This window comes from Lethenteron reissneri, chromosome 33 (genome assembly GCF_015708825.2).
Source record: "Lethenteron reissneri isolate LAM-NWPU_2019-01 chromosome 33, ASM1570882v1, whole genome shotgun sequence".
Lineage (NCBI taxonomy): Eukaryota > Metazoa > Chordata > Hyperoartia > Petromyzontiformes > Petromyzontidae > Lethenteron > Lethenteron reissneri.
Window position 1 is genome coordinate 2214704 of NC_083811.1, and position 115328 is coordinate 2330031.

The 115328-nt window shown below is 50.2% G+C and overlaps 2 protein-coding genes and 1 long non-coding RNA gene across 5 annotated transcripts; 2 read left to right on the top strand and 1 right to left on the bottom strand.

Annotated features, from left to right (window-relative positions):
* Positions 1-17411: 17411 nt before the first annotated feature.
* LOC133350200 (uncharacterized) lies at positions 17412-52190 on the bottom strand. 3 transcript variants are annotated; one of them, XR_009756025.1, is made up of 8 exons: positions 52068-52180; positions 49176-49253; positions 29047-29200; positions 26997-27130; positions 26652-26757; positions 26091-26195; positions 20146-20238; positions 17412-17624 (listed from the first exon to the last, which is right to left on the bottom strand). It is a non-coding gene; the product is annotated as an uncharacterized LOC133350200 (long non-coding RNA). The 3 variants fall into 3 exon arrangements; XR_009756027.1 differs by lacking the exon at positions 49176-49253 and having other exon boundaries at positions 52068-52190; XR_009756026.1 differs by lacking the exon at positions 26652-26757.
* HSD17B12 (hydroxysteroid 17-beta dehydrogenase 12) lies at positions 42803-78336 on the top strand. The gene is made up of 11 exons (XM_061564286.1): positions 42803-43009; positions 56899-56945; positions 58067-58142; positions 66122-66232; positions 66856-66920; positions 67400-67444; positions 70865-70899; positions 72170-72251; positions 73456-73521; positions 74401-74550; positions 76135-78336. Exons 1-11 carry the CDS (start codon positions 42826-42828, stop codon positions 76237-76239), a joined length of 966 nt encoding a protein of 321 aa, XP_061420270.1. The 5' UTR covers positions 42803-42825; the 3' UTR covers positions 76240-78336.
* A 19472-nt stretch (positions 78337-97808) lies between these two features.
* On the top strand, positions 97809-113774 carry LOC133350188 (uncharacterized). The gene is made up of 3 exons (XM_061564284.1): positions 97809-98054; positions 108190-108427; positions 111504-113774. The coding sequence occupies exons 2-3, from the start codon at positions 108197-108199 to the stop codon at positions 112338-112340; spliced, it is 1068 nt and encodes a 355-aa protein (XP_061420268.1). The 5' UTR covers positions 97809-98054; positions 108190-108196; the 3' UTR covers positions 112341-113774.
* The last annotated feature ends 1554 nt before the right edge of the window (positions 113775-115328 follow it).

The following is a 115328-nucleotide window of genomic DNA, read 5'->3' on the forward strand; positions in this document are numbered from 1 at the left end:
GTGGTGCGCTCTGGAGGCCTCAATAGATGCTGGCGTGCGGCGTTTGTCCTCAAAGAGTCTCAACTTTTTCGCGGGGGGGGGAGGGTGATTCTGCGGGAGCTCAGACTCACTGACTCACTGACTGACACACTCACTGACTGACACACTCACTGACTGACACACTCACTGACTGGCTGATTGACGGACGCAGAGATGCGCAGAGGCGACTCGCGGTCACACATTAAAGGGGCATTATTTTCTGAACTCGATTTTGTCGCTCAGCTATGAATTACGTTCGCTACGTAGATATTTCAGGCGTGAGAAAGTGTCACCGCATGAGTGCCTTCTCAATCCACTGCTGCATGAAGGTCCTCTTCCATGCCGTGTCGTTCATTGGGTAGGAGGAGGGGTGGGGGTGCTTAACCATACTTCACCAAGCAGGTCGGTGCGGCTTGCCGACAGGTTGGAGTGTTGGGAGAGAGGTGGTGATGGTGGAGGTGGTTGGTGGAGGTGGTGGTGGAGGTTGGTGGATGTGGTGGTTGGTGGTGGTGGTTGGTGGTGGTGGTTGGTGGTGGTGGTGGTTGGTGAAGGTGGTTGGTGAAGGTGGTTGGTGGAGGTGGTGGTGGAGGTTGGTGGATGTGGTGGTTGGTGGTAGTTGGTGGTGGTTGGTGGTTGGTGGTGGTGGTTGGTGGATGTGGTGGTTGGTGAAAGTGGTTGGTGAAGGTGGTGGTGGTTGGTGGAGGTGGTGGTTGGTGGAGGTGGTGGTGGATGTGGTGGTTGGTGGAGGTGGTACTTGATGGAGGTGGTTGAGGTTGCGGTGGTTGCTGGTGGTGGTTGTTGTTGCAAGATCGGCTTGAGATTTCTCACTCGAAAATGTTGATAGGCTTAATCGGAAATCGAACTCAGGCCACTGAGGCTTCCAGCGCAGTGCGCTAACCACTGCGCCACCGCTCCGCCCCAGACACATTAACAATGAGCAATTAGTGATGATGGGCATGCGTGGGGGGAGGGGGGGACGAGGAGGAGGGGGGGGGGAGTTGCAGATTAATTACCGAGGAGGTCAAATGCGGCTCTCTGCAACTTGTCCTCGTGGAACATTAGTTGTCCGTGACTGTTCCCTGCGCGTGTCAACTCGCACACCTGCCAGGAGCTGTACGTGTGGACCCCCCCACCCCACCCCCAACGTGTAGCTTACATAGACTGCTGGGGCAAGTGCTGTTAGCGAGCACCTATTTATGTCGGCACGGCGCACGGGGAGGACGTGCGTATATTGCAACGCGCTCGCCCGACCGCCTTTGTCTTTCTCCAGCGCTGACGCGGAGGGCGACAAACATCGCACCGCCGCTCAACGTTCACACACACACAAATACGCACGCTTGCGTGCACAGATGCAGGCACGCGTATGAGGACACACACGTGACGACTTAGATCCCCCGTGTAGCCTTAACAGGCTGATGGAGCAAGTGCTGTTAGCGAGTCGCAGCACCTATGAAGGCCGTAACGGCACACGAGGGGGTGGGTGGCCAGCACCACGCCCGGCTGCCTTTGTCTCCCTAACGGCGATGTTTACATCACCAAAACACTGGTACTCATTTGAGGCTGTGATTGGTTCAAATAATCGCCATACACGGACACACACACATACCACATTCAGGCATGCGCACGCAAAGGCACATACAAATACACACTGCACACACACACACAGAGGCATTTACATCCCATTGTCAATCCCTTGCTGGATGAATCCGCTGGCTGGATGAGAAGCATCGCCACGCCCTGGGTCGGTAGTGGGGAACTTGTTTGACCATACTTCACCGCGCTGGTCAGCGCCGTCTTGGCGATGACAGGCGATGACACGAAGGCACACACATGCCCACGTGGCTCGCGCGCATTCCGTTGCGCGCCGCCCGTGCCAGGCTAGGTGCATCTTGCAGGGGACGTCAGGTGGCAACCTCAGGCTCACGCAGGCGCATGGGGGGGGGGGGGTGGAGGGGGGGTGTTGTCGACCTTACTCGCCACTGATGGCGTAGGGGGGGGGGGAGCCGCGTTTAGGAAAACTGGAACCGATGTCTCACAGAGCACAGAGAGAGGGCCCCTTTGTCTATTAGCATCTGGCCGTTCACCAGCCATTGATTCGGGCGAGCTTCGGACTCTGCCGAGGAGACATTGAACATCGAGACCGATCCAGAGTCCGGGGTCATTGCAGCGCCGTGCGGCCTACGAGATGTGTAAACAAACGCGTGGCTTATTATTTATACGTGGAGAGAGAGACACACACACACAGATGCATTTGTTGTCTGCTTATCTGTTTGTGTTGCTTAGGAATAGCGGCTGCGTTGGGGAAGAGGGGGGGGGGGGTCTATGGTTTGAGATGATGCTGCGCATTCCTTTCATAAATCTTGCCTTGGCTATATTATACTCGGGGGGGGGGGGGGCGGGGTTCAGAGGGGGGAAGGCTGTTAGCTTTGGTTGAATTAAAGTTTATGTTGCACAATTGTTTAAAATTATTTGCGCCGTTTAGCTCGAAGTAATATGATTAGTATTGTTTCATTTGATGATTGTGTTGACTATTAGTTGTGCTCAAGCGGGTAACGGGAGCGAACGTCCAAGAGTGATGGGCGGAAGGGTCCTGTGACGTCAGCAACATCGCCATCATCATCATGATTACCATCATCATCAATATCATCATCAACTCCAGAAGCATCATCAGCATCATCTATAGAGTCAGGCCCCGGAGGTGCGTAGTATATTGGCTGTCGTGTCCGTACTTGATTTATTATTCCGTTAATAGAATATATCATCCTCATCATCATCCTCATCATCCTCGTCCCCACGTTTTGTTCTGCGCTTGAAATCTAGACACACGGCCGCGGTCTAAAGGCGAGCTGCAGAACCAGTGGATGGGTGGGTAGGTGTGGCGTGGTGTGAGTGAGTGGGTGGGTAGGGGTGGCGTGGTGTGAGTGAGTGGGTGGGTAGGGGTGGCGTGGTGTGAGTGAGTGGGTGGGTAGGGGTGGCGTGGTGTGAGTGAGTGGGTGGGTAGGGGTGGCGTGGTGTGAATGAGTGGGTGGGTGTGGTGTGCGTGGGTGGGTAGGTGTGGTGTGGTGTGAGTGAGTGGGTGGGTGTGGTGTGCGTGGGTGGGTGGGTAGGTGTGGTGTGGTGTGCGTGGGTGGGTGTGGTGTGCGTGGGTGGGTAGGCGTGGTGTGGTGTGCGTGGGTGGTAGGCGTGGTGCGGTGTGCGTGGGTGGGTAGGTGTGGTGTGAGTGGGTGGGTGGGTAGGTGTGGTGTGGTGTGCGTGGGTGGGTGGGTAGGTGTGGTGTGGTGTGGTGTGCGTGGGTGGGTGGGTGGGTGGGTAGGTGTGGTGTGGTGTGCGTGGCTGGGTGGGCGATCCGGGTGGGTCGGGCGGGATAGGTGCGTGGGTGGGTGATGGAGTGTGTGAGTTGGGGAGGTAGGTGGGTGAATGAATGGGGCGGGAGAACGCGCGTGTGAGTGGGTGGGGGTGGTTAGGTAGGTGGGATGCGTGGGTGGGTTGAGGTTGTGTGTGGATGGAAGGGTGATTGGCTGGGAGGGTGGGTGAGCGCGTGGTTGGGTGAGTGGGTGGATGAGTGATTGGGTGAGCGGATGGGTGAGGACATGCGGTGGTTGAGCGTGGGTGGGTGATACGCTGCAGAGGTGAGAGGGTTCGTGGTTGGGTAGATCGGTGGGTGGGGGGTTGGCGAGCGAGTGGTGTGGGTGGTAGAAAAGAGGAGGATGGTTGTGTTGGTGAGAAGATGGGACGCGTGGGTTGGTGAGGAAGTGGATGGGTGGGTGAATTTTGTAGGTGAGGATTGGGTGGTTGGTTATGCGGGCGAGTGATGAGGTGGGTGCGTGGGTGGGTCAGCGTATACATTGGTGGATGGGTGAGCGAATGGGTGGGGGGAACGTGGGTGTGTGTGTTTGGATGGGTGGGCGATTGGGTGGGCGGGTGAGTGGGTGGGTGATGATGTGGATGCGTTGATTAGTGGGTGAGGGTCGGGTAGGTGAGCGAGTGGCTTGGCGAGTGGGTGGTTGGCTGACGCGTGGGTGTGTGCGTGGGTGGGTGGAATAGCGAGCGAGCGAGCGAGTGGGTTGTTCTGTGGGTGGGTGAGCGGGTGGGTGAGTGGGCGGGTGGGTGAGTGGGCGGGTGAGTGAGTGGGCGGGTGGGTAAGTAGGCGGGTGGCTGAGCTAGTGAGTGTGGTGAGTGATCTCTACGTCTTGAAACCTGAGGTCATTCGCCGTGTTGTGACTTGGTTCTCGCGAGGGGACCGGTTTTGGGGGGTGTGTGGGGTAGGGGTGTGTGGGGGTGTAACAGCCCCTCGCTGGAGTCGCAGGCAATGCAAGTCACCCTGGGGTTGATTGCGGGATGGCGGTGTGGGTTGGGTCGCACAGACCTGGCGGGCTTGAAGCCACAGCGAGCGCATCTGCACACCCATCCATACGTTCAGTCATTAATCCATTCACCCACACATCCTCCTCCCCATTCACTCATTCATTCATTCAATATTCACCCCCATTCATCTTTCATCTGTGGGTCTGTCCACGCTCGTCAGCCGCACTGCCGCATTACAGAAGCTCGTGCACTACCGGCAACACTGATGCTGAGTTATTCTGCTTGAGAGTCCGTCTCTCTGTCAGCCTGGCTCCGTCTCGCCCGTCTGTCTGTTGGTCCGTCCGTATGTCTGTCAACCTGGTTGCTTGCGTGTCCGTCTGTTGATCCGTCTGTCCGTCTGTCTCTGTCAGCCTGGCTCTGTCTGCTTGTCTGTTCCGTCTGTCTGCCTGTATGTCAACCTGGTTATCGGCTTGTCTGTCTGTCAGTCCGTCCATCTTTCTATCTCTCCGTCTGTCCGTAAGAGGTCTATCTTTACACCCAACGTTCTTGCAAAACTTACACAATCGACAATTACGGTCAGATCTGCGTCCAACCGCGCGCGCGCGCATGCGCGCGCGCGCGGTTGGACGCACGGAGCCCGAGGATGCGAGGTGTGCGCGGATCGCAGCGACTCGCGCACAAACACATCGGGCATCGAGCGCGACGCACCCCCCCGACCCCACTTCTTGCTTGAGCAACAAAATAAAAAAAACCCACGGCGACAATTGTTACAGCGTCCACAACAACAGGAGCAAAGTGTCGATGGGTGGGGAAGGGAGGTCGCTCCCATCTCAGCCGCTGCTCATCCTGCCTGGATTTGGTTCCTTACCGTCGGTGCCATTCGAATCGCTGATTCGGCTCCCCACGCCAAATCACTGCTCAAGTTTCACGAATTTCAGAAGCCTCCTCCTCCTCTTCCTCCCATCAGCCTCGCCTACCCGGTGTCTCATTCCACACGGAGGTCATCTTTCCTCCCCGTGCAATTTTCCGCTCACTCTCTCCTTCTCTGACGTCCACCTTGGCATTGAGAAGGAACATTCATCCTCGAGCACCACCACCACGACCACCACCACCACCACGACCACCACCACCACCACCACGACCACCACCACCACGACCACCACCACCGCCGCCGTCACCGTTTCTTGATGCGCAAGGTCTGTCTCGCTGCCTGTGCCTCGTCACGAGGATCTTCTTCTTGCTGTTGTTGTTGTTGTTGTCGTTCGGGCGGCTGATGTAGACGCAGAGCAGGAATTGCGATTTCACATTAAGGTAGTCAAGCGCAGATAGCAGTGTCACGAGAAGCGGTGTGGTGTCGTCGTTGTGACGTCTCCTTCTTCGTATTTGTGGATCGGGGCATTGCCTCGCTCTACGTTGCACCACGCTCTCTGGTCTGGATGGCCGCAGTCGCACGCCACTGCTACCACTGCTACTGCAGAGTTGTTAATTTTCCATTTGTGCATCAGGTCGGTAATCGGGGTGGTGGTGATGATGGTGGTGGTGGTGATTGTGGTGGTGGTGGTGATGGTGGTAGTGGTGATGGTGGTGATGCTGGTGGTGGTATTAATGATTGGGAGATTAATCCCAAAGTGTTTGGGTTTCGTTGTTGTTGTATCTGAGCCACAAGAGGAGTGCGATGATTCCGAACGAGGGATTTAGGGGCGATAAAACGGCTCCGGTGACTGATGGGTTCAGTAGCTACCGGGGTGGGTGTACCATGAACCAGCTCGGTAAAGAGAGTTATGTAATTCTTAACGCGCGTACGTGTGTGTGTGTATGTATGCGTGTTGAACTTCTTTCGCACCGTACGTAGTCGACCGTGCTAATCGGAGGTGCGTCTCTGCATGGACACGCCAGTACATGTGTGTGTGTGCGTGCGTGTGCATATGTGTCCACGCATATGCGGGCATATGCGCTTGCGTGTGTGCATGTATGCGTGTGTATCCACGTGTGTATATGTGCACGTGTAATATACGCACGCATACGCGTGTGCGTACGTGTGTGTGCGTGTGAGATGGTGCTCCCAAACAGCACTTGCTCCAGAAGTCGGTGAAGGCTACACGGGGGATCTTTGTCTTTGTCGTCGGGGGCCGAGTGCCAGCCACGTCGGCGCTCGCGAACAGCACTTGCCCCCAACACTCCCTTGAGGCTCTATGGGGGACCTTTGTCTTTGTCGTGGGGAGTGCGAGTGCTGTTAGCGAGCACCTCGAGAGAACAGCGCTCGATCTCGTGAGTCCGTACGGCGATCGAGGTTGGGGAAGGGTCTACTCCGTCATTGCACGCGCGTCTACGCGCTCGCGTGTGCGCGCACCTGTGTGTGTGCGTGTGCACGCACCACAGCACGTACACACACACACACGGGGTCCACGCATGTACCACTACCACCACCACCATCCCCCTGCCCGCCCCTTTAACTTCACCGACCAGAAGCGCACTCGCGTTCGGTTGATTGCGGCTACGAGGTGGGAGGTTAGTGATGATTGTAGCAACGACAACGACAACAAAGGTGCAGATGAGATGATATGAGGAAGGGGAGATGTGCGGGGTTGGTAGAAGGGAGGGAGGTGGTTTTGTGGGGAGTTTATTGTGGTGGTGGTGGTGGGGGGCACGGGATGCTTGGGGAGAAGGGGGGGGGGCTGTGGAGAGTCGGGGATAAATAGGGGGAGGGCTTGCAGCGATATGGGCCGCGGTTGCGCACGAATAGGGAGGGGCGGTCCGACGCTGCTGCTGCTGCTGGTGGTGGCGGTGGGGGGAGAGGGGGGGTGCGTGAGGGAGCCCCGCTTCATCTGAGCATGCGCAAGAGTGTCTTATATAGAGAGAGAGGTCCTAAGGGGAGGGGGTACTGGGAAGAGGAGAGCGGAGCGCGTAGCAGCAGCAGCAAGCGGCGATGTCGATGATGATGATGCCGGATCGAGCATCCAGCGTTTCTATCTCATCCGTCCCTCCCCATCCATTCATCCGATACATCCATCTCATCCCTCTCGTCTCATCATCCACTCTCTATCCTCTCTCTCTCTCTCTCCGCTCTCGCTCGCCGCTTCCCTCCTCGCGTCTCGCTCCGCTCTCGTCCGCCATGCCTCGCTCTCTCGCTCTCTCTCGCTCGCTCGCTCTCTCAAGCCTTGCTGTGCACTATGCAAGTGCAGCCGGTCGGATACAGCCACGCAGTGCGTGGAGTGGGGGGGGGGGTGCCGGCTATGGGGGGGGGGTGTCTTGTGGTTGTGTATAGAGAGAGACGCGTCGCACGAACGCACGCACGCACATCGGAGTAACGTTGGGCGGGCCCGGCGATGTTTCGATTGCGTACGGAGCGCGCACGAGAAGAGCAAGAGGCGAGAATAGGCGGAGGAAGACGATAGGAAGATCGGAAGAGAGAGAGGGAGAAACACACGCAGAGAAGGAATATATATAGAGAGAGGCAGAGATGAAGAGAGATAAATGAATGAAGAAGAACGTCGGAGTCGACACGACACGGTGGCTGTTTCTCGCGAATCTTTTTGCGGTTTGGGCTTGCTGTTCATCTAATAGCCGGCAAGCCCTTACCCCAAAAAGCATTCGAGGGGGATGCTTGGCATCGTCATCGTCCTTAGCCTGAGCTTGGGGGGGGCGCCGGGGGGGGGGCTGGTGTGGGAAGAGGAGCAGCAGCAGGAAGAGGGAACCTCTCACGAGTCGTCCACTCGGCGAAGGAACCCCGAGCGAGCGCGTCTTCTCTACGCTCTCGGCGCGACCAACAACTCCCTCCCTACCTCGCTCCCCTCCCGCTCCTTCACTCTCTCCATCTCCTCCATCCATCTCTCCTCTTCCCACCTCTACATCCCATACCGGGGGGGGGGGGGGCTTCCTTTTCCTTCTCCGCTACCGATAAGAGCGCAGCACCTAAGGAAGGGGCAGTGGAGTGAGCAGCAGCAGCAGCAGGAGGAGAGTGGAGGGGGTTCGACGGGAAATGCGTAAAACGCGCGCGAGTGTTTTGGATGCGCGACTGTGCTCGCTCTCGTTCCTGCAACAACTTAGCGACGACGACGACGAGGGGGGGGGACGATGATAACGAGAACAGCTGAGAGGAGGATGAGGAGGAGAGAGAGGAAGGAGGGAGTCCGTTGTTGTCCACGAGTGGGGAGCAGCGTTACCCATCCCGGGGCACAGATTACAGAGGCGACCGGCGAAGGGACGGAGGATGGATTATGCACGCACAACCTTCACACGCACACACACGCACACACACACACGCACACACATTCACACACGCAAACACACACGCACGCACACACGCACACACGGGCACACACACGCACACTCACGCACGCACACACGCACACACGCACACACACGCACACACATTCACACACGCAAACACACACACGCACACACACGAACACACGGGCACACACACGCACACTCACGCACGCACACACATGCGCACACACGCACACTCACGCACACACACACACACGCACACACACGCGCGCACACACACACGCACACACACGCACACACATGCACACACACGCGCACATACACGCACACACACACGCACACACACGAGCACATACACGCACACGCGCACACACACGCGCACACACACACACGTGCACACACACGCACACACCGGGCATGGCACTTTTCCCCGAGTCTAACCTTGTGAAGTGTAAAACCACCTTCCCAGTCAACGTTTGGTACACGGCCCCTTCCATGTTGCAGGTGTTTAGGGAGTATTTGTGTGCACGTGCGCGTGTCTGCGTGTGTGTCTGTGTGTGTATATAGGTCTCAAATGAGTACCTGGTGCGGTGTGTAAATATCGCCACTGGGGAGACAAAGGCGGCCGGGCGTGGTGCTGGCCACCCACCCCCTCGTGTGCCGTGTCGGCCTTCATAGGTGCTGCTCGCGAACTGCACTTTCCCCGACAGTCCGTTAAAGCTATATGGGGGGTCTTTATCTCTGTCTTTGTATACATGTGTACACATGTGTACACACACAGCCAGTCATCTCAGTCATCTCAGTCAGTCGACCCGTGGCACCTGGGTCTGCACCGTGACCTCCTGCGAGCGGGCGTTCGACACTTCACGTGGCCTCAAGGTGCACTTGGCCTGGCACAAGCGTCGTGGTGACGTCACCGCCACTTAGTGGCGAATGGCGGTTGTTGTTGTTGAGTGTGTCTATAGGAGTGTGTCTGTAGGAGTGTGTGTGTCTATAGGAGTGTGTGTGTCTATAGGAGTGTGTCTGTAGGAGTGTGTGTGTCTATAGGAGTGTGTGTGTCTATAGGAGTGTGTGTGTGTCTATAGGAGTGTGTGTGTGTCTATAGGAGTGTGTGTGTCTATAGGAGTGTGTGTCTATAGGAGTGTGTGTGTGTCTGTAGGAGTGTTTGTGTGTCTATAGGAGTGTGTGTGTCTATAGGAGTGTGTGTGTGTCTGTAGGAGTGTTTGTGTGTGTGTCTATAGGAGTGTGTGTGTCTATAGGAGTGTATGTGTGTCTATAGGAGTATGTGTGTGTGTGTCTGTAGAGTGTGTGTGTCTGTAGGAGTGTGTGTGTCTGTAGAGTGTGTGTGTCTGTAGGAGTGTGTGTATCTATAGGAGTGTGTGTGTCTATAGGAGTGTTTGTGTGTCTATAGGAGTGTGTGTGTGTGTGTCTATAGGAGTGTGTGTGTCTATAGGAGTGTGTGTGTGTCTGTAGGAGTGTTTGTGTGTCTATAGGAGTGTGTGTGTGTGTCTATAGGAGTGTGTGTGTCTATAGGAGTGTGTGTCTGTAGGAGTGTGTGTGTGTCTATAGGAGTGTGTGTGTGTCTATAGGAGTGTGTGTGTGTCTGTAGGAGTGTTTGTGTGTCTATAGGAGTGTTTGTGTGTGTGTCTATAGGAGTGTGTGTGTCTATAGGAGTGTGTGTCTGTAGGAGTGTGTGTGTGTCTATAGGAGTGTGTGTGTCTATAGGAGTGTGTGTGTGTGTGTCTATAGGAGTGTGTGTGTCTATAGGAGGGTGTGTCTATAGGAGTGTGTGTGTGTGTCTGTAGGAGTGTGTGTGTCTGTAGGAGTGTGTGTGTGTCTATAGGAGTGTGTGTGTGTCTATAGGAGTGGGTGTGTGTGTCTATAGGAGTGTGTGTGTGTGTGTGTCTGTAGGAGTGTGTGTGTCTGTAGCTGTGTGTGTGTCTGTAGGAGTGTGTGTGTCTATAGGAGTGTGTGTGTGTCTATAGGAGTGGGTGTGTGTGTCTATAGGAGTGGGTGTGTGTGTCTATAGGAGTGGGTGTGTGTGTCTATAGGAGTGGGTGTGTGTGTCTATAGGAGTGTGTGTGTGTCTATAGGAGTGTGTGTGTCTATAGGAGTGTGTATGTGTCTATAGGAGTGTGTGTGTGTCTGTAGGAGTGTGTGTGTCTATAGGAGTGTGCGTGTCTATAGGAGTGTGTGTGTGTCTGTAGGAGTGTGTTTGTCTATAGGAGTGTGTGTGTCTATAGGAGTGTGTGTGTCTATAGGAGTGTGTATGTCTGTAGGAGAGTGTGTGTGTCTATAGGAATGTGTGTGTGTCTGTAAGAGTGTGTGTGTGTGTCTATAGGAGTGTGTGTGTCTATAGGAGTGTGTGTGTCTGTAGGAGTGTGTGTGTGTCTATAGGAGTGTGTGTGTGTCTGTAGGAGTGTGTGTGTGTCTATAGGAGTGTGTGTCTGTAGGAGTGTGTGTGTGTCTATAGGAGTGTGTGTGTGTGTCTATAGCAGTGTGCGTGTCTATTGGAGTGTGTGTGTCTGTAGGAGTGTGTATGTGTGTCTATAGGAGTGTGTGTGTCTATAGGAGTGTGTGTGTGTCTATAGGAGTGTGTATGTCTATAGGAGTGTGTGTGTGTCTATAGGAGTGTGTGTGTCTATAGGAGTGTGTGTGTCTATAGGAGTGTGTGTGTGTCTGTAGGAGTGTGTGTGTGTCTACAGGAGTGTGTGTGTGTGTTTGTAGGAGTGTGTGTGTGTGTCTATAGGAGTGTGTGTGTCTGTAGGAGTGTGTGTGTCTATAGGAGTGTGTGTGTGTCTATAGGAGTGTGTGTGTCTATAGGAGTGTGTGTGTCTGTAGGAGTGTGTGTGTCTATAGGAGTGTGTGTGTGTCTATAGGAGTGTGTGTGTCTATAGGAGTGTGTGTGTCCGTAGGAGTGTGTGTGTCTGTAGCTGTGTGTGTGTCTGTAGGAGTGTGTGTGTGTCTATAGGAGTGTGTGTGTGTGTCTATAGCAGTGTGCGTGTCTATTGGAGTGTGTGTGTCTGTAGGAGTGTGTATGTGTGTCTATAGGAGTGTGTGTGTCTATAGGAGTGTGTGTGTGTCTATAGGAGTGTGTATGTCTATAGGAGTGTGTGTGTGTCTATAGGAGTGTGTGTGTCTATAGGAGTGTGTGTGTCTATAGGAGTGTGTGTGTGTCTGTAGGAGTGTGTGTGTGTCTACAGGAGTGTGTGTGTGTGTTTGTAGGAGTGTGTGTGTGTGTCTATAGGAGTGTGTGTGTCTGTAGGAGTGTGTGTGTCTATAGGAGTGTGTGTGTGTCTATAGGAGTGTGTGTGTCTATAGGAGTGTGTGTGTCTGTAGGAGTGTGTGTGTCTATAGGAGTGTGTGTGTGTCTATAGGAGTGTGTGTGTCTATAGGAGTGTGTGTGTCCGTAGGAGTGTGTGTGTCTGTAGCTGTGTGTGTGTCTGTAGGAGTGTGTGTGTCTATAGGAGTGTGTGTGTCTGTAGGAGTGTGTGTGTGTGTGTAGGAGTGTGTGTGTGTCTGTAGGAGCGTATGTGTCTGAGTGTGTGTGTGTGTGTCTATAGGAGTGTGTGTGTCTATAGGAGTGTTTGCGTGTCTATAGGAGTGTGTGTGTGTCTATAGGAGTGTGTGTGTCTATAGGAGTGTGTGTGTCTATAGGAGTGTTTGTGTGTCTATAGGTGTGTGTGTGTCTATAGGAGTGTGTGTGTCTATAGGAGTGTGTGTGTGTCTATAGGAGTGTGTGTGTGTCTATAGGAGTGTGTGTGTGTCTGTAGGAGTGGGTGTGTGTGTCTATAGCAGTTTGTGTGTGTCTATAGGAGTGTGTGTCTTTGTGAGAGTTGAAAGTTGTCTGTACAGTATACCCACGTGTGTGTTAGTTATGGAGTATCTATTAGTTTGTCTAAATACCAATGTACATAGACATTAATATATGCGTGTCTATGTATGCCAGTGTATACGTGCTTTGTATCTGAGTTTGTGGAGTGTGTGTGTAGTATTTGTCCATGTACGGTGTCTCTTCACACGACATTGGCACACGCTGCGTATCTATGTGCTGTGTGTCTATGTGCGTTGTCTATGAACTGTGGGTCTCTGTACTGTGTGTCTATGTGACTTGTATTTGTACTATAAGTCTATGTACGGTGTCTCTACTATAAGGCTATGTTAGGTGTCTATATACGTTGTGTCTCTGTGTTGTGTCTCTGTGCTGTCTGTGTGTCTATGTGCTGTCTCTGTGATGTGTCGTTGTGCTGTGTCTAAGTGGTATGTGTCTATGTGCTGTGTGTCTATGTGATGAGTGTCTATGTGGGGTCTCTGTGCTGTCTCCCTGCCGCGTGTATCTGTGCCCCGTGTCTCTGTGCCGCGTGTCGTGATGAGTGTCTATGTGTTGTGTGTCTATGTGATGAGTGTCTATGTGATGAGTGTCTCTGTGGGGTCTCTGTGCTGTCTCCGTGCCGCGTGTCAATGTGCCCCGTGTCTCTGTGCCGCGTGTCTATGTGATGAGTGTCTATGTGATGAGTGTCTATGTGCTGTGTGTCTCTGTGATGTGTGTCTCTGTGCCCCGTGTCTCCGTGATGAGTGTCTCTGGGGTCTCTGTGCTGTCTCCCTGCCGCGTGTCAATGTGCCCCGTGTCTCTGTGCCGCGTGTCTATGTGATGAGTGTCTATGTGATGAGTGTCTATGTGATGAGTGTTTCTGTTGGGTCTCTGTGCTGTCTCCGTGCCGCGTGTCTATGTGCCCCGTGTCTCTGTGCCGCGTGTCTATGTGATGAGTGTCTTTGTGATGAGTGTCTATGTGATGAGTGTCTCTGTGGGGTCTCTGTGCTGTCTCCGTGCCGCGTGTCTATGTACCCCGTGTCTGTGTGCCCCGTGTGTGTCTCTGTGCCCTGCGGTGTCTCTCTGTTACAAAACGCCACGGTCGCGCAAAATGGCTGACGCGTCCCTATAACGCACGCGAGTCGCCCTCCACCTGAGCATCATCTCTCTCTCTCCTCTCTCTCTCTCCTCGCTCCCTCCCTCAAGCTCTCTCATCTCTCTCCACTCTTCCCTGTCTCTCCGTGTCTTCATCACGGAGTCGGGGAAATTCACAGAAGGGGGAGGAGGGTAAACCGGGCAGTGTGGTGCGTTCCTGGTGATATGATGGTGACCACCCCACACACACATCACACCTCGTGTGCCATGTCGACCTTCATATAGTTGCCGCTGCTTGCCGCTCGCTAAACAGCACTTGCACCGACAGTCGTTGAAGGCTACACGGGGGAGCTTTGCCTGTGCTTGTTTGCTGATGGTGGCGGTGGTAGACCAGGCTGAGGGTGATGGGGTTGGATGCGGGTGACCGTGGGGGTGCCTTGGGGTGAACGGTGGGTTGGTGGTGGTGGATTGGGGGAGAGATGTTGTCGATGATGGGAGTGATGATGTTGATGATGGTGTCGTTGGTGATGGTTCATATCTGTAGTTGAACACAAAGCCCCATCACGAACGGACGTTGATGTTGAAGCCGCGCGCTTGCGCCCGTCCAGGTGATTTTGTGTGCGCGCGCGATTATCTGAACCGGTCCTGCGCCTGCCTGTATGTCGACTCAGCCTCAAATGAGCACCTGGTGGCGATGTTTACACGGGGAGACAAAGGCGGTCGGGCGCGGTGCTGTCCACCCGGCCTTCACAGGTGCTCGCTAACAGCACTTGCCCCAACAGCCTGTTAAAGGCTATACGGGGGATCTTTGCCTTTGCATGTGTGTACACGTTGCGGCCGTCGTTTCGACGCGCGTTACGAGACAGCGACATCGAACAAGAAGAGAAGGGGAGACGCGTAACGTGGAACTGTTTAAAGTCTCTTATTCAGTTGAACACTTGCTCGAGTGAATTAACTTCGACTTGAAGGTTCCATGTTTGTTACGCGCCTGCGTGTGCATATACACAATCGGGTATGCATATGTGCGCATTACATACACACACACAATTACCGTATACCTATAGCAACAAACGCGACCGGCATACACATGTACACACGCGCGCATACAGGTGAGCGCATACACGCGTAATTGTACGAAATTACATAGGCACGTACGCACGCATACACACAACTACACTCATGCCACACACGCGCACAGACAACCACGTACACACGTGTACACACGCGCACGTGTACACACACACGTGTACACACACGCGTGCACACACACGCGTGCACACAACCACAAGCATTGACAAGCACGTTCACACACGCACACAGATATGCGCGTGTACACTCGCACACGATAACGCACCCACGTGCACGCATCTGCACAATCACACACGCACACAGATACACATACATATATACCTACACAACATTCAAACAACAACAACAACAATTGCCATTCTCCACTACGTGGCGGTTACTATAAACTCAAACGACACCATGTGTTATTTTACAATGTAAAGGCCACCCGGCGCTTGTGCCAGGCTAGGTGCACACGCAACTATGCACACACAACCGCATAAATAGAACCGTACACGTACAAAGACAAAATACCCTCGTATAGGCTTACAATTCTTGGGACAAGTGCTGTTTGCGATTACCTATTATGACCGCCACGGCACACGAGTGGGTGGAGTGGCTAGCACCACGCCCGGCCGCTTTTGTCTCCCCCAAATTGCTAATGTATTACACACCGCGCCAGGTACTCGTTTTGAGGCTGAGTCGACCTAGGTGAGGACCAGGACAAGTTCTGATTTAATTCACGACTGATGTTAGCGACCAGCGCGTGAACCACCGCTCCGCACAGCTGCACATGGACACATCATATCCACGCCCGTGTGCACACGTGTACATAACCATATGCACACATCAACGCAAATACACACACGGCTACATATGCACACACACACACACGTGGCCATACACAACTACACGTACACACGGAAACACACGCGTACGTATGCGCATATACACACACGCACGCAGCACACACGAAACGGCATGTACACGACTGCGTATATGCAGACGCATACACACACACACAAATACAAAGATACCGCCATAGTCCTACGCAAGGCTGTTGGGGAAAGTTGTGTTTGCAAGCACCTATTAAGGTAGGCACGGCACACGAGGTGGTGGGTGGCCAACACCACGCCCGGCCGCCTTTGTCTCCACAGTGGTTATGTTAATTAATTTAAGGCTGAGTTGACCTCGAGGAGGCCCAGGACCGGTTCAGATATTCATCATCGATGTTGGGCCGTGAGTGGGAAATCGAACTCGGGTCGCCGGGTTCGTAGTGCAGTGCGCTCACCATTGCACTAAATACCACCGCTCCCCGTACGCGCACACAAATACAAAGATCCCCCGTATAGTCTTAACAGACTCTGGGGGCAAGTGCTGTTAGCGAGCACCTATTAAGGCCGGCACGGCACACGAGGGGGTGGGTGGCCAGCACCACGCCCGGCCGCCTTTGTCTCGCCAGCGGCGATGTTTACACACCGCACCAGATGCTCGTTTGAGGCTGCCTCGACCTCGGTGGGAGGCCCAGGACCGGTTCAGATAATCGTCATCGATGTTGGTCGTGAGCGGGAATCGAACTCGGGTCGCCGGGTTCGTAGCGCTAACCGCTACGCCACCGCTCCCCACATAGTCATACGCACGCGTAAACACAAACGCACACACACGTGCATGTACACAATCACAAATGCGTACACGAAACATTCACAAACAAGCAACTACCACACGGCACCGTGGTGAGATTCAACAGGTGAGGGGAGCGGTGGCGCAGCGGTTAGCGCTACGCTGCGCTACGAACCCGGCCACCCGAGTTCGATTCCCGCTCACGGCCAACATCAGTGACGATGACCTGAACCGGTCCTGAGCATCCCCTAGGTCGACTCAGCCTCAAACGAGCACCTGGTGCGGTGTATAAACATCAGCACTGGGGAGACAAACACGGCCAGACGTGGTGCTGGCCCACGCACCTCTTGATATGCACGTTGAACTTCTTTCGTACCGTACGTAGCCAACCGTTCTAACCGGAGGTGCCGCCGTGTCGGCCTTCATAGGTGTTACTCGCTAACAGCACTTGCCCGAGACAGTCTATTAAAGGCTATACGGCGGACCTTTGTCAATGGGGCGAGGAGATGACGGAGACATGAATATAATCTCGGCCGATGCCCTCTCAATACACAATTTGTTTTAAATTTAATTAAGAAATTTTGGTCGTTTTCCCCACCGATTGTGAATCCAGTTTCGTTATCGGCGTTGGGACGGGACCCGAATTATCGAGGAGCGACGCCACGCGCCCACGTGTTCGACAGCGACCCGCGGACGCGGATATGCCAGAAGTGGTTCTGAGATCACTTCACGTGATATGCGGTACATCAGATGCACAAACTTATGGAGGGGGCACACACTACCAGCGGATGAGACATGTCCACAGCATGCCAAGTCGATTTTCTCTTTTGAAAACTCAGAACTATCATTTATATATATATTATTTTAATGAATAAGGTATATAAATTGTATTATCTTGATTATTGCTTTTACTTTAACATTTCAGTGTGAACACCGTTTTAATTGCGCGACTGAGCGGCCCCAGATGTCTCAAGCCCCAGTGACCCATGTCTGTCTCCGTGAACCGTCGGGGCCCACCTCATCTAACAACCAACCAAAGCCAAAGGTCCCCCGTATAGCCTTACCAGACTTTAGGGGCAAGTGCTGTCAGCGAGTAGCGGCACCTTTTAACGGCCTGGCACCGCGCACGAGCGGGGCCGGGTGGGCGGTCATCACCACCACGCCCAGGACATCGAACAACAACGAACACCTCTCTCCACCTCTCCTCTCGTCCATCACCGAGTCAGCCATCGGCATTCACGACCTCTGGGTTCCCCCCACCCCCTCTACCCACCCACCTGGCGCCCCCACCCCGCCCGTGCAAACACAGAAGTCGTCTCCGCGGTTTAAGTCGACAACTGCCGGCGAGCTGCAGCTCCCTCCGCCCGCGTGGCTGCCTTGGCGAGGCGAGGTTCGGGGTGTCCGGTCGTGGAGGACACGGCGAGGAAGGATCTCTCTGCCGGCCCCCTCGTGGCACCGGGACACGCGCAAGGGCGCTCTGAAGGAGAGAGGAGACACGCCGTCCATGATACAGGTTGTTGTTGTTGTTGTTGTTTGGGTTAGATCGCGTAAATATATCAACGTGCCGTTAAACACCGCCACCACCCGACACAGCCAACTAGTAAGGGTTGTCACGTAAACAGAACGTGGCCAATTCGTCACGAGTACAGCACTAACCGGTTGTGCTTTGGAGAGCCAAGCAACAGACATTTACAATCCGAGCACGACGTTTCGCCAGTTATTGCAATCGGGAGTCATCAGGTGGCAGACAGATGTGTGTAGAAGTCCACCCGTTTCGTTCCTGATATCGAGGCGTCGATGTGGTGGCGTGCCGCGTTCGGTGTTTACTTTCTCCGCCGACCCACGTGTAACGTGCGTTAGTCACCCGTTTCATTGCCGAATGTCGTTTCAGCGTTTCTCGCTTTCTGGGGGAGAATATTGAGTCGTTGTCGTGGTTATTGTTATTACTACTACTACTACAGGATTGATGGTCCATTCATTCACGCAATCGTCCCTTATTTTCTCGACAGCTGGATTAAGTCGTGGTTTTATACGATAGAGCTGCTTTTTAATTCACGTATTCAGTCATTCGTTTAATCATTCATCGGGTTTTTCTTAGTTATTATGACAGCATTCATTTTATTAATTCCGTAATTCCTTACCTCCATGCCTCATTCATAGAACACGTTGGTTATTACATTATCGATGGTTATCATGCCTTTCGCTATTCCGTCATTAAATACTTCCTCGAGAAAGTAAAGACTCTGCGTGTTATTACAACAATATCGATGGTGCCTTCACTCCCCCCTTTCTCCTTCCCTGTTGTATTTCCTTCCGTCTTCCCTCAATAGAAGAAGCACTCGTCTACTCACTCACCTACTCACTCACCTGCTCACTCACCTGCTCACTCACCTACTCACTCATCTACTCACTCACTCACCTACTCACTCACTTGTTCTACTCACCTTCTCACTCATCTACTCACTCACCTGTTCACTCACCTGCTCACTCAGTTACCTACTCACTCACCTGCTCAATCAGTTATCTACTCACTCACCTGCTCACTCACCTACTCACTCACCTGTTCACTCAGTTACCTACTTACTCACCTGTCCACGCATCTACTCACTCAGTTACCTACTCACTCACTCACCTGCTCACTCACCTGTTCACTCAGTTACCTACTCACTCACCTGTTCACTCACTTGTTCACTCACCTACTCACTCAGTTACCTACTCACTCACCTGTTCACTCACCTGCTCACTCACTCACCTACTCACTCACCTACTCACTCACCTGCTCACTCATCTATTCACTCATCTACTCACTCAGTGACCTACTCACTCACTTGCTCACTCACCTGCTCACTCAGTTACCTACTCACTCACCTGTTCACTCACTTGCTCACTCACATGCTCACTCAGTTACCTACTCACTCACCTGCTCACTCGCCTGCTCACTCAGTTACCTACTCACTCACCTGCTCACTCAGTTACCTACTCACTCACCTGCTCACTCACCTGCTCACTCAGTTACCTACTCACTCACCTGCTCACTCATCTGCTCACTCAGTGACCTATTCACTCACCTGCTCACTCACTTACCTACTCACCTGCTCACTTGCCTGCTCACTCAGTTACCTACTCACTCACCTGTTCACTCACCTACTCACTCATCTACTCACTCACCTGTTCACTCACCTGCTCACTCAGTTACTTACTCACTCACCTGCTCAATCACTCACCTGCTCACTCACCTACTCACTCACCTGTTCACTCAGTTACCTACTCACTCATCTACTCACTCACCTACTCAATCACTCACCTGTCCACGCATCTACTCACTCAGTTACCTACTCACTCACTCACCTGCTCACTCACTCACATACTCACTCACCTACTCACTCACCTGCTCACTCACCCTCACCTGTTCACTCAGTTACCTACTCGCTGCATCTCGACTGGCAAAGGAAATGTGCGATTCGACCTCGGAGCGAACGCCTTGAACTTGCGACATTCATCCATCGTTGCGCCGTGCAATGGTGCTGTTTGTTGCTGGCTGTCGGGTTGCCTCTTCGAGCCTCATCCAAGCACTACTATCCAGGCTCAGCCGCCAAGATTCACAAGTCCGTCGACGATTCGAGTACATCGCCAGGCAGCACGTGGTGCTTGTGTCACTCTGTGCACTGTTTATCACTCCGCTCAACTTCGCGCACGTACGCACGTGTGTTGAACTTCTTTCACACCGTACGTAGCCAACCGTGCTAGTCGGAGGTGTGCGTGAAGGTGGTGGTGGTTGGTGGTGGTAATGATTGAGTGGTGGTTGGTGGTGGTAGTCGGTGGTTGTGGTTGAGTGGTGGTGGTGGTTGTTGTCATCCTCTCTTCGTGCGTTTCTCCCTCGTTTGCCCGCCGTTCGGTCACCTTGACTCCCCAAACAAAACGTGCACCACCACCACTACCACCACCACTACTACCGCTACCACCACCACCAATTAACACTGCTCGTCACGAATACCCACCTCCCGTGTTGAATTGTTGTTGTTGTTTGTTGTTGTTGTTTGGTGGTGGAGTTGAGTTGCCGGTGACGCCGTTCGATCCTCGTGTGTCGAGTCCTGCCACACACGCGCGACACGGACAATCGAGTTGTGGCTCTCTGATGTCCGACGTTTCGCCGCACGTGTTAGGGGGGGGGCTTCTTCAGGAGCTCCACTGATGTTGTTTAAATGCTTCGTCTGCATCGAGGCAACCGGAGCAGCCGGAGCAACGCCACGCGTACCACGCGGTCGACACTCGACCCCGACGCAGATGGAACGCACGGAGTGCACCCGTGCCGTGCCGCGCACTCTCCTGGCGAGCCAGAGGGGGGGGGGGGGTACGGCTCCTCGCCCACGGGAAGGGAAGTTTGGCAAGATCAGTGCGTGTGTGTGGTCCACCAACCCCTCGCTGCTGCCTCCACACAGCGCTGGATCGCGGGCAGTCACGCGCAACAGCTTGGCCACCACCACTCTCACCGCCACCACCACTAACGCCACCACCACAACCACTAACGCCACTACAACCAACGCCACCATCACCATCGCCACCACCACTAACGCCACCACCACCACCGCTTCCGCCACCACCACAACCACAACCAACGCCACCACTCTCACCGCCACCACCACTAACGCCACCACCACCACCACAACCACCACCACTAACGCCACCACAACCACCGCCACCACCGCCCAGCTAAAGCAGTCACCTGGACAAAAATTCGACCCCCCCCCCCTCGCCATCTCTCCCCGCCCACGTTGTGGATGAAGTCTAACAAAGTGTAAATAAACGAGTTGTTTTGTCGCTGACAACCCCGTGTTGTGTTGCTTGGTTCAAGTCTTTACGTATCATCGAGAAGGCTAAGCAGGGAGGGGGGGGGGTGATCCCGGGTGCTACTCGGATGGGCTCGCGCCGTGCTAAGAGCGCACGTGCTCGAGGCTTGGGCGCTGTCAAGTTTCGTGGGAGGAGTTCCAAGTTGTTGTGGTGCACTCCGCCCCAACGCCTTCGCTAAGCCGAGACGACAATTGTGGTGAAGTATGGTCAAACAACCCCCACCCCCACGGCGCGGTGGTGGTCGCCCATCCGAGCGCTATCCAGGCTCAAGTCCGCTTAGCTTCCTAGAATCTGATGAGCTTGGATGCGTTCGCGACTCGTTCGGTCATCGACCGTGGGTGATTGGACTACGCGGGCGTCCCTCTCTGTCTGTGTCTCTGTCTCTGTCTGTCTGTCTGTCTCTCTCTGTTTGTCTCTCTGTCTGTGTCTCTGTGTGTGTCTGTGTCTCTGTCTGTCTCTCTCTGTCTCTCTGTCTATCTCTCTCTGTCTGTCTCTCCTGTCTGTCTCTCTCTGTTTGTCTCTCTGTCTGTGTCTCTGTGTGTGTCTGTGTCTCTGTCTGTCTCTCTCTGTCTCTCTGTCTATCTCTCTCTGTCTGTCTCTCTTTCTGTCTCTCTCTCTCTGTCTGTCTCTGTCTGTCTGTGTCTCTCTGTCTGTCTCTCTCTCTCTGTCTCTGTCTGTCTCTGTCTCTCTCTGTCTCTCTCTGTCTCTGTCTGTATCTGTCTCTTTCTCTGTCTCTATGTGTCCTTGTCTGGGCAGGTCTTCACCTAGCAGTGGTTTGACCATGGCTGATGATGATGGTGACGCGTCACTCTCACGACTTCAGTTGAAATCGTTGGAGACACTGTCCTGTATGTAATGCTGGCTCATTCTTCAGGTGGGACAACAATATTCTCAATCGCGAATTAATCACAAACAACAACAGCAGCAGCAGCCACTACCATCCAAACAACTACCAAACCATCAACAACAACAACTACACAATCATCCAAATAGGGTCAATGTTTGTTTTGTTGTTGCATCAAACAGAGGACCCGCCGCTCGTTCAGACGGATCGCGCTTGTCAAGAACGTCTGAAACAAACCCAAGAGGGGGGGGGGAGCGGGGGGGGGGGCACGTGTTCAACGCGCCCAACGCTGGCGACGAAGAACCCGCACGGCAACTCGGCACCTTCACTCGCTCGCAGCGCTCTGTCGGGCAGTCTCGTTCCGAATCCGCGTTCCACCGCGTTTCGATCTCCCGGTCGGGGTGGCCGTCAGTGGCGCTAGAGATGAATCAGAGGAGATCCTGTCCACATCAACAATCCCCCCCCCCCACACCGTTCACCAACTCGCACTCACCAGCGTGGTGAAGTATGGTAGAATGTAACCCCCCCCCCCCCCGTCCCCAATCTAAAAGCGCTGTACGTGATTTACATGGCGTGGGGAGGGCTTCATCCATCGGTGGATGGAGAATGGCTCGGAGTTGAGAGCAGGGGTGGTTATAAACACGTGGGTAGTGACGATAGCAACGGTAAACACATATGAGTAGCGAGCACGCCTTTGTCTCCCCAGCGTTGATGTGTACACACCGCACCAGGTACTCACTTTCACGAAGGCTCAGTCGACCTACGTGAGGTCCACGACCCGTTTAAATATTCGACGAAACTATTTTTAATTTTAGAAGCGACCTTGCTATCACGACTGACAGCTCAACGAAGTGGCTCATCGCGTGGAAATGTCTCGCAGCAGCAGCAGCAGTAGCCAACTACTCTAAACGCGTGACGCTGATTCTAAACTGGAGGGGAAAATCCACGAGGAGAACACGCAAACTCGAAATATACAACAGGCATCAGGGTCGGGATCGAACCCGCGACCTCCTGCATAACAGGCGAGGTAGTTAACATCTCCTAGCCACCGTGTTTGTGCATCGCTGGCAACGCAGCATCATCATCATCAGCTTCATCCGTGCTCCTCCAAAAAGAGCGTCTGGACACTCGGTGATTATCCGGCCGTTGTGAATAACTGCAAGGCACAAATGACGCATTGTGATGCCATGAGATGCGAAAATAAACGCGTGGATTGTCAAGTTGCAAAACTTTAACGCGCACGGCTGCTCTTCGCAACTAAACTCTCGCATTGCGACGTTTGGCTATAGCCATCGAACAAAGACGGCCACTGGCATCGCGCGCTTTTGGATGCGCTATTGCGGCCGTCTGGAACGCTCTGTTCTTTCCGATATTCGGACGCCACTGGAGCTGTGCACTTGTAAACCATCGTCATCTTTAAAACTGCCTGTTTGTGTTTAGTTTGTTGTCCTTCCCCCGCACCTAAAGTTTAGCGCATGTTGGCTACGTACGGTGCGAAAGAAGTTCAACACTCACACACACACATACGTTCCAGGTGTGTGTTAGTTATTGTTCAGAGGCGACCTGGATCACATATGGTAGCTAGTCGAAGTGGCTTAAATGATCATGATGATCACAATCATCATAATCATCATCACGTGGGAATTTACATTAAGAGCCAGATACATCTGAACGCGTGACGTTGTCTATACAAGTGGAGCGGGCGGGGGGAGGGGGCAAAAGCGGACGAACCCGGAGACAATCCCACACGAAACCATCACGGGGAGAAAGAGAGAGAGAACTCGTGCACTCCGGGTTCGAAGCCGCCTCCAAAAGCGTGGAGTGTCCAGCAACGAGCAGCACTCTTCGTCGTAATGGGTAGGGGGAATAACAGGCATGCTTTGAATTGATCGGATGTGTTATTATCATCATCATCATCATGATCATTGTCAGAGCTTGCGGGGAGGTGGAGAGAGACGATGGTGACGATGATGACGATGATGGCGAGGTGGATTCCAAAGTGGTAGCAGTGCGAGGTTGTCTCTTCGCGTCGTGCGGCTGACGTTCGATGCAGAGGATCGACTCCGATTTCACATCCAGGCAGTCAAGCCCAGACAACCTCGTCAGGAGCTGAGGGGGGGGGGAGTGCATCATCGCTGTGACGTCTCCTTCCGATTTGCGGGTCAGGCATCGCGACGGGCCGTTCTGGACGATGGCCGCAGTCGCATCGCCACTGCGACCGGAGAGTTTTTATTTTTATTTTCCATTTTTAATGCGAGGTGGTTGAAGGAAGAGGATGGGGGAGCAGACGGAATAGTGAGGTTATAACCTGCCGTGTGACGATGGTCATAGACGGTGGGTGCACGCGTGTGAGATTAGCGTCACATCGAGGTGTTGCACCGTCGACCGACAGATCGTTCAAAACGATGTTCTGCCAACGAAGGGGTGATGGCGAGGTTGATGATGCTGATGCTGACGGTGGTGATGGTGGCGGTGGCATCGGCCGCTACTTTCTCACTGAACAGAGGGGGCAGCGTGAAGGCTGCGAATGCTGCTGCTGCTGTCAACTTCCACTTCGCGGTATTGCCCGGCGACTCGTGTCACCACCCCAGAACAGAAACCGTAGAACACGGAACGTCGACTCGATGCCCGATTCACAAATACGAAGCGAGAGGCATCATCGGGGCAGCGATGATGCCTCTCGCTACCCCTGGCGTACTCGTCTGGCTGGTCAGACCACCTCGATGTAAAGCGACAGCGGTTTGGTGTAGAGTAACATCAGGCGTGCTCAGAAGAAGACGGAGATCTATAGGTTCACACTGGGACCCATAGACTCACACGAAGAGACCCATAGACTCACACTGAGACCCATAGACTCACACGGAGAGACCCATAGACTCACACGGGGAGACCCATAGACTCACACTGGGACCCATAGACTCACACGGGGAGACCCATAGACTCACACGAAGAGACCCATAGACTCACACTGAGACCCATAGACTCACACGGAGAGACCCATAGACTCACACGGGGAGACCCATAGACTCACACTGGGACCCATAGACTCACACGAAGAGACCCATAGACTCACACTGAGACCCATAGACTCACACGGAGAGACCCATAGACTCACACGGGGAGACCCATAGACTCACACTGGGACCCATAGACTCACACGGGGAGACCCATAGACTCACACGGAGAGACCCATAGACTCACACTGAGACCCATAGACTCACACGGGGAGACCCATAGACTCACACAGAGATCTATAGGTTCACACTGGGACCCATAGACTCACACGAAGAGACCCATAGACTCACACTGAGACCCATAGACTCACACGGAGAGACCCATAGACTCACACGGGGAGACCCATAGACTCACACTGGGACCCATAGACTCACACGGGGAGACCCATAGACTCACACGGAGAGACCCATAGACTCACACTGAGACCCATAGACTCACACGGGGAGACCCATAGACTCACACAGAGATCTATAGGTTCACACTGGGACCCATAGACTCACACGAAGAGACCCACAGACTCACACGGGGAGACCCATAGACTCACACGGGGAGACCCATAGACTCACACGGAGAGACCCATAGACTCACACTGAGACCCATAAACTCACATAGAGATCTAAGGGTTCACACTAGGACCCGTGGACTCACACGGAGAGTCCTATAGACTCACACTGAGACCCATAGACTCACACTGAGACCCATAGACTCACACTGAGACCCATAGACTCACACGGAGAGACCCATAGACTCACACAGAGATGCATAGTCTCACCTCAAGATCTACAAATTCAGATACAGACCCATAGATAAACACAGAAACCCATAGACTCACACGTAGAGCCATAGTCTCACCTCAAGATCTACAGATTCCCACAGATACCCATAAATTCACACAGATACCCATAAACTCACACAGATACCCATACACTCACACAGATACCCATAAACTCACACAGATACCCATAAACTCACACAGATACCCATAAATTCACACAGATACCCATAAACTCACACAGATACCCATAAACTCACACAGATACCCATAAACTCACACAGATACCCATAGACTCACACGGAGATCCTCCATATGACAGAGGCATCCTCACGGAGACGATTCACCGCTCAGCTACCCGTGACGCAATCATCTGGCTGATCGACCACCTCGATGTAAGACTCACGGCTGCTGCTGCTCTCTCATCAACATCAACCGCACGGAGCGCGCAGTCGTCGTCTGACCTGTTCAGCACGCCCCAGGATGTCGCCACGAGACGAGACGCCGCGGAGATTCGGAGCAACGTGGGGATGACTCGAGACTCTTCTTCTTCCGCTCCTCACCGACTCCTGTTTGTGCCACAGGTGGGTGTGCGCATGCGTGGTATGTTGGCCTCAACGTGCACATAGCCTGGCACAAGCACCGTGGGGACGTCGCCGACACTTAGTGGCGAATGGCGGTTGTTGTTGTTGTTATGTTGTGGGGAACGGTGGCGCAGTGGTTAGCGCTCGTCTGCACTGCGAAATCCGACGAACCGAGTTCGACTCCCGCTCACGGGCAAAAAAGTCAGCGGCGGATATCTGAACCGGTCCCGGGCCTCCACCAGGTCGACTCAGCCTCAAATGAGTGCCTGGCGCGGTGTGTAATAAACAACGCCACTAAGGGGAGACAAAGGCGGCCGGCAGTGGTGCTCGCCACCCACCCCCTCGTTTGCCGTCTCGGCCTTCACAGGTGCTACTCGCTCACAGCACTTGCCCCAACAGTCTGTTAAGGCTATACAGGGGGGGGGTCTTTATATTTGTTACCAATCCGCGCCGACCAACGCGGCGAGGTTCCAGTCTGACAACTGTTCCCCAATTCTGGCCGTCCGCGTTGATCCGCTCCGTTCGCCAGCAGCGTTCCTCCGAGATTCTAGGATGGTGACAGCAGCAGCAGCAGAGCGACCTCTTGCAATCAAGTGGTGCAATGAGTGGCACGTTACGCACGTGATTTGAGAATCACCGCAAAGCCTGTATCGCTTGTGTTTAGAAAGAGAGCACGGACACGTTGGGCAATAAAGAACGATCCGTAACCAACACAGTCACCGTTGCGGCAAGAGCGGTGGTGCAGTGGTTGGGGGGGGGGGGGCACTGCTCTGTGAGCTCACTCACCTTCTCGGTTTGATTACAGAGGACGGCTGTCATCAGTGGCGAATAAAATAGGAAGCGGGCCTATACCCAGCCCTTTCTCGCAGTGTCCTCGATCCCTCGTTATAACTGGCTGACCCCATGCCCGGACTGGACATCTGTAAAACAAACAAACAAACAAACAAACAAAAAGAGCTTCATAGGTCATCGGATTCCTCCTTCAGTCTTAATCAACGTTGTGATTCTTCTCCAGCCCGCACTCATCGTCGTGGTGAAGTATGATCACCCCCCCCCCTTCTTCCCCAAGGAGCTGACCGATACGACGCACGGAGAGAGACATCAATCCAGCAGTGGATTGGGCAAAGGGGCCTGTGCGTGTTGTATGTCTGTCATTTGCGTACTCATCATCATCGTCGCGGTGTTTAAAACGAATGCACGTGCAAGGAACGTGTCGCATCGTGTGCGCGTGTGTTTGTTTGTGTGTGGTCGTGTAGTTTGCTCGTGAAGAGCACTTGCCCCAACAGCCTATTCAGGCTATACGGGGGATTTTTGTTTTTATTTGTAGCGGTCACGGCCAACGCCGGTGGGAGTTTTAACAGCAGGTGCCCCTCGCTTTGTGCGGGTTCGCTTTGTGCGACTTCGCGAACCTATTGATACCCAAATTCGCTCTATGCGGTTTGAATTAACTCATATGCGGCTATGCGGTCGGACAACATTGTGTGTGTCTACTGTGTGTACTGTGTGTCTACTGTGTTTACCTGTGTACTGTGTGTGTACTGTGTGTGTACTGTGTGTGTACTGTATGTACTGTGTGCGCTACTCGGCAGGCAGCTGTCTCGTCCAGCGATTTCGCTTTGTGCGTCCCCCCCCCCTTTCCAAATTTGGAACTCATCTGCCGCATACAACGGGAGAGGGGGGGGGGGGGGCTCTGTGCGAGTGTGACGAGGCGTGAAATGTTTCGTGCAAACTTCTTCGCTTTTGCCCGGATAACATCACAACTTAGTGACTTGTTGACGAGCCGGTCCCCGTCTCTCCCCTCCGCACGAACAGAGCACCGAATAACCTCCTCATTCGAGACCCACACAGCATCCCACCTCCTCCTGGCCTTGCAAGCTCCCCCTCTTCCTCCTCCTCCTCCTCCATCATCCTCCTCCTCCTCAAACCATCAACACATCACTCACCCGCTCACGCATCCTCTCACTACCAAGTGTCGTTCATCGTCAACAGCATCATAATATTAGCAGGCCGTCCGCGCAGTACACTCCTCCCACGTGAAATGTAACAACGGAGAGGCAAGCCTCAAGTCGGATAGCCCACCCATAGAGACACTCAGCGACGCATAGAGACGCAAAGAGATGCATAGAGATACATCGAGGCACGAAGAGACTCGAAGAGATAGGACATAGAGATAGATACATAGAGGCCCTTAGAGGCACATCGAGATACATACTCATAGAGATGTAGATATTAAAGGCGCGAGCCACAGTTAAGCGAGTGTGGCCATGCAAAAAAAAAACTATGGGATTGTGTAGCAAACCCACAGAGACACACAGAGATACATAGAGACACAGAGACTCAAAGAGATGGATACATAGAGACCCTTAGAGACACATCAAGATGAATTAATAAATACAATTAGAGACACATCGAGATGGATACATAGAGACCCTTAGAGACACATCGAGATTAATTAATAAATACAATTAGAGACACATCGAGATGGATACATGGAGACCCTTTAGAGACACATCGAGATGAATTAATAAATACAATTAGAGACACATCGAGATGGCTAAAGAGACCCTTAGAGACACATCGAGATACGCACGCGTAGAGATGTGTACATGAAAGACGCGAGCCACAGTCATGCAGCCTAAACTATGGACCCACACAGTAAACCCACAGAGACACACAGAGGCACATAGAGAGGCGTGGAGATAAGTAGCGACTCACTCGTTGAGATATACACAGAGACATCTAGACATAGAGAGACACACGCAGAGACGAGACACATCGACGGAGTGCGACTGTGGCCATGCAACTCGAGCTAGAGACCGCAGCACAGTAAACCCACCCACTGTGGGCTGGGCTCCTTCAACGCAGCAGGAGGAGCAGCGACACGACACGAACTCTCTCGCTCTGCTGCTGAAGCCCTCTCGTCTTGGCCAGCAGTAGCAAGCAGCCAGCACCTCGACATCGGCGCCGAGCTCCTGAGCCACGTTCTGCTGCTGCTGCCATCACGCGCAAGAATATAAACAACATCGCTTAAGATGAATCCCAGTATGTTGGTAATGCTGTTGCTGCTGCTGCCTTGGCAGTGATGCACAAGCACAATTAACAAACAAATAAACAACTCAACACACGCTCGTCAATAACAACACCGTGACCTTGCGACAAAAAAACACGCAACAAAAAACGTAATTGGCGACGTTTCGGGCAATTACCCTTATTCACAGCACGCAGGGCAGCCAGAGAGAACAGATCGCTTCTACGATGTCAGGCGAGGAATGGGGATTGTGCGAAACCCTCCGCCGGATGCGGTTGTTTAATAACTTAAAAATAATCTGGGAGTTTAGAAGAAGAAAGCAAGAAAAACACTGCACACGCTGCGACCATCACAAATCAAATAATAATAATAATAACGAGTGCACATTTGGGTGTTCGCGCACTTGTTCGTAAAGCGCATTGATGTGGTGAGCAAGGAAGGACGGCAGGCGTTGAGCCCCATGGACAGAGGCCCTGCTGCAATGTGGCTTGACAAGAGACGCCGACAAAACTTCCCCGTGTAGCCCACGACGGGCTGTTGGGGGCTAGCGCTGTTAGCGAGCGGGCAAGTTGCTGTTTGAACGCCGGCACGGCACTCGAGGGGGTGGGTGGCCAATCACACGCCCGGCCACCTTTGCCTTCTCTGTGCGCATGTTTTACACATCGCACCAGGTACTCAGTTAAGGCTGAGTCGACCTACGGGGTGGATGGGTGGCAGGACCGGTTTAAAGTCGTCACTGTTAATAGTCGGGAGCAGGAATCGAACTCGGGCCGCCGGTTTCGTAGCGGAGTGGGCAAACCACTGCACAACCGCCACCCCCCCGTTGAACACACGGCCGCGCACACCCCCACACGCCGACAGGCAAACAACAAACACGATGGCCCAAATCAAGGGATCGTTCTACCACGAGGTGTTTCGGCTTCCAGCCCGTTGTTGTTCGGCGTTGTGGTCCCCATGCTGGGTGGGAGACTCTGCGACGAAAGGGAACGCCTGGTCGAGAAGTGCACTGGACAGTCCGCACGGCGGTGGGTTCGCCGTGATTAGGGGCCATCAGCACGCCACGCAAAGCTATCAGCCTGCGGATGGCAAACGTTGACTGTTTAACGCGGGGCTTCGCGCGATTTGGAGATCCTCAGCGAACCGCGCCCAGCAACAGTCTGCCACGCCTGACTACAAAGTGTTACAGAGGGCTTCGCAATCATTGGGGCTCAGCGGAAATCCATGCCCAGTTACGCGAGGCCAGCTATCTGTATATACATGCTCGTTATGGTTCACCAACAAGCCACGCACGACTCACGGAGAACTCAACGCGCTGTACGATTCCCTCGATTTCATTGGGGAGAATCGTCAACAAACCCACGGTCAACAACAACAACAACAGCAGCAACAACAACAACAGCAGGCCACAGGAGCGGCGGCGCAAATCGCCGTGTGGTTGCCGACGCACCGTCCCTACGAACCCAGGCTAAAGTTCGAGCCCTGTACCCGGGGCCATTGGCGTTAGAACGAGTAGCCCCGCAGGTCGCGCGAAATGACGTGTGATCAATCCGCCTCCACTAGCAACTCGCCTGGGGGGCTTCAAGTCAGCGGTAGATTGACAGAGGGGGGTGGCCCGGAACAAGGCACGCGTTAGAACTCATCAGCAAACCCACGGCCGTGAGACGAGGAGGACCAACAGGCAACGCAACAGATGATTCTATCATCCGTGCGCAATATATACAATATATATATACTGTGCTGTACTGGTAGCCGGGAGCGAGCCGTGCTCGCTTTTTAACAGCTTCCGCGTCGCACTCTGCTGGAGGCGAATCACTCGGTTCACTGATGATGATGGTGACGATGGTGGCGATGGTGGCGACGACGTTGCTCGTTTATTTGCGAGTGTTTCGCTCGGAACTTTAAGAAATGTCGAACTTTTCTACTGAACCCCTTGCCCCCGTGAGTTTAAAGCGATCAACCTCCGCGTCGTTTTTTTGTGTTTTTTTGGGGGGGGGGGGGGGGTGGGGGGGGGGGAGGCCCAACGTCTGAAACGTCGCTTTTTAGAATTGTAAGGCGGTGAGCGCAACCTCGATTGTAATTTTTGCCAAACGGGCACCCTCCTGCCTCCCGAGAACATCAACAGATACGCACCGCTCACTCACAATCGTTTAGATCCAATAGAAGCCTCCGATGGGTCGCCCTGCACCAACGGGCTTGGTACGGTCGTGGAAATTCGACGTTACTATGACAGTGCACCAGATGATAACCAGAGTGATCACTGTCTCAAGGTGGTTACTTTTAAAATTTGTATCGGCGAATGAGCGATGACGTCAGTCCAGTTTGACCCTCGAGGTTTAAACTCGCATCTCGTTGCGATGCGGCAGTATACGCGCGCCAATTGCGATCTGAATAATCAAGTTCAAGTTCATTTATTAGGTATAGCCCTGTGAGCCATTCGACTCTTGAATCGGGTGCAACCGCAACAAACAAAAAACAAAAACATGAACAAGAAAGCATCTTAAAGTGACTATGTGCAAACAGAAAATCCAAGAAAAGACAGCAAAATGTTGCAGAAAAAGCACCGTACACCAACACTGTGTGCAAAAATCCCAATGTGGGTGATGTGGAGGCGTCTCAATCCAGCAGTGGAGTGACAAGAGGGCTTTACGCACAATGACGGGGGTGGAGCGGTGGCGCAGTGGTGAGCGCACTGCGCTACGAACTCGGGCCACCCAAGTTAGATTCTCGCCGACGGGCGGCCATGACGTCAGTTTGGCGAGTTCCATTAACAGCAGTCAGCCAAATGCCACAAACCCCCACCAGTTACGCACTGACCATCGCGGTGAAGTATGGTCAAACAACACCCGCGACTGACCGACACTGAGCGGGGAAGCTATCATAGAGCAGAGCATCGCCAAAGGGCTGTGATAACGAGTGTGTACTTAGTGGACGTTGACGACAGGGGACAGTCACTTGTTATGCCAACAGAAGATGGCAAAAGCGAAACATTTCTAATCAAAGTGGTATAGGGTAATTCCTCGTATGTCGTGCCATTGATAACAACCATCATATACATTAACGTAACTCAACACATTCGTTAATAACACTGTAGCCTTAAACAAAAACACAATAGCGACGTTTCGGGCAATGACCCTTCTTCATAGCACACAAATAGAGACGCCAGTGAGATGGAGTTCACAAAGGGTCAGACAATATCTATAAGTACAAGCCGGAGACATCGCATTGACGAGCCAGGGAAAGTGATTTTGGGTAGAAGGTTTGTGCTGGACGGGGAGTCGAGAAAGGTTGTTTTCGTAGGGAGGTCATCGGCTCGGGATGGTCACGGCCGCTCATGAAACAGGGACGAGACTCACCGCCGAGTGGCAACCAGGGCACGTCCTCCGCGGAGACAGAGCGATGGAATCGGTTTGTGTGCAGGTGCTAGATTGGCCGTCGCGTTGGGACGGGTCGCGAAGGGCAGTTTGAGGCAGTCGCCATCCAACAACTACGTGGGTGCAGACGGAGCGACGCTCACAACAACGCGCGGAGCACCGGGCGGAGTAAAACGCAGCAAGTTGGCACAGTGGGGAGCACAGGTGGTGCATCTGCCAGTCGTCACAGTCAGTCGATCGACGGCACCTGAGTCTGTCCCGTGACCTCCTGTCAGCAGCGAGCCTTCGACATTTCACGTGGTCTTACGGTGCACCTAGCCTGGCACAAGCGCTGTAGTGACGACCCCGCCACTTAGTGGCAAATATGGGCTGTTGTTATTTATCTGTCTTTTGTGTGTGTTGTGGGGAGCGGTGGTGCAGTAGTTATCGCACTGGGCTGTAAACTCGGCCCACCTGAGTTCGATTCCCGGCCACGGATAACATCAGTGGCTTATAATATCCGAGCAATGAGTACCTGGTGCTGTATGTAGTAAACATCGCCACTGGGGAGACAAAGGCGGTCGGCAGTGGTGCTGGCCACCTAATCCGTCGTTTGCCGTCTCGGCTTTCATAGGTGCTCGCTAACAGCACTTGCCCCAACAGTCTGTTAAGGCTATACGGGGGATCTTTGTCTCTGTCTATATACCATGAAACACCGTGAGGTGGGTTCACGTGCAGGGGTGGAGTTGGATTGAGGCGACATTGTGGAGGAAGGCCTACAGCGGATAGAACATGGCCCATGAGGATGAGAGTGTTAATGATAATGGTGTGTGTAAATGTGTCCTTTGTTACTTTTGATATTCGTGATAACTGCTCTCTCTCTCTTTGTCATCATCTTCAGCCACCAAAAAACAAGAACAGCCGTTTTTGTCCGAATTCGGACAAAAAACCATCCTCAATATTTCAAGAGCTGCAATGCATGCGAGTATGAGACGGTGGTCCTGGACAAATCACGCCAGAAATTAGTCCTTTAAAGAGCCGCATGCTGCTCCGGAGCCGCGGGTTGTCGACCCCTGGCCACGATCTTATCCACTGCTGGATGAAGGCTTCCCCAAGCCAAAGATGTAACAAGAATTAACCTAACGCCTGTTGCACTCGAGTGTGATTTCATCATCGCCGAACACACCATTCATCATTTCTTCTCGCAACGTGGCCTGCCTCTCATTCCCTTAACCAGACAACTGGCAGCATAAGACCACATCTGGCATCATCGCATCTTGTATCATCGCGATGAACGTTCCTTCGTCATATCCACAGCTGGTCGAAGGCCTCCTCCCCACGCCGTGTCGCACGTGGGGGCTGTTTGACCATACTTCACCAGGCTGGTCAATGCAGGCTTAGTGAAGGAGAAAGCCCTGGCAGGACCGATTCAGATCTCACTCCGCCACTGGTGTCAGCAGCGACCGGGAATACAACTCAAGTGGGTTGGGTCCGTCTTCTTGGTTCTTTCGGTAAAGTCACGTAGAAGGGAAATAATAAAATAATAAAAATAAAACATAATAAATAATTCTCACGACGTTTTGGCCACAACGCAAGCAGCCGTCCTCAGGTGAAGACCAGATATGTCGGGGAGACAGCGTCTGAATGAAACACTACCACGCTTGGAGCGTCTATTTAAGCTGGGTTGGAAGGGGAAGAGCGCCTTGACAAAATAATTTGCATATCAAGAGTTGGGTTGGGTCCGTAGCATCGTGCAGTGCGCTGATTACTGCGCCACCGCTTCCCATCGTATCTTTCTCAACGTCGATGAGAAATTCGGGTTGATCTGTAACAATCCTGAACTAGCATCAAAGTTTGTACCTGCATTGTGATGGAAAATAAACAGGAGCTGCTGCTATTCCCCGCCGTAGTTTCCGTTATTAAACCATTCGTAACCCGCTGCACCATTCTCAATCCTATTGCCGGATGAAGGCCTCTGCTTGTGTACGCGTCACGAGGGTTGGTTGACCATACTTCACCACGGTGGTCAATGCGGGCTGGGAACGGATGAATTTGGGCGGTGTGGAGGGGGGGGCAAGGATCGGTTCAGATACCACTCGCCACTGACGTTCGCCGTGGCCGATAAAGGCACTCAAGTTGCCGAGTTGATGGCACGGTGCGCAAACCCACAACGTTGCTGCTCCACCCATATAGGGTATATATACTGCACAGTATATAATTTACAATTAACTCGACAGTATACGTGTGCATGGTATTGCCCCAGCCTCTCTGCTGCCATCTCGCTCCACTTCTCTCTCCTGCTCATATCCTCCGCTCCAGACTCGGGGAAGACTCGGCAAACTTGTGATCAGCGGAGAGGGGGGGGGGGCTTTCTCTGCTGAGCTGCAGCGCCCGTGTTGAGGCCTCGGATGACCACCAGGCTGACCGATGATTCGTCGCAATGCATTCCGGCCTCAACAGCACCACCGCACACCACACACTGTAGTTCCTTAATAAAGGGTTTGCTATGGGGTTTTTTTTTGGGGGGGGGGGGGGGAGTGTGGGTTAGATCGCGTTAATATAAATGTGTCGTTAAACCCGCCACCACCCGACACAGCCAATCGGTAAGGTTTGTCACGTAAACGATAAACGTGGCGACCAATTACGAGTACAGCAACAGCGGTTGTGTGTTGGAGAGTAAACCCACAACGTTTACAATTCTGGTACGATGCTTCGCTGGTGACAACAACAACAGCAGCCAACTTCATCAGGCGACAGCCAGAATTGTGAAGAAGTCTTCCCTTGGTGCCATCGCTTTAGGCCTATCATGTGCGAGCACGAGAGAGGTGGAGGGTTAATGTAGTCATGTAAGTTGCAATAGCTCGCGTTAATCTGAGAACATGCCGTGCTTAGGTTCTTCACAGTTAGTCAACCTCACATAATGCGTGTCCATTCTTACATCAACGTAATAATGGATGTACATCATGTTGATCTAAGGACATGCACTGCAGGTCAACTCCGATGAACACGGTGCGAAAAACGTCCAAGTTCAACAACGCATCTCTCCTCCTGCCCAATCCTCCCACCGCCCATTTCAATACACTGAAGTCGTTATTATCTATAACGCATGTAGGTAGAACTTCTTTCGCACTGTACATCGGAGGTACAGGGGAAGGACATCAACTTACAACTTCAGTAAGTACTGTTTGTTGCTGGCTGCGTGGCGTTTTTTATTTTGTGTGTGGGGGGGGGGGGGCATGTGGCATTTACAAGATCTGACCTCTCCTCTCTCGTCGTGGGCACTGTTATCCTCCTCCCGCACCTCCGATGAACACGGTTAGTGCGTACGGTGCAAAAGAAGTTCAACATACATACTCACATCGATTTCCTCCCTTAGTGGTCAAGTCCAGACTTTAAAACCCCACCGCTTCTCCCCCCCCCCCCCCCCCCCCCACTTGCGATCTCGATTTCTGACCCTTCCAATGGCTCGTGTCCTCCAACTTCCTCAGGGCGTCGAGAGAAGGCGGTTGCAATTGAGGTCAAGAAGGTCAATGGGTCTTCAATGGCCAGCGGTCGTTAATGGCAACACAAGGAACCATCGCTGCCTTCCTTGGCTCGACACCGGATCGTTGGACAGTGCATCTAAACTGGACCCAACGGGTGACCAACGTAGAAGGAAGAAAAAGAGGTTGCGCATAGAAGAAGACGACTTATCCGGACGGGGCCGTGAAGAGAGGAATACCTAAGAGATAATGGTTTCACGACAACATGAGAGACTGTTGCCAGAATATTGGCACACGGCAGAGGAGAGTGGAAACAAGTGACGAAATGTGCAGTGGACACCTCCTATGGACTCTCTGCCCATGGATCGTGATGACGATGACGACGACAAAGACGACGACACCTGTCCTTCTCGGGCCAGCGGAGACAAATTACGAATCTCGTCGGAGCTGAGAAACTCAGCTGAGGTTGAGCCAGGCGAGCACCTGGCTGGGTGACTAACCATCTCGGTTAGGGTCCTCCCAGGCAAAGCCAAAAATACTCATTCGTAGAATTGACCAGAAAAAAATAAATTAATTAAAATGCATGCGTTCATACATGTACGGACATAACAAAAATTAATCAATGTGCTTTATTTAACCAACTGGAAATTCCCTTTGAGACTCGCGTGATTCGAAATACCTCGGCATGCCTCGGAGGCGATGTGGTCAATTTAAAATTTCGCTGTGGACTCGAAGATTGTGTTAAGACAAATATATAATGAGATATGTTTTGCTGCATTTGTTTTGCTTTCACCTCCACAACGTCCACAGTTATCCCTGCAAATGTGTTGCCCGTTATCGACGAAGCATAAATGTGCATACATTGTTCCACCGCGTAACAGTCGACCCAAAGTACTGCATTGGAAGCGATAGTATGCACTGCGTTATCATGCAACCACATGGATGGCATTGTTCTTCTTAAATACGCCGTCATGTGCAAACACTGCAATCTTTACGTGCGCAATATATCTATAGATTAAAGCAAAAATGCAAACAGCTGGAGTTGTGATCTGTATCGCCTGTATTATTCTCGTGACGAGGAAGATCTCAGTGATGATGATGCTGCCGTGTGTAATGGACGTGTGAATGGGAGCATAGGAGAGAGTTTTTTTTTGTGAATCGAGGCTTTTTTCCTAATCACAGCAGCCACCCCTCCTCCTCCACTCCAAATCCCGTGAATGCCCTCTCAACAGCGCAGACCCATTTAACAACCACAACATCAACACGCCGCGTACGATTTAATTAATACGTTTCATACGCGCGTGTGCCATTATTTGACGGAGTGACGCGTTTCAATGTGGATGAATGCAAAAGCCTCTTCCGCTACACGGCCACACGATCTCTAATGGCGCGCGTGTCGCAGCCTCCACGCTCTCTCCTCCCTCCTTTGCTGTTCACCTCCAGCAATCCACCACGCTGCTTGCCTCAACTCCGAACCCTCGCCTCCATCCCTCTGATCAACCCCCTCGGCTCCCTCGACCCTCACCACCCCGCCTCGACCTCGCAACTCCCTTTGACCCCCCGCAGTAATGGTTGACACACACACGTCACCTTCCAGTAAACGTGCAACGTTTGTCCGACGTTCCGTGTTTGCTGGGCTAGGCATTGGCGCAGTCGCGACGTTATCAGCTCTGGGGATGCGGCAATCAGGTCAGACAGGGCCCCAATATTTGATCTGTCTCTCGCACGGTGGCACCTTGCCTTAACCACATCGTTACGTTCACGGTCTCGAACGTTTACCGCTGTAGGGGCGCTCCGTTTTCAGAAACAAATCTCATGGTGGTTGTCAAGGGGGCCCCAACTCGTGGTTTTGGCCACCAGGGATGGCACTCCCTGCCCCCACACTAGTTACTTGACTGGGGTTGGGACTTGGGAGGAAAGTGTTGGTGGATCGTGTCGATTTGTGGAACTCCCAAACCTCTCTTGGCTGAGAGGTGGCTAGGCAGTGGCAGCGGGGGTTCATGAACCCGTCTGTGTAAGTTATTAAGTGTCACCCGCCTTACAATTGTGATGTGGGTTATCCAGGTACAGTACTCCACTTTCTTCTCACGCAAATCAAAGCAGCCCTTAAATCTAATTTTTATTGTTCAAATGTGCCAATGCAGGACCCTTCTGAATAGGTCGTGAGACTGTGAGCATTTCGTGGATAAATAAACTACATTGCAATCATTGCCATAGTTTCAAAGAGCTCGCGAAAAACTCAACACGGACAACCCCCTCCCCGCCTGCAAACTTCCACGAATCTTAGGGCAGACGTAACAGAACCATCAAGCGTGCAGACGACTCGATGCTCGATTCACGAAATACGGAGGAGGAGGAGGAGGCATCTTGACAGAGATGCACTCTTGCCGGATTAAGCTAGAGCGGGGCCTGTAGCATATGTTATAAAGGGGCCCTATTTTTTTTTAAAACACGTAAATATTAAAACACCAATTTTTTACTTGCATAGTGAAGTTATTGCATTTTTTCATTTGCTACACAACCAGATAATACGGCAAATCGCTAAAAGTTGAAGGCAGTATAGTGCTATAGTAATAGAGCAAGTGCAGAATCACTGATCCGGAATTGATAGCTGGAAAGCCTTTAGCGCGGGGCCCTTGAAAGTGCGGGGCCCGTAGCTACATGCGTAGCTACTTGTGTAGCTACATGTGTAGCTACATGTGTAGCTACTTGTGCTACGAAGATCATCCGACACTGACTCTTGCTCAACCGCTGCACTGCAGCAATATCAGCCGTACGAAAACGACGAGTGATTGTTTAATGCTCGAACGAGTTATTTCGTAACGCACGACAATTTTCACGCTGTACATTGAGCTTGCCAAATGTACAATCAGCACTGATGCATGATCGTTAGTTTTCAGTCATCAATGACCTCAAAGCTTCAGTGATGCAATTATATATATATCTGTATCGGTTTGCTTTGTAAACATCAGTATTGGAATAAGTTCTGTTTACACAATTGTAATAACCCCAACAAACTAAACACGTTCATCTACAACACTGTCTTCAAAAGAAAGGGAACGTAATAGGGGACGACGATTAAGCACGTTTGGCAACGTACGGTGTGAAAGAAGTTCAACATACATACGTTCGGGCAATGACCCTTCTTAGAATAATTATGATTGAATTTTATTTAGCGTAATTAATGCCAATTGCACCCCACAATGCTTTTACAGTACGTTACTTATATATGATGGCCAAATCCTATACATAGCTACTTCCAAGCAAATGAAAACCCCTCAGAAAATAAACATGAATACACAGGTAAAGATACGCCACCAAAACAAAAACTGTGATCACAAGACAGAGATAAACCCATTAATTATCCACATCCCAAAGCACAGTGACAAACATGTCGCGCAAGCCAGGAAACCTTCACAAAAGGGGTTCCCAAAAGGGTTACGACTAATTTAGACCAAATCGGTCAAATGTCCAAAATGTGATTTACTAATTTAGATGGATGAGTAGGGAATTGCAAAGGAGTAAATTTGAAACGACACCAAGAAAAGACACCAAGGATTTTTGCACACAGCGTTGGTGTACGGTGCTTTTTCTGGAAGATTTTGCTGTTTTTACCTGGATTTTTCTGTTTGCGCATAGTCACTTTACGATGTTTTTTTGTTCATGTTTTTTGTTTGTTGCGGTTGCACCCGATTCAAGAGCCGAATGGCTCACGGGGCTATACCAAATAAATGAAACTGAAAACTGATGCCGTGCGGCTTTGTACCGTATTTAGCATGGACGTGGATAAATGAGAGAGGAGGATATTCGAAATGTGGAAATCCCAGGCAACATTTGGCGGCGTCGGCTCAACAGTTCCAAGCACAGTCCAACATGGGCCCCAACGTCTGCACGTTTCACGGGGAGGTTTGGTTATATGCGGTGGCGGCATCGAATGGAGAGACATCGGTGGCTCGGAAAGAGAGAGTGAGAAGGAGGTTCTCCAGTGGGTTCAAAGGGAGAAGTGAAATATCAAATTGGAACAATTCACAAGAGGCAAAAACAACTGGATTGAGAAAAATCGTCAGAGGCGACGGCCCTCTGGGGGAAAGATGTTTGGAAAACATCCCAGAGGTAGGAGAAGGAAGGTACTGCCTCTCAACTTTGAGAATGAAGGCTGAGATGACCAACTTGAATAGGGAAGGGCCACATCGGATAGGTTAGGAGTCGCCAACCAAACTAACAATGAAGAGTCTTCTTGGTTCTTTCGGTAAAGTCACGTAGAAGGGAAGTAATAAAATAATAAAAATAAAACATAATAAAATAATTCTCACGACGTTTCGGCCACAACGCAAGCAGCCGTCCTCAGGTGAAGAATGAAACACCACCAAGCTTGGTGTGGCCGAAACGTCGTGAGAATTATTTTATTATGTTTCATTTTTATTATTTCATTACTTCCCTTCTACGTGACTTTACCGAAAGAACCAAGAAGATGAATCCCTGCAGTCACGAAAGCTTTAAATCGAAATTTAACAATGAAGAGATTTAAAAAAAAAATCTAATTAGTTAAACAACAACAACAAAAACCGCTCAACATTTCAAGAAGTAGCCCTTAAAGAGCCGTAGGTTTTGCTGACCCCTGAGATAGAGGGATCGGGAATCTTGAGATGTGAACACCACGTGGAGGTGTCGTTTAACAAACACATTCCTGCGGAGGGAGCTGGTAGGAACGTTGGGTTGCTCGGTCAATGGCCAGGGTCAACGGCGGCGTGGTGTATTCCGCAAATATGACCGACTGTGAGGGCAGGCACAAGCCGGCGTGAGTAGGTTAAACGTTGAGTTTTATAAGGGCACCACGAGGTGACCAGCCCCTCCCCACCCAGCCCCAACCCTCCCACCCAGCCCCACCCAGCCCCACCCAGCCCAGCCCCTCCTCACCCTCCCCACCCAGCCCCTCCCCACCCAGCCACACCCTCCCCACCCAGCCCCTCCCCACCCTCCCCACCCAGCCCCTCCCCACCCTCCCCACCCTCCCCACCCAGCCCCACCCTCCCTTCCCCACCCAGCCACACCCTCCCCACCCAGCCCCTCCCCACCCTCCCCACCCAGCCCCACCCTCCCCACCCAGCCCCACCCTCCCTTCCCCACCCAGCCCCACCCTCCCCACCTAGCCCCTCCCTGCACGACGGACGGACACAATAATCCCCTGTGCGCTGGTGGAACCAGTGGGTTCCTACCAGTATAAATACCCGCTCATGGTGTTCCAAACGCTATCGTTTATATGTACAAACACACACCACACATACGTAAAACATAAATATTGGGAAATGCGATTATGTAATTCAGTGAGGCGAGATTGAACTTTGATTGTGATCATTTGGTTGGACGTCACAAAGTCTTTGACATTGTCCCAGTAAGCAACTTTGGGCCAGCGTTGCTTACTGCTGAGTCGGAAATTAAAACGAATTACCCTACAATCTCGTAATCCATTACAAAATCCACGAAATGTGGCCAGTTACCCGGTTATTTTTACGCACAACCCCTCCCAAGGTGTTTAAATGTATGCGCTCACAATCAAGTGTAGCGGAATCCCAGAGTAAATGAACATTTTCAACAAATCTTAGGTCGGGCAAATTCCAAAGATTTCATAATTTTAAATATAAAATGTGCAATCGTGAGCGATATATTTTCAATGCTGTTTGTTGTCAAAGCTATTGTGAAGTAAACAGTTGTTGTTTAAACATCGGGTGTGAGGATGAACTTCACTCTGAACCATAAAGAAAGGTTATTTATTATGTTTTATTTTTATTATTTTATTACTTCCCTTTACGTGACTTTACCGAAAGAACCAAGAAGTTGGCAGCTGTGTTGCATTTACGTATTTTAATTGTAGCACGTCCACGAGGAAGCTGTAAATGCGCGTTATAAAATCTTTAATGTAAAGATTTAGATTCGGAGCCCCCCCCCCCTCATTTCACCCCCCCCCCCCATTTCACCCCTCCCCCCCCCATTTCACCCCCCCCCCATTTCACCCCCCCCCCATTTCACCCCCCCTCATTCCACCCCCCCCCTCATTTCACCCCCCCCCATTTCACCCCCCCCTCATTTCACCCCCCCCCCATTTCACCCCCCCCCATTTCACCCCCCCATTTCACCCCCCCCCCATTTCACCCCCCCCCCATTTCACACCCCCCCCTCATTTCACCCCCCCCCCTCATTTCCACCCCCCCCCCCCCATTTCACCCCCCCCCCATTTCACCCCCCCCCCCCATTTCACCCCCCCTCATTTCACCCCCCCCATTTCACCCCCCCCCCATTTCACCCCCCCATTCACCCCCCCCACATTTCACCCCCCCATTTCACACCCCCCCCTCATTTCACCCCCCCCCTCATTTCACCCCCCCCCCCATTTCACCCCCCCCCCCCATTTCACCCCCCCTCATTTCACCCCCCCCTCATTTCACCCCCCCCCCCAATTTCACCCCCCCCCCCATTTCACCCCCCCCCCATTTCACCCCCCCCCCCCCATTTCACCCCCCCTCCTCGTCCCTTTTTGGCGGGAAAATCCTCAACCGAGGCGCGCCCTTTTTATATTTCCCAGCGCGCGCAAGCAGCGCGAGCCACTCCGCGCGTTCCCATTGGTCGACTGTGGCCCGTGCGACCCCTCGCGCGTCACGCCCCCTCACGGCGACCAATGGCAGCAGAAGGGGACGCGCGAATGGGGCGTCGCGTCGCGCACCTGCACTGGGAAATCAAATCGCGTTTCGAGAACGGCCATGGCGTCCACGGACTGCGAGTACCTCGAGTACCTGACCCCGTTCTTCTTCTACTTCGGCGTGGCCGCCTTCGCCTACTGCTTCCTCAAGCTCGCCTTAGCCACCCTGGGCTGCTTCAGAGTTCACGTGCTGGGAAGCCTGCTCGGCCCGGCTGTCGACGTGACCAAGTTCGGACGCTGGGCAGGTGGGGTTGTTCTGACGCTCTCGGCCTCGCCGCACGGGGTGTCTCTCGCCCGGTATAGGCGGCTAGTCGAGGACGCTGGGCACTTGCCGGGCTAGGCCTCTGCGGGGTTTTTTGTTGTTGCCCGGGTGGACCTTAAGGAATGGGACCTCCCTTGCAGGAATGTCTCCACCGTCTCCTTTGATTCATCTCGTCTGTGCCGTCGTTTGCAAGTGTCCTTTTCACTGTCGCGTCTGTCTAGTTTGTATTGTCTGGCTTGTTTTGCACAGTTTAGGTTGTAGTTTTCTACAGTCTCGCTTGCAGTGGCTAAGCTCCATTGATTAAATTATCTACTTCCCATCTGGTGTCAATGCTTCTCTGCCATTCCTTGGCTCGTGCTGTCAAAGTTTGTTCAGTTCGTTCAGACCAGTGTCCAAAAACATTAACATAAATATTGTATTTATCAGAACATGTATTTCTACGTGTACACGTGTATGCCCATGGCTATAACACGTGTTGTAATAAAGCGTGGTGTCAATGTCCATGAAGTGCCCTCCACGCATGCAACCGGTTTCCGTGTGTGACAGACAGCTGGCATAAACGTACGACTTTAATTATTGTAACCGGAGGGGGAATTATAAAGACTAATCCATTCTAGATTAATCTATTGTTAGTAGGCAGCTTAGTCAAAAGTCGAAGACCAATATTCTGTTTTAAATGTATAAGTTGTATTCGAATAGTGTTTGAAACGAGGTCGGCTGAGGCTGGGGTCGATAATAATTGGATTGTCAACTTTGACCGTATCCGTATCAAGTGCACACACTTGCGCAAGATTGTGGCTGGTTGCATACAACGCGTGAAATAAAGTTCACCTGAGTGTTTAAGTTAAAGTACAGCGAGGTTAACAAGTGCAGGGAGAGGGGGGGACATCACCCTCCAGTAATACGAAACTAATTGGAGAATGCTGGTGACCTGTAATGATGAGTGTGTGGTTGATGGAACCAGAGTCTGATTTGTCCACTAACTCATCGATGACAAAGGACAAGACAAGGTCGTCAAAATGCAGTCCTCGTTTGTTGCCTTGATTTGTTTTCCCATTGACACTTTTTTGTATTATCACCAAATGCTAATTTAGTTTAAAAAACGCAGAAAAATATCGTTGACCCTGAACATTTTGGTGGAGAGGGTTTTTGCAAGAACATCTGTTCACATATCAGGTGTTGTTGAAAGCAGACCCATAGATCGAAAGCAGACCCGTTGAAACCAGACCTACACATTCGTCTGGAGTTGCGCAAAAGCCACACGATGTGGAGCTTCTATTTCCCGCTCCGCACAGAGATTTCACTCGAGTACATACATTTTTGTATTGCACCCATAGGCGCATATGCTGCCACCATTTCTCCTTCAGCACTTTACGTAAGCACGAGTTTAGCGTTCTGGAATATGGACTCTAGGAAACTGTTGTGGTACGCTTGGTTCGTGCCTTTCCATCCACAATTCAATTATACAAATTACAAATAGTGTGTTGTATGTGCCTAACGGCCGTTGGCGCCTTTGTGTATTGTGTTTTTTTTACATCACTATACCTGGATTTAATCGACCTTTTGGTTGCTTTCATTTTTGTCAAATTGAGCTGTCTGTATTTTCACTGAATCCTTGCAACTGTAAGAACATTTCCCATCATTATTGAGACCGATGGTCGCAAAACAACAAGCAAAATGCTTTGATCAGTACACAATGTTCCTTTTCAGCAGAACTCTATTAAAATATACTATTGGCTGTAATGTAATACATATGTATGGCTGTAATACAATAACTATATATGGAACATCAAATTAGTAACCCGTTTTTCCTGTTTACATTTTATCAAAATACTCTTGCTTATTATAAGCACTTGTTGCATATTGCCATGTGTCTATCTCAATAATTTACTGGTCAAGGTTTACCCCCATTCGATAAACAGAAAATACACAAGTAAAAATCTTGAGCAAAATTCAACGATATTGCGTTTAATTCTAGATTTGAAGCTTTCGTGACTGCAAGGATTCATATTCTTAGGTTTTTTCGGTAAAGTCACGTAGGTAAAAAATAAAAATTTATAAAAGTAAAATAAAATAAAAATCACGACGTTTCGGAGGCAACACCATCGTCCGTCTTCAGGTGGAACCGTCACAGCCACGACAGCTGTATCAAGTAAATGAGAGATTACAAGAGCTCTTATAATCTCTCAGAGCTCTTGTAATCTCTCATTTACTTGATACAGCTGTCGTGGCTGTGACGGTTCCACCTGAAGACGGAAGCTTGTGTTGCCTCCGAAACGTCGTGATTTTTATTTTATTTTACTTTTATTAATTTTTATTCTTTACCTACATGACTTGTACCGAAAAAGCCTAAGAATATGATATTGCGTTTGTTAAATACAATTGTTAGTTTATATTCTATAGTTATATCACAGTTCAGGAATATTGTCTACCATTAATGCATGGATTTAGTGAATTCCAAGGATAATCTTTGAACATTTTTGGAATAAGACCTCTTTTAGCTGTGAACTTATTGAACTTATTGTCCATGCTCTATGGACATTTGAACCTTATAGTACCCCGGCCCTCGCATAATGTCCGTGATGCAGTGATTTTGATTCTGTTGATGGTCGGCGATGTGGCAATCGACTCATCTCGACGAGCTGTACACTACGATGCACCATTATGGTGCGTACCGCGAGCGTTCAGGGTGTCAGCGCAATCGTCCTCGCTGCATTTCGACATCGTGGAGTAGCACTGATTTCGGATTGATTGGTACCCCAGTCGCGGAGTTGACGTACATCCCTGGAAAAAATAGTGTCCCAGAAGTAAAATATTTAATTGCCTCGGCAATTTTGTATTATTTGGTACCCCGGGGTAGCGCCATAAGGATCATATACTCTTTTCCCTAAATTTGAGTAGATTTTTCCTCGACCATATCAAAGAGTAATTATATTTTTTTATTTCAATTATCCCTAAGCAGGAGCCTTGTTAATAATGTTTAAGGTACATACATTATGTTAATGTAATGCAGTGCACATTTGGTGATTTGGCTTTCTACTGAGGTTACAATTACAATATACATCTGATAACGAAAGATGTTAGCATTCATGTGTATTGCCAGTGTTCATTGTGGCGCAGTATAATTTTGGTTTAAGATGGTACACACGCATCAATAGTTTGCTGGCATGTGTACAAAATAGGTGTAGTAGGTGAGTTAAAATTATTAAGAACACATGTTTAGACTGAGTCCTGTAAATGACTGCAGTAACCAGAAAGCGAATGTTTTTGGGGGCTCACCGTTTAAGTGCCACCTGGTGGTAAAACTGTAAAGAAGTAAAATCCGAGTGTAAAAACCCGTTTGTCAAGTTACATTTGACTGCACGTCTGCATGGAGACCAGTGCTGGGTGCTACCTGCCGGAATGGCATGCAGACACCACAAGGCCACTGTGGATGATTCCTGCAGAAGTCACAATTTCGCATTGGGGAATTTCAATACCAAAATCTATCTTCACTTGTTAAAAAGATTCTAACAGGAATTTTGCCGGAGAAAGAATAATCAAGATGCATTTTATTTTAATGGAGACAAAGTAAGGACAACTCTTTGGTTTTTTCGGTAAAGTCACGTAGGTAAAAACTAAAAATAAATATTTTAATTTAAAAAAATATTTAATTTTTTTACTTACTTGACTTTACCGAAAAAACCCAAAGAGTATGAATCCTTGCAGTCACGAAAACTTCAAATCTAGAACAAAGTATTGGCCATTGATATTAATATTTATTTTTGTGTATAGGAATTACCCAGTAGATTCATATTCATTTCAATGACTAGTTCTGAGTACAGTATATTAAAATGAATAGGGATTCTTTGACAGTCTAATAAACGTTCAGTAAAGAATCCTCATTTAATATCAATGGTGATTCCAGAAACCCATACTTGTTGTCTGAATGCTATGCCGGAATTAGTGAGGAATCGGGCCAGTTCCATAATTGTGATTGAAACATTAGTTAGGTTAAAACTTGATTTGAAGCTTTCGTGACTGCAGGAATTTGTCTCTATTATTTTACTTATTTTCTTTCTACTTGACTTTACCAAAAAAACCAAAGAGATTAGTTAGGTTATCAGTCATATGTTTATATGCCGATTCCAATCCCCATTGATGCTTCCTTCTTGCCTCAAGGCCAAGCTTGATTCCACTCAGCCTGCCCTCACACACTCTGACTGATCACCATTGAATTCCATATTCTGCCAGGCAATTTATAAACTTTAGAAAACAATCCAAATTATTTTTACAGATTAGCCTTTTAGGGGCTCTGTAGGGAAACCACCCATCCAACTTGATCCCTCAGTGCCATTTCGTCAGTGTAAAAAGTGTCTTCTAGGCGCATAATAATGTTTTTCATCCCCAAACGGGAGCTTTAATATCTGCGAGTAAGTAGAGGCACGTTGCCTTAAGTGGAACCCAAGTTGTCTCGTAGAGTAGTTTACAGGTCGTTAAGAGCACTTAACAATTTTTTTTACTGCCAGGAGTGGGTTATTCGCGTTACTGTACACTCCCTGGATGGCTGTAATTTTCTAGTGAAAAAATTTGAGCACCCGCTACTGTTTTTGACTTTTTCACAAACGTGTTTTGCAAGCGAGTATTGCACTGCGTGCGGAGGCCTCGCAACTTGGCGTGAAGAGAGATCAGACGCGACGGTCCGCAGGAACAGCCAGGAACGAGTGCATTCCCCCGCAAAATAGCGCTTCCTGAGAAATCGCGAATCCCCAAGTAATGCGGCAGCAGACGGGACCGCGCGGCGGTCGAGCGTCTCGTCTGCCGGGCCCCAAGGTGCCCACGATTGCTTGCGCCAGGGAGATGTGTCACCACCCTCCCCCCTCCAAGGTGCCGGTGAGACATAGGCGTCCTGGAACTGTCATGCGATCCCTGCTTGCGTCACCCAGGTGACTCGCACCAATACGGGGTAGAGTGCTGTGGAGGCTTCGAGAGTGGCCAGGAAAAGGCTCTGGGCAAGAGCGATTTCAAGAGAGCCAGGTCCAGGAGGAACCTGACTCCATAAGGGGAGTCGGGTCCAAGTCTCCAATAATTTCTAGACGGTTTAGGGCCATTAAACAGAAGAGGAGGCCACCATTATGGGCAGGTGTAGCCCTATGGGAGCTGCACCGTGTCCTGAACGCTGTCTTCAGCCTGCCTTTTTAATCATTGGCTGCGTGCTTGGAGCACCTGGTTACACGAAAAATGTTTTTTCTCTGTTGGTTATAACCTCCGCAAGGAGAGTTAGAGAGCTGCAGACCTTGATGGCATTTCCACCTTATTCTTTGGATCTTTTGGTAAAGTCACGTGGATCGGTTCAAATAAAATATTCTATCTACGTGAAAAAATCTTGACTTAAAGCTTTCGTGACTGCAGGAATTCACGTAGATATATATATTTTTTTTCTACGTGACATTACTGAAAGACCCAAAGAATATGAATTCCTGCAGTCATGAAAGCTTTAAGTCTGCATTTCCACCGTTCGCAATTATCATGAAGGATACGGCGATGCTGAGAACCTCCCCTCTGTTTATTCAAAAATTTCTGTCATAATTCAACGTGAAGCAGGAAATTGTACTTACATTTTTACCCCCAGCTCCTTTCTGTTTGCAGGCGAAGCTAGGCCACACAGGATTGACCTCGTAAGGGCACTAAAGTTCTACCTAGAGATATACAATTCCTGGAGGATGTTGAAACAACATTTTATTCTTTATGGTCAACTGAAGAGGGGGATTCCGATGTCAAATCAAAGGATCGCCGCCACCTGGGTGAAGGAATGCATCCAAGAGACTTACAGGCTAAAGGCCCAGGGCCAGACTAGCGGTTGTAACATTCATTCTATTAGGGCAATGGCCGTGTCATGGGCCGGTAGGGCAGGGGTGCCACTGGTAGAGATTTGCAAGGCAGCAGTGTGGAGCTTCCCGCATACCTTCACAAAACACTACCGCAGAGAGACGCCTTGGGGTCACGAAGAATGGCCGTTTTCAGCGGGGGTGTTGTGTCGGCGGTCGTACCCTAGTAGCAATACCCGAGAGTCATTCAGGGGTTGTGGAAAACCTTTCCCCCCCCCCCCCTTTTAGGGGTTCAATGGTGTCGGTGAACAACGTATGGACAAGCTAGATGTTAGTACTTACATTACAATCTGGTTTTCATAGGTGGTCACTGACACGCTCCGTTTCCCGGCCACCTTCCCCCTCCAAAAGGTTTTCCCTCTTAAAAAAAAAGGGAGGGGACGTGTGGGGGAGAATATGGTTGGCAATTTTTAATGGGTCCGAGATGGCCGTGTTCCACACATTTGGGCCAGCTGTTTCGTAGGGCCGCCTCGGTGGTGGGACGCCTGGTAAGCAGGAGGTCGTGGGTTCGATCTCGACCCAGACACCTGTATATGTGGAGTTTGCATGTTTCTCTCCCTGTGGTCGCGTAGATTTTTCTCCGGGTCGTCCGTTTTCCCCTCTGCATTTAAAATCAATATGCGTTAGATTATTTGTCTGCTATAAATGTTCACATGATGATAAGCCACTTAATTTAGCTATAATTTGTGGCCAGGTAGCTTCTTGAAAAGGGCTATATACCACAGTGGCCCCTACCTGGCAAGTTTTTTTTTTTATTAATCGGCTTTAATGCTTAGATGGGAAAATTGTCCAGTGTTTCTCACAGAGTTCTGAATTTTTGACATGACCCTCTGACACCTAGCTGTGGGATAGTTACGTCACTTACGAAATGACGCGGAGGGTCACATGAGACGGGCGGTTTCCCCTGCACAGCCCTCAGGGGCTGATCTGTCAAAATAGTTTGATTGATTCTTGAAGTTTCTGAATTGCCTGCCGCAGGATCGGTCAGACCGCGTCGGTGACCACCTGTGAAAGCCACGTTTAACGTGGCTTTCACAGGTGAAAGCCACGTTTAACGTGAGTACTAAAATGCAGTTTCGAATTGCCATTTCAGGGTAACTTATTAAAACCATTTACATTGTGTTGGTTTTCTCAGGAATCATTTGAACAGTGCAAGGTTCAGAGTTTTGTGTGTGCATTTGGTGTTTAATTTTGCAGGTGCATAGGTGTTCAAGGACAGTCAGCTGACTAGAATGTTAACTGATAAAAAAATGAGCTTTATCGTTTGTTTATTTATTTTAAATGTATTTTCAAACAGGGCTTGATTCACATCTTGGACAATTATACTTTGGTAACAATATGCCAAACTCTCCATTCCCAACATTGTGGAATATTACCAAATTTATGTTTTAGCTGCTGTGTAAATATGTGAATTTAGCCCATACCAGCATATGCATGGTTCACGCTTTGAGAGGATGGCGCTTTTGTAGTGACACATTTATTTATTGTAAATGATCATGTATTATTTTTTTGTACCCAATCAACTTCATGAGTCCTTTACATTTGTACTTGACACAAACTGTGCTAATGTACAAAAAATGTGAAATCGAATCGCAGCTTATTATCTGTCTGCGTCAGAAAAAGTATGGTTTTGTTTTGTTAGTCATGGCAGTTGTCAACACGTGAATTCATACCTGTTATGCCTGTCAACTCGATATAAGATTTTAGAGGTTGTGTTAGAAGTATTAATAATAGGAGTAAGACTTTATCTCACCAGATATAAAACCCATTGAGCCATCAAGGCCAGGATTCGTGAGTGATTGCCACCCACATTCCCCCCCCCCTCCTTTTCTTCCCAGTAGTGGCGCGTTTTTGCCTTTTTTTTCAGGCCAAACCTGCAGCCAGCGTTTAGCCCGACAGTAATGTAAAAAAAACTGCAACACATTTTATTTTACTAGGTAGGGCCTACTGAGCTATAATAGCTGGTATTTTTTTGGTTAGTTTATATACAGCTCTTTTGTTAATTTCTCTTAGACATAAAATGCCGGCCCGCCGGTCCAATGTTATTCTTAACAGTATGGACAAGAGACTCATGTTTTTGTACCAAGGTATAAAAACGCCTCGTATTTCCCTTCACTGTGGGGCCTACTACATTCCGCTGAGGCAGGAGGTGGAGCCTTCGTTGGCCAGATATGGGATGGAGGCGGGGCCTCAACCAAGTGGGCGAGAGCAGGGCTATCCCAGCACCACGGGGAAAACCCACCACGCACATGAATAGACCACCCAAGCCTTTGCTTTTGGTTCAGTGGCACCGTGCAAACAGAGGGGTCGGTGAAACAATACCAATTATTGTACTGAATTTCTACGCTCCCGCAGCTATATTTTCCTGACTTCGCTGACCAGTCGAATAATCCGCCACGACCCGCGGTGGTTGTGGGGAAGCCCTCATTCAGCAGTGGATTGACAACAGGGATTGATTGATGTTTATGAGTGGAAACGGTGCAATAGGAATTAATTAACTTGGGAAGATAAAATGTGGGGCACAATGTTTGTTAACGTCAAATACTGAGATTGAACAGGACAGGTTATGGATAGAAGGGATGATGGCCAATGGAATGGCAGCCTTAAGATGGAACATATGCAAGAGGATGACCCCAAATGGAGAAGGACCAATAACTTGGTTCATGTGCAGGATCATTATGGCATGTAGTTTGTGAAAGATGGTGATGTGGGGAGGGGGGTGGTGGTCTTCATTCAGCAGGGGATTAATCATGCTTGCTGATTATAACTAATATGCACTTGGCATTACAATCATAACACAAAATAACCACTTCCTTGATCATGTTTACACGGTATAGAATGTAATTTATGTATTCCTATTAGCTACATGGAAATATGCAGCATACATTGGCAGTACCTGTAAAAAGTATACTTGGCAAAATAGTTTTGTAATTTTTGTAAATAGCATTTTTAATTTGGTAGGAATTCATAGATTATAACCTTTGACATTTAAAATTTTAACATGATGAGCCATACACTTTTGTACATACATATAAAAAAAACATGCTGTATGATTACCTACTGTCTACGTAACATACAGTACCACACACAAAATATGAATCATTACGTTTTCAGGTAGGCATAACGTACAATATCGTAACATACCTTCAAAGATAAATGAATATTTCTCCTTACCTTCGGCACGGATGTGGTGAGCATTGTGGGTTGAGGCTGCCTCTCCTAAAAAAGTTGCTGTTCTGTGTCTGCGCTGGTAGGATGAGTGCGGGAGATGCCTCGCGGACTCCAGTGCGCTGTTAGTCTGCCACCCACTGGTGTGAGGAAAGCGCCGTGACGGAGCCGGCGAGAGCCACCCTCTTTTGCATTGACGGCACATGCCATGAAATGACGCACGCGCTGTTTACAGCCGCGCTGCACAGCGTTCCCGCTCGCCCGTTCTATTTTTAATTTCTCTCTCGGGCGGCCGTGTTATTCAAATGCAGCCCGGTTGCATTTGCTGCACGTGCGGGAATTTTTTTTGTTGCAATACGCATAATAATAAAAGCTAAAATGAAGAAGGGAATACTTTTTTTTTCCCCATTAATATTTTTCGTTGCAATGAACGTCATTTGCGGTTTGTGTGTGTGTGTGTTTTTTTTTAAGAATGGAAATGGGGGGTTTGGACATTCATTCTTTTATTTGGCGTGCTCATTGAGTGTGCCGCCTGACATGTTGTCTCGCTTGTCGGCGAGCTCATTGAGAAACGAGCCCTCGCGCAATCTCGCGTGCACAGTCTGCCGCCCTGTTCACCGCACCGCATGAGAGGGCTAAATGCGGCTCAAAGTGCATTAAGTAAATCATAGAGTGCGTGAGCATTGCATGCCCGTGCAATTAGCGACGGGAGTATTGAGGGTGGGAGGGATGTTTTTCCAATTTTAGAACGTAAAGAAAAAACATATTAAAATCTAAAATGTAAAGCTTTGTAAATTATATGGTATTACACAACTGAATCTCATGGCACAAGCCAGAATTTATTGGGGAGTGTTTGTTATTTTTTTTCAAAATTATTTGAACAATGTTGAATGTATGGAACAATATGACACCTTTTTTTTAAGGTACTGCAATGATCATTTCAGTCACTTTAATATTTAGGAGTTTGGCATTCATTTGCGATATGTTTTCCGCCCGGCCAGGCATTCATCCAGATTAGCGAGCCATGTGTTTGCATGCGGAAAGCCGGCTTCTGCAGCGCAACCATTCCCATTGGCCACGAGACTGCATGGCGTTAAGGATTAACATGCATGTGCGGATCAGTTAAGAGCAACCTCGCCAGTTCGTTACAGAGTAATGGAGCTAAAACAAGGGCAGAATAATCCCCCCCCTTTTTTTTTTTTTCCCCCCTGCGAGCATTACCTCACAACAGTGCGTCACATTGGTTGGCTCCAAAACGTTCAAGTCCCGGAGCTAAGAAAGGCTGCAATGTGATAAAACTTACGTAATCAAATAATAAAGCAAGTGTGCACTTATGTTTATATATATATAGAACTGGTTGTATTATTTGAATGCAAAATTTGCACAGCTTTCATTTTGGAATAAAAGCTTATTAAATGTTGCAGTACACCATGTAAAATGGCAGGGTGTTCTGTCCTGGCCTTTCTCAATTAAGCAAAAACGATCGGTGCAGAAGCTGCTAAATTTAGAACTCTGGCTAAAAGAAAAAAGAAAGTCACGTGGGATGGGCAGTGCGCATCGCTGTTTAGCCCCAGCTCACTGCTGTCAAAACAGACCATGCGTTTATGCATCGTGCAACCATTTCAGGGATTTGCGTCATTAATATTATCTCCGTGGGTAACTGGCCATTACAAAAGAGAGGCATTTTTTGGCCTGTAAATGCACATTCAGTGTATTATGTTGTTAATGCGTACCTGCGCATGAACAACGTAATAACTTCTGCATGACGCCACTCCAGAAATTAATTTAAGGGGACCGATTCAGCAGTGTGCTCGTGCGTGCGTGCGTGCATCGCTCTCAGGATTTTTTTTGTTGTTGCTGATAAAATGCGATGGCACGCTACAGGGCCAATGCAAAAAATGAACGGTTGCACGCACGGGAAAAAAACTCGCCACGCAAATAATATGTGCACACGCGCACGCTTTGCGGATACACATAGATGTTTGCTATAAAAAAAGAGATGTGCAAAATAATTTGAATGCAGCAGCAGCAGCGTGGCCCTGCCGAAACCAGAAGTGCGTGGGCGATGCCGCTGCAGTGGCAGCAGCAGCAGCAGCAGCAGCCGCAGTTGCCTTCTTTTTTTGTATGAACGCATTGGCTTGCGCAGGCACGTGCCGAGCTAGTGCGTCAGACCGATCCCTCCCTCAGGTGATCCTTGCTGAGCTAAAAACAGCATCGCCTTTCTGCCTGGGATCAATTCCAACCCAAGCGCTATATTTAGCCCTCGATTGAAATGGTAATATTTTTGGAGACGCTCGCTCACTCGCCCGTGCAACGAGCAGTCGTGCGTGTACGCTGCTTACACGGAGAATACCGAGGCAGAAAAAAACGTTAAATGCATACGAAGTCCTCCACCCTTATTACCATTGCTATTGTCATTTAAAAAAAAAAATACCATAAATTTAGGCCTCGACTATTTTTTGTTTACGCACAAGTGCACTGCTTCGTGGTTCCGGATGTGCGGAGATGTCCTGTCATTGTGACATTAACGCGTGTCATAGTTATGCCCCTATATATTTTTTTTGCACCGTGAATGCAATGTGCCTTTGGATAGCTGACGAGGAGGAGAGAGGAAAATAAATGTTCCGTGCGTGCTGATGCGGTGCAAGGGGCGTTCAAGCGAAGTACAGCTCGTATTCACCAGAGAGAAAGTCTGGGATAAAGTGTTTCTCAAAATAGCAGTGCCTTGCAACCGGTTTTTGCACCTAGTTATTTTTAGCTTGTGAAAGTGAATTGAGCAAAATATAATAATCATTAAACTAAATATATATCTCTTTCGATGTGTGTTTGTGTATGGATAGATTTTTTTGCATGCAACGATGTGCAGAATAAATGTACACTTTTTAATAACAAATCACTCATCAGCTTTCCCGAGCACACAAGTCCTATATTTGAGCATTGCACAACGTTGGTTCGGAATTATGGAGGGAATTTACACATCGGGTATATTTTAAGATGAAAGTACATATTCTGACATGTCATTGTAAGTGTCTGTATTGTATAAACGACTGTGTCATTTGGGGGTGGCGTGTATGTTCTTTGGCTTGACCTACGATCGGTGATTCACAAAATAATTTCTAGCAAAAATGTCCCAAACCTGCTGCACCGTGTGGTGACCAGGAGGTGGCAGTACAGAAAGCGAGTTCCTGAATCCAAGTTTGTCTTCCTTTGAACATTGTCCTCTGCGCGGATTCTCTGCTGATACTCTGAATTCCAGTTTAACACGTAGGCTTTCGCGGCCAATATTATCCGCGTAAATATAAATACTGGCGAAAAGTCGTGCTCAGATTGTAAATGTTGTGGCTTGGCTCTCCAACACACTGGTGTGCTGTACTAGTGACGAATTGGCCACGTTCTGTTTACGTGACAACCCTTACTAGTTGGCTGTGTGGCAGGTTTTAACGATACTTATATTTACGTGCTCTAACCCAAAACAATCCTCTTTTGGATAAATGCGTCATTAAACCTGCCACCACCCGACAGCCAATTAGTAAGGTTTATGACAAACCTTACTTTATGACTAACCTTACTAAGTGGCTGTGAGGTTTGTGACAAAGCTTACGAATTAGCTATGTCGGGTTGTGGTGGCTTTAACGACACATTTATATTTATGTAATCTAACTGAAAAACCTTTACTCCGCATTCCTTCCACGCACAAATACCCTTGAAATGAAGTCTTCCAAACATCCCATTGGAGGACCAGTGACAACTTTCTCACTCTATAATGGACAAAATAAAAGGTGTTTTGCTACTTTATGCAGATGCTCGTGAATAGCCTAGTGGCTAGTGCACTGTCTTAACGAGTCGGTGCATAGTTCAGATACCACGTTTGCAGAGAGAATTAGTTCACCTGCTGTGAAATGTGTTTTGGAGGTCCAGATAAATCGTGAGCAAGAGTGCACAGCTTCTGTACTTGCAACTATCTGCAGGAGATGGATTTGCAATCATGACAAGGTAGCTCTCGCATTTCTACTGGGACGAGGAGATAAACTGCCATGGAGATTGGTGGTCAAGTTTCCACCTATTTGGTTTATCCCAGAGTCTGATCAAAGCCATCATGCACGGGAACATCGTGGAAACAATTATTTTAAATGGCTGGCTGTTAGCCGTCAAGGGGAGAAAGTTGTAAAAAAAAAAGTTCAAATGTAAAAAATGCATCGCAGATGGGGAAACATTGCAAATTTGTTGATATTTTCCAGTCTAGTATTTTATTTTTCAGGTCGTTTTGTCGGGGGCGTGAAAACAGTCGAATGCAAAGGGGTTATTTGACAGAGAAATGCGTGCTAAAAATGTTTCCAAAGTGTGATTGCCCACCTGTATCCAAGGCTGACTGCTATACATCACTGCGTGATGCCCTTGACGTTCGTGCAAAGCCAGAGGTCAAAACTAAAAATGGTGCCATGACTTTATCCCTAATGCCACTCATCAAAGATGGATGTCCACAAAAGGCCTCCCTTTTGAGAGTTATCTCAGTCGGGTCCTAATTCGTCGTCGAAGATTTTAATGTAACGAATCTCAAAAATGCAATGCATATTATTCAGAATGTTGTACATAAGCCAGAATGTGCAAAATTTGGAACGTCGCATTGAACAATAGCGGAGACTGCTTTTGTCGTTGGTATATATGCTGCGAAAAAGAGTTTGGTGCCTGGATGTTGTTTTTGCAAAACTAAGACATGCAACTCGATCTGCAGAACATGATCGCACTGCTGTAATGTTAAACATGGACGATAAAGGTCCCGGTGTTCATTTGATAATCGGCACTAATGGGTTTTCTCTTTCATTTTTTGTCTTATCAGTTGTCACTGGAGCCACGGATGGAATTGGAAAGGCTTATGTGGAGCAGGTAAGGTGGCCTTGTGTCTCAAATGTTGTTGTGTCCCCTTTTTTTTATTCAGCAGCAGAGGAAGAATGTGAATTTGAAAGCATGCCCTTGTTTTATTCCCTTAATTTTTGTGTTGCCATGAAAACTTCAGATTCTTGCGTTTTTTTCCATGTGAATGGGTTGTATGTTCACCATGGACGTCGGCATGCAGTCTTTGCTTCCCGCGTTGATTTGTCACGCATGTTGTACTCTGTACGTGTTCAGTAAATTATCACCGTAAACCTACAACGTTTTTTTGTTTCAGTGAGTAATTATAAAGAAGTAGCATATGGTGACAGTTAGGTGACATTGCTCTGACTCCACATGAGGCTTAAATAGGTGATGTTAAAAGAGCTTCATTTTTCCAAATAATTTGGCTTGTTGAGAGAATAAAAAAAATTGCAGGCAAAATTACACAAAATAACTAATAAATCACTGTAAATATCTCATTTGTAAATAATTTTATGTGGATATTTTTTATTGGAGAACTATTTTTTATTCCGACGAATTCACGAAAATTAGATCGTAGAGCAAGGCCATTCTGAGCTTTCACGGAGCAGTGCTTAAGCGCAACAGTTTTGTGTACATATGTTGAACTTCTTTTGCACCGTATGTAGCCAACATTGATAATTATCGGAGGTGCAGTTCATGCTTAAAACCGATCTTCCTTTACGTCTCATAGTTTGGAGAGATGTTTTGTTTGGTTTTAACCATGGTGGGTGACCAGACTGTGATGTTAGAGTGCGTTGAACAAATGCTGCTTTCTACTCAATGTTTTTTAAAATTAAAATATACCTGTAAAATCCCTTGAAGTATAACATCCCATTGTTTGCAAGGGTATCCACGGTTTCAAATAACACATACATAGCAAACGCGCAATGACGTACATACAAACATAACAAATGTATGGCATGTTAAACTTATTACGTAGTCAACCGTGCTAATCTACAACTTATACAGTACACATTTTACGCAATATCAAATGCATTTACGCAGTGACAGGAACTAGACAGCCGATGCAGCGCGCACCAGTCGGGCGCACAGCACTCGTTTGTGTGTGTGTGTGTCTTCACGTGTGGGGGTCTGTGTGTGTGCGTGTGCAGCTAGCCCGTAAAGGCCTCTCCATCGTGCTTATCAGCCGGTCCCAGGAGAAGCTGGAACGAGTGGCGCAGGAAATCCGTAAGTCTGCTCGGACGCCCTCAAATCCCGTCGCGACTGCTCGCCTTATTCGCTTATGAGAAGGAGTACAGCGCGTATATGTGTATCACTGTGGGGTGCATTAAAATATATCCGTGCATCCTTTTGCCAAGAACGTAGGATGCGGTTGCTATAAACCAGGCATGGAAAATGAGTGCCACTTGGGCGCGCGCACACACGCACACAGCCGAGATCTTTCCACGTCAACCAAATATCGCCGCTCGCTCTGCGAGTTGAGATAAGGCGTGTTAAGTGCCGGTGTTAATTTGTTGATGGGGTAAGGTGGACTGCGTGTGATGCACAACAACTGGAGCTTGTCCCATTCTTCTCTCGGCAACACTAATGAGGGATTTGCCGTTTTGACGAGTGACGTCGCGGGTTAGAGCGTGCGGCTTGCAAGCAGGAGTCCTGGTTGGAGATGGAATCGACTCCTCATCCCACTGTGATTGATGGCATGAATGAGTACCGCTTTGTAAAATCACTGCTGGTGGTGGTGCTGAGGGGGCACGACGGTGGTGAGATGTTTACTCCGTTGCCTGGTCTACAGGAGGTCGTGGGTTCGATTCCGACCCTGACGATGCCTGTATATTTGGACTTTGCATGTTCTCTTTCTCTCCCCTTGGTCGCGTGTAATTATCTTTGGGTCCCCCAGTTCTTCCCTCCACATTTCTTAATGATAAGCCGCTTTCTTGAGCTATCATTGGTGGACCGGTCGCTTCTGAAAAAAATGCTATATAGCTTAGTGTTCCTTGCCTGGTAAAATAAAAAAGTTTAGTTTTTATTTTAGTTTGATCTATAGACTCGCCTCCGTAAAAAATTGGAATAAAAATCACGCGTAATTTTCATCACCACCTTAAATTGTGTCCTGCACAATTCAGCACAAATTTGACTTTGCTATTTTAAGAAAGACGTGAGGCTTCATTTTAATTGAAGCATTATTTTACGTGCGCGCTTGTGTACGAGTGTATAATTGTGTATTGTGAGGGCCAGCTAATCTGACTTGGAAGAGATTTGTGGTTGTTGTTTTGCAAGGTCATGAGTTCTAATAGCATTCAGGGTTGATTCATCTCAACACCTTCGGCTTCCCAACTACTTCAGGCGAAGCTGTCCTTAGGGTACACGGCGAATTGGGGTGACCGTTCCGGGCCCTGCACTTTGGGGGGCCCTGCGCTTCGATGTCACGGTGTCAGATGTAATACTTCCGGTTTAGTTAGAAGGCGCCGGGGCCCACACAACGTGATTTGGCCCGGGCCCTGCACCCCCCCCCCCTGCTCCCCACCCCCCCACTATGAATGGCCCTGGCACCAGGCTTGCAAAAATGAGTCAAGCATAACCCTGTGAAGATACACCACTGTGTAAAATAAACAGTCGTTTCTGTAAACAATGTAAATTGTCCCCTGTCACATGAATGTGGGAATTGTTACCACATGAATTTGGACTTGACAGAAATGAGCAAAGCGGAATTCTTCAGAGTATGTGTGTAACGATCCATCGATTCATCATTGTTGATTTATAAGCTGTCACGCATCAAATTACATGTGTAACAATCGATATTTTTTTTCATTCATATATGTTGTATGTGTGACCTATCCATCTACTAGAGGCCCTTACATTCACTAGCATGTTGAAAGTAAACAATTTATTCTTGAGTAAAAACCGTGATCCTGAATAATGACAAGTCATGGAATCGTGAGGGATGGGGAGGAAATCTCTGAACGCCGTACTCGAAAGCACTTGACATTTTGAATCGTGCGTCCGCCCCGCCATTTATTTTGCATCCACCATTCCTGCGTCTTTCACAATGTAGGGATGGCGGACATCTCATCGCAGACGTGGCAAGACTTTTAGCATCGTCGCTTATTTTTAAATACACCGCACACTCTTTCGCTCTAACGAGGCGGCACGGACAGTTGCGGAAAATACAACCGCGGCGTGACGGTCACGATCGCAGGCGTCGTTGATTCCCTCCGTCTAACGGCAAAATGAGCCGTGGACAAGAAGGCGTTTTTTTTCTCTTCTCAAGACGTGGATAAACGCGCGTGTACGCTAACGTGCGCGCCCACCCACACGCACGCCCATCCAGCCCTCCCTCGCAGTGACACGTGCACACGCCGCTGCTTGCAGCTTAAAGGAGGCGCGCGCTATTTTGAGTCACCCTGCATCTATTTAAAGCCGTGCGTGGGCAGACGTGAATCTGAAGCGCACACACGCGCACACAGATCTCGCGCCAAAAAAAAAGATCGCCCGTCTTTCGCTGTTGCATTTAGAACATATTTGTTTTGTGGGGATTATGTCCTGCCTTTTTGACTTGTGCTATTTCTGAAATCGGGCCACAAAGGTAAGGAGCTTTTTTGAAGGGAGTTTCCAGAAATAGCTGCACGACATCACGTGAAGATTCTTCGGCCCGTTTCTGTATTTTTACCCACGACTTGCTTATTTTTAGCTTTCTAATTCATTTCTGTATTCTCTTGTGCATTAATGTTTGGATGCCTGTATATATTTGTAACAAAGATCCCCAATATAGCCTTAACAGACTGTTGCGGCAAGTGCTGTTAGCGAGCACCTATGAAGGCTGGAACGGCACAAGAGGGGATGGGTGGCTAGCACCATGCCCAGCCATCTTTGTCTCTCTAGTGGTGATGTTTTACACACCGCACCAGGTACTCATTTCAGGTTGAGTCGACCTCGGGGAGACCCAGGTCCGGTACAGATAATTATCGCAACTGGTGTTGGCCGAGAGCGGAAATCGAACTCGGGCCGCCAGGTACGTAGCGCAGCGCACTAACCGCTACACTACCGCTCCCCATATATCTGCACACACACATGCGTACATCTTTGTTTCCTTATTAGTTTCGGATTTGTAATGGATACTTGTTCTCTCCCGACCATATTATAACAACACACGCACAGTTTTTGTTCTTTTCTTAGGATTTTCCGGCTTTCCCCATCTGTCTCGCATTGAACCTAGCTTTAGCCGACTATTCCTTTTGCGTTCTCTCCTCCCCGCGACCTCGCAGCGAGACACTGTGCCTTGAGGCAGACGTGTCTCTCTCGCCGCATCACCCCGTGGCCCCCTTCACGCCCTTCCTGCCTGCCCGCTCGCCTGCCCAAGATAGTGTTTTATTTTTTCTAAGATGCGATCTTCTCCCCAGTCGTGGCGGTGACATACGCGCCCCCCCCCCCCCCCCGCCAAAACGGTGACGCACGTCTTTGCCGGGAAATGCGGTGCCTCCGTGGCAACTCTTATCACGCTCCCCCCCCCCCCCCCCCCACATCTAATCGGTGAGGCGGGGGGACCGACTGATTGACAGCAGACCGACGCACGAGCTACCGAGTTTTCCATACCTTTCCTGGTTTTCTTTGTTTTTCAATTCTAGTCACAGCTGCGCACAAAGTGTCCGGGAGATGACGCCTGTGTGTGGATATGTACGTTCAACTTTTTTCGCACCGCACGTAGTCAACTGAGCTAATCGGAGATGACGTGTAAATGCGTGCACAGGTGTGATCCGTTCGCCGAGATATTTTGCCGAATGCCCCCCCCACCGTGAAATCTCTCCCAACATGCCTTTGTGGCCTGTGTGCCTCGGTGCACTTCCGATTAGCACGGTCGGCTACGTACGGTGCGAAAGAAGTTCTACATACACAAGTTCGTACAGCGAGTCCTTGAAAACTCCCTTAATCCTGAAAGCTGGGCTTGCCCGATGCCCTTCTTGGCAGGCAATGCATTGTGCTGTATTTAATTGCTAATCCAAAACAAAATTATACTTCTTCCCACCCGTTTCCCCCCCCCCACAGCTTCATGCCGGTTATTCAACAATTCATCCGCAGCTTTATCTTGCTGGCACGGAATCATGGTGTGTCCTTTAAAGTAATACAATCGTCAACGCCGCCTTGCCCACGAACACCATTTTTTTAAATTTGCGCATGTGTATGTTTGGGGGGTGAGGTAGCGTCGTGGTTAGTGCACTGTGCTACAAACCTGGCGACCCGAGTTTGATTCCCGCTCATGACCAACACCAGTGACGATTATCTGAACCGGTACCTATTGCGATGTGTTACAAGGGAGACAAAGGCGGCCCGGCGTGGTGCTGGCCACTCACCCCCTCGTGTGCCATGTTGTCCTTCATAGGTGCTCGCAAAAATCACTTGCCCCAACAGCCTGTTAAGGCTACCCGGGGGATCTTTGCCTTAATAAATAACACACACACATTAGTTGTGTGCAAATAATTATAATATCGAGAGCACACAAGTCTTCTACAGGGACCCTTGTGACTCAATGTCAGGTTAATGACACAATGTGTGCAGTATAATTAGGCATTTTTGTTATGTATTTGGTATTTGAGTTTCAATTGAGTGCTAGACCAATCTTTGTTTAAAACAGATAAGATCCCTTTGAGACAGTTGTTTTCAAGGGAGCCCTGGAGTAACAGCAATTCAGGCAAATTAAGGTCGTGGTGATGGGGTTGTGGAATACGTGCAGCCCAGAACACCTATATGCTCTTAATTATTATTTCACTTGTTTACTCAAGAAAAGTTAGCTAAGTCTCAAGACTTTGGCAAGTTTTCGCAGTAGGTGGCCGAGTGACGTTCGTTTACAAATTGCCAGCCACTTGTTAATTGTGAGTGCAGTATGACACACGCTCATTGTTGTTATCTTGCAAGAGCAGGGCGTGGTGGCACAATGCTGTGATTTGGCAATTTCGAGGCGCAGAGGTTGGCGGAACGCGTACATTTGTGAGATTTCCAAAACTGCTGGGCAGCCAGAGATCCCGCGTGTGCTCACCTTTGAGTGTCGTCTCTTTTGCACAAATTTCCTGCAGTCACTGCATTTCCTGCCCCCCATACACAAAATGCTCATCATTAGGATTGGCCAAACATGTTAATGCAGGGCCCTCCTGGATATGAGTCTTGAGGCTCGGTGCGAGGCATTCTTGGTAAAAAAAGAACATTGTATTATTGGGGTTGAGTGGTAGTAGAGTGTTTAGCATGTTGTACTGTGATGCAGCAACCTTTGTTCGATTCCCGGACATGGCTGACAGCAGTGGCGAGTGATATCTGAACTGTTCCTTGGACCGACTTTCTCTTCGCCAACCCGCACTGATCAGTGTAGTTATAAAAAACAACCCTAGATGACCGAGGCCTTCATCCAGCAGTGGGTTGATGAAAAGCTGTACATTATTGTATTATTATTATGTACACACCTATCAGTTAGAGCTGCATGTAATTTTCTTTGTTAAATCCGCCGCAGTACAATACTTGAATATTGATGACTAAATGAATGAACATAAAATATTTTAATCAATCGAGAGTGTAATATTCTACGCGTTTTACAATTACACGGAAGGAAAAGGCAATGACTTCTGCACGGGAGTCTTAACATCTATCAGTGGACAGAAAATGGCCAACGCTTCATGTGTGCCTTTAAACAGCACAGGGGAACCCTTTTGAAATGAAAGGTTACCGCAGCATGCGGCGTTAAGTGAGGACCGCCGCGTGATGGCCGTGATTGTGCAATTGAACGAGGTAAAATTTCAGCCCTCCAATTGTATGCTCGTGCTACAACTGGTAGAGAAAGCAACCACTGGAGGGAGCTCAGGAGAGCCCCTCTCGAGAGGGGGTGTTGGCATAATCTCTGCCGCACTTGGATGACGATCTGGCAGTACGCACACTTTAACCCACTACGCGTCAGCCGCCGATGGACCCGTGGTTTACCCATTTATATGTTCCACAATACAGTTTTTTTTTGGGGGGTTAGATCGCGTAAATTTATACACGTGTCGTTAAACCCGCCACCACCCGACACGGCCAACTGGTAAGCTTTGTCGCGTAAACAGAACGTGCAAATTCGTTACTAGTACAGCACAACGGTGTGTTGGAGAGCAAATCCACAACATTTACAAGTTATATGTTTCTGGGTGGACAGAGGCGGGTTGGATTCAACTGCCATGCCAGGAGATAAAATCGGAATCGGCGACCTCTGGATTCCAAATCCACGCTGCGAACCGTTACACGACGGCAACAAGGATATTTTTAACTGCGCAACGCGGAGGGGGCTCCGCCTCCTCGCGGGTGGAGGGGGGTGGGGGTGAGGATTCCGTCATCCAGCAGTGGATAAAAAAAATAGTCGACGCTCTCGAGTGTGCGCGCGCACGATCTATTCAGCGGCGCAGGAATCCCTTTTAAATTAAAGGTTAGTGCGGCGCGCGCCCGTTAAGTAAGGAGCGTCGCGCGCGCACGGCAGCGATTGTGTGAATTGGACACAATAACGAAGCTATTATTAACGCGGCGGTGCGGTGGCACCTCGCCGCCGAGACGAGATGAGAGCGCGGCTGACGCAAGTCGCCCCTCGCGGGGTTTCCCACAATGCCCGGCCCATCGCCATGGCAGCGCCGAGGGTTCCCCCCGTCCGATGGGCCCGGACGGTTCCACGTGCTGCACAAAGCTGCGAATAGCAATGAGCCAGCGCCACCGCATTAGCAATTCATGAACACCGCAACGGGCCCTCGCGGACGTTCCCGCTAATTTTGATTGTCGATGAGCTAAACCGCTGATTCGATTTAATTTGATTTTGTATTTGTGCCCATATTGCTGATGAGATGGACACGTGCGCCCCTTGCTTTGTCCTTGCTCCGCCCCCCCGCCGCCACCACGAAGCCTCCAAAGCACCTTGGCTCGCTGACCCCAATGCCTCCGTTCAACATTGCCCTCTGCTTGCCACCATTCCGTGCCATCCCATCCATTATCCCCTCCGACTCTACTCTTCACTCATCACCTCAACCCCACACCCTGAATGTCTCACCCACCCACCAACCCACCACTGCACCAACCCACCCACTTACTCACCTTACGCACTTAATCGCCCACCCACCAAACCATGTACGGCTCGGCTTGTCCTTCTAATCACCCACCCACACACTCACCCACCCAACCGACCCGTCTATTGACTCACACCTCGCGCTCCCAACTCCCCTGAACTCTCCCCTCTAGTCCGCATCATTGCTCTCTCCACTCACCTTTCCCCTCCACAATCTGTCTCCCAATCTGTGATAATTTTTTAACAGTGATGTTATTTTGGTTTGTGCTGTAACCGCAACTGGGCATGTGAGACGGGCAGATAGATATACTAATTTAAAATATTAGTATTTATAATCTAAAATATTTTTTATATAATGAATAATTTGTACACTTCTAAAAGGGTGTTATGCATAGTTTTTTTTACACATTTGATTTCTACTGTATTAATTAACTAAATCTTCCTTGAAACTGAGACTCCTGCTTTAAATGAGTGCATACCTCATTATAAACTAAGGCCATCTGTCTTTATACACGCTCAGAATATCATATGCAAGTTTATCCACTTAGGTATGTAATTTTATCATGACGCATTAATGCAGGTAAGCCAAACCAGCCAAGGTTAACCTTGTGAGCAGTAACAAGCACTGAATATAAAGGCGCCTGTCGGCTCAGAGGTCGGAGCACTGAGCTGGCGCTGCTGAGATCCTGGGTTCGAATCCATGCAGCGCTCGCCTGCGCTTAAACCAGAACCTCAAGTGTAGTGAGTTGACGGTGTGAGCCCAGATACCGATGACTACATGCAAATAAACATCGTGTTTAAAATGTGGTTCTGCTCGTAAATTGGCTAAATTTCTGCCGTAGGAATTAAGCATATTGGTTTCACTGAACGTTGTCGGTGGCGGGGACATGTGGGGAAGTGCTGCTTCCAACTGTGTGGAACAGGGTTTACCTTACGCAATCTCAGAGGTAGCTCCGACATCTGCTTCCACAGGCTACGAATGTCTACTTAGTCTCGTGACGTATTAATTGCACCCGTGTATTTCAGGTTAGAGCACAGTCGAGATAAAATTGTTGAAGGCGGAAGACTTTACAAAGACACGCGTTAAATGTTCAACGAGTGTGGCTCCCAAAGCGTTTGCGGTCGAGTAACGGCATTTACTGTGCAGGCGAGAGATTCAAGGTGGAGACGAAGACCGTGGCGGTGGACTTCACCGCGAGCGAGGAGATCTACCCCAAGGTGCTGGCCGCGCTCCGAGACCTGCCCGTCGGGGTTCTGGGTGAGAGTCTCTGCTGCCCCAAGAGAATGCACCGCCCGCAAATCTCTCTCTATGTAGGCAGCTCTCGTCGATACTGAAAGGATCGACCAGGTTGGAAAGTTGGCAAAAGAAAGGCACAATCGGTGTTTGTTTTAATGAAAAAACAACCACTCAACACATTTTTTGAGAACACTGCCTTAAACTATATATAACTAGCTTTACTACCCGGCTTCATCCGAGACTTGGATGAATACACGGCCTACGCGGAGGGTTGGAGGGGATGCGTGGCGTCAGCAGGCACACTGCGTGACGCTGCCGCATGCGGGTGACGTCACAGATGTGACGTCACCGCTCACTTGCCGTGCAAAATATATCCATTATTGCGCCCCCCCCCCCCCAAAAAAAAATGACAAAGTCTATATTTAGACTTTTTGCATTGTGTACAGTCTGTAAGTTACCCACGTGCCAAATTTCAAGTTTGTTGCATGTCGGGAAGTATGCTAAACATTTCGAACAGACACACATATTCACAAATTTCCCTTTTTATATATATAGATGGGCATCATTCTGGGTAATGGCCCTTCCATATTGATACATAATTTCTGATCATGGTACTGGTCTGTTGTGTGATGCTTGCTCCTCAGTGAACAATGTGGGGATCTCCTACACCTACCCTGAGTACTTCTTGGACATCCCCAATCTGGACGATGTAAGTTACTCAACGGCTGGAATACGGAGTCAATCAACTCGTGGACATTAATCGACGTATTCATTTCATGAATAGTACAGCGCAGCACGAGGGATAGCGATAGCATGGAGAGGCCTCTATGCAGCACAGGATGGGCAATGAATGACGATGCACGTATATTCGACTTGTTTTGCACCGGACGTAGCCAACCCTGCTAATCGGAGGTGTGGCAGGCGAAGGACAACAAACCCAACACGAGAGAAGCAGTTTTAAATAAATTCGTTTTCAATCTTGATTTAAAAGTGCACCATGTTGTAGATGATGATGATGCTGCTGGTAACGATGATGCTGTTTATGATCACGATGGTATGCCTAATCGGGCTACCTAATCACCAGCAAAGCAGTGTTACATGAAATTAACACGCATTTGTTTTGTGTGTATGGCTGTAGTTGGTTTGACGCACTTGCGCTCATCGTAATTTCTCCGTGTTGTCCTGCAGATGATCAAGAACATACTGAACGTGAATGTCTTGTCTGTACTGAAGGTGAGTTGGACTTCTGTCACGCACAGGCCTCCTTGCTCCACCCTCGGTGGTTTAAGAGGTGAAACTGGGACATCTAGTGGCGGCTGGACATAATAGCTTGCATTCTGTGATAACGTAGTATATTACAGGGTGTTCCAAAACCATGGACCCAATTTCAAAGCAGTATATTTCACGATGGCAACATGTTACAATTACACAAAAGTTACAAACGGTTTAATGTGTTATCAAGTTTTAATAACCATTTTATAAATGCTCTATGTGCCCTCCACCTGCTGTACAGACAACATCGAGACGATAGTTGAATTCGTCCCAAACGCCTCTCAAAGTGTCTTCCACTGAAGTCACCGCTGCCGTGATTCTGTTTTTGAGGTCATCCAGATTAGTCGCTAATGGTGGCACAAAAACACGGTCTTTGACGTATCCCAACAAGAAAAAGTCGCAGGGTGTGATGTCTGTGGATCTTGGGGGCCAAGAGTGTGCGACCTATCCAACGTTGAGGCAGTGTGTCTTGCAAATGACTGAGGCTAGGGGCTGTTTGTGCGCTGGGAGAGGCATCTAGCGGTAATCATTTGAAACTCGATGCCCCGCCCTCTCTATGCCCCACCCTTTCAAGTGGTAAGAGTTTCATTCATGGGCGGTTCGTGGTTGCAGAGATATAACGATTTCAAATTGGGTCCATCATTTTGAAACACCCTGTAAATGTAACTATTAAACCAATAATTTGCCAGGTAAGGCCCACTGAGCTATTATACAGTCCTTTTTCAAAAGTAACCTGGCCACAAATGATAGCCCAACGAAGTGGCTGATGTGGAAATTTATAGCAGCCAAAATACTCTAATACATCGCACAATGATTCTAAATGTGGAGGGGAAAAAACAGAGGACCTGGAGAAAAATTAACGCGACCACGGGGAGAGGGAGAGACACGCAAACTCCACCACATAAGTGGGTCTTGTACTGTGGCGACGCTCTGTTCTGTGATGAGCTTGGGGGGGGTAATGCGAAACCCAGGTGTCATAGGTTCACGGGGATCTCAGAACCGTGGTGACGCTTTCGATGGTGATTCATTGAACTCCGGTTCTCCATTCGATAGCAAATGAGGTCGTCGCTCGCTGCACGTGCCTCAATATCACTAAACAGTAGTTACCGCCGTGACGTAGGGAGCGCTCGTTAATCAGCACGCCGTCACCTGGGGACGCGTTTACATGTACAATTTACATTTGCGTATTATTCAAATGTTGAACGATTGCTCTGCATGTCACGTGCAACACACGTTGTGCACACACGAGATCTCAATTTTAATTCGGATCGGTGCTCGACGTCACGTGGAGCTCACTTCGCAATCGGTAGCCGTGTGCAGCGTTGTAATTGCTTATATTTGTATTTTAACAGACCTAAATAGGTAGACGTGAAAGACATGCCGTGGTGGGCTGTGAGGGCTGGAGTTTTGAGAAACCCTACTTTTGATTCCTACCATGAGTTGTGGGAAGGGCATTGCGTGATAATGCTTACCGATGCTCCCGTGAGCCATAGGTACGGTGTAACGGTAATGCACCAACCTCCACTCTGGGAATCTTCCTCGTCAGGGGCGCCGATGTGGCGACATTTTATTTCCATTGCCTGGCATGCAAGAGGTTGTGGGTTCGATCCCGACCCCCTAATGCCCGAATATTTGGAGTTTGCATGTTGTTCCCGTGGTGTCCGGGTCCTCTGGTTTTTCCCGCCACGTTTAGAAACGTGTGTTTCTTCATTGGCTACCGGTCAAATTCCGGATGAATTTTAAGATACTGCTATTGACCTTTCTGGCTTTTGGCGATCGAGCATTTGTTAGCGTGGCACCCAAGATATGGAACGCTTTGCCACTTGAAATCAGGAAATCAGAGTCGGGAGATGTATTTAAATCTTCTTTGAAAAGCCATCTCTTTAAAGTGGCCTTCCCTCTTTAGTTTGGTCGGTTCCCCTGGTTCTGTTTTTGTTTCCTGCCTTTCCATGCATTGTGAATTTGGATCATAGGATGGAGAATGCACATAAATTATAATTATTATATATTTCCACTTGATAAGCCGCTTCATAGCTTCTGAAGACGAGCTGATAGCTCAGTGGGCTTGTCCTGGTAAAATAAAATAGATAAATCTGCGACCACAACAAGTCCCAGTTGGCGCTTGGAGGTCGTCTCATTCTCAAATTTACTGCCGCTGCGATTTGTCGTTTCCCCTGTGAAAGTCTTGAGATGTGGTCACATTTCGATGACTTACGCCCATGAAGAATTAACCATGCATCACACTCCGACCATTTCGCCATGCCTATCACCCTGAATGCTCCCAATCTTGTCTACTCTCAGAAGCTAAGCAGCGTGGAGTCTTTTTAGTACTTGGATGGGTGACCATCATGGCTTGCCACGTGTTGTGGGTGTTGTGAATCTGTGAGTTGTCCGAGGGGTGGCCCTGCTGAGCGTTAACCCCTCCGCGTATCTGTGGGTTTTTGATGGATTCTAAGTTTTCTTCCCACTCGAAGCCAAAGAGAAATTAGCCGAACATCTCGGTGAGATGTTATTGAGGATTGCGGAAAATAATTAGCATTAGATGCCTTATTAATCTGATGTGTGTTTGTTGTACTACAAATACAACTCAGGTTCCTGGGGCTAGAGTTCAAGTCCATTTCTAGGCAGAGGTCCCAGTGACCATGCTTTTCTTAATGTGACTGACACACGATATTAATATGGCATCTTTTTGACCATGTATAAAGCAGGGGTGTTTTTTTATTGTATGCTGACTTGTTCAGTGTGCCCAACTAAACAATACTGTATAAGCTTATCGACATCGGTATGTGGTAGTAGTAGATAAGTGAATTTGGACCGTATGTTCCCTGCAATGGAGAGGTAGCACAGTGGTTAGAGCACCGCACTGCACTGTTAACTAGGCGATGTGAGTTCTATTCCCGGCCACGGTCAACATCAGTGGAGAGCCATATCTTAATTGGTCACGAGTTCCCCCCCCACCCCTCGCTCACTTTGCACTTACTAGCAACGTAAACACGTGGTCAATCACCTCCATGATTGACACTGCGGCGTGGGGGGATCTTCATCCTGCGTTAGATTCTGAAAGAACGGTTTCTAAATTCCTTGAACAACGTGCGTCGTTTTAACGCCACTCCCGTTCCCCCCATCGGCTTCATCCAGAGAGTCTCCTTCACTGGAGTTATGCCGGCAGTTAAACAGCCTTGCTTACATCGCAGCCGTGCATTGTAATGACGTCGTGGATCGGGTGATTCACCAAAAGAGGATTTTGAGCGTAAAGCAGCGCATGAATAACACACCGCACACACACACGCTCTCAAGGCTTTTGAGATTTTTCAATTTGGCCGTGTGTCAGCGCTGTTGTAATTGGAGTTACCCACAAGTGCTCTCATTGTTACTCACCAGATGACTCAGATCGTCCTGCCGGGAATGCTGGAGCGGTGAGTCAACCACGCGCACGCACGCGCATGCTTCCTCCTGGCCTCGCTGCTGCGTGCGGTCATTTCTGCCCTGGAGTAGCCTCGCGCTGCTCGCGCGCCCGCCACCTCGCACGCGTCGTCAGTGGCGGTGTGATGGCACCCCCCACACGTGCCCAACGCGAGCGCCAGTCCAGCTCGGGCTGTATCCGGTTCTTGTCGCCAACTTGCAAATTCTGGGAAGATAAAACCCGGGAGCGCTCTTCGACACTTAAGCTCTGTCCTGCACTGAAAAGAGTATGCAGTGGAAAACAATCAAGTGGCTGTTATCTTGTCGATAAACTTACCTTGCGCGTCTCCCCTTGAGCCGTCTGACATGATTGTGAAGCTTCAGTATTGAGAATATATATAGATATACAGTAAAACCTTGGATTGCGAGTAACTTGGTCTGCGAGTGTTTTGCAAGACGAGCAAATTTTTAAAATAAATATTTATTTGATGAACGAGCGAGGTCTTGCAATACGAGTCGTATGTATACGCTTTGTCTGCCGAGCGTCACGTGATCACAACTGATATACGAGTGCTTTGATACACGTGTGCTTTGGATTACAAACACGATTCCGGAACGAATTATGCTCGCAATCCAAGGTTTTACTGTATATTACTTTGAAGTTATGGTCAACTCTTCCACCCTAGAGTGCTCGAGGGACGTCGCTGCATTGATAAATGAAAACATGGGAAATCGTGGCACAGAGTGCTAATGTTCACTGTCTCTGAGATCCTTTGATGACTTTGTCATGAAATCGGTGAAAATGACCTTCAGGAAATGATGGAAAAACTTAACGGAGAAGGCTGCAAAGTGGGAGCTCAAGATAAATGAGCAAAACAAAGGTCATGTACAACGAGTCCACTCGGCAACTGGACATTTGTTCGTGGTACACAACTGCTCAATGCATCGGGGTGTGGGCACGTAAGGGTCGGGATAAAAAAATGTATAAAACAAAGCAAGTTGGCACGCTTTTGGAAAACGGAACTTGCATGGTGGCAAGCAACACAAACCAAGATAACCAGTGTGGCAGCAGTCATGAGTTTGATTCCGAACCACAGCTAATGCCAGTGCCGAGTGAAGGGGGGGGGGGGTGCCGAGGAACTGAAACCAGTGCCGGACACGTGCCGCCTTCAACCATCACTGGCAAGCGTGGTGAAACGTGGTCACGCGACACCCAAAACGTCTCCCCTACCTTGGGGGAGAAACCCTCACCCGGTGACCTCCCTCTGTGCCTGCCCTTTGCAGGAAGGGCGGCGTAATCATCAACATCTCGTCGGGGTCTGCCCTGTACCCCGTGCCTCTCCTCTCTCTCTACTCCTCCACCAAGGTGAGAGGCGACTTGCTGCGCTTTTCCATTGGGCGCGTGTCTTCATGCGCTGTGTGTATGTGTGTGTGTGTGTACGTACGTTGTGTCGCCAGCCACGCTTGTCGGAGGTGCGGGGTGGGGAAGGACAAGAAACTAAACGCAAAAAGAAAAAGTGTAAATTTTTGCACGCATTTACTCTTTAGCTTTTTGGGTTTAGTTTGTCGTCCTATATTTACACCCATGACGGACAAGCCTTTGCTTGGCACCAACCCGCTATGATTATTGTGGTGAAGTGTGGTCAAACAACCCTCAGGGCCGACGTGGAATGGTGAGGTCTTCAGCGAGCATTGGATGTACATTTGTTTTATTATTTCTTGTCGGTAATGAGACCCTTTTAAACAATCTTTGTTGATTTTTTTTTATAACTTTACAATCTTCATCGAGATATTTAAACTGTACAATATTTGTTGGCACCCCAGGTTTCTCTCAGTGGGCTCTCCTTATTAGTTTGTGTTTTGTATGTCCTGTTTGCATCGATAGTTGTGAATAGGATTCACACATTTAGTCACTATCCAAGTGGGCTTTGCTCTTGTCTGTAAATGCATTCCCCTTTCTGGAGGCTGGAAGGTTTCTGGCTTTCGTGCCACATTTTGTTGTGGATGCTGTTTACATTTTTTATTCTGGATGTTTTTCTTTGAAAGAACTGAACGTTTTAGAAAACTTGCGCTCGGCTTGAGGTCACATGGACTTTTTGTGCTTTAATTGGTTGTGTGAATGTGGCGGCGGCGGCGGTGGTGGTGATGATGTGGGGAGCGGTGGCGTAGCGGATAGCACTATGCTACTAACACTGGCCGCCCGAGTTTGATTCCCGTTCATGGCCAACACCAGCGATGATTATCTGAACTGGTCCTGGACCTTCCCTAGGTCGTATGTATGTGTGTTGAAATTCTTTCGCACCATACGTAGCCAACCGAGCTAATCGGAGGTGCGCGCGACTTATCCTTAAATGAGTACCTGGTGCGGTGTATAAACATCGCCACTAGGGAGACAAAGGCGGCCGGGTATGGTGCCGGCTACCCACCCCTTCGTGTGCCATGCCGGCCTTCATAGGTACTACTCCCTAACAGCACTTGCCCCAACAGTCTTTATTGGTGATGATGATGATGATGTGAGTTTCCGCATTGCTGTGGTGACGTCTCCGTCTACAACCTCTTCTCCCTTCTAGGTGTTCGTGGATTTTTTCTCTCGGTCCCTCAACACCGAGTACCAGTCCAAGGGCATCATCGTCCAGGTGTGTGTGTGTGCGCGTCTTCCCACATCTGGCCCTGCAGCTTGGCACCAGTTGTGTCATGCCAGCTTTTTTCGTACAAACGGCATTCGTCTGTCATCGGATAACTTCCTTGCAGAGTCGATGACCGTATCACTCGGAACGTTCTTGTCAGATCTCGGAAGCTAAGAAAGATTGAGCGTGAATGGTGCTTGAATGGGTAACTTCGATGTACGATAGTTTTTTCGTCGGGCTCTGGGGCTTCACTTTTGGGCAGCAGACGGCAGCGAAGCAACATCTGTTGCTGCGCTGTACCTGTACGCTCCCACGCCTTCACCAACCCGCATTGGCCAGCGTGGCGAAGTATGGGTCGTGTAACCCCGACGACGCATGCAACGTGGGGAGGTCCTCAAGCCAGCAGGAGGTTGACAGAGAGGACTGCTCGTGTCCGTGTGTAGCGGGTTAATAACAAAGTCAATAACAGTGTGTGATGGTGTTTGGGCGGTCGAGCACTTCCGATGAGCGTGGTTGGCTACGTCCGGTGCGAAAGAAGTTCAACATACGTACATACATTGGCGACCGACAACAAATGTTCAGTCAAAACAATGTTTAATTCCCAGGGCTGGAATTTAGCCAATTTAAGAGCAGAACCAAATTTAACACGATTTTTAGTTGGACGCAGTCATCGCTGACTGGGTTGAAACCATCAACTCGCTCCACTTGAGAATTGGGTTTAGTCACTGGCGGCTGCCTGGATTTGAACCCAGGACCTCATCGCCGCCAGCTCGTCGTTCTGATCTGAGCTAATCCGGTCACCTCTGCTCGGCAGTGTCTTGTTGCAGGCGTGTCGTTGTTGTTGTCCAGTTGTTAACGTTGTTGTTGTTGTGGCCGTGCGGAACACAGAGCGTGCTCCCGTTCTACGTCAAGAGTAACATGTCCAGGATCAAGCGGGCGACGCTGACCAAACCGGAGGCGGAGACGTTTGCGTGTTCCGCGCTGGCCACCGTGGGACGGCAGAGCCGCACCTACGGATATCTGCCTCACGCGCTGCAAGTGAGCGGGCGGCGGCGGTGGCGGCGTACAAATCGGGAAAAACAATCGTGTGCATTTAGGCGTTGGTTTTGTGATGCTTTCCATCACTCGCTTGTCCATGGAAGTAGTTAATTGCCGATTATTTAATTAGGTTACGTGCAAATAGATGACGGCAATCGTCATCATCGTCGTCATGATCCATGAGCAGATGGCTTGTAGGTGTCCACTTCACATTTCGTTATTTGTTTGCACTTTCCTCTGTCTTGTGCCAATACGCTCAAGCAGTGCGCTTCTGTCTGACACCCATCTCTTTAGTCGTCGTCAGGCCATTCGCTGTTATACAGAGCAATAGAACACGGCAAATTTTCTACACTTTTATTCCGAATTCCTGGATTTCGCCCTGATGATGTTTGTAATGAAACGTCGTATCTGAAACGTCGTATCTCGATCGCTAAATTTGGTCTTGAGAATCTTCTTTGACTTAACGATGAGTGAGCTGCAACGATAATAATTGGAGCGTCGTTAAACGCACGCTCGCGTGTGAATTTCATTTGTTTGGCTGTGTCGGGTGGTGGAAAGTCTTTAGGACACAACATTTGCAGAGATAATTACGTGGCCTAACCCAAAATTTCATTACGAATCGCAACTGATTTAACGTGTTAAGTTGTACAGTAGTACTAATGTTCAGCCTTAATTCACGGAGATCATGAATTCCTACTTTCACGTCTTTGCTGCTCTTGAACAATGCGCATGTACACTTTTTACATTTGACGCATAGTGTAGTGGTTAGCGCGCTGCGCTATAATCCCGGCGACCCGGGTTCGATTCCCGCTCACGGCCAACATCGGTGACGATTATCTGAACTGGTCCCGGGCCTCCCCTAGGTCGACTCAGCCTCAAATGAGTACCTGGTGCGGTGTGTAAACATCGCCACTAGGTTGACAAAGGCGGTCGGGCGTGGTGCTGGCCACCCACCCCCTCGTGTACCGTTCTGGCCTTGATAGGTGCTCGCTAACAGCACTTGCCCCGACAGTCTATTGAGGCTATATGGGGAATCTTTGTCTTTGCTTTGTGACTGACGTCTACGATTGTGACGAAGTCCGTTGACCGCGGCAATGTCGACGTGTGTTTGGCATCGACGTTTGTGATGACGCAGGCGGCTGATGTTGGTGATCGTAATGTGTTCATTGACTGATGATCATGATGATTGTGATGAGGTGGCGAGATGTTAACTACCTCGCCTGGTATGCAGGAGGTCGTGGTTTCGATCAAAACCCTGACGCCTGCTGTATATTTGTAGTTTTCCACGTCTCTCTCCCCGTGGTCGTGTGGATTTGTCTCCGGGTCCTCCAGTTTTTCTTTCCACATTTAGAATTATGATTACGTTTTCAGTATTTGGCTGCTATACATTTCCACACGACAAGCCAATTCGTTGAGCTATCATCTGCGACCAGGTCGCTTCTGTAAAAGAGCTATCCACCTCAGTGGACCTTAGCATGTAAAATAAAAAAATAGTTTCGTAAAAAATAGTTTAGTTTGATTTGTGAGGAGGTGATGAGTGTGGTGAACAAGCTGACGATTTCTGGCCGCGGTGTCTCTTCCCAGGCTTGGCTGACTACCATGGTGCCCACGTGTCTGGCTATGAAGATGATACTCAAACTGAAGAAGGGCATACGCGCTCGCTACCTCAAGAAATACGGGAAGAAGTGATCATCACCACGGGCTAGCCCAACTCGTCCTGCGCACACACGCACGCACCCCTCTTCCTGCCGCTTCATAGCGACTTGTGTTCAAAAGTGAGAGCGTCGACTTGTGCGTGAAGGAGTTGATCATCGTTTAGTTTCTCCTTCAAACGTTTTTTTCTTTCGAGGGTAATCCAACGACGGAATGCGGAGTAGACAAAGACGGGCATACACCGACAGTATACAATAAACTATGCAGTAAGGATGAGATGGTACAAGCAAGACAAAAACAATTGATTATTTGATGGAATTGCGACCCCTCCAATCTTGACGTTTCTTGGCATGATTGTAGTTTGGTGAATAGTTACATTCCTAGGAGCGACAGCGCTGGGCACGTGTGAATGAGTTAGGTGCTTCTGTCGCATGCTTGATTTGCGCCGCTATGTGTGTGCGCTTGCGTTTACGTGTGTTGTATTAGAACAGGTAGTCAGTCATAGCACTTGCCCCTTATAATCTGCAAGGCTACCTTGGGTGAATAGGAGTTTGTCTTCTGTTTTGGGGCTTTGGTTTATGCTAATTGTGGTGTTGGTTTTAAAGCTAAACATTTGAGCTGCATTGCACTATTAATCAACTGGTTAATTCACCTCACTGTGAAATTGCTTCTGTAGTGAGAATTATAGCGTTGAGTTACCACCATAGTTTAATCGCAGCTTTGGTTAAGGGCAACGTGGGATAACCGCTGCTTGGATGGCTTACAATAGTGGGCTAGCTGTTCGTGAGACTGAAACGTAAAACAAAAAATGTGGTTTAATTTAAGCGACGCAAGTGTCTTGTGTCAGGGGAAGCGAACGTTTTGCGCGTCGTCGAGCGTTTAAACTTTGGGGTTGCGAGCAGCCGCAGCGTTGTGCACTTGGACAAGCTCGGGGAATGGTTCCGAGTCGTGCGGCGCGTGCGACAGCAGGTGTCGCTGGAGGAAACTATAAAGTCGCGTTTAGTTTGTGTGTGTGCCGGATGCGGTGATTGGCGGCGGTAAAAGGAAGGCTTCGTCGGTTTGTTTTGTGCAGCCGGTGCAGAGTCGAGGGGGAATTAAAAGAACGTGGATTGAAACGAGTCGATTTGTTTTACGTGGGTGAGAAACTTTTGAGCCTCGAAGCTGATTTGCAAGCATGGCCTGTTGGGGGGTGGACCTTGGTGGAGGAAAAAAAATAAGTTACAGCAAATCGTCAACATTGCAGACACCGAGGAAGGAAACGCATTTGATGAATTTAAACATAAGAATATGTTTTACCCTTTGTGGCATTAAAACAGGTGTTGTGTTAAGATGTTCAAACACCAAATGGGAACCTTTTGCAAGTCATCAAGTCACTGCATTAACCCCACACAACAGTACTTGTGGTGAACATGCAGACACAACATGCTCTTCTTATTCTTGGTTCTTTCGGTAAAGTCACGTAGAAGGGAAACAATAAAATAATACAAATATAAAACAATACAATTCTCACGATGTTTCGACTGCAACACAAGCAATCGTCATCAGATGTGAAAAACAGCAAGAAAATGTTCTTGCCGTGTCGTGAGAATTTTTTTATTTTGTATTTTTATTATTTTATTGCTTTATCTTTTTATTATTTTTTTGTTTCCCTTCTACGTGACTTTACCGAAAGAACCAAGAATATGAATCCCTGCAGTCACGAAAGCTTTCAATCAAAATTTAAAAACATGCTCTGATAATATTTGGAATTGTCTACTGAGGCATCTGATTTATTGCCAGAAGGGTAAAACCTTTGATACTGGCAAAAAGGTCCCATTTTGAAGCATTTGAAGAACTTCACCGTTTAAGTGCAAGCACCATTCAAGTATCACTGGCAGCAGCTAACGCAGAATTATCACGCTAACTCACGCCGGGAGGTTCGCTTATAAATCACTCCTGCCCAAATTGTGAATTTATGGGGAATCGTCGAGTTTTCTTTATTTAAATTTATGATATCTAAATTATGATGTAGTGGAAACTGGCAGGATATTAGCACACCTCTTGGGAGGAGAATTTTATAGTGTGCCTATATAGAGCTTGTGCTGACCTTTGCATATGACAGACAAATAAAATTCCTGCTGATTGCCTAAACAAGTCCAGCTGTGCTTATATCCGAAGTGTGTTGTATAGGAAATGGCCTTTTGCCCCCACCTCACCCATCTTTGTGAAACATTGACTCCTCTACTTAAGAACGAGGTCGGTTCCAGAGGTCTGTGTTCGTAAGTCGATTTCTTCGTAAGTCCAACTTTACTCCCGTCAATTCCGAACGTGTTGTACGGCATGTACACTAAAACACGGGGAATGTCTTTACAAGTTGTAAAAAATCCCGTAGATGTAGATGCCACTGGTTGTTCACGTTCTGCAGGTGGAGACTGCCACCACCGTCATCTGTCGCACGGCTGTTGAACTTTCGACTCTCGGTCCGACCAGGCAACTGGACACACGGACATGTTTGTTCGTATCTCTGAAAGTTCGCAAGTCGAATGTTCGTGAGTGGAGGAGCCCTCTCCATCCTGTGGACCCCTGGCACAGTTGTACTGCCTACGCAGCTTGCCTCAGAAGTCGCAAACGGGTTTTGATTCCTTACCCGTACCCGGCCGCACCAGGGTCGAACACGGGTACCCTACCCGATACCCGGCTACCCGTACCCGGCCGGGTATCGGGTAGGGTACGGGTACCCGATTTCGAACTCTGGGATGAAGCCATGTTGCAGGTGCGGGTGGGTTGATTCTAGGAACTTGAATTGTGAGAAGAGACAAGACGTTGGGAACTGAGTGACAAACGGTGACTCACCAGTGACTCACAGCCTACCCGTACCCGGCCGCACCAGGGTCGCAAACGGGTACCGGTACGGGTAGCCGGGTATCGGGTAGGGTACGGGTATCGGGTACCCGGTTGCGACTTCTGGCTTGCTTACACCAACAAACCGACAGTACGGAGCTACGCGAAGCACTGAAACCATGGGATGGATTCACTCGCCCTTGCTGGCTTCACATGGGTAGAGGAGGAAAGTTCACTTTTGCTGCCTGATCTTTTGATGAAAACCTGCCAATCAATGCCTTCGTCGCCAAGGATGGACCAAAAACTGTCCACGAGTTTTTATTTTGGCCGTTTCAGCGACCTGCGAACCTGGCTCAAAATCTTGAATATTTATCCTGGAGGAGGAATCCGATGAGCTGCTATAAAACGCTTTCACAGATGTCTAGAACGTTACAACAACAAACTATGATAAAAAAAATGCAATATGAATGCAAAGTATAGGAAATGTAAACAAATCACCCCCCTCGTCACGGCGTCACAAAAAGTCAGACCCCCCTCAAATATGACGTCACAAAGCTCTGCCCCTCCCCCAAAACCATTAAACATGCTTCAAATCGCTTTAAACTATTGTCATTGTAGTGCGTATTTAATGTGGCGCTGCACTCTGATGTTGGAGGAGTGTTATAACAATTCCATATTCATTTAAAGTTGCGCATTTTGATGTGACGTCACATTTCTCACCACCCCCCCTCGTCACACATCGTCACACATGTCTGACCCCCGCCCCCCAGGTGCGTGACGTCATTTATGGACGGCCCCTAACCCCTCGCCCTCTTCCAGGGCACTCGTCGAATCCGTCTCGGCCAGTAGGCGGCTCTTGTCAGTGATGATTAAACTCATTTATTTAGAACTGCTTTTGCGTTTAGTTTGTTGTCCTTCCCCCCGCACCTGCGATTAGCACGATTGGGTTACGTACGGCGCGAAAGAAGTTCAGCATTCAACATACATAATGGACAAGTCTCACCTCGCACTCGTCACACACAAAGTGCCTGCCACGAATGTCCCACAATACTTTGCTGAGCTCATCAAGGAGCATGAACCATCACGCGAACTGCGCTCATCCTCGCAGTAGCAGCAGCGGATTGTGGCTCGCCATCAATGCGCTTCTGCGGCCGTCTGGAACGCTCTTCCGAAATGAGGAATCCACCAGAGCGATGCGCTTTTAGATTTAGTTTGAACACTCATTTCTTTAGAACTGCGTTTTGTGTGTAGTTTCTTGTCAATCCCTTGCATCTCAGATTTAGCACGGTTGGCTACGTACGGTGCGAAAGAAGTCCAACGTACAGCAGCAGTGCATATCCTCGCCCGGCAAAGAGAGTCCGGTTGCTGCTGAGTCAATGTCGCCCTCTAGTGGAGGACGAAGATTTGAACTTTATAAAGAGTAGCAGCGGTTTCAGATCGTGACGAGCGGGGGTTGGCGTGTCGCCTCGGAAACGCAAGGCTCACTTTTCCTCGTGTCCGCTTCGCCGGGAAAGCTTCGCCTACGATCAAGACTCATGTCCATGTGTGGGCTGCCTCGGCATGTGCTGGCGATCTAACTCCCTCAAGCTGGTGTACAGGAGGGCATGGGTTCAATCCAGACCGTGACGCCTGCTGCTGTATATTTGGAGTTTGCCTGCGTGTGTGTGTGTCTCTATCACTCCTCCCCGTGGTCGCGTGGATATTTCTCCCTCCACATTTCGAAACGACACGCGTTTCGAGTATCTGGCTGCTATAAATGTTCACATGATTCGTTGAGCTATCATTTGCGGCCAGGTCGCTTTTTCTTCTTGATTCTTTCGGTAAAGTCACGTAGAAGGGAAATTAATAAATAATAAAATAATACAAATAAAACAAAATAATTCTCACGACGTTTCGGCCACAACGCAAGCAGCCGTCCTCAGGTGAAGACCAGGCCTGTCGGGGAGACAGCGTCATTCATTATTTTGTTATGTTTTATTTTTATTATGTTTTATTATTTTATTATTTCCCTTCTACGTGACTTTACCGAAAGAACCAAGAAGATGAATCCCTGCAGTCACGAAAGCTTTAAATCGAAATTCAGGTCGCTTCTGTTATAACCCCTCCCCCCCCCTCAAGTGTCACATCTGACACCGTGACGTCAAAGCGCGCCCCCCCCTCCTTCCCGCCCCCGATTCGCGGGGCCCGAGGCAGTCACCCCGATTCGCCGTGCCCTCGGGACGGCTGTGATTGTGGAGATCGTGTTACCGTACTACCACACGGTGCTGGATTAGCACGGGATAGGTCCGGTGTCAGAGATGGATGTTCCCCGTTGTCACGACGCTTTTTGTTTAAAACGGGGGGGGGGGGGGGGAATGTTGTCCCCCAGGTTTGCAATGTTTCGCCTTGGCGCACCGGGCGGTCGAGCCGAAGCTTCGTGTTCTGCACCCTGTCGGGAAGAGCGCGAGTCGCTCTTGGAGAGATCGCGAGAAAAATACGAATAATTTAAATTGATGGATTTAATAGGTGAGAGACGTGATCGAGTCTTTAGCCGAGAGCGGGGGTCGTGATGCACGCCGAACTCGTCTGGAGAGAAACATCTGGAAGTGATGAATGTCGCGGGTGATACCAGGCCGTACACAATTGTCGGCCAGGGGCGGTGTGGTTTGTGTGCCGCATTTAATAACTTGAACCGTGGCCAAATATACCAACTCCACTGATTAACACGCTGGTACCAGCGTCAGCACCAAAGACAAAGATCCCCCGTATAGCCTTAACAGACTGCTGGGGCAAGTGCTGTGAGCGAGCACCAATGAAGGCTGGCACGGCGCACGAACCGGTGGGTGGCCAACACCACGCCCGGCCGCCTTTGTCTCACCAGCGACGATGTCACTCATTTGAGGCTGAGCCGACCTAGGGCGGGAGGGCAAGGACCGAATGGGATAACCGTTACCGGTGTTGCGCCAACTCGAGTCGCCGGGTTCATCGCGCAGCGCCGCTAACCGCTACACTACCGCTCTACAGCATCACCACCAGCCCCACCACCACCACCGGCCCCACCACCACCACCACCATCAGTCGGAGCACCGATAGCAACAACCTGCAGCGCCAGGGCCATAACCAGCGCCGACCTCCAGCGCAACCATGAGCGCACGCTACCTCGCACGTACGCACGCCGGCGAGGAGATAGCGCGTTATCTGGCGAGGACGTGTGCGATGGATAAGGACGGTCGCTCCGTCTGTCGGTTAGCTTGGGTGGGGGTTGGGTTGGTGGTGGTGGTGGTAGGGGTGTGTGGTGTGTGCGTGCGGGGAGGTGAGGGTGCAGCAGGGGGGTGGGATAGTCGTCCGTGGTTAAAACTTAAAACATCACCAATTCCCCATCACCGCCACCGCTCATCCTCCGCTCAGCTTCTGCGGGCTCTCGCTCACTCACTTCATTCTGACGAGTCGCATTCACCGACGCATATGCTGTGGGGGGGGGGGGGTCATGCGTAAAGGGATGCAGCGTGAGTCGAGGAGTTGGGACGAGCTTGCGGCTCCCACGACTGCATGAGCCACGCGCCACGTTTCTCGCGCGTCCAGACGGGTAAGAGAGAGGGAGAGAGAAATTGCGTTCGTTGTGAGATGATGTCTTCTTGGTTCTTTCGGTAAAGTCACGTAGAATGGAAATAATAAAATAATCAAATGAAAAATAAATCTTTTATGATCAAATATTTATTATATTTATTATAAAATATTTTATTATGTTTTATTTTTATTATTTCCATTCTACGTGACTTTACCTAAATAATCAAGAAGATGAATCCCTGCAGTCACGAAAGCTTTCAATCGAAAAAGAAAATGATGTGTTTATTACCTGGTTTAGGGCTGCGATGTGTGGATCTGTCACCTCTCCTGTTGCCTCGTGGTCTGACTTCCCTCGTCCCATCAATCGCAGGGGTTTCTGATTGATATGCGAGCTGTCCCGAGTGACACTTCACGTGTTCAGAGTGTAGCGGCAATTGTAAATGTTGTGGTGTTTTTGCTCTTCTAACGCAGCGGTGTGCTGAGCTCCTACCTAATTGGCACGCTTTGTTTACGTGACAAAGCTTATTAAGTTGGCTGTGTCGGGTGGTGGCGGGTTAACGACACATTTATACTTTTATTGTAGATAATATTGTTTCGCGAAAGCCGACGTGTTAGACTCTTTAAAGTGTGCTTTTAAAACAGTGCCGCGAAGCACGGAACTACATTGCATAATATATATGTTATTGCATTTATAACACACGTTATGTAACTTATACTGTCAGTGTATTACATGAATACATGTCGCCCCGACGAACCACTAGTGATGTCACATTGCTTTGATTAATCGATAAAAATGGGTTATCACCTCTTTCATTCAATGCATAGATCCGCGCGCGCGGCTGTGTGTAAGAATCGGTGAAATCACTGAGTCAATTCGCAGCCTGAATTTATCCCAATAGTACATCTGCCCAGAGCAGAAATTGGTCCCACCTAAGGTAGCAAACCTTTAGTCGTATCGATGTATTTATACGGGGCGAATAAGAGGGATTCGTTTGGCCAGCCCACTGATTTCAAGTCGTTGTGGCCAATAACAGCACAATTCGCTGTTATTGGCCACAATCATTACATTGGAAGCGTCTCAAGTGACGCCACCTCAGTTCACGGTCGCGACGAAGTGAAACATCTCTGGTCCGGGCCCATGGACAACCCCAACACGGAACGCTTGCAACGATTCACCTCCCGCAGTGACTCATTTGTTACGGTTCAATTCAACAACCGTAACTTTCGTTTTAAATGTATTATTAATGGAGTGTTTGCAGTCTTTATGTGGTATTTGGCATTCTTCTATGTTTGGTCCATACCATTGATGAGAGGGCTTGGCTTGAAGTGGGAATAAACCTGAACAAACCGGAGAAAACCCATCACGCATCCGAGGAGATCTCACACTTAGCCCAGCCATCTCGTGGCCACACCTCGCAGTCCCAAGCCTATAGCACCTGGCAAGTTCCCCCCCCCCCTTGCAGGCTGCAGACCCATCCGAAAACTGGCCAGGCCCAACGCCTGCTTAGCTTCCGGAAACCGACGATATCTGGCGTATCCAGCGGTGGTTGAACCACTGCTGTCCGTGATCCGTCTTATTCCGGGGACGCGGACAAGTTAGAGACGCGCACGGTCACGGCGAAGGAGTTGGGAGAAGTTTGGCCGCGATGTGCGTGACGACGAGAGCGCTACCAGGGAGGCAGGAAGGGTCGTGACCGGGGGGCTGGGCAATCAAAGCAACGAGGAGAGACTTTTGTTTGGGTTTCTTTCGAATTTGGTAAAAAAAAAATAAACCTCAATATTTCAAAAGCTGCAATGCAACGTGAATACGAGACGGTGGTGGTCCTTAATGAAGAACGTCACCGTACAGTCCTTGATGAGCCGCGTGCGACTACGAAGCTGCAAGATGCCGACCCCTTCCCATGGTGAACTGGGCTTCCATGGTAAACTGAACTTCCACGGTGAACTGGACTCCCATGGTGAATTGGACTTCCTCGGTGAACTGGACTTCCATTGTAAACTTGACTTCCGTGGTGAACTGGACTTCCGTGGTGAACTGAACTTCCGTGGTGAACTGGACTTCCGTGGTAAACTGGACTTCCACGGTGAACTGGACTTCCGTGGTGAACTGAACTTCCGTGGTGAACTGGACTTCCGTGGTAAACTGGACTTCCACGGTGAACTGGACTTCCATGGTGAACCGGACTCCCATGGTCAATGGGTCGGCCATTTATTTTTTGTTTCTAATTTAAAGAGCCGCACTGCAGAACTTCAAGAGCCGCAGGTGGCCGAGCCTCCTTCCCCATTGGGTCTCGACCATTCATCACTCAGGATAATCAGCAGCCGCAGCAGCAGCAACATTGCCAGCGTATCTCGTCTCTGGACAGCTTTGGCCGATGACACGCGTCTGACAAGAGTGGAACGCCGCGCGTGAATTATAGCCGCGGTTTTTTTTCATTGAGTCGCACGCCACCACGCATCTCTTAATTGAACGACTAATTATAGAAGTGAACCCTGGCGAGGCCACGACGTGGGGAGGTGGGGGGGGGGGCTTTTCCTCCCTCCACTACCCCGCCCCTCCCCCACCTTCACCCCCAATCATCTCCGCACGAGTGGTGGGGGGGGGGGGTGCCCGTCTGTTATTGCTCACAAACACAACGCGCATTCATTCGCGTGGCAACCGTCCGCGTTGTGTGGTTGAGTCGAAACTTTAGCGACGTTCGGCTGCCGTGTGTTGCCTCGCAGTCCAAGCGCCCGGGAACAATCGCGGCCGTGGAGTCGTCGGAAGAACGCTCGACCGATATTCTGGGCCACAGCGAAATTAGAATTCGTCGATCGCCGCCGACCTTTTTTACGTTTGGCCGAAACATTCGGTGGACCGCGACGTCTCTCTTCAACCGAGAGCGTGTGTGGTGGTGGTGGCGGTGGTGGTGTTTTTTGTTTGCCTGTTGTTGAGATTGTCCAGCAGTGGATCCACCGAGCCGCGTGGTGAAAGTGTGGCCTAGTCACCACTCACGACCCGCACGAGGCGTGTGGAGGGCTTTCATCCAGCGGTGGACTGGGGACAAGACTGTCCTTGCTCGCTCGCCACCGCGGCTCTGCCCGAGTGTGGGTCCCGTCGCGCAGTTCAATTGCCTCGGCTGCAGACGGCGCTGTGGACCTTTTTTGCCGAAGATGAAAAGCAAAACAAAAATGATCTCATCGATAAGCGCCTCGGCTGATCAGCGTCCCCTGCGTGTCCGGGCAAAACTTGGATGCTTCGTTAACACAAACGCAATTATAATCTAAACGTTAGAGACAACGACGCCACTGCATGGACGTTAAGGAGCACAGCATTCGTCGTCGAATTGGAGAGTTTTGACTCTGTGTGGTAGGGACCCGCACAGATGGATTCAGTAATCCAGTTCCTTGCGGACCTAGCGTGGCCAGCCTCTCGGCTGTTGTTGCACGTGGGCTGAAGGAGCGAGCAAGAACTTTACAAAGCAGGTGGGACAAAGGCGGCACGAGACAGCCAAAACAAGACAAACGTATAATTCACGTTGCAATCTCACCACCACCAAAGATTGATTCAATTCATCGATTATCTCGAGGAATTGTAACCCCCGTAGCAGCAGTGTCGGCCGTGGGGGAAACTTAAACATACTTCACCACTATGGTCGATGCGGGTTTGCCAAAGTGAGAAGAGTAACCGCGACCGGACGAGGCATCACTCGCCACGTGCCAGCAAAAGCAATCTCTCAGATCTCCGCCGGCTTTCATAGTTCAGTGCGAGCCCAGCAACGCGTCTCGCCCTCGTCACCAAGTCGACGTTTCGGTCTCCAAGCCTCGTCGGCGACTCTCTGTCGAAGCCGCTCGCGGCGCGCGCTCCGAGGGTCGCGCTGCAGAATTCGTCTCTGCTCAGTGTCTCGCCGCCCGCCTCCCCCCGTCACGGAAGGCAGCGGAGCTGATAGCGGCGATAGACCGCAACGGGGGGGAGGAGGAGGGGGGGGCGGTGGTGGGGGGTGGACAACTATGCGAGAGAAGTGGGTGAAAAGTGTTACTCTTCTTCTTGGTTCATTCGGTAAAGTTACGTAGAAGGGAAATAATAAAATAATACAAATAATACAAATAAAACATAGTAAATTAATTGAATTATATTATTCTATTATTTTACTATGTTTTATTTTTATTATTTTATTATTTCCCTTCTACGTGACTTTACCGAAAGAACCAATAAGATGAATCCCTGCAGTCACGAAAGCTTTAAATCGAAATTTAAGTGTTACTCTGCCAGAGAGATAGAGACCGCGAGCGATCTCTGTGGACGCCAGGGGGATTTTGAGTGCTGATATGACCCGAGCCTTAGCTAGATACGCGGGCAGTGTCTCCTTCATATTACTGTCTCTCTACATACATATAAAAAATCCACTAAAGTAGAGATTGTTGTTGTTGTTACACAGTCCATCAGCTCCACAGCGGCCTTCTGGGAGTGTGTATTTGCAGCAGCATTGATTCAGTGCCGGGCAGACGCTGGAATGGTTTCGACGTTAAGTGTCATCATCAGCAGCGTGATGCTTGCTTGCCCGAGCCCCGCTGTCTCGGCCTGACTCGACTCTGCTAACCCCAGGGTGGTGGGGGGGCATAACACCGAGTCTAACCGTGCTCATGCTGAAAAGGACATAACTCCAATCCTCACTCGAAACTTTCGACATATTTATGCTGAAACTCTGAACATTCACTTAGAAAACAAGCGTTGGGATTTGCTTAGATTATTTTGCTGCTTTTCATGGCCCCTTTGTTGAGCTATCATTTGTGGTAGCCGGGTCGCTTCTGAAAAATAAGTTAATGCCTCAGTAGGCTTTGCCTGATAAGATGAGGATGGTTTAGTAGTATTTGTATGTGTTTGGGTGATTTATTTACCTTCATTGTACTTTGAACTTCTGTCATGTTTATGTACTGTTTGTTGTTGTAACTTTCTTACCCGGCCCTAAACTGGACATGTGTGAAAAAGAGTTTTAAATCTCGTCAGATTCCTCCTCCAGTATCAATACAGATTCTGATTCATTCAAACCCGAACCATAAGCGTAAGCTCACACTGCTACTCTAACCTTGAATATGACCCCAAATTCTAACTTGAACCTTCACCCAAGCCAGTTTTACATCCATAACCTTAAACTCAGCCTAACACTAAGCTGCAGAATTACGGTCATTTGCGTGTTAAAGATCGTGCGCGCGTTACAAATTGCATTTAACCTCTAAACCCGAATTACGTCCCTTTAATGATCTAACGTGCTATCCCCTAAACCGCTCGCTCTAATCCTGACCGCATTCGTCGTTTAGGCCGTCATGACTCCAGCCAGCCGTAACTAGACCCTCTGTGACGCAACCACCCCCCCATCCCCCCCAGAATCTTCATTGCCAAAGGACCTTTATTTGGGTCTCTGTGACACTTTCCCAAATTAACACGTGATATCTCTTACGCAAGTAACATTGATTGTATAAGAGTGGTCATTTACAGCTCATTTCTCAGTCAGCTGCTCAATGAAGAGCTTTCAACGCAGCATCCGGTGGTGGTGGTGGAGGTTGTTTGACCATACTTCACCACGCTGGTCAGTGTGAGTTGGTGAGCGTGGGCCAAGTCTCCATTCAGGCATCATGCATGCTTGTGGGACATGTATGTATGTTGAACTTTGTTCGCACCGTACATAGCCAACCGTGCTAATCGGATATTCGACTTTCGAACTTTCAGAGTTACGAACAAACCTGTCTATATGCAGTTGCCTGTTCGGACCGAAAGTCGTAAGTTCAACCGCAGTGCAACAGATGGCGGTGGTGGCATCTACATCTACAGAACGTGAAGAACCAGTGGCATCTACATCTGCAGAGCATGAAGAACCAGTGGCATCTACATCTGCAGAACGTGAAGAACCAGTGGCATCTACATCTACAGAACGTGAAGAACCAGTGGCATCTACATCTGCAGAGCATGAAGAACCAGTGGCATCTACATCTACAGAACGTGAAGAACCAGTGGCATCTACAAAATGTGAAGAACCAGTGGCATCTACATCTGCAAAGCAAGAAGAACTGGTGGCATCGATATCTGCAGAGCATGAAGAACCAATGTTATCTACATTTGCAGAGCATGAACAACCAGTGGTGTCTACATCTGCAAAGCATGAAGAACCAGTGGCATTTACTATATCTGCAGAACGTGAAGAACCAGTGGCATCTACATCTGCAAAGCAAGAAGAACTGGTGGCATCGATATCTGCAGAGCATGAAGAACCAATGTTATCTACATTTGCAGAGCATGAACATCCAGTGGTGTCTACATCTGCAAAGCATGAAGAACCAGTGGCATTTACTATATCTGCAGAACGTGAAGAACCAGTGGCATCTACATCTACAGAGCATGAAGAACCAGTGGAATCTACATCTGCAGAGCATGAAGAACCAGTGGTATCTACATCTACAGGAGATTATACAATTTTTACAGCCATTCCCCGTGTTTAGTGTGCATACAACACGTTTTGAATCGACAGGAGTAAAGTTGGACTTACGAACAAATCGACTTACGAACAGACATCTGGAACCTAACTCGTTCTTAAGTAGAGGAGTCCATGTATGTTGAACTTCTTTCGCACCGTACGTAGCCAACCGAGCTAATCGGAGGTGCGCGGAGGGTGAGGACAAAAACACGAAACACAAAAAGCAGTTACAAAGAAATTAGTTTTCAAAGTATATATTTTAACAGAACACATATGTACATAAAAATTTGTATTTTCCATGTGTACGTATAATTAGTTGTATATATGCGCACATATATGCCATGCATGTACCAGAGTTAAATTCCCGGCAACGGCTAACATCAGTGGCATTGACCAGCGTGGTGAAGTATGGCCAAACACCCAGCAGCGGTATTAACCAGCGTGGTGATGTATGGTCAAACACGCAGCAGGGGCATTGACCAGGGCGGTGAAGTATGGTCAAACAAACCCCGCATGACGCCTTCATCCGGCAGCGGTTTCACGAAAGGGCCGTTGAGTTCCACGCGTGCGTCAAGTTGCGTGACATTCGCCGGAACGCGGCGTGCACATGCGTCACGTACGCACGCTGCATTTAAGTGCATTGACAACCTACTTTTGTGCGCGTGTTCCTTTGTGCAACCCCCACACACACACACCGTGTATCTTCGTCTCTTGGGCAAAATGAGTAGCAGCACATTCTTCGCAATTGATTTCGTCCAAAGGTCACGCTATTTGCTTTCCTGTTTGCGAGCGCCCATTTGATGTTTTCATGTGAACGGCGTTTCGCCTCTTTATCTCGCGAAACGAACGTCACGGGAAAACCGCGCTCGCAATTCCTGGCCCGGGCCTTAAATGTTACCTCCTAATCCGTGTTTTGCCAGACGGAGGATTTTTCCTTTTTGTCTCGGATGGAAAAGCCAAAACAACTCCCACCACCCCCCCCTGGACGCAATAATCGTGAGGGGAAGTGCTCTAAGAGCCCAATATCTGTTGTGGGGCAGGGTAATAGTCAGGGTCGCTTCCTCCCCGAGGCTGTCCACGGACAGTCGGGGAGACCGCCCCGGGCCCCGCGCTTTGGGGGGGCGCCGCAGCTCGATGTCACGGTGTTTAGACGCAATCTTTGCGGTTTATCTACGGCAGGGGTGTGGGGGACCTTTTTTCCTGCCAAGGGCCATTTGGATATTTAAAACATCATTCGCGGGCCATACAAACTTATCAACTTAAAAATGAGCCCGTTATATTTGGTCAAACATTTAATTAACTCACGCCAAATGCGATGGCTGGAACTGCTTTTCTTTGGCGAAGCGTGTGATGTTAGCTGGTATTGATGATGTTGCTACTCGCAACTGCTTTTCCAGGTTTGCTCCTAGATTTATTGAATTTCGAGTCCCGCCTGCGGCTGCCTTGGCAGGGCCACACCAAATGATTTCGCAGGCCTTATACGGCCCGCGGGCCGGACGTTCCCACCCCTGATCTACGGGAACCTCTTTGCCAATGCTGTGTATGAAAGACAGTGAGGGAAAAAGTTTTTGATCCCCTGCTGATTTTGTACGTTGGCCCACTGACAAAGAAATGATCAGTCTATAATGTTAATGGTAGGTTTATTTGAACAGTGAGAGACAGAATAACAACAACAAAATCCAGAAAAACGCATGTCAAAAATGTTATAAATTGATTTGCATTTTAATGAGGGAAATAAATATTTGACCCCCTCTCAATCAGAAAGATGTCTGGCTCCCAGGTGTATTTTATACAGGTAACGAGCTGAGATTAGGAGCACTCCCTTAAAAGTGGGCAAACGTACAAAATCAGCAGGGGATCAAATACTTTTTTCCCTCACTGTACATATATGTGTAAGAATAGGCTTTTACCCTTCCTGGCAACAACGCAGATGCTAAGGTGTTCAAAGCACTAAACAAGGCATCAAATCTGCATGAACCACATGTACATGTGGCAAAACATGCCAACACACGTGCTCTGGTAATGTACGCATGGTCTTTGCAACTGATTGGGCTGCACTAGAGACAGAAAAGCCTTCTCTCTGACATCGTCTCACCACCGGTGTTACACCAGAGAACAACGCCACAATCATCTTCTTATATTTGCATCAACTTGTGGTTGAGTTTGGAGGCTTCGAGGGCTTGCCCCCCTCCCCGCCCTGGTAATGGATGTTTTAATGCGGGGTAAGGCAACGTGATGCTGCGACCATCAGTTGACTAACCTCTGCGTTCGCGTGCCGCGAGGAAGTGAATCATCGCTGCTGGCGAGAGAGGTCGTGGGCCCGAGAAATTACTAAGCAGCGGGACTCGGCGGTCATCACAAAGTATCGTTCGCTGCGACCAGAAGGAAAACATTGCTGCAACATCATCATCATCGTAACGATTATGATGATGACGACGATCATGAACATCAGCAGGAGAAGCGTCGTCACATCGTCGTCTTCATCAGCAGCAGCATCACCCGCATTTGAAGCAGCAACGGAGGAAGAATCACCATCATCAGCGGCAGCATTAGCAGCAGTAGAGGCAGTGGCGGTAGCATCAGGATCTCACCATCACGCTTAGCAGCAGCAAGTATCGGCTGCAGCACAATAAGCATCACGATCATCATCAGCAGAACAGCAGTAGCAGCAGCAAGAGTTTAAAGCGACATCGATATGAACATCGCAACGTTATGTCGCTATGGTCAGATCACCTTAATTACGCCCAATCTCGTCAGATCGCAGACAGCTAACCAGGTCTGAACCTGGTTAATTCACTCGTGGAAAGAAAAAAAAACCTTCAGGGCTTGTCAGGTGTTGTAGGCGTGCGGCTGAGAGGTGTGGGCATGATACTCATGCATTGAGAATTGGCTAAACATACCGTTGTAGTAAGACTCCTGAAAATAGCCTTGAGACTCACTCGGTGAGGCTTTCCTGTATAAATAAAGATCACCAGCCGCCACAGTAATCATCAACGACATTAGCAACGACAGTGAGTTTCATCGCCCATCCTAATAACCACCACCACCACCACCACAATCATAATCTCCATGTCTGTAATGAACAACTTAAGCCGCAGGCTCCCAGCCAGTAAGTGAGCCCCCTTTTCATGACAGAGTTTATCCTGCAAGCGTAAGAGCGCGCCCCCTGCTGTTCACATAAGCGGTTGTGCGTTAAGAGACGCGACTTCGCAGTGCACAGTTCTTCACTGATGTTCAGAGGGGAGGGCTACGTTCGCCGATAGGACATCGTCAATGTGAGGGCCGCTACACATTTAACACCATTGGGGGGTTTACAGCAGCACGATGATGGGGGGGGGCTGTTTGCACTATTTGTGTGTTAAATTTCGATTTAAAGCTTTCGCGACTGCAGGGATTCATCTTCTGACAGACCTGTTCTTCACCTGAGGACGGCTGCTTGCGTTGTGGCCGAAACGCCGTGAGAATTATTTTATTATGTTTTATTTTTATTATTTTATTATTTCCATTCTACGTGACTTTACCGAAAGAACCAAGAAGATGTGTGTGTTGTCAGGGGCCGTACATCACGGGCCACACTCAAGGCCACCAGGGGCCGTGAGTGGCTTGCAGGGCCTTGCATTGACGGACAGTGGAATGGTGTGTAACGAAGAGTGTACTCATCGGCGATAATCGATTCTTACAATCACGACACACGTGCGAGGTGAACGTGAGTGCGAGACTTTATTGTACTCGATTAATCGATCAATCGATCAATCGTGACGTGCACAACAGACGCGCCAACACCTGATCAGATCTGGAAGTGTCACTCAGGAGCAAATCAATTAACGTGGCACTATTTGTAAAAACAAAAAAATCTCATAATTAAGTCGCGGGTTACAATTCCGGCGGGGATTAGCCTCAGACCATCATTTATCCGCGGTTAGTAACAACGAGAACCACCTCTGATTGGCACGGTTGGCTACGTGCGGTGCAAAAGAAGTTCAACGTACACACATACGTACGTGAAAATCCGACCCGTGGTTCGCGTTAGATTGTGAGATATTTTCTTTTTTGACTGGACAAATAATGAATTGCCTTCTCAAAGCGTCGTTCAACAGTTCACAACGCGTGCACTATTCCAGCAGCCTGGCTGCTGCCCTACCTTCCGGACTTAAACATTTGCAACTCAAGACGTCCCAACTTCCTAAGCCACGAGGTTGCAATGTTCTTTTCCAAGAGCTAACCGCAATTGTGCGCCAATCATCCTTCTCGTGTGCCGTTCCCGTCGACTGCGCACCTTGAAGCCATTCTCACCCGGACTGAATCTGATTCCCATTAAATGAGTATACCATGGACACGTGACCGCATACATCGTGAGCGGGTTATGTTGGTGATCTTGGTGATGCTGCTGCGTTGGCAGTGGTGCACGAGCACAGCCAACAACGACAACGACACTCAACACGCGTTAGTCAGCACCTCCACCTCGTGTGTGTGTGGCCTTACAAGGAATACGATATAATAGGCGACGTTTCGGCCAACGGACCCTTATCCATAGCACATGTGAGCTTAACATGTAAAGGCCCTTTGTGTCAGTTCACTGCTGGACGAGGGCCTTCCCACGCGGTTGCGGGTCGTGGGGGTTAATTGACCATACTTCACCACCCTGGTCAGTGCAGGGCCACTGAAGTGGGTGAGCATAGACGCGGGAGCATGCACGTGACGTATGTTGAACTTCTTGCGCGCAGTACGTAGCTAACTCGTACTAACCGGGGGTGCGGAGCATAGTAGTACAGTCCAACAATTGATTTATTCCCCCCAGCACTCGCCTCTGCTACCCACCACGCAGCCCCACGGCTGCTGATGTAACGTTGCTTGGTGTGCGGCAGCCAGCCAGCCATGCACTGTCCAGACTCACACCCGCTTTGCCTCTGAGGCCCGCCACTGTTACATTACCCTCGTAGACTGCCGGTCTCGTGAATAATCACGGCAGTTGATGATGATGATGATGACGATGCCGGCCAATAAGCTGCGTTGGTAGGTGACTGAGTGGCTGGGTGAGTGAGTGAGTGTGTCGCTGGATGGGCGAGCAGTTGGGTGACAGGGCGGGTTCGAGTCGCCGCGTGCGAGAGAAGTGAAAAGCAAAGAGTATGAAGCTGCTGGGGGTTGAGGAGGTATGTGCGGGAACGCGTGGATAAGTGGGAGAGTAATCGCGTCCTATTGCTGGGGGGGGGGGGGTGTGGGGGGTGGTGGTATCGAGGCCGCAGTGTTCGCGTTCCTGTCTGCATGCCTCTCATCATTCCAGCCCCCCCCCTCGCTCCCAGTGTCCCAGCCCCTCCACCCTCCGTGGGGTTGGACGAGCGGTCGCCAGTCGCTAATTGACGGCGCTTATCGGACGCCAGCGATTCCTCCACACAACGTTCGCAATCGTTCCGAGTGACGGACGAGCGGATGGAGGGACGTGGGTCGGGGTAGGGTAGAGAAGGAGGAGGGAGGGAGGGGAGATGGTGGGTGGTGGTGGGGTGGTGGTACCCCCACGAAACTTTATTTTTAAAGAAGCGTAGAGCTTGTTTGTATTTAAACTGCGAGGGCTGCGGGCGAGCTTTTTTTTTTTCATTTTAAAAATTCTCGTGTCGAGCTAAAAATATTTAACGGGTGAAGGGGCCAGCGATGCGATGCGATACGAGCACGACTTGGCAGGCAAACGCCGAGCCCACCGCCGCAGTTGCCCCGTGGAGAATAGCGCGGCGCGCTGACTCGCTGGGGGCTTCGCTCGCCGCTCACGGGGCCACCACGCCGGCAGGCAGAAGAGGGCGGCTGAGTGAAGAGGGAGAGACCGGCTTGTTTGTGGGGGTTTGTGTTTCGTGCGGGTGAAGGTCAGTCAGCCGCGAATTACGAGACGCGCGTGTGTGTGCGCGCGTGTGTGTGCGTGTGTGCTCTTGCCCCGTAACCTCCTGCCAGCGGGCGTTCGACACTTCACGTGGCCTCAAGGTGCACATGGCCTGGCACAAGCGTCGTGGTGACGTCACCGCCACTTTGTGGCGAATGGCGGTTGTTGTTGTGGGTGCTCTGCGAGGCACTGCGGGTGAGTGGTGGGCACATCAGTTGGCGCGATCCGAATTCGAAAGCCGACGACGATTATCTGAACTGGTCCTGGGTCTCCCCTAGGTCGATTCAGCCTCAAATGAGTGCCTGGTGCCGTGTGTTAAACATCGCCACTTGGGAGATAAAGGCGGCCGGGCGTGGTGCTGGCCACCCACCCGCTCGTGTGCCGTGCCGGCCTTCATAAGTGCTTGCTAACAGCACTTGCCTCAACAGTCTGTTACAGGCTACACGCGCCGTGTGTGGCGAAGTGTCCCAGCGACTGAGCCAGACGGAGGCGTTTCACCATCGCCGTGTCGCGCTCTGCACGCCCACGGTATTCTCGCTCTTTACGCGCTGTGCCAATTGGTGACCACAGCGCACCACCGGCGCTCCGAGTACAACCGTAGCCTGCAACAGACTGTTGGGGCAAGTGCTGTTAGCGAGCACCTATGAAGGCCGGCACGACACACGAGGGGGTAGGTGGCCGGCACCACTATTTAGACACCGCACCGGGTACTCATTTGAGGCTAAGTCGCCCTAGGGGAGGCCCAGGACCGGTTCAGATAATTGGTGTTGGCCTCGAGCGGGAATCGAACCCCGTAGCGCAGTGCGCTAACGCTACCGATCCCACTTCACACAGCACCACCACCGCCGCTACCAGCAGCACCACCAACACCTACAACACCTACAACCACGACCAACCACCACCGCCGCTACCAGCAGCACCACCAACACCTACAACACCTACAACCACGACCAACCACCACCGCCGCCGCTACCAGCAGCACCACCACCACCTACAACACCTACAACCACGACCAACCACCACCGCCGCTACCAGCAGCACCACCAACACCTACAACCCCTACAACTACGACCAACCACCACCACCGCTACCAGCAGCAGCACCACCACCTACAACACCTACAACCACGACCAACCACCACCACCGCTACCAGCAGCACCACCAACACCTACAACACCTACAACCACGACCAACCACCACCACCGCTACCAGCAGCACCACCAACACCTACAACACCTACAACCACGACCAACCACCACCACCGCTACCAGCAGCACCACCAACACCTACAACACCTACAACCACGACCAACCACCACCACCGCTACCAGCAGCACCACCAACACCTACAACACCTACAACCACGACCAACCACCACCACCGCTACCAGCAGCACCACCAACACCTACAACACCTACAACCACGACCAACCACCACCGCCGCTACCAGCAGCACCACCAACACCTACAACACCTACAACCACGACCAACCACCACCGCCGCTACCAGCAGCACCACCAACACCTACAACACCTACAACCACGACCAACCACCGCTACCAGCAGCACCACAACCACCTACAACACCTACAACCACGACCAACCACCGCTACCAGCAGCACCACAACCACCTACAACACCTACAACCACGACCAACCACCACCACCGCTACCAGCAGCACCACCAACACCTACAACACCTACAACCACGACCAACCACCGCTACCAGCAGCACCACCAACACCTACAACACCTACAACCACGACCAACCACCACCACCGCTACCAGCAGCACCACCAACACCTACAACACCTACAACCACGACCAACCACCACCACCGCTACCAGCAGCACCACCAACACCTACAACCACGACCAACCACCACCACCGCTACCAGCAGCACCACCAACACCTATAACCACGACCAACCACCACCGCCGCTACCAGCAGCACCACCAACACCTACAACACCTACAACCACGACCAACCACCACCACCGCTACCAGCAGCACCACCACCACCTACAACACCTACAACCACGACCAACCACCACCACCGCTACCAGCAGCACCACCAACACCTACAACACCTACAACCACGACCAACCATCACCACCGCTACCAGCAGCACCACCAACACCTACAACACCTACAACCACGACCAACCACCACCGCCGCTACCAGCAGCACCACCAACACCTACAACACCTACAACCACGACCAACCACCACCACTACTACCAGCAGCACCACCAACACCTACAACCACGACCAACCACCACCACCGCTACCAGCAGCACCACCAACACCTACAACACCTACAACCACGACCTACCACCACCACCGCTACCAGCAGCACCACCAACACCTACAACACCTACAACCACGACCAACCACCACCACTACTACCAGCAGCAGCAGCCAGCACTGCCACTGAACCCGCCACTAAACTTCTCTCCTCGTCTCTCCTATCAATGCAGCTCACCCTGACCCTACCTCAGTCCCTCCCTCCCAACTCCCCCCCCATCCCACCACTCACTCCTCCTCTCCCTATCACGGTCCAGCCCTCAACTAACTCCGACTCCCTCCCTCCCCTCTTTTTAGTCCCCTCCCTCCCTTCACTCCCCACCCAGCCTGTCCGCTCGCTCGCTCTCTCTCTCTCTGACCTCTCTCTTCTTCCCCAGCTCGCAGTTCTAATTGGCGTGCGGTTAGTCTCGTGGGGTACACGCCGTGGCCGGCCTGCGTGGATATTTGTTTCGCTCGAGCCTTTTCCTTCTTTCTCCTTCTATGAGCAGCCGCTGAAACTTTTGAACCCCCATCCACCCCCCCCCTGCGCATTTGCGAGTCAATTTGACCGCAAGCCCGACAGCAGCTTGCTTGCCCGCCAGCTCGCTCGGTAGTTATTTTTTTGTACGGCTCTATTTTTTTTGTTGGCGTTTGTTATTATATACATGCGCAACTAATTATCCTTATTTACAATTGTTTCGCGAGCATTGACCCTCAAGCGCTGTCGGGGAGGAGGGAGGGTTGATGCTGATGTCACGTTCTGGTGGCGTCTCCTGCAGCAGCAGCAGCATCAGCAGCAACATCAGCAGCATCAGCAGCAGCAGCACGGGGTCACTGAGGTCGCGAGGCGCAGTGTGTCACGCAGTGTGATGAAGCGTGCGATGACCCAGGTAACACACGCGCGGCGTGACCATGATGGTTGTGACGATGACGTTAAATTGTGATGGTGCAGCTATTGAGATGAGGATGTTGATGCTGCTGAGATGAGGATGTTGATGCTGCTGAGATGTTGATGATGATGCATGTGATAGTTCTGCTGCCGAGGTTGACGGTGATCGTGGTGGTGAAGCTATTGAATGCTGCTTATTCTGCTGCTACTGCTATGGTTGAGTGGATGTTGCTGCTGGAGATTATTCTTATCGTGGAGGTAGTGATGATGATGCAGGTGTGGTAGGTTTGCATTGTGTGGTGATGGTGCTAATGATCGGGATGATGATGGTGGTGGTGATGCCTTTGCTGCACGCCATCGCAACCACTGCCTCTGCTGCTGCTGATGATGATGATGATTACCCTCGATCCACAGGTTGGCGTGCTCTGTATAACAGCTCCAGTAACTCCACACACATGCTTACACACACACGCACACATCACCCCACATGATTGAACACAGGTTCAGTGGCAGCCCGCGTGCGCACGTGTTGCTTTTGCAGAGCACTGATTGAAAACTGGATTACTTACACTGTTACACATCACACATCAAGAGCGCGGCTTTAATTGCTCGCGGGGTCTTTTTTTTGCATCTCTCTCTCGCCCTGCAGATAACGTAGCCGGTGTGGGAGGTGTGTGTGGGGGGGGGGGCGTAGGGAGGGAGGGGGGTCAGCGGGTTGAGGCGCTCACGTGGCGGAGCGCCGTCCGTGCTGAGCATTGCCCCGCCTGCTCTCCAGGTCTGGCCACCGCGAGAATCCATGGGCGAGGTAGTGGGGGGGGGGGCTGCGTGGGTACGGTACTTGGGGCAGCAGCCACGGCAGCAGCAGTGCGCACGTGGTTACATGCGGCGATTGGCGAGCACGTGGTGCTCCTGGTGGTGGCCGGTGGTGTAGATGATGAAAGTGGTTGGTGGTGGTGTAGATGATGAAAGTGGTTGGTGGTGGTGTAGATGATGAAAGTGGTTGGTGGTGGTGTAGATGATGAAAGTGGTTGGTGGTGGTGTAGATGATGAAAGTGGTTGGTGGTGGTGATGATGAAAGTGGTTGGTGGTGGTGTAGATGATGAAAGTGGTTGGTGGTGGTGATGATGAAAGTGGTTGGTGGTGGTGTAGATGATGAAAGTGGTTGGTGGTGGTGTAGATGATGAAAGTGGTTGGTGGTGGTGTAGATGATGAAAGTGGTTGGTGGTGGTGGCGGTAGTGTAGATGATGATGATGTAAATGCGGGTGGAAGTGGTGATGATGATAATGATGATGGAAGTGTAGGTGATGTTTGTCCAGGGGTGAAGATGATAGTGTTAGATCCTGATGACTGTGATGGTAGTGTAGATGATGGTTGTAATGTAGATGGGGACGATTGATGATTGTGGTGGTGTTGATGGTGGCGGTAGTGATGATGATGGTTGCGTAGGTGATTGTAAAGGTGATGGGTGCGGTGGGTGATGGTGGTAGTAGTGTCGGTGACGATGACAGCGATCATTGATGGTGTCGGGGTTGGTGGTGGTTTATGGTGTCAACGCTGATCATGCTGACAGAATGCCATTTCGAATTGTTGAAGCGTCTAAATGCAGTTGCATCTCAACACGGAAACTGTGGAAGAGACGGTGTTCTGTGTGTGGGTAGGAGGGGATGATGGGTGTATTTGATGACGCTCATAATATTGCCGCTACAGCTGCTACTGATAATGATTATGGTGCTGCTGCTACTCATGCTGCTACTCATGCTGCTGCTGCTACTGCTGCAGCTACTACTCATGCTGCTGCTGCTGCTACTCATGCTGCTGCTGCTACTGCTGCTACTCATGCTAATGCTGCTGCTACTGCTGCTGCTACTGCTGCTACTCATGCTGCTGCTACTGCTACTCATAATGCTGCTGCTGCTACTGCTGCTGCTACTGCTGCTACTGCTGCTGCTACTACTCATGCTACTGCTACTGCTGCTGCTGCTACTACTCATGCTACTGCTACTGCTGCTGCTGCTCATACTGCTGCTGCTCATACTGCTGCTGCTGCTCATAGCTGCTGCTGCTGCTGCTCATAGCTGCTGCTGCTGCTGCTGCTCATGCTGCTGCTGCTGCTCATGCTGCTGCTGCTGCTGCTGCTCATGCTGCTGCTGCTGCTCATGCTGCTGCTGCTCATGCTGCTGCTGCTGCTGCTCATGCTGCTGCTGCTCATGCTGCTGCTGCTGCTCATGCTGCTGCTGCTACTCATGCTGCTGCTGCTACTCATGCTGCTGCTGCTACTGCTGCTGCTACTCATGCTGCTGCTGCTACTCATGCTGCTGCTGCTACTGCTGCTGCTACTACTCATGCTGCTACTGCTACTCATGCTAATGCTGCTGCTACTGCTGCTGCTGCTACTCATAGCTGCTGCTACTGCTACTCATAGCTGCTGCTGCTCATAGCGGCTGCTGCTGCTACTCGTAGCTACTGCTGCTCCTACTGCTGCTGCTGCTCATACTGCTGCTACTGCTGCTGCTACTACTCATGCTGCTGCTACTGCTGCTGCTGCTCATGCTGCTGCTGCTACTCATGCTGATGGTGCTTCTCATGCTGCTGCTGCTGCTCATGCTGCTGCTCATGCTGCTGCTGCTCATGCTGCTGCTGCTCATGCTGCTGCTGCTCATGCTGCTGCTGCTCATGCTGCTGCTGCTCATGCTGCTGCTGCTCATGCTGCTGCTGCTCATGCTGCTGCTGCTCATGCTGCTGCTGCTCATGCTGCTGCTGCTCATGCTGCTGCTGCTCATGCTGCTGCTGCTCATGCTGCTGCTCATACTGCTGCTACTCATGCTGCTGCTGCTACTCATGCTGCTGCTGCTACTCATGCTGCTGCTGCTACTCATGCTGCTGCTACTCATGCTGCTGCTGCTACTGCTGCTACTCATGCTGCTGCTGCTTATGCTGCTACTCATGCTGCTACTGCTACTCATGCTGCTGCTGTTCATGCTGCTCCTACTGCTACTGCTACTCATGCTGCTGCTGCTACTCATGCTGCTGCTACTCATGCTGCTGCTGCTTATAAGGAAAGTGTTGCTACCTGCCTGGGTTTGCCCAGGATCCGGGAGTGGGGAATTGGCTTCTGTATTCGGGCGGCAGGAATCGATTTCCACCCGACGTCTGGTACCGGTATTGCTGTTGTTGTAACTTCACCGGTATTGCTGTTGTTGTAACTTTATCGCAGGACACTGCACACAGAGAGCTCGTGCTGACTGAGGAATATGTTCCAGGGTTTGGTCTACAGTGGGACATGTGGCGAACCTCCACAGCGACAATGTTACTGTTGCCTGCAGCGGCTGCTGCTGCTGTTGATGATAATTGTGACGCTTCTACTGCTGCCACTAGCGATATTTGTTTTGCTGATGCTGATCTTTCTGCTGCTAATGTTGCTGCTGCTGATATTGCTGCTGATGTTGATCATGGTATTGCTGCTACTAATTCTGATGCTGCAGCCGATGATGCTGCTGTTTCCACTTATCTCAACACGGAAACTGTGGAAGAGACGGTGTTCTGTGTGTGGGTAGGAGGGGATGATGGGTGTATTTGATGACGCTGGTGATATTGCCGCTCCAGCTGCTACTGATAATGATTATGGTGCTGCTGCGGCTACTCATGCTGCTGCTGCTGCTACTCATGCTGCTGCTGCTACTCATGCTGCTGCTGCGGCTACTCATGCTGCTGCTGCTGCTACTCATGCTGCTGCTACTCATGCTGCTGCTGCGGCTACTCGTGCTGCTGCTGCTGCTGCTACTCATGCTGCTGCTACTCATGCTGCTGCTACTCATGCTGCTGCTGCGGCTACTCATGCTGCTGCTGCTGCTGCTACTCATGCTGCTGCTACTCATGCTGCTGCTGCGGCTACTCATGCTGCTGCTACTCGTGCTGCTGCTGCGGCTACTCATGCTGCTGCTACTCATGCTGCTGCTGCTACTCATGCTGCTGCTACTCATGCTGCTGCTGCGGCTACTCATGCTGCTGCTACTCATGCTGCTGCTGCGGCTACTCATGCTGCTGCTACTCATGCTGCTGCTGCTGCTACTCATGCTGTTGCTACTCATGCTGCTGCTGCGGCTACTCATGCTGTTGCTACTCATGCTGCTGCTGCGGCTACTCATGCTGCTGCTACTCATGCTGCTGCTGCGGCTACTCATGCTGCTGCTACTCATGCTGCTGCTGCGGCTATTCATGCTGCTGCTACTCATGCTGCTGCTGCGGCTACTCATGCTGCTGCTGCGGCTACTCATGCGGCTGCTGCGGCTACTCATGCTGCTGCTGCTACTCATGCTGCTGCTGCTGCTCATGATGCGACTGGTGCCAACGATTGGGCGGCAGGATAGCAGTGGATAACAGAATTCGCCGCGATAAGGGCATCGGGGGCCTTGTTTTTCCTCCCGGGGGGGGGGGTAACTGAAGATGACGGGGGGGGGGGGTTCCGTGTGGGTATTCGGGGTCCAGGCGAGTTCGCGGGTTCGTGCGCGCTCGGTGCACGCACGCAGCGCGTTCCAGCGCCACGCCGCGACTCGTGTTGACGTCGCGATTAGTAACGGGACGCGCCCTCCCTCCCTCTCTCTCTCCCGCGCGCAAAGACAAAGATGCCCCCTGTAGCCTTTCAACAGGCTCATGTGGCAAGTGCCGTGGAGCAGGCAAATGTGGCGTACGAGTGGGTGGGTTGGTGTTTTGGTCAGCGCCACGGCCGACTGGCTGCTCCGTATGTTTGACACGCACCCACCACACCAGGACCTAGGGGAGGCCCAGGATCGGTTCAAATATTCGCCAATTATTGGGCCGTGAACCGGGATTGAACTCGGCTCGTCGAGTTGTGCGGACGTACATTGAACGTCTTTCGCACCGTACGTAGCCAACCGTGCTAACAGGGGGGGGGGGGGGGGGAGGTGACGAGCTCGGTAGGGCGGTGCGCTAACCACTGCACGACCGCTCCTCCTCCTCCGCCACACGCACGCACGAATACACGCACGCGCATGCACACCCGCACACGGACACGCACGCGCGCGCGCACTCACTCACTGTGCAATAGCAGCAGTGATTGTACGATGAGCAAAGGCACCGTGCGAGGTTGTATCATCACGCAGGTTTCTGCTCCCGACACAGATGGTCGGACTCTTTTGCTCGGGATTCCCTGTCGGCAGCTTGAGGATTGCAGTCCAGGTTCGGGTTTGGGGGGGGTAGGTCGGACGGGGGAAGGTTCGTGGAAGAGGGAGGTGGCGCATAGCGGCAGAGTCGTCTCGGGTGGAGGGCAGCAGGAGGAAGAGGTGTGGGTAGAGAAGATGAGAATGATCAGAGTCGCGGGGTTTCACCACATCGCTCGCCATTCCCACGGTGTCCCTTCAACCCCCCCCCCCCCTGCCGCCAACCCTCCCCTGACATCGCCTCCCTCTTCTGAAGGTGCCGCGTGACATGGAGGGATGGGAGTCGTGGCAGATCGACTCCCCCGGCGCGGGTACCGAAAGCGTTGATTGAGACGCTTGTATGGGAATCGAGATGTGGACACGTTCCCTCAATAACGGCGTTTGTGTTCACGTTCAGGGCGGTGTTATCGACCAATGTGCCGTGATTTTTTTTTTTACATTAGCGCATCACCGCCAACGCAAGGTTCACACTTTTTGTAATTTTTGTCTCATGCGGGCGTTGTTAATTTTCGCCTTGTAACCGCCTTGCCGAGTCTCGAGACTCGCTTGCCACGAGGGTGCTGCTACACCGCGATTGTTTGGCCAAATCCTTGAACGCGTGTTTTGGCTTCCTGCGAGAGGAAATCGGAGAAGTCGCTCCCCCGAGGCCACCCCAGGGGCAATGCAATCGCCCCGACTTTATCGACCTAGGAAGGATGATGGGCGCGCGACGACGCACGCGACTCTGAGTCCACGTGTTTGCGCGGTTCAGTTTCACGATTCAAACGCAAAGTGCCCAGCTCACTGTGCTGTCGACCGGACCAACTGGGTTCGATTCCCGGTCAGCATCAGTTGGCAGTGACAGCCGGAACCGGTCCTAGGAGGTGACTTTTCCTAGGGCCACCAAACCGACACAGATCAGCGTGGCCAAGTATAATTAAACCAGTACCCCCCCCCCCCACCCCCCCCCCCCCCCCCGTTTCCGCGATATCCCGCGGAGGTCTTCATCTAGCAGTGGATGTGCAGAGGAAACGTGACATTTCCGTTACTGGACGTGGGAGACGTGACGGGGACGCGCCACCCACCCCCCGTTTCTCTCCCCCTCCACTCCTCCTCACAAAGATATACCCCTGGAGTTAGTCTTACTCAATATTGCACTATTCGGGCCATTGCGGTTTAGGGTCTTTGCCCTCAACGGGGGTTGGGGAGTTTGACCTACTTTTCAACCTTGATGTTGTCACACGCACGCGCATTCTCACACACGGCGGCGGGCCTGCATGTCGCAGATGTTGCAGCATGCCAAGCCCACCAGGCTGGCCACCGGGAGGGAGTTCGATTCCTGGGCCACGGCTCTGACATCGTAGTGGCGAGTCGCGCCTCTCCTTAAACCTTTTCTGGGCCTTCGCTAGGTCGAGCGGTGACTACCTGATACATACGCCAGCCACGTGACTTTAAAACTACCATAAGACAATGATCACCCGTGTAGCCGTTACAGACTTTTGGGGCAAGTGCTTTTTAGCGAACACCTATGAAGGCACTCCGCCCAGCTGCCTTTGTCTCCCTTGTGGCAATGTTTACAGATCGCACTACGTACTAATTTTGAGGCCGAATCGACCTAGGGCAAGAGGCCCAGGACCGGTTCAGATAATCGTCAATTGGTGTTGGCCGTGAGCGGTAATCGAACTCGGTTCACCGGGTTCGTAGCGCTAACTGCTACACTACTGCTCCACATAAAACCCTCATAACACATACACGCACACATACAACTACGTACCCCACGAACATATTTCGTAGACGGAGATCCCCCATGCAGCTTTCACAGACCACAGCCGTTTCGAGGTCAAGAGGTCAGAATGCCACGTGCCCCCCCCTCCCTTATTCCACCATGCGCCGGGCCGTTGTGGGGCCCTCTCTTGTGCTAGGCCTTGAGAACATTTCCTCTTTGACCCTTTCCCTGCACAACCCCCACGACCATCACCTCTGGGTGGCCCTGACATGGGCTGTTGGGGGTTGTTAGCGAGCACCTATTAAGGTTATTGTACACACACAGACACGTGCACGGCCATCGAATCGGAATCTTTATTGATCCTGGAGGAGGAATCTGATGAAGCTCTTTTTCACAGATGTCCAGTCGGGGTTGTGGGTGAGCAAATTACATCACCAGCAAAAGTGCAATAGAGGCTACCAGAATAAGACGGAGAAGAGTCAAGCGAGTCGCCAAGACATGCATTTAATTTAAACGTGGAAGTACAAATTGAGAATGGCCACATGGGATCAATCCTTTATAGACAAAGCACGTGTCATGACTCTGGGTTTCAGGGTCTTGTGGACTGGGAACAGTTGGAGAGCTCCCAAAGGGGTTGGGGGGTTGGTTCGGGACTTTAGTCAAAGCTGTTTTTTGGACGGTGCTTCTATTGGTTTGGTGGGGAAGGAGGGGGGGGGGGGGAGCCGCGCACGTGCTGACCCCAGCCCTCCGTGGATGTTGGGCAGGACACGTGCGGGCTCGCGCGTGCGCGTGCACGTCGAGCCGCGGCGAACAGCACTTGCCCCAACAGTCTGTGGAAGGCTACAGGGGCATCTTTGTTTGCATGCGCACGTATCGATCCCTGTGTATGCATTTGTATGCGTTGTGCAAGTGTATGCGCTCTGTGAGATTCCCTCGATCTGTATGGCCGCGTGAACGTGTGTATTTATGGCTGCACGTGTTTATGTGCAATGTAAATCTAGCTCGACCCGGCCTTAGATGTGAGTCGCTGGTGTGGTGCAAAATCATCAGCACTGGGGAGACAAAGGTGGTCGGGCGTGGTGTTGGCCAGCCACCTCATCCTGTGCCGTGGCGGCCTTAGGCTACTCGCTCACATCACTTGCCCCGACAGCCTCCTAAAGGCTATGAAGGGAATCTTGTATCTGTACAATGGTTAGCGCACTGCACTATAACCCCGACGAACCAAGTTCGACCCCCACTCACGAGCAATAACAGCGGCGAATATCTGAACCGGTCCTGGGCCTTCCCTCGGTCGACTCAGCCTTAAAATGAGCACCAGGTGCGGTGTGTAGAGAGACAAATGCGGCCGGGCGTGATGTTGGACCACACTTCCTCTAGTGCGCCGTGACGGCCTTAGTAGGCACCCGATAACGGCACTTGCCCCCAGCGTGCTGTGCCTGTATGGGGGACCTTTGTCTTTGCCTCTGCGTCCCGGAGGGGCATTGGAACATCGGGTACTCGTGGACGTTGGCAGGGTGGAGGAGAGGGGAGCTTGGCGCTGAACCTTCACTGCCCCCCCCCCCTCTTTAATTAATAACGTTCATTACCCCCTCGGCTACTCAACACGAGGCCCCAGATCTACTCTCCCCCCCCTCCCCAAAAAAAACATTCACAATCATTCCCAAACCCCCCTCCCCCAACAACATCCCCACCACCTCGTCCAAAAACAATCGTACAATCCTCAGCGCTCAACGCAAACGCCAGGCCACGTTCGCGCTCTGTAACGTTGCAATCAATCCGCCGCTGTTTCCTTCTTAACTCGTGCCCCAACGGTGTTCGTCGGGGATGCCGATGCCGGCTGAAAAACAGGGGCTCGTGCCGACACGGCAGGAGACGGCGTGATTGTGTGCAAGGGTCCGCGTGTGCGTTGGTGGGTTACCCGCGCACACCCATAGATTGACGAGTCACACCGCCGCCGTCCGGAGTGGTTGCGTGCGCGCGCACGCGCTTGCAAGTCTGCGACGCCATACGCAAGTCCCGCGCTGCTTTGGTGAGACGCGGATGAACTTGACACCGGCCTAAAGTTTGCTTGTGTTTCGCGCTGCTAAGATGTACCCGAAGACGAAGGCAGTGAGTGGCTCGTGAAGGGTTGTCAACAAAAAAAAATGCGGAGAGACGCATGGAGGAAGGAGGAGTGATGTCCGTTTATTTAGTTTGTGCCTTGCAATGTTCGCTTAGCAACTGAATGAGGCTCACGTAGACACGAGGGGAGACTGCGCGGTCAGAGATAGTGCGCGTTCGACAGTTTATCTTCGGAACGTTGTTTGACAAACTTGTCACGCCGCCATCATCATCGTCATCATCCGGTGTGGCAGTGTGCGTGCGCGTGCGCGCGCACGTGCTGGAAAGTCTGTGTTGTGATGCAATTCGATACTGATGTACGCAACGACCGTGAGTCGGTGACTGATACGAATTTGTATGCGTGTGTGGGGTGGGGGGGGGGAATCTTTGTTTAAAACGACTCTCATTGTTTCCACAATTTTGTCCTGATTGTGCCATCGACGTCTCTCACAGAACAGTGCAACCCATGCTTTAGAAAAATGACCCGCAGAAGCGGATATAGCAGGGCTACCTCCCAGATCCCTGCAAGCGACGTCTGGTCCACGCAAGTAGGAGAGGGGAGCACTGTCGCATGGGACTAAAAGCAGTATTTAATTCTCGGAGCTGGAATTCAGCCAAATGAAGTGCAGACCCACGTTTTATCTAAACACGTCCGTGTGCAGTCATCGGTGTCTGGGATCCTGAACGAACTGCACCGTGGAGCTGGTGTGAGCACAGACCACTCGCTGCTGCCTGAATCCAGTCACCCGGCCACCTACAAATGACGCAAAAGGATCGGCAACGATCTCTGTCGTGGCTAAAAAGATGACAATTAGCACAGTCGAGCCTGAGCGCACGACCTAGCCACAATCCAAAACGTTTGAATTTGGAACCACGAGGAATGTTGAAACCGGAGAAAACCCACCATGCGGTGAGGGAGGGGGCATTCAGCCGCTGCTATCTACTGGCTTCGCATTGCAGCCCCGTGCCCACAATACCTCCGATTAGCGCGGTTGGCTACGTACGGTGCGAAAGAAGTTCCAACGTACAACACATGGCGACCCCTGGTGCGTGCCCGCCACCAATGATGGGACGTGTGTGCCTCGCTGACATTGCGCCTCGTGTCTCTCTCCACCTGACCCCCGTGACCCCCCCCCCTCCTCCCCGGTGGTAGAAGAAGCATGGGCACAGCCCGCGTCGCTCAGCTCGGTGTTGCCGCCGCGCTTCTCCTGTCGCTCCTGGCAGCGCGCGCTGCCCCTCTGCCCGTCGCCTCCTCCGTGCCATCGTCATCTTCTCCCTCGTCCTCTTCATCCACCTCGTCGGAGCCGTGCATATCGGCCGATCTGCACAAGGTCATCCGCGGCAACATGGGGCTGCTGCAGTTTAACGCGGATCGGGTTCTGCGGGCATTCGTGAGTAGTGCAGTGTGTGTGTACGTGACTCTGTGTGTGCGCGTGTGCGACAGGTGCTCGCTAACAGCACTTGCGTCAGTCTGTCAAGGCTATATTGGGGATATTTCTCTTTGCGTGTGAGCCGGTACTGTGACCACTCAAGAGTGATTTCCTGCTCAATCGCCTGCTTGCAGCAGCCCTGAGCCAGTGGTGGAAATTCCAGATTCCACAGAACAACCCTTTGGCTCAACCTCACAAATTTGTAGGTATTTTAGCGACCACAGCGGCAGGATTTGAACTTGTAACTTTCCAATTGTGAGACGCTCGCGCTACCGCTGAGCCAACTTGACCCCCGACACCACTACAAACAGCCATAAACTTTCACAATATCTCCGTTAAAATCTTCACCCTCCACCACGACCCCAGCTTGCCAGTCGCTGACTACCGATGCCGTTGGTCGGCAGAGTTGGGACAGAAGGGGTGGGCGACGAGAGGATTTTTTGATCAGGCGTAATGTTTAGAAACGTGCTTTTAGAGTATTCTGCTGCTGCTGCTGCTATACATGTCCACACGGGGCAGGCCACTTCGTTGGGCTATAATTTGTGACAGCCAGGTCGCTTCTGAAAAAGAACTACGTGGCCCAGTGGGCCTTACCTGGTAAAATAAAAAAAAAAACTGGTTTTATCACTGTTTTTAGGTTTGGACTATTGGTGGGACAGACTTATTTTGTGAGATCAGTGGCAGTAGGATTGTGTCCTGCGCTGTAAGAGTGTTGGAGGCAGGTGGGCATGAAGATGGGAATTCATCGCAGCAAGGGCACATCTGGCTGAGAGACATTTATGGTGAAAAGATTTGTGGGGAGGATATTTGTGGTCGCGGTGAAACTATGTGCGGTTGTGGCAGATGTTTCCAGCTATTAATTGTGGGCAGATAAACCATTTAGGAACTCATTTTGGTCAAACCAACACTATTCGGGTCAGACCACAGCCAATGGTTGTTAATCTATTTTATGTTCTAAACCGATGATTATTTATTTAAATGTCGGGGTGTGGCCTTGGCACGAGGTCAATGTTGTGCTGCTGGGCTCCAATTTGTGAACCGTCACGCCTTCGGCATGACTCCTCGTACTCATCGCCGGACTCGACGCCGAGTCATGCTGCCGGTCTCGACGGCCACGAAACCCCGGCGGACGCGTCCGAAAGGGGAAACGTGAAACGGGACGTTGAAACTCGTGATGAAATTTCAACAACAAAAACTGCTGATATCATCGAACGGGTTTGGCCCTAATTTCAGACAGTAACTTACCCGCCTCGACTTCATATCTGAGACGCCGCGCAAAATCAGTTCTGGCTTCAAATCGGGCGGATATTTAAAAGTTTAGAGAGACAGACAGAGGCTTAGATGCAGGGTCGTACATGCAGAGTTCAGCTTAGTTGATGTTGTTTGTCTCGGTGAGAACTCGAAGGGACCAGGATGAGTCTCGCTTGCAAGAGCTATCCAGGGCATTCGTCTGCCAGTCGGGGAAAAAAGACTGTGGGAGAGAATAAAACTTGAAAACTGACGTGAAAAGAAACAAACGGGGCAGACATGGAGAGAGACGGATGGACAATTTCCCTGGCAGTCAGACACGACTGCAAATGCAACGCCACCATCCCCAGTGAATGTGCGAAATGATGACATCACTTCGCACCTGATAGGCCCATAGTGATGACATCACCGAAATGGGAGGACTTTTGTACGAATCTGGCTATCGCCTGATGAAGCTGGTTGTAATCACTGGTGAAGCGCTGTACTCGAATGGCGAATGTTGTGTGTTTACTCTGCAGCACACCGGTGTGAAGTAGTAACTAATTGCCACGTTTTGTTTACGTGACAAACCTTACCAATTGGCTGTGTCAAGTGGTGGCAGGTTTAACGACACGTTTACATTCACGCAATCCAACCCACATTTGTTTTTTTTTATTATGGACAATATTGCTCGCGAAAGCTTACGTGTTAAACTTTCCAAGGGGAATCGCATTCTACAGTGATGCAGCCTTGCTCAAGGTTATGATGCACAAGGGCAATTTTAGGGCAGTCATTGCCAGCAGTCATCACCAGCAACGTGATCACTCCAAGAAACCATGGCAACTAGGTACGGTGGTGGCATAGAGTGACGTTAAGTTTGCCGAGCCTATGAAAACAACGTTTGCTATCGTAAACCGTAACCGTATTTATTTTAAATGTGACATCACCTCCACTCAAGGGAGTATCGAAACATTGTCGACTAAAATAAAATTCAAAGACAAAAGTAAGTTTTAGTAATAGCCGTGAGAAAATAGTGAGTCTTGCACTCCCTCCTAAACACACTGAGGCTCGTAGCATGCTGGATCACTTGAGAAGGCCCGAATCCCAGCGTCGAGCGCAAGAGCCGAGGCTTGCAGAGTGGTCGTAGGTCCTGCTCTGAAGAGATTGGCGTATGAACCCCAGTCGTATGGCAGATCAGTCGGGAGATACATTGGTCCGAGCCCGTGCAGAACAATCAAACTGAGTTTGATTGGTCAACAGAGCACGCAACCTCAGGTAATCATGTGACCTCCTTATGTGATCTGATTGGAAGCTGTCACTAGGAGCAGCAGCAGCAACCAGATTTTCCCAAGTCTACCATGGTCTAAAGGAAGTCCAACTCTTAAAAGCCATTTGCAAAACGTTTCAAAAAAAAGTGCGGTAATATGGATTTTCTTAGCTCGGGCTTTTGCTAATCCTTTCCTATGGAAATGACTATTTCAGTCCACGGGCCATTCGCAAATTAGCTGACCGCACTGACAGAGCACAGGCGGGGGGGGGGGGGGGGGAGAAAAAGTTGCGGATACAGCAGCGGCACAAAAAACGGCGTGTCTCAGCGGCGGCGAGCAGCTGCAAACGGAGACGATAAAGAGATAGAGGATGCAGGCAGCGCACTCGTTTGGCTACGTGCCCAGCCGCAGGACACCACCACCACCACCAGACACGTCGCCTTTGTATGTTGTAAAAAATAACAAATTCCCTGCTCATCATTTATGTTCTGTTTGTTTGCCGCCACCGCCGCCACCGCCGCCACCGCCGCCGTCACACGCAGAAAGGGATGGCCGACGTCGAGATCTCGGAGCACGTGGCCGTCCTCTCCGCGGCGGAGCCTTGCGTGCGGCGGGCGGAGGCGGTCCCGTCGCCGTCCCACCTGAGCGGCGCCTTCGCGCTGTACAGCGCGCTCATCGCCACGCTGTGCGAGCGGGCGCACCTGCCCGACGGCTCCGAGGTGCGCGTCGTCTGCCGCGCCGTCGTGGCGCTGCTGGAGGACACGCCGTTCCCGCCCCCCCGCAGCGGGGAGGAGCAGGGCGATGTGGAGGCGGCGGCGGCGGAGGTGACGACGGCGGTGGGAAGGAAGGAGGGTGAGCAGCAGCAGCAGACGGAAAATAAGACGGTGAAGGCACAGAGCGGTGGCGAGAGCGCAAATGACTCCGTGGTGGTCGCGACGGAGGCTCCGGGAGTCGGGAATCGGACGGAGACGGCGGCAGCGTGGGTGGCCGGCACCAGCGCGGCATCGACGGCGCCCACGCTGAATCATTTAAGAGGGGAACAATATACTGAGGCCGGGATCGCGGACGTGAGGAACGTCACTGCGACTTCCGAAGAGGAGCAGTGGCGGCGAACAAATCATCATCAGCAGCAGCGGCGGCGGCGGCCGCAAGCGGATGATAAACACTCGGAGGTGGAGAAGCATCGGAAGGAGGAGGTGGAAAAGGAGGAGGCGGACGAGAAGTCTCAATCACGTTGGCCTTGTTTGCCATCGCACGTGAAACACGCGACCTCGTTGCACGGATCCTCTGACAGCCGCATCGTGATGTTCGCCCTCTTCCAGAGGTTCCAGCAGTTCCTGACAGAGGTCTCCAAGCGCCTCTACGTGTGCCGGCCATGACCGTTGGTGGGGGAGACTCCTTTCTCCTACTTCTGGCTCTGATTTCACACTTTCAATGCTCGACCTTTGACTCGATCCCTGACCATGATGATTCTTTCTGCACTCCACCGCGACCGCTGCTACCGCGTCAGACATGACGGAACGGTGTGCGGGGGAACAGTTGTCGTGATGATGGAGAGTCTTCTTAGGCCTGCTGCTTAAGGGACAATTGGTGGACGTGGGTTGTGGCAGGAGAGGGATCAGGTTTTTATTTTTTATTAAGGAGGCCAGGACTTAGAGATTAAGACTTATCCCAGATTCAAAACTGAGGGTCTATCCAGGATCTGCAGTTGAGGATCGATGCGGGATCCAGGGCTGAGAATCTATCGAGGATTGAAAGTCTATCCAGAATCCAGAGATGACAGTCTATGCAGTATCTTCATCATCATTGGCGGCACCAGAATCGGAAGAATGAGCAGAGACCACGCGGCTTGGACCTGCGTTCTCACCCCGGCCTTCCACACCGGCGATCACGTGACTTTTTCAAGCGTTGCATTTTTTTTTTTACCAATTTTTATAACGCGACTGGCGGAGTGGCACTGGGAGTGGCCGTGAATGTGGACATGAGAGGGGGGGGAGTGGACACGAGCCCTGTCTTTTAAACAAATAAATGCTGCCTGGATTGCGTGGAATCGTGAAAAAAGCCAGTGTCTGTAAAATAAGACATTTCTGTTTTAAAGTGAACTGAACCAAACTAAACAAAGCTCACAAAAAGTAAGGAAAGCTGCCATTTAGCGGCACAAGAGAGGCTCGGTGCAGCCCAGACTTTTGCACGATCTTACGAGAGCTCGTAAGAGTTTAGCAAGATCCCATTATTATCTATTGTTTATGGTCCACATATATTTTTTATAAAAGACATATTCTCATTAAAAGAAAGACTGACCAATAATAAAATAATAATACAGAGAAACGAACTGAAGACGGATCTCACTGCTCGTTCTTTTTATCATATCAGTGTTTTATTTTACTTAATGTTTTGTGTTGTTATTGTGAGATGTAAGCATTGGCTTACAAGGGACGCAAGCCATTGTTTGGCACCCACGTGGGTTAACAAGAACTGGCGAAGGCTGCAATGGATCGTAAGGTTTTATATTGCGACTGATTTTACAGATAAATTGTACGGCTTGGTCTGTGTTTGGGAGAGATGTTTACAAGAATTGTTGACGTTGCACTTTCATGCATTATTGTAATGCATTAAGGGAATATGTTTTGTAACAAATAAAACTCTTTTTTTCTTGCATCAAATAGTGGTGGTGAACGAGACGCGCTCTAAATCCAGCCACCCTGAGTTCGATTCAAAGCCAAAGGTTAAAGTAACAAAAAATCAACGGCGAGCGAGAACTCAACCAGGCCTGGGGCGCTCCAACCTTACACCGACACGCACTGACGAGTATGGTGAAGTATGGTCAAACAATACCCCCCCCCCCCCCCCGCGTAACCAGCAAAGTATGAGGAGGCCCTCATTCAGCAGCGTATTCACATGGCCTGTAAATTATTAAAATGATATGAAGACTATCTTCTTCGTTCTTTCGGTAAAGTCACGTAGAAGGGAAGTAATAAAATAATAAAAATTAAACATAATAAAATAATTTACACGACGTTTCGGCCACAACGCAAGCAGCCGTCCTCAGGTGAAAACCAGGTCCGTCGAGGCGACAGAGTCTGAATGAAGCAGCACACGAGCTTGGAGCATATATTATTTTATTATGTTTAATTTTTATTATTTTATTACTTCCCTTCTACGTGACTTTACCGAAAGAACCAAGAAGATGAATCCCTGCAGTCACGAAAGCTTTAAATCGAAAAATGAAGACTATCCTTTCTACTTCGATGATAAAATATATAAGTCATTATGTAAGGCTGTGAAAATGGAATGGAGGACTGGTTTTATACGCGAGTATTTTTTATTTAAGGCCACGTTTGTAATTGAGCGCATTGAATGTACCCACATTTACAATAAATTTGTTTAAAAAAGAGAGATGTTCTGTACTGACAAAAAAAAAGTATTCTGCTTCATGAACTTATTTGACTCGGGTCCCACCATTCTTCCAGGGTCAATAAAGTGAGCACCGCTTTACGGGGTTCTCCTATGAATAGACTCGCCCTCGTCATGGGAAAGTGGAATTTCCACTCCTAGCTCAGTGCTGTGAACAGATGAGCACTGCCTCAATGCCCTTTTGAACAGGAAATCACTTTTACTTTTCTTTTATAAGATATCAAATATTTTCTACTCGTTAGTTAATTTACCCACGCGTGCGTTCATACAGCCGTAAAGATGGGATTGACTTTGTCTGGCATGTGGCCCGCTCCGTGTTTTGTCTCAGATTATGACTCGAGACCCGAGTCTGTAATGCATGGTGACCAGCAATGAAGACCACTGATATAGCCAGGCACATAAACAAACTAAACTTTTATAGACATTGGCAAGGTTATTGGAACTTGGGAAAAGATGTAGGAAAGCGAGTTCCACAGACAGAAATATGACCGTACTCACGATTGCTTTCTTTCGTATGGCAAGGAGTTGGCTGGTAATGTGGATGTGTTCATGTCGAGGTTAGTAAGTGAGCCAGCGGACGAACAACTTCGGGAATAGCCTCGAAGTGAATATCTGAAACGCGACTGGCGAATGATTGGAGCGGGCAGTTGCACTATTATGTCTCTGAAGTTTTACCGTACTGTTTGAAACCCAGCTCACGTTTCCTATACAGTATTCCGTTAATAATCTAGGATCCATTAATTATGGGGAAAACTGAAAGCAGGGTCTCCTGTGGGGTCAGCAATTTAAGTGCTCGTTCGGGACATTTGCAATGTCTCAGGTTGATCTCCACCAAGTTTCGGGATTGAATGAGGGCGCTTTGAGGGCTTGTGCTTGATCACAGGGCCGGGTTGCGAAGCTGTACAGACTTCCGGAGATTCTGAAGGTCCTCTTGAATTCCATTAGTTCAGTTT

Excerpts from the sequence above, each read along its gene's own strand:
- HSD17B12 (XM_061564286.1), top strand. The coding sequence starts at position 42,826 with ATGGCGTCCACGGACTGCGAGTACCTCGAGTACCTGACCCCGTTCTTC. Across the intron at positions 56,946-58,066 it reads GAAAGGCTTATGTGGAGCAG|CTAGCCCGTAAAGGCCTCTC; the intron begins GTAAGGTGGCCT and ends GTGCGTGTGCAG. Across the intron at positions 66,921-67,399 it reads ACATCCCCAATCTGGACGAT|ATGATCAAGAACATACTGAA; the intron begins GTAAGTTACTCA and ends GTTGTCCTGCAG.
- LOC133350188 (XM_061564284.1), top strand. The coding sequence starts at position 108,197 with ATGGGCACAGCCCGCGTCGCTCAGCTCGGTGTTGCCGCCGCGCTTCTC. Across the intron at positions 108,428-111,503 it reads ATCGGGTTCTGCGGGCATTC|AAAGGGATGGCCGACGTCGA; the intron begins GTGAGTAGTGCA and ends CGTCACACGCAG.